Genomic DNA, 128234 nt, shown 5'->3' with positions numbered 1-128234 from the left:
TCGCTCTCTCTGGTGTCGCTCTCTCCTGTATCGCTCTCTCCAGTATCCCTCTCTCTGATGTCGCTCTCTACAGTGTCCCTCTGTCTAGTAACTCTCACTTATCTCGCTCACATTCTCTCCTTTTACTCGTCTTCAACCATAGAACACGTCGAAAACCAGAAAAACAAACAAAAAAAAAAACCATAGGTTCACAGTATTTCTAAACCCCAGAACGACACACCCTTTATGGTGTCGCTCTCTCTAGTATTGTGCTACCGATTTCACTCTCTCTTATCTCGCTCACAACCTCTTTCTACTCGTCTTCAACCACAGAACACATCGAAAACCAAAAAGCAAACAAAAAAAAAATCTATAGGTTCACAGTATTTCTAAACACAAAACGACCCACAAAGCCCCATTACCGATAAGTTTAAGACATTTTCAGGCACAGATTGAAAGATTTACCAATCAGATTCGATTTGTCAACGGCAGTGGAAACGTTTGCAAGTCGAAATGATGGATTCTAAAGAGTTTTTAGTTTTTGAGCGATATGAAGTCATTAGCCTTGGGAAATTTGAATGAAGAATTTTTAGTTTTGGTGGGTTTTCAGTAAAAAGGTAAGAAGACGAAGAGGTAAAGGCAATTTATGTAATTTGGTATGACGATGATGTCAACAAGGATCAATTGACATTAAATTTTAAAAATGGGTCATTTGACATTTTGGACCCAAAAATTAGGACATCCGTATAAATTTCCCTAAATTTGACTCTACCTAGTTTCTCATTTGTTGGAGAAAAAGTTTTTTTCTTTTTTTTCTTTTTTTCTTTTTTCTTTTTTTTAATTTTACTGCGGTTCGAAATCCTTTTTTTCTGGTTACAAAATGTAGTTAATATATGCTAAATGCCAAAAGTAGACATTGTGTAGAGAATTGATTGCATATATTAAAAGAAAAATCAACCAAATTAATATAACAATAGCAAAATCTCAAACGATATGTAAATATAGCCAGATCAAAATCCAACCCATATAAAAGCTATCATTGAAAGATAGAGTTAGAAACCTATTTTAGTGAAAGAAGTCAATTATGGATAGTCTTATATTATTGATAGAGAATTCTATATGTACTGAAAATCTTAGATTATTAATAAAGTATATATTAATAGTCTTGTAGTATTGATAGGATTATGTCTATATTGAATTATATAATAATCTATCATTGATAGACTTGTATTTTTATTAGAAATGTAGTTGGATACGTTGAATTTTATCAATGTCGTCTATCACTAATAGAATTATATAGGTATTGAAGTCTATCAATAACTATAATCCTAAATATCTATTCTTTGTAATTTTTTTTTTTTTGGTAAAATCAATGACTATCACTATAATAATGGTAATGAAAAATTTGTTCATAATAGAGTTTTTTTAGTGCTAGAAACCACCAATGGACATTTAAAAAAAAAAATTTAATAATAGAGAAACTAAAATTAAAAATTTTTATTTTGCATAGTGTTCGACTTGAATGATTGGTATATAATTGGGCTAACTATATATCGATTGCCATAGTGTTCGACTTGAAAGATTGGTATTACATGGCCCAAGTGCGTTCTCTCCTCTGAACCACTCATTTTTGCAATTCATATTTTCAACCCTAATTTTCAATTTTTATGTTGGAATGATCTCGAAGATGGCATTTCATTTGAAAAGGGGAAAAAAAAAGGTGATCTTGAATTATGTCATGGACCCGGGGTGTAATAAAATATATGAGTTTTATTTATTTTTCAAAGGAATAATTGATAAAAGCACAGTAATATTACCTTTTGAATAAAAAAACACTAATAATCAATGAGAATTTTAGACCACATATATTATGGGCTTTTATTTGAAATATATATATTTAAAAAAAAAAATCATTACTGGTTTACGAAATCGTGAAATAATGTTTATGTAAAACGTTCTCCACCATTCAATGGACGAATTTTCCAGGCCTACACTGAATTTGAGATTAAATTACTTATTTAACCTTTATATTTTAATTTTAAATTAATAAATCAGACTAAAAAACTGAAGTATTTGTTAGGAGTTAAAACAAAATTTTACTTTGATTAGAGAAAGAAATCATCATGAATATACAAGTAAAGACAATTATCTCAATTTATATAAAATATTTTGAGGCTTTTCAAAAAAAAATTTGTAAATCAATTCAATTGATCACTTCAAACTTATCATTTATATTACATTATAATTACGAATGTTGACCATAGAATTTTTTTTTTTTTTTTTTTTTTTTTTTTGTCGTTGTATCAAACCATATTGCATTATCTTTTGACACTGAATGTACCTAATAATTCCCCTCTCCCTTTAATATCCTATTAAAAAATGATATTTCCTTTATAACATATAAAGAATTTACAATAAATTTTTTAATTTCAAATGGTATGATTTAAAATAATTTCTTAAACTTTCTTCATTCCAAACATAAAATTACCTGCACAATTATTCACCATCATGAATGAATCTAGCATAGGAATCAAGAGAGACACATTCCCCTTAAATTATCTCGTTTTATATTTTTAATACAAATCATTATTGCTAATTATAATGGGCAATTGTAATGGGTGTCAATTTAGAAATATAATATTGTAAATGTATCACCCACTTTATATAACTTGCAGATGTAACAAATTTTCAAAATTCTATTGTCAGATTCTTGATTATTCCCAAATTCCTCACAATGAAGCCCCCATCTTCTCCCTTTCTTCTTCCTCCAGCCGCCGACAGTCTCACTCGTGTCTTTTTTCTTCTATTGCTTCTTCTTACGTTTAATATCAGTATTATTTTGTAATTGACATAGTATTTTGAGTAGAACAATGCTTGTTGAGTAGAACAATTAAGTGGTAATATACTTAAAGGAAGTATACATAATCTTGAAATTTAATATCAGTATTATTTTGTAACTTATATAGTATTTTGGTATTTCTATATAATTTTCATGAGAAAAAAATAGAAGGTAATCGGCAATATTAGAAACTGCTATCTAAATGACAAAAAGCATAAGACAATCAAATTATAATATCAAACAAAAGGTAATTAGATATCAATCAGAAGAAAATCAAATAACTATTAGAAACTACTAACTAATACAAAAAATAGAAAGTAATCAGATGACAATTTGTAAGCAATCAGAATGCAAAATGAGTACTAACTACATGACAAAAGAAAAAAAGTAATCGGAAGGCAATATCATAAGCTACCAATTATTATTACTTTTTTATTACATCCCAAGCCAAATGGAAGATGAATAAATAGTAATCGTCACCAAATAGTAATGATATAGTAATCAATATCATTGACAGTTAGTATCAGATAGTAATCAAACAACAATAAGATAGAAAGTAGTATCATTGACAAGTAATATCAGATAGTAATCAGAAAACAATCAGATAACAGTCGATATAATTGCAATAAGAGAATAATCAATATCAAATAATGATTAAACAACAATTAGCTAGTAAATCAATATTATTAGCAATCAATATAAGATAGTAATCATATAACAATCAATATGAAATAACAATCAGACAGTAAGAAGACAATTATCAGATAGCAATTAATATCATTGACAATCAGATGACAATCAAATACAATCACGCATTTTTAACTGTGAAGGCATTTTGATCATTTGACTATTTCAATTAGATTGGATTTGTTATTTTGTCATTTCTTACCAAATTTATATTCGTAGGTTGTGGGCGTAATTTCACTAATATATATATATATATATATATATAATATATATTTGTAGTTTAAACCAACTATGCCATTTATAATAATATTATTATCTAGATGTCAATAAAGTAGTTTGTTCCCATTTATAATAATATCATTATCTAGATATCAATAAAGTAGTTTGTTTTGTTGAGAAGGAACTTGACACATTTAAATTGTCTACGAGTAATAAAATGGATCCAACTCAAATAAAAGAGAAGAAGTCATCATTAGAGCATTTAATGAACAAAAAATTCTAAATACAATCACTAATTTAATCGTTGAAAATTAGCTTCTATTCTGCTTAAAACTATTAGTATTTGACCATCAAATCATCAGCCATTTTTCTCTCTTCGTTTTTTAGCATGATGTAATTAACTTGTAATCGGAGAAAAAATTAAATAAAACATTATAATAGAAAAAAAAAAATTTAAACAACTTTCGCCTGCTAATCAAAAAGTCTCTCTTCTCTCACGCCCAAGGCCTAACTTAGGCTAGGCTAGGAGAGCTATGATAATTGGATGACTTCCATAATCATCTATCAAACTCAAATCGTACATACGAGATGAATATATTAATTTGGTCAAGTGGATTAAAAAACTGAATTGAATAAAATAATAAATAATAATCTCAGCAGGCTTTAAGCCTCTCAAATGCAAAAATTTTAAACGAGAGTAAAATAATATGTCATTTATTTATGTTTTAGTACAGAGGAAGAGATGAAGTTTTTTTTTCTTTTTAAATGATTCCCTAATTTTTTTTTTCTTTGATATAGTATAAGACTGCACTAAAAATCTGATTTTTTTAAATTATTTAAAAATTACAGAGTAAATTTTGCATATTATATAAAAAAATAGAAAAAATTGATATCACTTACTTTCTTTTCAATAATATTAATAGTAATATTTGGAGTGCAGTCTAAGTTGCATCCATTTTTGTGCTCTTCAGTTACAAAGGAAAAAAAATTTAAAAATATCTTTCTTAAAAAATAAAAGTTTGTTCCATGACAACTTGTGATGATACACTTGAGTGATTGGAAAATATGAGTACAGCGTAGAGGGCACCTAACTGATTTTCATATATTAAAACATATTAAAAAATTATTTGCCAAGGTATTTGATAACATAGAGAAAAAAATACCAAGAATTTAGGTATATTTTAAAATGTTACATATTTAGTTTTTAAGTTTGAATTTTGTTTCAATCTAGTTTTATGATCAAAATGTTACAATTTTACTTTAGGGTGTTTGATTCATGGAATTGGGATGAGAATAAGATGAGAATGGGTAAGAGATATCCATCTCCTTGTTTTGTACAGGTTTTGAAGCTTTAGGCATGAGAATATATTTTTTCATGCATTATTTATATCCAGTAATAATAACCACAAAAAATGTGAGTTTTCTTCATTTCTACTCTCTCTCCTCTTTAATACATTTATTTATTCTTTTATTTTTATATATTATTAAAACTGATAATTTAAATTATTTATTATATGAAAATTAAATTTATATTTTATAAAATTATAGTGTATGAATTTAACTACTACTATTTAATGAATGAATTAATTTAAATATATATTTTTTTAAAAAAATTAATATATATGTAATTTTTATTTTAGTTTAATAAACTAGTTTATATATACACATATATATCTATTCTTATTTTTCAATAAACTGTCAAGAATCGAAGCAATAAAACTATCAATTAATTAATTAATTATATTTTTAGTTAGTTAATGATCATTATGATTAATATAATATGCATTTATTATCTTATAATTATAATTAGTTTATCATTGATTAATTAGAATTTATTGGTTGTTTCATTAATTGATACATCATAATTATATAAATTCATCAAATTGATCCCATAAAATTATGTAATTAAGTAGCTTTAATTGTAAATTTTCCATTTTACAAATACTTGTAATTAATAATTTAATTAATATTATTATTTGATTGTTAAATAATTAATTTTCTCAAAATTTTTAATTGAATTTATTGTTCTGGATTAAGACATCTCTGAGGGCATAGATGAAGTGGCTCCTACGATTGTTGGCATATTAGACTACGGGCTATAACTAGCTTCCGATTGGTAATACATACGAGGCTTAGGTTTTTTTTCCTCAACATACTTTCAGGATTCTTAGTCTTTATCTATAAATCTATTAAAATTTTAGAGAGTTTTCATGATTAATTTTACAAATTAAATACAAAGAAAATTATTCCAATAAAATCCTGATAACATTCCCATGTACTTAGTTCATACCTTTAGGATTTATTTCCCTGAAGTGAAGCTAGATGTCTAGCTATGGCTTTGGTAAGGCCGAACTCTTATTAGAGCTAGATAGTTTCTTTGTTGCTCTTTGGATTTGACCACCCTAAGGGCACCAGTTGCGTTAGTTGTTCTTTAGTTAAGAGTTGCTGTTCAATACTCTTTGTGTTAGGCTTCCCCCCATGCTAGTTACTAACTTAGGTACCTAGCCCCTACACCGGACCGGAATCTCCCTCCCGATTGGGAACCACAAAAGTGATTATCAATGGCTGGTTGAGCTCAAGCTCTTGCTTTGGTCACCACAGTCAAATACTAAGTTATGGATATTAATATACGTTTATTAATTTAAATAAATATGAAGGAAGAATTTTAATTTAATTGTAATAGTGATGAAAAATAGTAAAACTTAATATAATTTTCTAATATATTTAAATTAATTAATAGACATTAACACTCAAGGCATAAACTAAGTATTTAGTGAATTATAATTAATTAAATCAAGGTTAAAATATAAATCTTGTAATCTAAGGATCAAATTGAAATAAAATTCAAATCATATGGATAAAATTATAACATTTTGAAATTTATGAACTATATTGAAACCTAAACTCAAAAGTTAAGGATTAAGGTTCAGTTTGGTAACCATTTGCTTTTTTTTTTTTTTTTTTTGAAAATTAAACTTATAGACATTACTTCCACCTCCAAATTTCTTCTTTAGTTATTTATTTTTTACCAATGGTTTAAAAAACCAAGCCAAATTTTGAAAACTAAAAAAATTAGTATCTAAAACTTATTTTTATTTTTTAAATTTGGCTAATAATCCAACTATTGTACTTCAATAAATATGCAAATCGTCGTAAGAAATTGAAAAAAACAGTTTTAATTTTCAAAATTAAAAAAAAAAAACAAAATAGTAACTAAACAAGGTCTAAATTTAAATTTTGCAACCTGAACACTAAATTAAAACTACAAATATCATTCCCCAGAATTTATAATCTGTAGAAATTATTGAATCACATAATGTAGAGGTCTGACTAATTTTTCCTATATATAACCCTTGCCAACTTCATTTACTTTGTGCCTTCATCTAGATCTCTCTCAAATGCTTAGTAGTTGATCATACAATGCATAGCCTTTTCATCTGGGTCACTTCTCTTCTCTTTTTCTTATGTTCTTTACTACTGAAAACCAAGAAAAATGTTGAAATTAAACAAAAGAATAATAAGCTTAAAATTGTTCCTCCTCCAGGTCCTCCAAAGCTTCCCTTGTTGGGCCATTTACACCTCATTGGCTCCCACCCTCATCGCTCCTTATGCAAACTTTCAAGAACACATGGCCCCATCATGCTCCTCAAATTTGGCTCGGTCCCGACCGTCGTCATCTCTTCAGCGCCCGTCGCACAAGAGTTGTTCAAACTCCACGATCTTGCTTCTTGCAGCCGCCCTCACTTAGCCGCCACCGCAAGATACTCATACAACTTCTTAGACCTGATTTTTTCCTCATACGGCGATCGCTGGAGGGAGCTTCGAAAGATTTGTATCGCCACGCTCTTTAGTCCAAAACGTGTTCTATCTTTTCAGCATATTAGAGAAGGAGAAGTCAATCTACTATTGAATTCCATCTCTCAATCCTCAGCTTCTTCAACTTCAGTTGATTTCAACGCAAAATCTTATTCTCTCACGGCTAATATCTTGACCCGCATTGCGTTTGGGAAGAGCTTTAGAGGGAGTGAACTGGATAATGGGAATTTTGAAGGGGTTATTCAAAGAGCAAGCGCGGCATTGGGAAGCTTCTCGGCGAGTGATTTCTTTCCTAGTTTCGGGTGGATAATTGATCGGCTCACCGGTGTTCATGGGAGGCTGGAGAAAAGCTTTGCGGAGTTGGATGCTTTTTTAGAACATGTAGTCAAGGATCGTGATGAGTTTTGGACGGCTTCTCAAAAGGAAGAAAATATTGTCGATGTTTTGTTGAGAATGGAGAGAGATGGCTATGAATTTGATGGAGTCAAATTCACCGGAGATTGCATTAAGGCACTTCTCATGGTAAATCTAAATTATTCTCCAAATACAAATCTAGTTTCATCCCAAATCAATAGATAATAAAAAGAATACTTTATGTTATCTTATAAATATGGATAATAATTAATTGCCGTCTAAATTTGACCTAATCTCATACATTTTATTTTCTTTATATATGACAAATTTTTATTGGAATCCTCGACGAAATCTATTAGTTTAGTAGTAATATTAAAAATAAAATAAAATAATTATGTCATATTTATTGTTAAAATTTATAATCAAGTTTGGAAATGTTTTTTTTCTTTTTATAGATTAGAAATGGGAAATGAGAAATAAGAACACTTACCAAAGTCTCTTGTTTGATAATCGTTTGATTTATTTTTTGTCTTTAATCGTTATATATATAAAATTGTGCTTGTTTTCTCACAATTTCTTTAGAATATTATTTTATCAATTTTAGAAACTACTTTATCATTGGGTTTGAAACAATCGTAGGTGAAAAATAATATTTATAACTCAATTTCAAAATATAAAATTAAAAACTAATAATTAATGTCACATTTGGTATCCACTTTATTTATTATTATTTTTTTTTTTGAAAAATAAGTTTATTTACTCTCAAATTCTTACAATTGTTTGCACTTTCTTAATTAAAAGAGTTGAATTATTGGCCAAATTTCAAAAGCAAAAATATAATTTTAAGAGCTACGTGTTGTTTAGTTTTCAAAGCAAAAAATTTAGAAGTAGAATGAATGTTTACAGACTTAGTTTTAAAAAATTATCATTAATTCAAAAACCAAATAATTATCAAACGACCTAAATATTTATATCCAGAGCCAAAGTATTTTTGTTTGTTAAAAAAGCTAAAACTATGAAACAAGAACAGAGACATATTAAACTATCACTCCTTAATTTATTGTTTCCAAATATTACTTATTGTTGGAGATAATGAAACTCTACATATCTCTACGATGATATGATATTTCAAATCATCAATTTCTAACTTTGCATGTAGCTAAAGTTTTTCTTGTTCCTCTTCTTTTGAAATGTGTGATTTTAGGATATATTTCTAGCTGGAGTGGAAACAGGAGCAAACATAATTATTTGGACAATGGCAGAGCTTGTTAAGAATTCAAAAGTGATGAAGAAGCTACAAGATGAAATCAGAAGCTCCATAAAACAAGATCATGTGAAGGAAAGCGACCTCGAAAAGCTTCAATATCTAAAAATGGTGGTGAAAGAGGTTTTAAGGCTTCATGCACCTGTCCCACTTCTCCTCCCAAGAGAAACCATGTCGCATTTTAAGCTCAATGGTTATGATATTGATCCCAAAACACATGTTCATGTGAATTTATGGGCAATTGGAAGAGACCCAGAATGTTGGACAAATCCACAAGAGTTTTTTCCAGAGAGATTTATGGGAAGCAATATTGATTACAAAGGACAAAATTTTGAGTTAATACCATTTGGAGCTGGTAGAAGAGTTTGTCCAGGAATGAATATGGGGATTGTAACTGTAGAGTTGGCATTGGCTAATATGTTGTTGTGTTTTGATTGGAAATTGCCAAATGGAATGAAAGAAGAAGATGTTGATATGGAAGAAGAATTTGGTATTACAGTTACCAAGAAATCACCTCTTCAACTTCTTCCAATTCCTTACTTAAACTCCAATTAATACTTCATCATCCATATGTCATGGAAAACAAAACTTACTCTAATATTAGGCCTTGCCTATTCTGTTTATTGTAATTTAGAATCCTAAAATATTTATGTAATGTTTTTTTTTTTTTTTTTAATATGTAGTAAGTTAAATATCATATGTGATATATATATATATATAAGATTGACCAAAAATTTAAGTTGATAGATGAAGGTAAATGTAATATTATATCATTTAACACTTTCATCATTTGTGGGTTCGAAATACGTAGACAACATCCCTATGCATCATTTAACACTTCTCTCATTCAAGATTAAATGAATATGTTGTCCAGGTTGCACAAAAAGATGGATTCTTAATTAAATAAATATAGTTGAATTCGAAACATATTATTTAACATTGAATTTTGTAAAACAATTTCCTATCAGTTACCTGGCCTGATGAAAAACAAAGGGTTTCTATAAACAATAATTTCCCTTTTCCATGTCTAATCTTTTTCTTTCATTCCATTTGCTGTGAAGAAAAACGAATTCTACTATTACAAGTGAGAGAGAAAAAATTAAGAGAAATGATTAAGTGCAGTGTAATTTCTATACTCTTTTTTTTTTTTTTAAAAAAAATCATTTTTAATCAGCTTCTTTAAAAAAATTTAAATTATTAAGCAATAATTTTTTGTTAGATACAACACGGCACAGTGCTAACAACTACACCAAGTATTTTTCAAAAATTAATGTTCATTGAATACAGTAGATAAAGCACATGTTAAAATAAGTGAATTGAGTTATGTTTACCACTAATTTATTCTATAACATTTTATTTATCGGCATATTATGTCAAATCATCGTCAATATTTCATTATATAAGTATGTTTCACCATTTAATTAACTATGTTAATGAAAAATACGTGTTTAAATTAAAATTTGAAGTATAAAAATGTAAAATGTTTGTTTCCTAAATTTCATGTATAAATCAAATGAGTTTTGGTAGGTTGCATTTGAGATGATTGATCACATAGCATGTAGTAATAATAACTTATCACAACCAAATATATTGAATTTTTCAATATTGAAAATTAAGAAAATAGGAAAAAAAAAAAAAGATATGGCTAGGGTAGGATAACTTTCTTCGTCAAATTTTATGCATCCTACCACATTGTTGATCCAATCAAGACAATTTAACATGTAGCACACTCTTCTTACTTTTTTTAAAAATATATTTTTGGTTATTTTATGTGATTCGAGTCTAGAATGGGATGCATAAACATGAGTGCATCCAAGTATTACTCTTTTTCGTGGGAATCATTCTTTTATATTTTGTTGGGAATGCAACTACAATCCAACATTGACTAGATGAGGATTATTGCCTAAAGTGTCATACCATAAAGACTACATTAATTTAATCCAACAAACTAAGATCCAAGGTTATCTGATGAAACTTAAACATGTATGTGGAGATATACAGGTGGATCATGTTTAAGTGATAACTTAAATGGTCTGTAGTATATGGACAGGGCTAGGTACCTTATCCTGGTGATACTACGAATACGACCTGCTTTATAGATGTTACAATTATTGTAAAGTGCTACAAATGATTTGATCTTAATCATTCATGTGCAGATATACGATCAAAGGTATTCTATACAAAGAGTTTGTATAAGACCGGACTGTGAAATGAATAGTCTTTCTTTATAACACCGTTTCTAGGAGAGACTTACATTTCACTAGAATGACCATAGGTGACTTGACATTAATCCTAAGTGAGTTGTTCCTGTCTATAAGGATGATCTTTTGATTTGTATGGGTGAGAGTGGTCAAATTAGCCGACTCACAAGCCTACCATTTTGAGGATTTGTCCAAGTAGGGAGTTGGGAATACAACTACACAAGATGGAATCCACTCATTTCTGTCTTTAGGGGAAGTAGATAAATTGCTCCCTTAATAGCTGATTCCAGGTTTTGAAAATTGAGGCTTTAACCTCTCACTAGCCTGAGAAGTATTAGTTTATAGTTGAACTATAAACTGTTTGTTCATTAGAGGGATTAGTGGTACTTAAGAAGTTAGATATAATTACAGCAGTAAAATAGTAATTTGACCCAGCTGTAATTATGGGTGATTTGTGAAGGGTTGACTCACTGTTGATTAGTTATATCTGTGAACACAGAAATAGTTGACTCACTGTTGATTAGTTATATCCATGGACAAAGAAATATATCTACAGTGCAAATAGTGCAACTATTGTCTTTAGTGGAGTGATCGGTAGTTAATGAATAATGATTAATTGGATTAAAGAAGTTTAAAAATTAATCTCATATCTTGGAGCTTCTAATCTATAGGTCCATAAGGTCCCCTTGTTAGCTCACTAAATGATAAAGATGGGGAATGATTTAAATTGTTCAAATCAAATGAGGGAGTTTTATATTAATGAGATTAATATATAATGGTTAATTATAGATATGATCTATAATCCAATTTATGTAAGAGAGATATATTTGAATAAGATTCAAATATTAGATTTATATGAATTGGATTCATAAAGAGATGTATATATATGAATAAGTGATATTTATATGTTAATTAACTTCATATTAAATATGATTTAATATTGATGTTTAATTGATTAATTAATGGTTAAGTAATTGATTAAGAAATAATGGAGATTGGAGGTTAGTGTACATATATGATATTTATGATAATTAATTAAGTGTATATTAAATGGGATTTAATATATGGTTATTTAATTAATGTGTCAATTAATTAAATAAGGGTTATTTAATTAATTAGCACTTATGGTATAAAGGGAAATACTATGAGAAAGGGTTAACCATTCTCCATATAAATATATTCTTATAGCCCATTTAGTGAAAAATATTTTATTACACAAAAAACCTAGCATCTAAGCCTCCACCTTCTCTCTAAAAATTTTGTATCCTTTTTCTCCTCAAAGGTTCTTGGGGACCACTCTTCCAAGTTCTTTAAAATCTTAGAGAATAGCAAGGTAACTTTGTTGGTGGTGTCTTCTTCATTGGAGAAGTTCGAGATCGTTGATAACGGTAGAAGAGGAAAGCTAGAAGAATTAACACAGGTGAGTTTTGATTTCTTTTTTCCTTCTTCTTTTCTAGCATAGTTATAGTTTTGTTTGAATGTTTATCCTACAAATGCATGTTTTATTTTACTGCCTTTGTTTCCATAAAAATTGAATGTCTAAATGCAAGGCGTTCACACGCTTCTGCAGGAATTCGATGCCTTCAATTGGTATCAGACACATTCTTGCAATTTTCATTTCTAATTTTTAGGAACAAAAAGTAGAGACCATGGTGGGTGCTTTTTATATTGTTTTCATGAGATGAATACAGTAAATTTCATTTGGATTTTTTTTTTTTGGCTTAATAAATGTTTTCGATATTTGGCACATAGATTCGTCTTCCTTGATTTGATCATGTAAGGGTCGTTGTTTTTTAGCACTTTTATTGTAAATCCAGTCTGTAAGTCCGTGTCGTTCGTGGCAAAAATTTGTTGTGAAAAGAACTCGGAAAAACAAAGGCGAAACAAGAGAAAATAAAGAGAAATAGTGCAGTTCTGTTTTTCATAGACAACTTTCACTAATTTATTGATTTCCAGAGTTCTAAACATTGTATCATGCTAAAATTTGGTCAGTATGTTTAGGACACCTAGGGCATCTTTTTGAACTGTTGGATCGTCGTTTTGAGCTCTGGCGTACCTGACTTGCCGCCGAACGGAAGCATTTTTTTTTTTCTATTTTCTCTTAGAATTTTCTAAATTCTAAAGTGCCAAATATCAGTCTGTTAATGCCTTTTATATCATTTAATGTGCATGAGATGTATGTTTATATTATATGTTTTGGTAATATATATAATTTGTGTCATATAGTTTTAAAATCACACTTTAGGATGAACATGATCATGCATCATATAAATGTCATGTGATTACATGATTAATATAAGCATGCTCACACATTATAATATAATTGTTATATTACTTTAATGGATGTTTTGAATAAGGATAGTCATGCATCATAAATGTTATAATGTATGATGTAGAGAAATGAATATGTATGTTCATTTTTTATGTATGATAATTATAAGCGTTATAATTAGATGAAAAATTAACTTTGTTGAGCACGATATTACTTAGATTAATATAAATGTTATATTCAATCAAAGTCGTCATAATGCAAACGAAAAAGGATTTTAATAAATTCTTTTTATAAAAGTTATAAGTTCATTGAATTAGATTAAAATCAATAATCAAGAGTTGCATACAAACATAGGTCTAAATTAATTTTAAATGATTTAAAATTAGTTCACCTAGACTTATGTTAAACACATTCCTAATGAGATTAGAAATAGGTTAATCCTTTAATTCGTTTTAATATGATTAAAATGAACTCCTTAAAAAATTAAATTTATAAAATAATTGCTCATAAGGGACCTTTATCTTAGGAACGTTATGTCTAGGATGCAATATTTAACCTAATGGAAACGAAACACCTCCATCTGGGAACCATCCTGGAAGGTGAAATGGATAAATATTTTATAAGCATGCAATAAGTGAACAATTTTGTTAAAGAGTTTAATGAATGAGATCACATATTATTAAAATATTCAATATAAGCATGAGCAAAGTAACAATGACTTAGATAAATTGAATTAACCAGATTTACTTAAGTACGAAACCCTAAAATTTTAAAATACTTAGTGGGAGGAAAAAGATGTATATGATATGTCAAGTTTTTCACTCAGGTTCTTGATGGGTGAAAAATGGAGGTAAATGAATATGCGTTTATCGTTCGTTCTCCATGCATCGTTGGTCATGCGTTGGACTAAGGGATGTGCAATATGCGTCTAAGAATATATGCAGTGACCATGCGTTCCTGTCACCAGTTTTCTTGCTCTCTCGCTAAGTATAACGAGATTGCAAGTTTCTCGGGTGAACCGAGATCGAACTCAGGGATTTGTAGCTAAATGTTATGAAGTAATGTGTTTGCAGTAAAGAATAAAAGAATATTGAAGGTTATGGGCTATGCGCTACTCCTACTCCTAACTAAATAGATTAAGCAGTAGAAGTATGACTATGAGAGATAGGGACACGAAAACTATTAATGCATAATAAAATGCATAGAAAAATAGATAAAATGGCGGGGATAACTTCACCACATCACTAAGTTTGATCGCAAGGGTAACCCCAGCCAACGCAAGCTATGCGATTATGCTACACACACTTGACAAACACGCATGCGATGTATATATGATAGTGTCGAGAGGCCTTATGTCTAAGTCTCTATTCTTGCTCACGTGTTCCCACACATGAACAAGATGACTGCATATCACCGTATCCTACTTCTGGACGCATGCGATGTGACCGCATACTTTCATATCCTATCTATAGGGTGCATATGCTGTGTAATAGCAAACAAAGCTTATCTCTAAGTCTCTATTCTTGCCTATGCGATCCAATCTGACTCTCTCAAGCCAATATTTGATTTTTAGACTACTCTCTCAAATATGCCTAAATGATGAATGATACGCTCATAAGACAAGATAATCACATAAACATGGTTGACATAAGATTATTCCTATATCTAGGAACACTGCTTGTTTTGCTTAATGCGTTCCGTCACTTACCCTCCTGAGCAGTTAGCTATCCCTGATCAGCTCATAGACAAGTATTGCGTTCGCTCATAGACAAGCGTTGCTACAACATCATACTAAGCAAATAGGATTTTCTCACAACACTCGCACAATGCACACCTCTCAGTGGTTTTCTACTTGCTTCATAAATCTATGCTGCATGATTGAGTATGCAATACTCTAGCAATCTTACTTAGTCTTTGCAGTGAAAGTAAAGGATGATAAGAAAATGAAGACGGAATCGAAGGAAATAGAGAAATGCATTGATCAAAAAATGTATTAATCTCTTAAGCCACAATGTAATACAATACAGAGATAGAAGAGATATGGAGGGCCATATGCGTTATTTTATGATGTGGAATTGTGAATGAAATGCGATGATGGAAATGTGTTGAGTACTCAAGTTTTCTCAATGGAATCCAAGTGTAAACCCCACTGAGTTTCTTGGTAAGTCCAGGGTCGAACTCAGGGACTTGGGAAAATAGGTTGTGGTAGTAATTTTTAGGAAAACTTTGCGGTAACCAAATAAATAAATAGTTGTTGAGGTTGTTGTTTGCGGTAATGGAAAATAAACAAATGCGGCGGAGTTTGAAAAGAGTTGAATAAACGGAAGATGTGATGAGTATGCGGTGAACGGGTTGAGAAAAGTTTCGGCTAACACTTCCTAGGATGCATTCATGCTATACGATCATGTAACATGCATACAATAGTAAACCAACTCTCGGTGCGAATGCCACAACTTCTAAGGCTAGAACGCATGCGATATATGCGATAAGTATATAGGACTTACACATAAGCCTTTATTCTTATTTATGCAATGACAAAATGACACACACACAAATAAGGCGACCACATAATATCATTCCCATCTCTAGGATGCATGCGATGCAGGTTGACAAACAGAGTTTATCTCTAAGTCCTTATCTCTTGTTTATGCAGTTCTAATCTTGCTCTCTCGAGTCTAGATTCTAACCTAGCTCTCTTGAGTCTTAGGTTCTTTCTTTAGACTCTCTCTCGAGTAGCTCTAAAGGGGTATTTGGCACAGCATAACACAAGATAATCACAAGCAATGCACTTCCTAGGTCATGTTAGCTTAGTTCTTCTCAACTCATTTGACTAGTTTAGCTACTCATGTGTGCTAAGAGAGTGAACAGATGTAGAATAAGAACTTCCATTGTATAAATATAAAGATGAAGTACAAAATAACAATGCAAGGATAGAATAAAGAATCTGGTAGCAATCTCTTGCTTCCCAGGCTTTTACACTGTTTTTCTACTCGTGTTCAAAAGATAATCTCGCTCTCTACTTCTACGCCTCAAGGTTCTCTCTCGAGTTGCCTTGAGTGATCTCCAGCGTCTTTACTCTTCTCGTGCTCCGCCTTGAAATAAAAAGGAAAAACTATGGACAAAGACGTGTGATCCGAACTTATGAATTTTTTAACTGGTGAACCCCTTTTCTGAAGGATGCCTCTGGTATTTATAGAGCCTCGGGGTGAAGGCGGTTTCTCTCTCATGATTGCGCAGATGGGATGGCTTTAATTCCCTGACTGATGCGCCGAATATTTGTCATCGAAAAGCTGAATGTACTTGTTATCGTTAGCGGCTGTCAGCTTAATTCAGATTCGACTGTCATCAGCTTTCTGTCCCATCGCAACTAATTATGCCTTTCACCCAGATGCACCCACCAAGCCACACCGACCAAGTTGTGGCAATCCTTCTTGAGCAAATTTTTGCGAACATAATCACCGAAAAGTCTTGCGGTAATGCTGCGCTCGACCAATGATTTTCTATGATCGAAATTTCCGCCTTGCGTCAATGCATATTCTGCATAAAAACACAAAAATCAACTGTTTCTATGCGATGAACGCATATGATTGCAATATTATGAAATTGATGCTTTTTGGACGCAATCTAACATCATTTATCAACGCAAGCTAGCATTGTTTAAGAACTTAGCACTATGATAACGTGCATTTCTACCCGTTATCACACCCCTAAATTTAAACAATACTTGTCCTCAAGCATAAGCTAAAGACTTCCTTTAGCAAGTCTACTGTAATGTTCTTTTCCTAGATTTCTCAAGGACACTTCGTTCAAATCCTATATACCAAAATTTCCTTAAGTCTTATTCAAGTCTCCTCTTAAAATATTTCTAAGACTTAGGGATGCAAGCTTAACCTTCAAAAGGACTTTACTAAATTCCGGAACATCGCATGATTTATTTCAAAAAGAAAACTTTTCCACCGGGGTGTCAAATGATTTTATCCTTGCATATTTCTTGACATTATTTTTTTTTTCTGACCTTGCGCTGATCCAAGTGTCTTACCTTCCTTTTGGCCTGCCCCCACGTGTGTCATGCGGACATCCAACTACGAACAATGTGCTCTTCCTCAGACTAAACTCATACCTTCTTGGTAGCGGAGTTGCAGTCATTTATTTATGCATTGATCCTAGTGACTTACTTTCGTTTTGGCTTGCCACCACGTGTGTCATGCAGACATCCAACTATGGGTAAGTGCCCTTCTCAACTTAACTCTTATCAACATGGGTTTCCCTATTGTGTTGACAGTGGAGTTGTTATTCTCAAATTTTTTTTTTTCAAAATAGCAAGGTCGAAAATAAATACCTCACCCCCAAATTTAAAATACGGCAATGTCCTCATTGCCAAAATATTGAAAGAAGTCATACATCGATTGTATGAAAATTAGCTCAGAAATACAATAATTATGAATTATCGCAATTACACCCACTAACATCATCAAGATGGTAGAAGAGGACATTTTCTATTCTGTTTTGCAGGAAACCAAGTCACCGCTTGCAATCAAGGCTCAACGAGAAACTGAATAACGCATCTCTATCAACATTGCGCCCGTCGAACCACAATGAAGAGACGATCAATGCAATGACGGCGCAATGCGACAGTTGATCCAGAGCTGAATTTCAACCGCATGCGATAACAAAAACAACACCGTATGCGAGCTCTCGATCAAAAGATGCAACTGAGTAATGAAAACGCGGAGGATTGCGACATGTGTGCAACTAACTGTTTTGTAGATTTGATGGTCTGATTGCATAACAGAAGGAATAATTATCTCACCATCTTCAGAATTTCCATAATAAGAAGTGGGGCCCACAAGCCAAGAGTCAAAGATTTTCACCTATAAATACCCCCATAGAATTCAGAGAAGACATACTTGATACGAGAGCGAATTGATGCTAGATTACTAAGAGAAAGGCTGAGTTGAGTACTGATCGGAAGAAATTTGGGAAGAAAAGAGACAAGACCGAGAGGTGAGTCTCAGTGCTATTCTACCAGATCCCCACCGCGAAGCTCTATACTCAGATCCCTGCTACCGATTGAGCAAGCCTGAGAGGGAAGTTCATCCTTCCGCACGATCCATCCACACCGACAAGCAAAACTCCATCCAGATCGGTGCCAAGATATTGGCGCTTATTTGTATTTGCTTCTAACTCTATTCATCACTATATTTCATCTTCTTTATCTCTTCGTTCACAAATAATGTATCAAACGCTGAATAGAAGTATTGGATGTCTCGATCGTTTCCATTCCCACTTTTCTGTCTACTTCTGTTCCTCCGTTAATCGTTTTCTTCATGAAGTCTTCTTAATCCCTTGGTAATTAATATGGATTAAACGAGTAACTTAATATGTGCTAAAGAGATAAATGTGTTTGGCTAAGGCATGCTAGACGACATCTCACCTGTGAGAGTATAAGTGAAGATGTCATTCTGATCTATCGAGAGAAGGTTAGAAGAATGCGTTTGCTAGAATGAGTAGTACTTCTAGACATGGAAGCAACCTTGCATTCATTACATTCGTCCCTGTTTCATCACAGACATGTGGGAACACGGCCGATCACCGAGAGGTGTACGCTAAGGGAAAAGCGAAACCGAAATTATATCATTAATGCCATTAAGGAACTTACGCTATTTATATTAGTTATCTTTTCTTTTCTGCTTCACACATAAGACTTGCCACCACATCACACGATCTTTATATAATCTTCACAGTCAGCCTTAACCTCTGTATCTTGTATCATCATAACTTAGGTTTATTTTATCGCACTTTATTTTATTATCGCATTTGACCGGTTTACTTTACTTTATCGCATATTTTACTACTTGTACACAACTTTCTTATAAAATTGAAAAACCTGGTCGCATGTATCACAAACATAACGTAATAACCTCAAACAGTCCCTGTGTTCGACCTCGGATCACACCGAGAAACTTGCGGTGGAATTATACTTGGTTCCAACACATAGTATACTACAAGGTTCTCATAATTAATGCATATCTTGAAGTAGTATCGCATGAACTCATTCTATGACTCTATATATATCAATTTAGCGTTACAAGCCCCCCCCCCCTCTTTTTCCATGTTGCTTAAGATGCTCCCGAATACTTCTTTGTCATTTCTTATTTTCTTCTCACTTTCTGATGACAGTACTGGGAGTGGGGCACTCTCCGTGCTCGGCCCTTCTCGAACTGGGAGTGGTTTGGCTACAGCAGGTTTTCATCATGGTTTTTCGACAATTCTTTGGACAGACTTGGGCTGGGCGGCGAGGTGACGGCTGGCAGCGAGGAATGTTGCCTTCCGTGCGGTGACGTGGGCTAGGGAAGGCGATGAAGGTAGGGAAGATGAGTGTGAGGCGGCCATGGTTTCGATTGAGTGGAAGAGTTGGAAAATTTCTTTGGTTTGCGGAAGGAAATTTGGAAGGTCTGGTATGCAGAGGATTTCTTAAGGTTTCTTTTCGCTAAAAACTCAAATAAACTTCCTCAGACGAGGGGGGGGGGGGAATTTATAGGTTGGGCCTTGATGGGCCCAACGCAATCCTTTCGTGACAGGCTTCGAGATTCTCAAAAAGCCTGCTCAATGCACTCTTCGCATTTATGAATTAGCAGAAAAGGACGTCCTTTCGTCTGTTAAGTCATCATTTCCTTGCAAGTTTAAACGATTCGACTACTCTCTCGCCAAAATATTTTATCTTTTGTATTTTATTCGGACGGGCGCAATGTTAAAGATTAATGCAATGCATCCATTACCGCAAATGCATATTTGCGGAGGACGGGCAACAACGCATGCATTAGCACAACACACCCCTCAGCTCATCGCATTTCTGAAGGATGGGCGCACAATATTTCTACCAGCACAACACTACCTCGACATAGTGCATTTTCGCTAAGGACGGGCGCATAATACATGCACACGAAACACACCCCTCAATGTAATGCATTTGAGGAAGATGGACCCAAAGTGTATCTTATCAGCGCAAGGTACACCGGTCATCACAATGCATACCGAATATTTATTAAAGTTTATTATTATTATTTTTTATTTTTTTATTTTTGTTTTTGTTTCATCAACAATGCAAGTCGATAAGACTTTGTGGTGTTCATTTTCTTTTTAGTCAATCATTTACAGAGATTTAAGAACAATGCAATGTTAAGGCAGAAGAGTAAATAAATTGAATTATGCATAAAATTAATGCAACTTGGATTAAAGTAAGAAGTAATTTCAGAAAGTAGTAAAGACTTAATCTTAGGAAAGTAGTAAATAACGCAATAAAGAAAGCGGTAAAGGAAAGCGATAGAGAAAGCGTTAATGAAAGCAGTAAACATAGATCTTAGGGATGCTGATTGAAAGACAAATTCCTCAAGATTACCGCAATCTGCATCCCCACAGGCAGTCAGACTTGCCTGCACAATGTCATCAAGGACATTGTTCCTTTCCATGAGATCCTGGGGCTTCTGAGTTACTTGGCAGTGTTCCCGGTGTTCTATTATGAAGCTCAGCTGCCAATTGCCCTACTTGGACCTCCAAGTTCCTTATCGAAGACGCCTGCGACTACATGACTGCATCATTTTTCTCAATGTATTGCTTAAGCAGGGCTTCCAAGGATGGTGAATTTACAGTGGTGTTTGATGTGGACGGTTGGTTGTGTGGTTGTCGTTGGTGACTCTGATTCTGATTTTGGTGAAAAGCTTGAGGATTTCCTCGACTCCCTGAATTGTTGTTCTAATGATTCCTCTGGCCTCCTTGGTCACTGTTACCTCCCCAACCCAAGTTAGGGTGATTCCGCCAACCTGGATTGTAAGTGTTGCTGTAAGGGTTGTTTTGGATAGCAAACACTGATTGCGGGTTCGATGGGCACATCTCTGCAGCATGACCCCCTCCGCATTGTGCATAGCTAATTTCTACCACTTGCGCCAACGCATTGAGATGTGCTACACCCTGAGAGAGGGTACCTTGGTTTATTGCCATCGTTTGAAGAAGAGAGATCACTGCGGTCATTTGTGCAACCAAGGTTGTCATTGTATCCGCTGTACAATGGCATTTTCAGTTCTTCTTCTCTCAGGGCCTCTTCCTCCATGCCCGTCATCCACCCAATCATCTGTGTTTTATGAGATCCAGGATGACCTTGGCTTCAACGTAGGTCTTATCCATAAATCCTTCCACCGCGGAGGCATTAACAACATCTTGCGTTGATCTGTTCAAGCCGTTATAGAAGGTCTCCATCAGAACGCAATCGGGAATCCTGATATGCGGACAATTCTTCACTAATCTTCTAAAACGCACCTAGGCAGTGCTTAGAGCCTCATTTTCCATCTGCTCGAAATTCAGCACATCCCCCCGTCTCCTTGCGTTGACGGTTGGAGTGAAGAATTTCTTTATGAATCGCTCCACTAACTAGTCCCATGAAGTTATTTCGTTTGGCTCCAATAAATGAGCCTACCTCTTTGCCTCATCCCTCAGTGTGTACAGGAAGAGGTATAGTCTGATTCCCTCAAGGGTAACGCCAGGAATGGAGAAAGTGTTGCACATCTCCACAAAGCTGGTCAGATGGGCGTGCAGTTCTTCACCTTGCATACCTGATTACTTGTAGAAATACAAGTTATTTTTGCTCTTAAGTTGGAACAGCTAAGGTTTTTAATGATAAATTCTCCTCATTTTTAGAAGAAACACATAGAATTACTCAAACATTAGCAAACTCATGCAAAAGAATATTTATTACTAAAATACTGCGGCACTAATGCATTATATTGCAGGATTTCAACAAGAAGTTAACGCATGATTAAGAAGTGCCACAGGTAAAGTTCTAACGCATGAGCCATGCGTCGGAGGGGAATTCAACGCAGAGAAGATTCATTGATGCAGGCTGTTTGTGTCAAATCACCACTTGCAAATATGAACATCTGCAGCAGGCGGCATCTGAAAAGCTTCTGAGTGTCAGGTAACTAACTAAGGCATGGACTTTAATGCTGCCCATCACTAAACTAGAGATGACTAACGCCTATAAATAGATGAAATACCTCCAGAGTTCGTAGTTCAGAAAAATTTCAAGATTCTCACTCTCTGTATTAGCGTAGTCATAGTTGTAGATCTTTAGAAGCTGTGCTGTGGTGCCAAGAAGATCAGAAGGGACACCATCACTGTCGGTCAAGGAGCGGAGGAAGCCGAGCTGAGAAAGATACTTCGTCCGATTCTTATACAAGTGATTGTACACAACTAGAATTGAGCCAAAGAGGTACAAGAGATTGTACTCTATGGCTTAACTCAGTTCCTTTCATCTCATTTATTGCTTTCATTTCATCTGATTAAATATTGCTTTTGTAAAGACAATCTGCTTCTTTATAAATTCATATATTTGATCCATTACACTTTTCCATTGTTTATTCCTTGTTTATGTTGAATGCATCTATACTTTATGCAAAACTTCATTTCAAATGCTTAAACTAACTTGATCAATTGGTAAAAGCATCCTTAGCTTAGATTATTCGAAAGAGTAAATAAGCCAGCATCAAGTAGAATGCCTAGTATATCTAGACATAGATTGACTGGTGTTTATTGCATTATGTGTTCGACGCATGCATCCTAGAGATAAGTTTTGTATGTTATTCGCATTGAGAAATGTTGAATAAAGTGTAACACATAAAAAAAGATAAGAAAATCATCCCATCTCATCCACATCACATTCTGGTTTGTGTACATTCATCTTAGATCGACGCATACCACTTACATTAAAATCCATTTTCACACGATCCATTACTCACTACTCAACTCTTTTGTATCTTCTTGCACAAGCATAGCACCTTAGTGTAAATAACACATTTCTCTCATACATTTAGGAAAACCTTATAATAGCTACAACGCAAGGTCTGCGTTAGCTTAACCTGAATCCCTGAGTTCGACTATGGACTTACCAGGAACCTAAATTGGATTTATACTTGGGTCTAATTTAGGAAAACTTGAACGTCAAATAGTGGAGTGTCGTGTTTTCTGTTGCACATCTATAACGCATCAATGCGTTACAACTACATAAACGCATCAAAGTATCAACGCATCATTCTTACTTAGAACTTATTTTTCCAATTTATTTTATACAACACACACCCAGCTCGAATCACGATAGAAACGAACAATACCTCCGAACTGTCCCGCGTTTTGGATCATCTGGAGCATGATCGGCTTAATTTCAAAACGTGCATTCTCCTCAACCATTGGTCTTGAGATTCTGGGCGAGAAGTCGTAAAGATTGAGCCGCATAGTTTCTCATAGGGATGTTGCTGTGAAAGCCAGATCTCCATTTTCCTACTTAAGTAAGTGATTAAGGGGTTAATTAGAAGAAAGTTAAATCCTATGTTATGTAAATAATCTAATAATTTTACAATTGTCATAATAACTGTAATAATTGTCACCTTCTGTGGAATCCAACAATTAGTAAGAGTGAATGTAAACTATAATGGTTAGGTATTATAGTTATGATAACCATATTTGATCCTGAAGTACGAGTAGAAAGGACCCTAAAAGGATAAAAAGAAGAGAAAACCTTGAAGACTTAAATCCTGAAAAAGTGAAGAAAGGATTGAAGAATTGAGGAAAATATAGAAAATATTTGGGAAAATTCGTGTGGAAGTTGCACAGAGATAAACCATATTCATAGTGCTAACGAGATTGGAGAGAGAAATGGGAGAGGAAATGGGAGAGAGCGAGATTGGTTTGAAGCGAGAGAATGGGAGAGAGTGAGATTGGTACGAGCGAGAGAATGGGAGAGAGCGAGATTGGTTCGAGCGAGAGAATGGGAGAGAGCGCGATTGGATTGAGTGAGAGAATTGGAGAGAGCGAGATTGATTTGAGCGAGAGAATGGGAGAGAGCGAGATTGGAGAAGAGCGAGAGTTTGAGCAAGAAAGTTGGAGAGAGCAAGAGTGGAGAGCGAGAAAGTGGGAGAGAGCGAGAGCAGCCTGAACGCCTCATTCGAACATCACGCCCACGCGATCGAAGGAAACCGCCTGTGCATTAAACTGTCGGGCAAGTATTTATGCGTTGAATTTAGCCACGTTTTTATAAATTATGCATTGAAAACCCTAAATTGAATACAAACAAATATTGAAGACGCAAGGGCCAACGTCAACCAAAATTAGGTGTCTTATTAAGAGAAATTCTAAAACCCTAAGAAATTGTGGTGGATGTGTATGGAAAGAACACCTTGAGCCAAGGTGAGGTAAGTTTACGTTGATAAGGGGAGAAGTAACCACTTGGCCATGCAGCCAAGTAGGTGGTGTCAACACCATAGGAGGTTTGGATGCCTATAAATAGAGCCTTTGGGATTTCATTTTCAAATCAAAAATCATAAAATTCGTAAAAAGAGGGGGAGAGTAGGTGCATTGGACAATGAGGGTGGAGGAGAATGCATCAATTTGAGACAAGAAGATCTCCCAATCTACTCAAGCATTTGATGTAATTCCAAAGCCATCTGAAAGATAAGAGAGTATATTTTTCATGGTGAGGCTGCCGGAGAAGAAAATCTAAGGAATTAGGCTGAAGAATGAGAAAAAGACAGAGGGGTCGAGCTATCGGGTAAGCTGGGCCAGTCTTGATGTTTGGATAATTCCGGATAAACCATGAAGATTTATGAGCTAAGATTTTATGGTAAGCTTCTTGAGACAAGGAAGTATCTCAAAGTAAGGTGTGGAACTATGAGTAATCTAAGCTGTAAATTGGATCTGGATTCTAGGGGTAAAAAGGGAGCTCGAGGTAGAAAAGGGAACTATTAGAAAGGCTCCTAAGAAATTAAGGTGAGTGTTATAGCTTTAATAATTAACACATAGTGTAAGTGTTATAGCTTTGATAATTAACACATAGTGTGAGTGTTATAGCGTTATAGTTTCTATATATCGTGAGTGTTATGTTGCTTTGATAAATAAAGAATATTGTGTGTTTATACAGTATTGATAGTAAATGCATATTATGAGTATTCACTTAGCTTTATACTCTGATATTGGAATATATGCATCTGTAAATACAAAATACATGCTTTTGGTGATATGATGATTGACATGATATTGTTTGTGTAGTAACTATGGAAACTGCGATTATGCCCAGGATGTGGTTAGCATGCTTAACAAAAGGTTCTTGGCGGGAAAAATTGGTCGGCTTCGGTCGACGGGAAATAATAGTCGGTGACGACCGGCAGAAAATATGGTCAAGTACCTAAGCATGACTAGCGGGATAAATAAAATGGTCGATGTGCACATTGGCGGGAATTGGGGTCATAGGAAGGTTTCCATAGATGATTGTATTGATTGATGATATGATATGCATGCCACGTGTAGCATTTTGGAATAAAGGTTAATCATTGCATGAATAAATCCATGATCATGCATAGGTACACTGTGATTATTATTATGTGATTGATTTCCCAAAAATGATGATTTTCAAAGTGATTTCTGTCTTAAAAGAACCACTTACTAGGCTTAGTAGCTCACACTCCTCAGGATTTGGTTCTGGCGTGCCTTGATTTCCTTTGATTTCTACAAGAAAAACAGGACCTTGTGCTGGCTGATTCGCCCCTTGATTTTCTTTGGGCCTCTCATTATTAGCCATATGTGCTCTTCTTCACCTGATTCGGTTCTGGGTGCCCTTGCGCGAAAAGTACCCTCGATCTCTAGTTTAGCTTCGAATTCTGGATTAGTTCCAGTACTCATAAACCGTCAGCCTGCTCTTCATGATAAACAGACAGTACAACAGAGATCTATCCTGCAAAATACCACAAGAATATTCAACACTAAACCGTTACCAATCCCCGACAACGGTACCATAAACTTGTAATATTAATTTTGTTATCTTTATTATGCATGCACTGTGATGATAGATATTATGCTACAAGCTCATGTTGCCATAAACTCGTGAGGATAAGAATGAATCTATCTTTATCTATTGCACCGATGAATGAATGAAAGTAATGATGTACTATGCGCTCAAGTGCTTGCGATAAAGATATTTTGTGATACTACTTTCTAAGTATATGCGTTGATGATAATATGGTCGTAGTATGCGATGATGTAGTGCGTGTCACAAGTTTTCTTGCACTGAAACCAAGTATAATTCCAACGCAAGTTTCTCAGAATGACCTGAGGTCGAACACGGGGATTGTTGTCATTAGATATGATACTAATGTGGTATATGCGACTAGTTATAATAAAGAATAAAGAATTTGGGTTTTGACAAAAATGTAAATTGTGTTGAAAGTAAAATGCGTTGATAAAATAAATTCTAAACTACTAATATACAAGGGTGAGGACTGGCTGTGAAGTTGTACAAAAGAATCTAATGAATGCGATGGAAAGTCTTGTGAATGAAGCAGAAAGATAATGAGTAGAGAGAAAGAACATCGCAAGTTCATCAATCTCGTTAAGGATGCAACTAAGGTTCTGCTTTCTCTTGGCGTACACCTTTCAGTGATCGGCCCCGTTCCCATATGTCTATGGTGAAACAGAGATGAATATAATGAACGCAAGGTTGTTTCCATTTCTAGAAATACTTCTCGCTTTAGTTAACGCATTCTTCCAACCTTCTCTCGATAGGCGGAATAACATCTTCACTTATGCTCTCACAGATGAAGATATCATTGATCATGCTTGAGCTAAACTTAACCGATTACCTTAACACAGATTAACTCACTCGCTTAATTCTTCTTTTTTACCCAAGGGATTAAGAACACATGATGGAGAAAATGGATGATAAATGTATGGAAATGGACAGAGAGATGATAATAATGACGATAATAGCAATTAAATTTAAAGACAAGCATTTGATACATGATTTGTGAATGGAAGATTAAAGAAGAAGAACACAATAGAAAAAATGAATGAATAGAAACAAATACGGAAAGAGTGTCAACGTCTTGACATAGATCCCAATCGGAGACTTGTGCTTGTCGGCATATGGATGAAGTGGAGAGGAAAGCTTCCCTCTCAAGCTTGCTTTCCCGATAGAAGTGACCCTTTGGCACAGAGCTTTAGCTTCGGGAATCAGAAAAATTCCTTACTCGGAGACTCACTTTTCAGCCTTGTCTCCTTATTCTCTCGGATTTTCTCTGTAAAGTCTCTTCAGACCAGCCTCCTTTGCAATGAATTCAAGGAAGCTACTTATAGACAAGACCTTGACTCTTTGAATTGGTGGTCCCACTGTATAATTCTGATAATTCCTACCATGGCGTAATGGGAAATTCCTCTCTTCTCCACGATCAATCTGTCAAAATCGTACAATAGAAAGCTGTACACTTGTTAAAATCGTCCGCGAATGCATTACTCTTCACATCTTCGATCGATCACCGTATGCGGTGTTGTTGTTTTGATTACCACATGCATTGAAATGCGTTGATCGCTAGAGTTCATGATCAATCGTCGCATGTGCCGCCATTGCGTTGATCATTTCTTCGTTCTTGGTCGATTGGCGCATGTGATGTAGATGCGTTGTACATTTTATATTGGTTCGACACAATCGGCCTTTATCCACTTCCCAAGCTCCTCTTGTGTATGTCACTACGAACCTGACTCTTTGTATAGCTCAAGTCGAACTGCTATAACATTCTTTTTCTAAGAGCAAGAACGAACCTGATTCTTTCCATGATTGAGGATCAAATCGTTGCAACAACTCTTTTTTTGGGATCAAGGATAACTCTTACGAAATGTTTGTAAAAATAAAGGGCACAATTATAACTCTCACAATAGAGTGGATTTACAAGTTGTAGCACTCAATAAATCAATCTTCACAACATAAAATATCTTTCTCAAGAACAAGATGAAAAGAAGAGAAGCTTGGAGAGAGAGCAATAATGGTGGCTTAATGAGTTATGGAGGATTGAAAATGATAAAAATTGTTATGTTAATTTAGAGAAGAAGATGTGTTTAAATAGACAAGAAAAATTATTGAAAACCACATTTAATTGGGGCCATTGGAACTTGGAAAAGAAAAATCAATGGTGAAGATTTTGAACACAGCTAGTCATTAGACACAAACAAAAAAAAATAATATAATAGTATATATCTTTTAAAACCATTTCTTTTAAAACTCAACAAAAAGCATGGCCACCATGTGTCCAAAATTAGCCATTAGACTCAAACATAAAATAATATTAAATTCATTTTCCTTTTAAATTCATTTTCTTTTTAAAACAAACCAAATATCAAAAGTCCACTATGTGTCACTCATCCATTGCTCCAAGTGATACCTTTAAATTTTTTCACTATGATGAGAAAACTTATGCCACGTCATTAGCTCGGGATTTTTCCGTTAAGTTTGTTTCGCCTATATCTTCTTCGTTTAAACTTCGATTTAGGCGATTCAAGTTGCGTTGGAATCTTTGTTCTGAGATCTACGTAATAGACATTCAAAACACTTAAATTGTCAATAAATAAAAGCAGTTTTGTTATCATCAAAATATTAATTATTTAATTAATTAAAATTAATTAATTTGAGGTTAAGGGCCAAAAAACCAACAATCTCTCCCTTTTTGATGATGAAAAACAAGTCAAGAAAAATGAAATCCAAATAGATGTGTGGTATGAAATATGTTCTTGATGGATAATTAACACACATATAATTTCATTTCACTTGAACACAAAGAATATATTCAATAACAACATTCTTTCATTTTTCTTACTACCTCTCCCCCTTTTGGAATCAATAAAAAAAAAAAAGGACAATTAAGAAAAATAAACAAAGATATGAAAGCTTCCTCTAAAATCACAAGCACATACTTTGTATTTCTTCTCATATCTACATGTCTTCTATGAAAATATAGCAAACAATATCTTAAATTCAAAAGGCTTACAAAAAGACCAAGCTCAAGCTTAATTCTATTTAAGACCAAATTTCACAAAATTCTCCCATTTTGAAACTAGTTAAACACTCCCCCTAATAAGGGACAAAAAGACATTAAATATATAATTCAACTTTAGGGTAGAAATATCAAACAAATTTTCAAATAAAAATTTTTATTCCAAAGACAATTACTCCAAGAAATATGCATAAGAGCATCACAGTACAATAAAGGGATATGAGAAATCAATATCATCAAACATGAAATTAATATATAAAAGTGTATAGCTCCCCCAAAAACCAAACACTCTCCTTCTTTAACTCACCAAACAGGTAATGTCTCCACAATTTTAGAGCTAACACAACTGCTACTAACTCTAAATCATGTGTAGGGTAGTTATATTCATGCTTCTTTAACTGTCGAGAAGCATAAGCTACTACCTTTCCCTTCTGCATCAGCACACATCCTAACCCTTGTCGGGATGCATCACAATAGACCTCAAACTCTTTACCTGGTGTAGGTAGAGTTAATACTGGTGCTGACACTAACCTCTATTTCAATACCTGAAAACTATGCTCGCATTCTGGCGACCACTCAAACTTCGCATCTTTTCTGGTCAGGTTTGTCAATGGAAGAGCTATCTTAGAAAAGCCCTCCACGAATCTCCTATAATAACCTGCTAAACCCAGAAAATTGCGTACTTCGGTTACATTCAGGGGTCGTTCCCAATTAACTACTACTTCTATCTTTTGGGAATCAACGCTAACTCCGTCAGCTGAAACTATATGCCCAAGAAATACGACTTGATTTAACCAAAAATCACATTTACTAAATTTGGCACATAATTCTTTTTCTCTTAAAATTTGTAACACCATTCTCAGATGTTCTTTGTGTTTCTTCGCACTACTAGAATATACTAGTATGTCGTCTATGAATACTATCAAAAAATGATCCAGATAAGAATGAAATATCCTATTCATCAAGTCCATAAATACCACAGGAGCATTTTTCAATCCAAACGGCATTACTAGGAACTCAAAATATCCATATCTAGTTCTGAATGCAGTCTTTGGAACATCTGTGCCTTTCACCTTCAACCGGTGATAGCCTGATCTCAAATCTATCTTAGAGAATACTGTGGCCCCCTTTAACTAGTCGAAGAGATCATCTATACGAGGCCATGGGTACTTATTTTTAATATTCACCTTATTCAACGGTCTATAGTCTATGCATAATTTAAGGTATCGTCTTTCTTCTTAACAAACAAGACTAGCGCTCCCCAAGATGACATACTGGGTCTAATGTACCCCTTATCCACAAGTTCTTGTAATTGAACTTTTAATTCTTTCAGCTCCGTTGGTGCCATCTTATATGGTGCCTGGGATATAGGTGTTATGCCCGGAACTAATTCAATAGTGAACTCTATTTCCTTATCAGGTGGTAAGCCTGGTAACTCTTCAGGGAACACATCTAAAAATTCTTGTACCACAGGTACATCCTTAGGTTTCAGTTTCTTATCTTGTGCAACTGCTACATAGGCTAAATAGGCTTCACATCCTTTACTCAACAATTTCCTAGCCTTCACTGCTGATATTAAACTTTCTGGAAGTATTCTTTTACTTCCCACCAGGGTTATTTCTTTTTCACCTGGTTTCCTAAACACTATTTCTCTCTTAAAACAATCCATAGTGGCATAGTGTTTACTTAGGAAATCCATACCTAGGATAACATCAAACTCTAGTAATTCTAATGAAATCAAGTCAACCCAAAAACTCTGATTTCCAAGAGTTACTTCACAATTCCTGTAATACTCATGTACAACTAGAGTATCTCTTACAGGCATAGAGATAAACAAATCCTCATTCATACGCTCACGCACTCTATCTATATGTAATGTACACATGCGATAAACAAATCCTCTTTCATATGCTCAGGCACTCTATCTATATGTAATGCACACATGCTAGATATGAATGAGTGCGTAGCACCAAGATCAAATAATGCATAAACGGATTGATTACATAAAGTTATCATACCAGTTACGACATATAGAGCCTCTTCCACTTCCTAGTGTGTCATAGCGTATACTCTACCCTACTGCTGCTGCGGTTACTGTTGGGGTCGTCCAGCTACCCCTTTCTACTTAGCTACATCGGATCCCTCACCTCTAGTTCCGATCGTTCTAGGTTGGTTTACAGTCTGGGTAACTCCTTTTTTCTCATTCTGTGCTCCATGTCCTAGTTGAGGACAATCTCTCCTGAAAGTCCCAGCTTGTCCGCACTGGAAACACACATTCCTATTACCATAACATACTCCTGTATGAGGCCTACCATAGTTACACAAAGTGGCTTCCTCCCTGTACTAGCTACTGACTCGCTAGTGTGACCCTGATACCGATCTATCACTCGATCCAGCTGTAGGTCTTGACCTCTTACGATCTTGAACTTTATTGGCTCATGCCTCCAAAGCTCCTTATATCTGACTATCTAGAGATCGGGGTCTAAATCTCTTACTCTCGTTTCTTCAGGCATTCTAAACTGTCCTTCACCTGGTTGGAGTACATCTTCCCTCACTACCCTCTGCTCTACTCGGATAGCGGTCTCAACTAACTGAGTGAAATTCACCAATTGGATGTAGAGGTAACGGGTGTACGTATTTTTCTTCTTAGGCCATTCTCAAATCTTCTACACCTCTTCTTTTCTTTCGCGATGATCGGAAGGGCATACTGAGATAACTCAGTAAATCTTTATTCATATTCAGCAACCGTCATTACTCCCTGAGTTAGCCCAAGGAATTCCAACTTCTTCGCTTCTTTAAAAGAACTAGGGTAGTATTTATCTTCGAATACTTGTCTGAACTCGGACCAAGTCATAGTTTCTGAACTACCCCTTCTAGCCTCTATCACTTTCCACCATTTCTCAGCCCCTTTTAGCAACAAGAATGCTGCTAACTCGACCTTATGGTCCTCAGGGCACCTCATAACTTTAAAACAATTCTCAATCAAATCTAACCAGATCTCAGCATCTACTGGATCCGTGGCTCCATCGAATGTCGTGCCTCTTAAAGCTTTCAGCCTCTCGACGCCAAATTTCTTTTCTGGATCGTTTTGAATGGATCCTACACTCGCTGCCAATCTTTGAGTGATTCTATCAAATACTCGATCCTCCATCTGGGGTTCTAAACCTACCCTTGGTGTACTCGACTCGTTTGCAGAAGTTGCTTCCTGCTCTACTCAGTCTCTAACTCTTTTCCCCTTCGGATCTGGGTCCCGTCTAACTTCAGGACCTCCGCTGGTAGGGTCAACATTCCTCTTCTCAGTCTGCTTACTCCGCTTGCCACTTCTCCTCAGCATCTTTGCCTAATTATTAGGTACACATGTTAGGGACTTATCTATGGGACTTAATCTAATGCATGAACTCTCTCTTTCACCCAAAACCTTATGCTTTAATACTAAGCTAGTTCAAACCTTTCCCAAGTTTACGTATACCTTTGCTCTGATACTAAGCTGTCACCCCCACCCCAGACCACCTTCTTAAACTAGAGAAAGGCGTGACTGTAGCAGTTACCAACCCTTGGGCTGACACTTCCTGCCTAATAACTCTGATACCAATTATAATTCATATGCAACGGGACGTCTTTAGGCCCACAATTTATTAACTTAGAAACATAATATGTTTAGAGTCATTACAACACTAGATTTACAAGTCCCAAAACCCACAAACCCTAGTCCCTATATGAACAATAGTAACATGTGTACAATATTAATAATAATCACCTAGAAAACGGTTACAAGTCTTTTAGTCCTTTAATGGCAGAGCAGATGCAGAGCTATCTTTAGAGGATTCGATCGCTACCTGTGGGGGGAAACAAAACATTTGAAAACGGGGTGAGCTTACGCCTAGTGAATGACTGAGAAAACATAGTAAATTCTCATGCATGATTTCAGTAATGAGTTTTTAACTGAAACATAAACTTTTACAGTACTTGTACTGCAGCATAAACATTTTCCAAGCATAAAACATATAAAGTTGTTTTAATCATAAAACAGTAAAATCATTTCTTAATCCAACGTACCTTACTGTGGGTAAAACAATCCCAACACTAACTACTAGTCCAGAGAGAACCCTTTTGCTCAATCTCTGACTCTATTCACCTGTGGCCACACTAAGTACCCTCACACATTAGGTTCTTCTGCTCAGATACCTTCTCAATGTCCTTCAGTATTGAGCTACTAGGATACCTTCTCAAACGTCCTTCAGTATCCCATTGGCTTGGTACCTTCTCAAATGTCCTTCAGTACCAATAGATACCTTCTCAAATGTCCTTCAGTATCTATTTGGGTGGATACTTTCTCAAATGTCCTTCGGTATCGCATTTTAGTAAAACTAGTCATAAACGACTTTTCTCTTTAAAGCATGTAAAGTATAATACATATAAAACATGACTTTAAAGATGTTAATGCATGTTGGATCAAATCAACACATATAAATAGTTTTTCAACAATTTCTCACACATGCATGCATTCAAAACATAATTCACAACTTGCTTAGAAATCACTTTATAAAACTAGTAGGCATGAGAATATTCTTGAAAACATGCTTTCTATACACATTATAATCAAACAGTTTAAGAAAAAGGTTTTAGTTAAAACATTTTAGCCACTCCCCTTGACTTCCTAGGAGCTTTTCACTCCAGTGGCTCCTCCGGCTCCTTTTCACCCCTAGAATCCAGATTTAACTAATAGCTTAGAGTACTCATAGTTTTGAACCTTATTTTGAAATACTTTCTTCTACAAACTTATTCTAAAATGTCTCAGAAAGCTTACTCTAAAATTTCAGCTTAGAAATCCTCATGGTTTGGCCGGACTCACAGAATCTTCAAGACTAGCCTAGATTCGACAGTCTGACCCTTCTTTCTTCTTTTCAATCTCCAGCCCAGTTCCTTTGAGTTTTTCCCTCCGGTTGCCCTACTCTGAAAACTAGACTTCCAGAACTTTCAGATGGATTTGGAATCACTCTAAACGCACGAGTAGATTGGGAGATTTCCTCGTCCAAATTTGATACGTTCTTCTCAACCCTCATTGTTCTCCCTCTCCTTTACGAAATTTATGATTTTGTGATTTGAAAATGAAATCCCAAAACTCTATTTATAGGCGTTCAAATGTCTCGTGGTGTTGACAGCACCTACTTGGCTACATGGCCAAATGTTTATTTCTCTCCTTATCAATGCAAGCTTGCATCACCTTGTCCTAAGGTGTTTTCTTCATATGCGTCCACCAAATTTCCTTAGCCCTTAAGAATTATCCTTATGAAGACACTTAATTTTGGTTGACGTTTGCCCTTGTGTCTTCAACCTTTGTTTGTATTCAATTTAGGGTTTTCAATGTATAATGTACAAGAACGCGGCCAAATTCAACGCATAAATACTTGCCCAGCCGTTTGATGCATAGGCGAGGCCCTTCGACGTTTGCGTGGGCGAGGCATTCGAAAACAACACCGGACGAGGCGTTGCTGCACGCACAGGCTGCTCTAACTCTTTCCACTCTAGCTCTCTCCAATCTTGCTCTCTCCAACTTTCTCACTCAAAATCTCCCTCTCTCTACTCTCGCTCTTTCCCACTTTCTTGCTCATAATCTTGCTCTCTTCAATCTCGCTGATGTTGTTCTCTCCCACTTTCTTGCTCATAATCTTGCTCTCTCTAATCTCGCTCTCTCCCACTTTCTCGCTGGTCTTGCTCTCTCCAATCTCGCTCTCTCCCATTTTCTCTCCAATCTCGCTAATCTTGTTGTTAGCTACTGTGAACATTGTTTGTCTCCGTGCAATTTCTACACGATTGTGCCACTAGTCACTTGCCTTCCAGTGCTTTATGCACAACACGTATTTCAAATAAATTTTCCATACTTAGCCATTTTTTCCAAATTTTTGCAAACTCAATTTCCATATTTTTCTTTTCAAATCCCCATTCATTCTTCACCATTCCACACTAACTTTCTCATCAATCTACTTATTATACAAATTTCATTACAATTTTATCAAATAAAGCTCAGCTTAAATTATTCAAGGAAAATCTACTTAACACTTAGAAATTTGCTTCCCTTTAACATAGGATTTAACTTTCACTTAGTTAATTCCTTTTATCACTTGCTTAAGTAAGGAAAATAGAAATCCGGGTTTCACATATAGCTCATCATAAGATAGAGATTTGTGACTGACCTCATGTTCATCAGTCTCATCCCCGGAGTCATTTTTCGAATGGGTCATCAAGCATAAAGAAGATCCATCACAGTTTTCCCTCTCTTCATGGATTTTTCTTTGATTTTGAGAATTACAATTCTCCTTCACATCAAATAAATCATTAGTAGTACAAGGAGAACTTTCTACGTATTATCAAGAAAATTCCAAATGTCATATGCATAATCCAAATGTAAAATTGTATCACAAATTTTTCTGTCCAACGCACAATATATGATATTTATAGCTTTGGCATTACAAGTAAGCAACTCATTATTCAATTGCAATTTTGACAAATCATGCTCACAAACATATACAATGTTCAAATCCATAGCAAGCATAAAAGTTTTCACTCTATTTTTCCAAACATCATAATTTCTACTACCATCAAAGAATGGAGGTCTATCAACACAATTATCTAAAGTTGTCATAGCTCTAGCAATTATGCTTTTCAAATAATTTTCCAAAATAATACTTGAAAAATAATACTTGAAAAGTGTGTGTCAATCTTAAATGATTTATGAAATTTTTATATCAAATAAGAGAGCAACAAGCTCTGATACCAATTGTAGGATTCATATGACAATCCTAGAGGGGTGAATAGGGTTTATTTAACTTAATGAAAACTTTTTACTAACATAGACCCAATTAAATAAACTAACAGACTTTTTGCTGACAAGTAATTTCAACAATAATTTCATGCAAAATAATTCAATTAAAAATAATCAAGAAGTTAATAATACTACTTTAAAGTACCCAAATTGGTTTTCATAACAAGATTGATAATGGATGTAGAAATTCAAGAACAACCAATCAAAAGAATCCAATATGAACAATTAATTTCAAGAACAAAAATTGCAATTAATTTCAAGCAATAAAATATAATAACAAATTAATTACAAAATTAAAGAGGAGAGGGATAGAGAAATTGACACCAAGAATTTTATAGTGGTTCAACACAACCGGCCTACATCCACTTCTCAAGCTCCTCTTGTGTATGTCACTACGAACTTGACTCTTTCCACGGCTTAGAGTTGAACCGCTATAACGTTCTTTTTTCAAGAGCAAGAACGAATCCAAACCTTTCCACGGTTGAGGTTCAAATCATTGCAACAACTTTTTTTTTCGGGATCAAGAGCAACCCTTACAAATTTTTTGTAAAAATGAAGGGCACACTTCCAACTCTCTCAATAGAGTGGATTTACAAGTTGTAGCACTCAATGAATCAATCTTCGCAACGTAAAATATCTCTCTCAAGAACAAGATGAAAAGAAGAAAATTGAAGCTTGGAGAGAGAGCAACAATGGTGGCTTAATGAGTTATGGAGGATTGAAAATGATAAAAATTGTTATATTAATTTAGAGAAGATATGTTTAAATAGACAAGAAAATTATAGAAAACAACATTTAATTAGGGTTATTGGAATTTGGAAAAGAAAAATTAATGGTAAAGATTTTGAATCCAACTAGCCGTTAGACACACAAAAAAAAATATAATAATATATATCTTTTCAAACAATTTCTTTTTAAAACCCAACAAAAAACACATGGCCACCATGTGTCCAAAACTAGCCATTAGACACAAACATGAAATAATAATAAATTCATTTTCTGTTTAAAACAATCCAAAGATCAAAAGTTCACCATGTGTCACTCATCCATTGCTCCAAGCGACGCCTTTCAATTTTTCTACTATGATGAGAAAACTTATGTCACATCATTAGTTCGGAATTTTTCCTTAAGATTGTTTTGCTTATATCTTCTTTGTTTGAGCTTCGATTTGGACGATTCAAGTTGCGTTAGAATCTTTGTTCTGAACTATGCAATAGACACTTCAAAACACAAATTATCAATAAATAAAAGCAAACTTGTTATCATCAAAACATTAATTAGTTAATTAATTAATTTGAGATTAAGGGTCAAAAAGCCAACAGATCAATATAATTTAGTTTTTCTTTACTAATAATTTTTCTATAAGCACCATCACTAAAAGTGACCTTTCCAAAATTGGCAAATTTGAGATTGGACAAATAACTCTTTTCACTAGTCATGTACCTAGAGCTTCCACTATCAAAATACTAGCACCTTTAGCAAAGGATCTGAGCAAAGTTAGAACCACATTATATTTTTTTTAACATTTTTCTCTCTCCGCACTTGTTTGACTCTTGTCTGGTTTTTATAATGGTTTTGTGAGAAGTAGGGAACACTTCTGAAATAGGTGGGTCTGTAGAGAATCTTCAATAATTGATAGCAAAAAGGACGTTTGTATCCCACCTTTCCATAATAATGACTAACCCACCTTGGTCTAGTCAAGGGATTATCTTTCAATACAACAGCGTTGGTTGATGTACATGTAAAGTCGTAAGACTCAAGATCTTCAGTTCTAACAAACTCAATCTTTTGCTTCCCTTTTTGTTTTGACTGGTTGTAGTGCTGATTTCCTCTTTTAGAAAATCCAACCTAGAGTTATCACTAGTAGATTTTCCTTGTATCAAATTTTTTTCCAAAAACTTAGATCCAACATTCAACATTCTGATATTCATGCATACTGAATCATTTTTAGCTTTAACTTGAGGGAGATCATGCTTCAAATTTGCAATAGTACACATAAATATGTGATTATTAACTATCAAAGTCTCAATTCTTACCTTTTGCACATCTAGGTCTTTCTGATCATTTTGTCATTTGAGAAGAAAAGTATGATAAGAGGGATCTGTAGACTCAATTTCTGTAGTATCATGATCGTTCTTTGCATAACACATCATATTCAGAAATATCAGATGATGAGGTGTCCAAGGATATGTTATTAACAAGTGCTTTGACATCATCCTCTTAGTCACTGCTATCTTCGGATTCAGTATCAGAAAAAGTTAATTCATAATTTTTGTGACAAAGTTAATAAATATTATTTACTCTGTTTCTTCAGAAAAGTGGGACATTCAGCCTATATTTAACTGAATCCAAACCACTCTCGACATTTGAAGTTCTTTTCCTTGTACGAAAGTAGATTTCCTAACTTGTCAGATTCCCTTTTATTATTTTAAGATCAGAATTGATTGAGAGGAGTATAACCATCAAACTTTTTATAATTATAAGAGCCAGACCTCTTACCAAAACATTTTAGCACTTGATTAAACTGTTTTGAAAGCAAAGCAATCAATTCAACAAGAGGATCTTCTGATTCTCTATTGTCACTCACCAACTCTTCTTTAACAGCAGATTGAAGAGCAATTCCCTTTATTTTTCTGTTCAACCTTCCCATCCAAGTTCATTTCAAAAGTGAATAAGGAGCCAAATAATTTGTCTACTCTCAACTTTGTAATATCTTGAGCTTCCTCAATGGTAGTGACTTTCATGTCAAATCTCTTGGGTAGAGATCTAAGTACCTTCATGACAAGTTTTTCTTAAATCTTCTCTCTGAGAGCAAATGACTCATTTGCAATATCTAGCAAACGTACATTGATTTCAGCAATGGATTCTTCTTCGTGCATTCTATCAAACTTTGATGTCATCAACTGCAGCCTAAACATCTTTAGTTTAGACGTTCCTTCATGTGAAACAGACAACATGCCTATGCTTCCTTAGCTGAGACACAAGTATTAATTAATCTGCATATATTGCGATCTACAACATTGAATATGGAATTCAAGGCACTAGAATTTCCCAAAGAGGCCTCATCTTTTTCTCTAGACCATTGAGATTCTAACTTCAGAATTTTCTTTTCATCATCAGTTTTGATGGTAGGATGAGTCCATTTAGATTCAACAGCCTTCCATGTTTTGTTATCAATCAACTTCAGAAAGGTAATAATTCGAGTTTTTTAATAAGAATAATTTGTTCTATCAAAAACAGATGGATGAGTGGTAGAGCTTCCTTCCTTGATTCCTTCCATGACCGAAGCACCTAAGATAAAAGTGACCCACTCTGAAACCAATTGAAAAAGCACTAGAGTGACTCGCCACTCTACGGATGTTAAATCGAAAGCACCAACAACAACTATAACAACAAAAATACCAACAACAAGTAAACAAGTAAAGACACACAACATTTGATAACCCATTTCAGTGATAAATACCTACGTTTGTGGGGTAGAAAGCCCAGGAAAAATAATCCACTACTATTAAAAAGTTAAGCAATTTACAACGTAGTACTTATATGTAATAGACCTACTACTATAGTGGCTCACATAGAGCTTAACTCACATTGCACCTAGGCTCCCCCTAGATGTGAGACTCTCTCTCAATTAAACTTAGGCTCCCCCTAAGTATGTTAATATTAGTATCTGAAACTTCAGCACCCGACAGTGTGTGAGACTCCTCTCAACTTTATTATCTTCCTCTTGGATCAGTTAACTCCCTTCATCGACAACTCTTAGGTCTCCCTAAGATAGAAAACTTCTTCTTTGAAGCTGAGTCTTAAGTTCCTCCCTAAGACTGAGAATCCCTTCTCTGGGAGCAATAGGTTAGGCTTCCTCTAAGACCTTGAAACTCTTTAATGTGTTGCACTCAACGGATGAAGAGCATGCATAGTAGAATAGTGAGCAAACAAGCAAGAACATGATATATAATAGTTCGATCGAAATACAAAAACGTATTACTCAATTACACAAATGTGGCAACTTTAAATGGTCTACAACACTCACTTTAAATAAATGAATCTATTAAAGGAAATAAGTCCTCATTTGGAATAAAAATTCGCACTTCAAAAAGGAACATATTGGACTAAATATAATAGTCGGATATTTATAGATATGGAAAAAATATTTTGCAAGAAAATACTCTAATGTCACAACTGAATGTTAATACTTTATTTAAGACATATGCAGAACTACTGGTTGAGAAAAAATTATAAAGCCAATAAACCAAATCTCCAACAATACTTTTTAGCCATCGCTTTTGTCCGACCTTTGCCTCCATCGATTTGCCATCGACAAAGGCCGATCCAAATTTGGTTCATTTGCTTAGTTGATTCTACGTTCTTGTTTTTTTAGTTTTAGCCTCTATTATGTTTTCTGATCTTACAAGAGCTCTATTCCATTTTCAAATCAGCAGAGGGTTCTGTTTTAGATTTCTCTATGAGGATCTCTGTCCCCAGCCTATAAATTCTCCGTGTGATAGTTCTTTGTGGGTTATGTCTCCAACCCCGAAGTTCTCCATATTTTAGTACATTCTCTCCAGCCTAGAACTTCTCTGTATTTTAGTACTTCATGGGTATTCTATCCAGCCAAGAAGTTCTCTGTATTTTAGTTCTTCGTGGGTACTCTCTCTAGCTCAGAAATTCTCTATGTTTTAGTTCTTCGTGGGTTTTGTCTCTAGCCTAGTTTTTTCATTATTTGATTTGAGAGTTTTCTTCGATTTTTATCATCAGCAACAGTTACTTCACAAACTCAAGTTCGTTGTTACTCTACCACCTTGAGTTTGAGGGAGGGTGTCAAAGTAAATTAGGGGTTTATTCCTAATTAGTATTTTCCTTTTATGTACTTTTTCTTTCTTGGTTTATTTCCTTTGTTGGGTTTATTGGTATCTATTTATTCACCTTTATATTGTATTTTGAATAAGTTAATTATTCAATATAATATACAAAATTAACAAAAGTAAGTTAAAACTAACTTATCTCACAACGGTTTACATTCCAACTTTTCACTTTTTTATTGGTGGGTAAACCATATCCAACACTTCATGAATTCTAATCAAGGTTCAAAATATCGATGTTGCTGGAAATATCAAGGTCCCGATTTTATGAAAATATCGATAGAAATTTTGGAAAACTTTATGGAAATTGATGAAAATTGTTATAATTAGTTAATGAAACTTTGATCGTGACCTAATTAGACTATATTTGATAATTTTTAATCACCATTTCTATAAAGTAAGATAATATTTAGAAGTATAGTGCAAATAATATCAAATATTGGCAATTAATTGCAAAATTAAAGGATGTAAAATGTTTGCATACAAAATAATTGTAAATTATTTGTTATAAAACCTACATGTCTAATACAAAAAAGATGACCTTGGACATCTAATCCAAAATATTGATAATTCAGGTAGAAACTACAATATTGCTTCCAGGTCATCCTATATTTAAAATGTTGAGGATAATTATTTAAATAAAAATTATGGACTCGTATGGCCAACATATAGATCTTTGGGTGGATACATCTCATTAGTCAATGATCTTCATCCTTCAAATGGATAATAACTATTTGGTGGAAAGTTGGGCAAGAAATTGTTACGGTCAAGTCTTGAAGGACCATTATAATCTGAGTAAGAATAATTATCTTTACCATAGTTTGTTGTGTATTACTACTCCTTATGACTACAGTTTTCTAATTCTTTTTCTTGGAAATGAAAACTTTGGATGGTAAATGTAGCAAAACGGACATCAATTCAATTTTGAGATGAAATAATGTTAAAATTCAATGGAAAATGTTTGAAAAAAATTAAAAATTAATATATATTTATCAATTTTGATTTCTTAGAAATGAAAGCTTTGAATAGTAGAAAAAAAAAACTTAAATCAATCTAATTTAGAGATAAAATGATGTGAAAATTCAATAAAAAAAAGTTTTGAATGAAGTTAAAATAAATATATGTTATTATTTTATCAATTTTTGTTTCTTGGAAATGAAAGCTTTGAATTGTAAAAAACAAAACTTACATCAATTCAACTTTACATTGATGTGTGAAACTATACCATTTATATAATTAAGACAAGTTTATAAATCTTTAAAAAATTTCATTGGACACAATTGTTTAAAAAAAAATTGAAATTTTGAGGAGGGAGGAAAATCAAAATTTCCCCTACGAAAATTTCAAACGGTTCGAAATTTCTCGATCAAAATTTTGAGATTTTTATCGAAATTTTAAACTATGATTCTAATTCATAGTGATAGGACAAGCCAACGTCAAAGGGTAAATAAATAAATAAGGAACGTGGCTATAAATTCTCGACTCCCTATAAAATCCGTCATTATCTGTTTGGACAGTGGCATATTTGTTAGGTTCTATTATGATTATTGGAGTGCCCTCAGTAATTCACACACACACATTTTTCTTCCAGTCTCTTTCACAGCTTTTAGTTCCTTCTGGAAGTGGAGCCACTGTTTGCATTAGAATGGACAAAAAGACCTATCAACTAGCTAGTGAATGGTCCATATTTGCGAGTATTGTTGTCAACTCCTACTTTTGATAACTTTATATGGTCAGTTTACAATCTCTTCTTTCCTTCACAAGTTTTTAGATTAAATTTGAAAATATATTAAAAAAAAAAAAATTTCAAAAATAAAAAAATAAGGGAAACTATTTATACAAAATAACAAATTTTCAATATTGTTTAATAGAGGTTGATAGAAATCTATGAATTATGAGATTTTGTCAGTTTTGATAACAGAGAAAGTAACTAACCTTTTAGGGGATGTTTGGCCATGGATTTCGAATTGGGGGGTTTGACATTTGAAGCCAAATCCATGTTTGGGCACTTGGAATGAAATTCCTAGATGAAGAAACAAAACCCATAGGTTTGGAATATGTTTTTTTTAATGAATTCTATAGGTTTTAGAAAATTTTTCTTTCATCTTCTACCTCTTATCCATGGTCATTGATGATTGTCGACAACGAATGTAGGGCGACATCATGATCGAGCATCGACAACCAACTTCTTGTTTGTCAGCGATCGATCATCTTGACCGTCAACGACCGATCGTCTTGACCATCGTGACCAATTGCCTTGACCATCAACGATCAATAACATTGACCGTTACCGTTGATGGACAAACGTCTTGATTGTTGGTGACCAATCGTTGTGATCGTTAACAATTGATCGTCATGCTTGTTAACGACCAACTGTAGTGATGGTCAAAGACCAAATATCATGACCCTTGGTGACCGATTTTTGTGACAATTGACAACCAATCAATCGTCTTAATCGTCGGTGATCGTTGACCATCTTCACCATTCGCAAGCGATCATTGACCGTCTTCACCATAGGTTGATGATCAACTTTATCGTCGACAACTGACAATTGTGATCGTTGACAACCGAATGTCTTAACCATTGGTGATCATTGACCTTCTTTACCATCGACAAATGATTGTTGGTGCTCGACTATTGTGACTGCCAACAACCGATTGTCGTGACTGTTAGTGACTGATCGTTGTGTTGATCTACAACCAAATATCATGACCCCCGACAATCAACTAACCGAGATGATCGTCAAGAATCGACCAATCATCATTCCAATGTCAGTTGATCATTATGATCGTCTTTGATCGATGCATGGTTGATGATGATAGTCATGTTGGATTTAGTGTCCTAAATCTTGTTCCTCTTGTAGTTTCTAATTTGTTAATACAAATTATTATTTGATAAAAGAAGTATTTTATTTGACATTTAGATAACATTACCTCAATCCAATAAACTACTATCCAAAGTTGTTTAATAAAATTTGAATAGTATGTGGTAGACATACAAGTGGATTGTGTTCAAGTAATGACCTAAAAGGTCTACAATATATGGTTAAGGTTGAGTGCCTTATTCTGGTGACACTGCGGATACAACCTACTTTGTCATTGTTACATGAGTTGTAGTTGTTACAGACAATATGATCCATATTGTTCATGTGGAGACATCTGAGTGGAAGCATCCAATATAAAGAGTTTATATAAGACCGGACCACGAAATGATTAGTTTTTCAGTATAACACTATTGCTTGAAGAAACTAACTTTTCACTAGGATGACCAGAGGTAGCTTAATCTTAATCCTGAGTTGTTATGAACTTCTGCCTATGGAGCAAACCTTTGATCTATACGGGTGAGAGTAACCTATTTTATCGATTCAATATGCTTACCATTTTGGGGTTCAGTCCAAATAGGGAGCTGAGAACACAACTACACAAAATGAAATTCACTCTTTCCCATAGAAAGAAAAAATAGATAAAGTGCTCCCTTAATAGTTAATTCCAGTTCTTGAAAATTAAGACATCCCTTTCTCATTGGCTCGAAAGGGGTTAATTTATAGTTTTACTACAAATTATTTTTTTATTAGAGGAATCGGTGACATTTAAAGAGTTAGATGTAACTATTGGGATAAAACGATAATTTAGACTCAGTTGTAGTTATGAGCAATTTATGAAAGATCAACTTACTATTGATCGGTTATATCCAATGGATACAGGAATATATCTACAATGTGAAGAGTGCAGTTATTGGTTTTTAGTAGACTGACTAATACTTAATGAATATTGATTAATCCATTTAAAGAGTTTAGTTGGTTAATCCCCGTATTATTGAAGTTTCTAATCTGTGAGTCCAGGTCCCCTTATTAGCTCACTAAGGATAAAAACAAGGAATAATTTACATTTTTCAAATTATTTATGGGAATTAAAATAATTAATTGTATTGATATGATTAATGTAATGTATAATTTACATTGATACATTATAATATATATAGTTAATTATAAATATGGTTTATAATTAAAACTATATAATATATGAAAGAAAAATATTTGAATGAACTTCAAATATTATATAAAGGTTTTATACTATAGATTAAAATTTAATATGAATTTATTAAAACTATAGATTATAAGACAAAACTATATTATAATATGATTATAAATGCATAGAATATGGTTATTGATGGTTAGTTAACCATATCATAACTATCATATTAATATAATTTATATTTTATTTATATTAATATAATATTTTAAAAAATAAAATAAAATCCCATTAAGGGAGTTATTTTAGTAGTAGGTGTAGAGGGGGAGTTAATGTAACTCCCTTGTCTTTCCCTCATCTTCTCTCATTTGCATTATAACTACAGAAAAAATACAGTAGGAAAGATATCACTCTGTATTTTCAACCTATCTCTCACTCATACAAATCTTCCTGAGAAATTCCCTTTACCAAAATTTTTTCTTGAAGCTCACACTTCATTTCCTTGTATTGTGAGAATAATGAGGACTCCTTTTGGTGGTGTTCACTTGGCGGAAGAGTTCCTGTGCTTCTACAAAAGTTTTGTTCATGATCTCGAAAGAGAATGGCATGAAGATTGTCAATTCTTCATAGGTAATTTTTCCTCATCTTTTTATTCTCAATGAATAGTATGCTTAGCCTTTTAAATTTGTAAAATCATTATTGATTTTTCCACTTTCAATCAAAGACAAAACGTTTAAACGCTTTCGCATTGGGATTCAATCCCTTCAAAATGACAATTTGTGTTGGCAAATCACCTGTTACCATTTGATAAGCAAATAATTGGCATGAATAAGAGCTAAAGGTAAAAGTCTTCTTGAAACATTAAATAATTACTTTCAACCTAAGTCTTCAAGCTATGGTGAAGAGTTGCAACTATTCGAGCTTTAAGACCACCCAAAAGACACCATGAATTTGAAATTCTAAATTCATCCCATTACTAAAAACTATTTTTTTATATATATAAAACAACTAAGTCATTGTCATTCATACATTATAGTCATAGAAATTAATAAATCAAAATTAATTAATTTAAGATTATAAAAGATAAAATTAATATACATTTAATTTTAAAATGAATAAATTAAAATTTTCTTTTAAAATATCATAAAAGTTGATGCAAAATACATTCAAGGTTATACAGTTCACCAAACAACCATTAAAAAATAAGAAAAAATCAGATTACCCAAATCCATGTCTGCACCCCAAACACAGGCTTGAAAATCCCAGGCTACCAAATCTTGCATCCCAAACATAGGCATTTGTATCCTAGGCTTGAGAACCCCCTCAAATAAGCCTTCAGGAATTTGATTCTCAGGCTTTTGATTTCCAACCTGCGCCTCAAACGTCCCCTTAATTACTTTCTAGTTAATATGCCGATTAATTTAAATTTCTATAATTTATTATTATTGTTATTGTTGCTGTTATTATTATTATTATTATTATTATTATTGCACACTTTGGGCAACTTATAGCCTATATTCAATATGTGTCAATGGACGGGGCATAAATGTTGATGGAATATCCTATTCTATCTTGTAAGAGAATGACATAGATATTGATGCAATTTCTTGAGATGGTGGCATATATGAATTGTTTGGAATTGCATATAGACTATTCTTAGTTACTAGAATGCTTTGGAAGAGTGAACACATGAAGGGGTATCACAAAGACTCCTTTCCATGTCAAAACGTTGTGGATGTGTCTTCATCATTTCTAATGACAAATGTTGGGGTTTTGGACCTCAATTAGAAAGTACACATCTTATTATAAGATTGTATTAATTATCCAAATTTATATTACTTATTCTATAAATCGATTTAAAAATTCATCGTACGTTGTTTCAATCTCTATGTCAAGCCATCTCAATTTAGCTCTATGGTTGTCTTTTTCACTCTCATTTGAAACACTATCAAAATAAATCTATACACTAAGCATTAATCATTTATAATTTTATAAACTTATAGTATTATAATTAGTGCAAAACAATCATAGAGAATATTTTTTTTTTTTAAAGAAAAAAACATATACTTTGTCCTTACCCAATCAAATGTACATCGGTCTATAAAACAGATTACAAGTATTGGAAATGATTTTTGGACTTAGGCCCATAGGAAAAGTTAAGAGAGTGGGAAGTTTTATCCCACATGGATAGATTTAGAATTGCCTAGAGGGTTTAAATACCAAGGCATTCTAAATGAGAATCCAAATTGAGTTAGTGGTGGAAGTATAATCCTTTCACTACACACGTGTGTCATTGTTGCCATTTGCCTAGTCAAACAGTTGGGTTCGGGTAACTATGCTTGCTTGAAAAAGAATTAAATTTTTATTATTTATCCTTTATAAATATTCATTGAGCTTCTGACTATTGGTTTCTGTCCATTAACGAACCTTTCCGTTCGTTGGTATCCTCCTCTCACACACTATATAACACTGTTCAGATCTATCAGAGAGGACATACAACTGAATTTCATTCCTTCCTTTCCACTTGATTCTTATCGGTTCTAATCCTTTTTTCGGTGAGTTGTGTTAACCTTGGGGAGCAACCGACATAAGCGATTAGTATCGAGGTCGCGCCGTATTTGCTTTCAAAGCAGTGATTTTTCTACGACCCAGCAACTTTCGTGACATCCATTTCAATAATCTGAAAGAAAATAACACAGATGTCGATCAAGAATGGTAAAGTTCTCTCTAACGAGTCCAAGCTTGAACCACTAGATGAAGTAAATTATCACCGCTAGTATTAGAAATTATTGATTTTCTTCGAGCAGCTAGAGATTGATTATATCCTCAACACAGTAGTGCCTACCAAAAAAGTGAGCATTGTCTCTTATCCAGAATTCTCCGTCCAACCTATTGATGTTTCTAATCAATCAAAGCAATTTACAATTGATCCTGATAAGTACAAGAAAGACAACAAAATAGTCTGCAGGCATCTGCTGAATCATATGACAGATTCAATGTTCGAGTTCTTTGTGGTCCAAAAATTAGTAAAGGTAATTTGGAGTACATTGGAGTCCTGATATGGAGGAGATGATACTGGTCGCAAAAAGTACATTGTAGGTAAATGGTTATAATTCTAAATGACAGACGAGAAATTGATAGTGGAGCAGATACATGAGTATGAAAATTTGGTGGCAAACATTCTGGCTGAGGGCATGAAAATGTGTGAGATTCTACAAGCTAATGTGCTGCTTGAGAAAATTTCCCATCCTGGAGCAACTACATAAATCATCTAAAATACAAAAAGAATGATCTAACACTTTAGGAGCCAATCAGTCACATGCGCACCAAAGAAGCCAACAAACTAAAAGATAAACTAATTTCTGGAAATATAAATTTAGTTAATGCTATCTTGGTTGAATCTTTTGTTGTTAACAAAGACAAGTCCAAAAATCATAAAAAAAAATAGTCTGTAAAGAATAAGACTGAGAAGAAAAAACTGATTTGTTATGTCTGTGGGAAATCAAAACACAAATCTTATCAATGCAGTCAAAGGAAAGGAAGGCCAAGTCAGCAACCCATACCACAAACTAATCTTGTTGAACAAGATGACATAATTGTTGCTGTTGTGGAAGCAAACCTGATAGAAAACAAAACTGACTTCGAGACATTTATGTTCAAACTGAGAGCTCTTCCATGACTATAAGGACACTGTTGATAGAGAATGTGTGTTTATGGGTAACTCAGCCACAACAAAAGTGCTTGGAAAAGGGAAGGTTCTTTTAAAATTAACCTTTGGAAAAACTTTATCCTTAAATAATATATTGTATGTACCTTCCTTACGTAGGAACTTGGTATCGAAGAGCCTATTGAATCGGACTGGGCTTAAAATTGTCCTAGAAGCTAACAAGGTTGTCCTCGCCAAAAATGGAGACTGTGTTCGGAAGAGATATCTTGTTGATGGTCTTTTTGTACTGAATACTGTCTCTGTTTCAAATATGATGAATGTAAGTACTTCTAATTCTACTTACATAGTTGAGTCTCTTGATATGTGGCATGGTAGACTAGGTCATGTGAATATTGCATCAGTTAAGAAGCTTAAGGATTTAAAATTGATTAATGCATCTGAAACACATGAAACTAGTAAATGTCCTATTTGTGTAGAAACAAAGTTTGTAAAAAAACTTTTAAACCTGTCACATCTAGAAGTACAAAATTACTAGAATTGATTCACTCTGGTTTAGCTAATTTAAAAAACATCACGAGTAGAGGTGGAAAAAATTACTACATTTCTTTTGTTGATGATTTTTCTAGATATACTAGAATTTATCTTTTAAAAACAAAAGATGAAGCTGGTAGTATGTTTCTAAAATATAAAACAGAAGTAGAGAATCAATTAGATAAGAAGATTAAGAGGTTAAGATCAGATAGAGGTGGTGAATATAGTGATAATACACTAAAAGAATTTTGTGAATCAAATGGCATTATTCATAAATTTACTGTTCCTTATTCACCACAACAAAATGGTATAGCAGAACGTAAAAGCAAAACTCTTAAGGAAATGATGAATGCTATGTTGTTAAGTTTTGGATTGTCTAATAACATGTTGGGGGAAATTGTGCTTTCTGCCTATTTTATTCTTAACAGAGTACCTCACAAGAAACTAGATTCCTCCAAGGCAATCTATATCGTACCCAATCTTTAAGGTTGAAATCATATAGATTTAGGGATTTTAGTGATTGAGAATAATTAAGGATTTTCATATTCAAAGCCTATTTGTTTTTTGAAGTGTGGGTCACAAACTAAACCTCATGTATATCGTATCCACACTATGAAAACACATTCACATTAGGTGTATCTCGAATCACCATGAGTACAAAATTTAGTAGTTTGAAAACAATTTCAACATGCTAAACATAAGTTATAAGGCCACAACAAGGTTATAACGTTTACAACTCGATGTTCCATAACTCAGGGTTATTATTTCATAACAAATTATCTAACTAAAATCACCTTAATCCATGTTTGGCTTATATGAATCCTAAAATCGAATATTCATAGATTCTTGTTTCGAAAATTATTTCTAAAAGCCACAATTACTTGATTTCATATCACAATTATCTTTGAGCTTTTGTAAAAAAATTACTAAAATCAAAAGATTTTTAGAAATTTATCTCTCATGGGCTCCCATAATATAAATAAGTCATTATAGCTTAAATTACAGCTAAATATAAATATCTTCAAATTCAATTCAATTATATTGAACTAAGAAAAGATAAATGCATAAGTCTCTTTCAATAATAAATAAATTACGAAAAGAACATAAATTTCTTGAAATCTTTAAATATCCAAATCAATGGTATGCACATCAAACGTAATTGATTTCAAAACTTAAAAACCAAAATTTGCGAAAATAGTATAAGTGTAAGGACTTTAGTTTGAATCACCAATTACAAAATAGTTTCATTTATTTAGTGTCAAACCTTAATTTAAATCTTTTATGAATACTTAATCATGGTTTCTATAGATTCGAGTTTAAGTCCACGATACCCTTTTCTCTCCAATGAGTTTATTTTGTACTTTTAATAGCATATCTTTTTCTTTCACTAATATTCATCATCTTATTCCTCCAATAATAGACTCTATTATTGATAGGCTCCTGCTAGCTAGTTATATAATATATCACTAATAGATTCCGAAAATTGAATCTAAAGTTCTTTTACATTGTATTATATTTGCTAATACTTTGGTTATAGTTTCTATATTTATAGTGCCCCTTCCTTTAAAACTCTTTTCTTCTCTCATTTCATGGCTTCCACTTCCGTAATTTTTCTAAAAAATTATAAAAAAACTCAAAACATCAACATAACACTTATACCCGATGTTAGAGGATTAAACTTATGAGTTAGTAAGTGCCTTAGTCTTCACCCTGTCCATAACTTATGAAACCTGTCTGGGTTTAAAAAAAATAAAATTTTTTAAGCAAAAAAAAAAAAAAAGTAATTAACAAGTAAAATACTATTTTAATAAAAAACCGATCGACTACAATAATTTATAATTTTCTCATATTAGAGAATTAGACACAGAAAGTGAAGTGCCCCATTGTCCTCTAAATTATATGTTAATTAGTCCACCCACTATATCATAGAACCACGATAAATTTTGTTCTCTTTATCACGTAAAATTAACTAATGCACACCAAATAAATAATTGTAAACAGACGAGACAAAGTGGTTCTATGCTTCAAACAGCCAAAACATATAGAATTGCTAATTAAAATTTATGTTGATATTTTTGCCTGCGTTAATTTAAAGAAATATCAGCCACAAATTCTTTTCGTTCTCCAATATTAAATTTAGATGTGATAAAGACGAGTATCTACCAAATCAATGAATGAATAAAAATAAAATCGTCAACAAGCAGATGATAGAAACCTCTAGTTGTCTTTCCTTTCCATAATAATTCCGATACTCCATGTATAAATGGTAATTATTTGACTTTTTTTCTTTTACTTTTAAAAATTATTTATAAGTATTGCTTACACCAATAACTAAGTTTCATATGTCTTGTAATGTTCCAAAAAAATCAAGCCGTGTGTTTTAAAACTAAAAAGAAAAAAAAAAACAAAAGAAAGAAAGTAGTTTTCAAAAATGTATTTTGCTTTTAGAATCACTACAACAATTTTGCATATCAATTAGAAAGTAATTGGAGATATATTGTTTCATTCTCTTATCTCTTCACACCCATCCAAGAATGAAGAAGAAATTTAATGTAAAAATAAACAAATAAACAAATAATAGATAGAATCTTGGAAAGATATCAAAGAACTGGACAAAAATTTCTTTGTGGAGTCTTAGTGGATCAGGGTTGTTAGGATCCGAATGTCGTTTGTCTCCACTGTGAAGAAGATTATAAAGTTTGTCTTCTTTTTTATCGGATCACAAGTTTCAAACAACTCAATTGAACGGACTAAAGAAGTAGGAATGGATCTTCATTTGCTATCGTCAAACCTCGATCGTCGTTTGCCGGCCACCATCAATTGTCGTCGTCAATCATCGCCAGTCATAGTCGAATGAAGAGAGCAAGGTCGTCGCAGTCATAGTTAGCAATATCAGTCAAGGCATTCAACTTGAAATCATAAGGGTTTGTGATATTAATCATCATCAAATTATTATTTCTATTTTATTTAATAACTTTGATGTAATTCAAGTATTTTCCAATTTTATATTTTGTATGACATCTTAAGTAGGGATATTTTTATCATTTTTTTTATTAACAATGATGTGGCATTAGGTTTTTTTTGGGAGGCTATTAAAGTCTTATTATTAGGTCGTTTGATCAGTTTATTTATTTTTTTATTTTTTATTATTATTTTTTTTTAATGTTTGAATTCTTTAGGGTTTATTCTAAATGGAAATATTTTGTGGATGATAGAGTCTCATCATCGATTTTTAATTTTTGGGTCAGGGTTATATACCAAGAACATTTAGGTAAGTTTGATCATCTTACTTGAGGAGTGTTCCAACTTGGAGTAAGGAACTAGTTCTCTTTATCTTTTGGTATTCGATCAAAAGTAATCTAAAATCTAAAATCTAAATTTTCTTTTATAAAAGGGCTCCTAAATCTCAAATTCCTAGAGTTTTCATATCTGTTTCAATCACAATCTAGTGGTATAAAACTTCAGCCAAAATTACATCATTTACGGTAGATATACGATGGCAGTTCAAGCTTTCAAAAACGACGTCATTTGATGCAATAAATTTAAACCAAAAAAAAAAATCTAAAATGTTTAGATGACGGTTCATTATAGCTGCCTTTTTTTTTTGTGGGAATTTAAAGTTTACTCCCCTCCTTTTACTTTAGATGGTGGTTTGAACCCACCATTGTAACCCACTTTTCAATGTTGGGTTTTGCCCGCCATCGTATATGAAATTTACATTAACATCAAAACTTTCTGCCAAAAGATGCACATTTTTCCATAACTGCGATCATAGAGTCTTGAAGAAACTTTGACTCAAATACCTCAGTTTTTTGTTTGTTTATAACTAATTTTGTAAATGGTCAGCTCATATACTCTATAACCCTACTTTTAGAATTTAAATAAAAGACTTATCATCATTTTCTTAGTTTTCTGAAAACAACAAAAACCTGTACGCAATCTTCATCAGTAAAAGAATTTAGATCTTTTCGTGGACGTAGGCAATCTTGCCAAACCACGTAAATACTGTGTCTCCATCTTCTTGCCTTATCTTTCTTGTTCATTCGAGTGTTTCTTTACTGCAAAATCGCGCGCCATTGTATTATCTTTCAAATCACATCGAGTAATCTGATTGTCGAATCAATCGTACATCGATTCACCACAAGAATTATAGACTTTAATGTTGGTTTTAAACCGATATTAAAGATAGTGTTATTAAAGCCCTTTAATGTCGATTTTCTTTAATGTCAGTTTTAAACCGACATTAAAGGCAACCAATATTAAAGGGCTTTAATAACACTGTCTTTAATGTCGATTGCAACCGACATTAAAGTCCTTTAATGTTGTTTGTCAACTGAAGCCCATAATCCATTGAAGCCCATAATTTATGTCCGTTCTTTTCAGTTATTGTTCGTTTTTTTTTTTTAAATTCCGTTGTCGAATCTATTTTTAATATCGGTCAAAATTAAAGTTACAACATTATATGTCTCGTGTTGGGTCAGGAAATGTCCGATTGTTTTTTATTAAAAAATATAAAAAAATTTGCATGGCAAGCAATCAATATTTGTCTTCCACCTATGAATTCACTGAACTCAAACCTGAAATATAACAATAGACAGAACAATACACTCTACCACAAAACTCAATACAAAGTTACCTGCAATAAAGCACACTTCTATAATAATTTATCCACAAACAAGGATTAATATTTCCAATCCATTCTATATACTCATCAAATATGAAATAAACACACAAATCACCAACATTTGTATATCGATAATGCACTTTCATAGAACAATAATTATAATTATCAACCACCTATATTATAATCATTTCTCTCATTCACAAATATCAATTAATACTTCCATGAATACTTACACCAAATATCCCATAAACAAAAAATTATACATAAATCTTCCAATAAACAAAACATGGTTAGATAAATTTGCATTCATTCTAAGCTAGCATTTACATTCTATTAAGACAAAAAACAAGAAGTACATCCGTACACAAATCGGCCAACAAAACTTGCCCATTGGGTTCGAATTATGTCAATCTCTCCTTGGGTATATGCATTTTTTGTATTGAACTACAAAGTAGAAAAAAAAATAAACTCAACATAAATTTACATCATTTATTAAATTAAAGCTAGTATATAAAAAATAAATAATTTACGTACGAGGCTAGTAATGGGAGTAGTAGGATTATGCACTATTTCGTGTATACACTTTTGCACGTAGTACCCGCATCCTACAGAATCTAATTGACGAGGGCCCTGCATATAAAGAAGTTGAAAACAATTATTCTTATATTCGAATGAACATAAATTGTTAAAAAAATTAATGCAAACTTACCTTTACAGGTTTCCATTTTGGAGAAGGCAGATGGTATTGGAGATTGTGCTTGGCTTGCCATATTTTCAATCCACTAAATAGTTTGAAAACATTAGTTAAACATAAATACTTCAATAAAGAACTAAAAAACTTCAATTACACTTACATATTTATAACTCCATGGAAATCCTCTTGAACCTTATTTCGAATAGAGTCCAAAACATAAACACAATTTTCTTGTAGATTGATTATAATCAATATCCAACGATAACTATAATAAGCAACAATTTCGAAATATTAGTACGCGTATAATGCAAATTAAAAATAACTAAAGACTTGTATTTACTTACCCTGTGTTATATGGAGTAAGGACTAATTGGTCCAAATTAGCCAATTCTAGTTGGTTGGCTAAATTTTTGGATCGAATATCTTGACACTCCACATGTGGGGATATTCCTGCTTGATCAATTATAAAAAAAACTTCTTCATAATATCATGACCACATTCATCCGAAAGATACTTAAACAAAGTAAAAGTTATTATATAAACATGAAACAAAATATACATGAGTGAATCTAGATGAGTAATACTTACGCAATGTATGTCAAAATGCTCATGTAACCTATTTCAACTATGTTCATACAGATCATGTCCGTTCAAGAGTTCGATGGTACCATTGGTGTTAGTATATTTGGAGGTCTAGCCGAAGCTCTTAATTGTTGAATGGTCCTACCATAACCAAATTTACAAAAATTCAAAATACGAAAAATAATAAATAACCAAACTCATATACTAAAAAAGATGCATATTTTTTCTCGTTAACCATAACTACAAGTTCACGAGGCCATATTACGAAGTTGCCCATTGCTTGATTTAAGGACTCTATTTTTCCCTTCACAGGAATTGGTATTGGCAAATCTTCTCCCATGACAATGTCAATCAGAACTTTAACAGTTAAGCATGACACATCATCATCAAATGCTGTGGCTACTGCAACAATATTATCACAGTTCTTATAGCCAAGTGGCATGGTGTCCCCTTAACAAATTTAAAAGAACTAATGTCATGCATGGTTAAGCACAATATGAATAAAATTTAAAAGTCACAACAAATAAATTACCTCAAAATATTCTTTAGGCATCTTCTCATTATCTTCTTCTTTAGATGCACTTAGTGCGACACTTCTAACAGATGATTTGGATTGATGAGATTGTCTACTATGAGTTTTTTCTCTTGACACTTTACCATGTCGAACATTTTTTTCATTAGAGCCTCCTTCAATTTCTTGGCTCATTGAGGACTTTGGTTTTACTGATTTGAATTATTGGGAATGGGAAACAAAATTACCCACTCCTCTAACACGCCCCTAATGTTCATCTGTACCCAATGCTTTGGTCAAAACATCTTCACCTTCATAGACTTCGGCCAATTTATCCTGTAAAACATATTACAATTTTCACAGAATATCTATATCATCACAAGTTTTAGACATTATATATATGTCATCTTAAACTTTGCACAATATAAACTTACAATTCGATTGGCACATTCTCGAATGGCTTCATCAAAGTATTCATTTTTTTTTTCTTTTCGTGCTTCTTTCCATAAAGTCACCCAATAAGAAGGATCATTCGATATATTCTACATGAACATACATATTTAATTAGCATAAACATATTAGAATATGAAGTAAATAAGCTCAAACATTCAACATATTCAACAATTGTTCACATTTCTTTAACTTTTACAGCTTGTTATTGTAACTACTTGTATCAGAAAAATAGTATAAATACTCATCATTTACAAATTTGTAGCATACAATATACAAAGCTTCAAGAAGACTTGAAATATGTAAAAGAAAAAGCTGTGACTTAGCTCTTGAATAAGATCTCCTCTCCTTCCCGTGGATGTAGGCATCATTTGTCGAACCACGTATATCATCGTGTAGAACTCTTCTTCCTCTTTTCTTCTACAAGATTGCATGTTCTTTATCGCCAATCATTTACTCAAGCAGTCGTACAAAAGAAACAGAAAAGATTAGGGTTAGAGAAGCTTTGCCAATTTGATAGAGAGAACAAGAGAGAGAGAAAGAAATTAATTCTGCAAAATCCCATAAGAATAAAAGTTTTCATTCACTTCCATCAGGAAAAATTTAGTGGAGCGAACCACGTGGAGCACATCAGCTGGAAGTTCGTGGACAAAGGATATCCAAGAACTCTACCAAACCAAATTTATTTTGAGGCAAAATTCTTGGGTTCACGAAATTGGATCAGCAAAGCAGGGTCACTAAATTCATCATTTGGGCTTTTAGAATACAATCAACAAGAAGTAGGCCCAACAAAGTAGTATGAGAGCAAAAGACTTCCAATATTGCAATTTTTTAAGATTTAAGATTCAAGTTTTTCATTCAAAGATGTCAGCAGCAAGATTCGAAGTTGTTGGGCCTGCTTCTTGTTGAATGAATGAAATGAGCCTAAATGATGAATAATATGGCCCTTCTTGCTAATCCAATTTCGTGAGTCCAAATATTTTGCCCCAAAAGAATTTTGGTTTGGTAGAATATTTAGCTACCATTTGTCCACGAACTTCCAGCTGATGTGCTTCACGTGGTTTGATCCACTAACCCTTTCCTGATGGAAGTGAAAGAAAAATTATTCTGATGGGTGATAATTTCAGAATTAATTTCCTTTCTCTCTCTTTCTTTCTCATTCTCTCTTTCGATTTCTATAGAGCTTCTTCTAACCCTAATTTTTTGTTTGTTTTGTGTGAATTGCTTGAGTAAACGATTGATGAACAATAGCATGTAGTCTTGTAGAAGAAAGGAAGAAGAGAAGCGCTACATAACGATATATACGTGGTTTGGCAAATGATGCCTACATCCACGGGAAGGAGGAGAGATCTTTATTTGAGAGCTAAGTCACAGATTTTTCTTTTACAGATTTCAAGTTTTCTTGAAGCTATTGTAATTGTATGCTACGAAATTTGTAAATGTGAGTACTTATACTATTTTCTGATACAAGTAGTTACAATAACAAACTGTAAAAGTTAAAGAAATGTGAATATATCTTGAATATGTTGAATGTTTAAGCTCATCCTCTTCAAATCTCCACCTTAAGCTCAACATGCAAGCTCTTCTCCTTCCAAATTTAACATGTCTTCACCCTTTTTCAGGAAGCTGGAACCCGATCTGACCAAGACAGTTTGCTAGCCTGAGTTTGCTCAGAGGTTTAATAAGCATGTCAGCTGCATTGGGTGATATGAACTTTAAGCACCTCAACTTCTCCTTTCTCTATTCTGTTTCTTACAAAATGATACTTAATGTCTATGTTTTTGGTCCTTGAATGATACTTACGGTTTTTGGATAGGTGAAAGGCACTTTGGTTATCACAATAGATCTTTACTACTGTTTGATTAATATCAAAGTCCTTCATCAACCCCTTTAACCACAGTGCTTCTTTTATTGCTTCTGATGAAGCCATGTACTCTACTTCTATGGTTGATAATGTTGTGATTGACTATAAATTTGCTTTCTAATACTACAAATTTGAACCAAATAAGAATAGATAACCTGTTAATGATCTTCTTTTGTCTTGGTCACCTGCAAAATCTGAATCAACATATCCATATAGCTCTAAATTTGATTCATTAGTACTTTGATATGTTAATTTTGACTGTTTAGACCAAATTAGATATCTTAAAATCCATTTTGTTGCTTTCCAGTGTCTTTTCCCAGGGTTAGACATGTATCTACTGACAAGACTAGTGTCGTACGATAGGTCTGGTCTAGTAGATATCATTAAGTACATTAAACTCCCTACTTCTTGATTGTATGGAATTGATTGCATTTGAGTTAAATGTTTTATGTCTGTTTCTTTTGGTGAGTTTTATGAGGAATGTTTAAAATGACTAGAAATAGGTATAGTGACTGGTTTTGCATTAGACGTATTAAATCTGTTAATTACTTTTTCACAGTAGTTTAGTTGGCTAATGGTTAGAGTTGAGGAAGTTCTGTCCCTTTGAATTTCAATCCCAAGGATCTTTCTAGACTGACCTAAATCCTTCACGTCAAATTCTCTCTTTAGAAGATTTTTGACATGAATTAAATCCTCCTTAGATTTTCCTGTTGTAGCATATCATCAACATAGAATAGTAGATAGACTTTGTCCTTATAGGTAGATGAATTAATATAAGAACAAATATCATAGGAACTTCTTTAAAATATAATATTCTCTATGTAATCATTAAACCTTCTGTACCAGCATCTAGGGGATTATTTAAGACCATATATAGACTTATTTAGGAGATAGTATAGGTCTTACTTCCCTCTTTCTTCAAACCCTTTAGGTTGAACCATATAGATAACCTCATCTAGATTTCCATGAAGGAAAGTAGTTTTAACATCTAGTCGATCTAGTTCAAGATTGTATTGAGCAACTAGAGATAAAAGTAGTCTAATAGAGGTTTGTTTTACTACTGGTGAAAAGATTTCAGAATAGTTTATGCCTTCCCTCTGAGTAAACCCTTTAGCCACTAGCCTTACCTTGTACCTAGGCTTTTCTTCTTTGGTAGAACCCTCCTTTAGTTTATATATTCATTTAGAGGCTATAGGTTTGCATCCTTTAGGAAAAGGGGCTAGGGTCCAAGTATTATTGACAATGAGTGATTCGATTTCTTCATACATAGCTTGAATCCAAGACATAGCATTAGGGCATTTTACTGCCTCTTCAAAAGTGGCTAGTTCTTAGTCATTAGGAGCTATTGTGGCATTTAGGACTAGGTTCATGTAGTTAGTTTTAGTATACCTAGCTAGAGGAACTATCACTCTTCTTTGTCTATCCCTAGCCAAAGAATACTGACTTTGATCAGATACAACTTCAATATTCTCAGTATTCTCATTTGAGACATCCTCTTCTTCTTCTTTAGTTTTAATAGGAGGGTTATGGTTAGTGGAAGAATCTTTAGGTGTCTCCACCTCAATCCTAGTAGTATTAGGGCTATTAGAAACTTCATAAGTTTTTTTTTTTTTTTTTTTGCATAAACATCTCTTTTTCTCTGAAAGTGACATCCCTACTTATGACAAACCTTTTCTCAGTAGGATTTCACATCTTAAATCCTTTGACACCTTCTGAGAACCTAACAAACATACACTTTATTGCCCTAGACTTTAGTTTCCTCTGATTTTGGTGAATATGGCCAACACATCCAAATACCCTTAGATTTTCTAGGTTAGATGGATGTGTGGTCCATTTTTCTTCAGGAGTTCAAAAGTTTAGAGAGGAATGATACACCTATTTAAGGTGTACATAGTGTAGCTTGCTGCCTCAGCCCAATATTTTTCACTAAGGATTGCATTTGAGAGAAGACATCTAACCCTTTCAATGACTGTTCTATTTAGTCTTTCAGCTACTCCATTCTGTTGAGGAGTGAATCTAGCAGTCCTATGCCTAGTTATTCATGTTTCTTTACAAAATTTGTTAAACTTTTCACTACAAAATTCCAGACCATTATCAGTTCTTAGGTATTTAATTTCTTAACAAGTTTGCTTCTCTTTCATGAGTTTCCATTCCTTAAACCTATCAAACACTTAGTCTTTAGTTTTAAGGAAGTAGACCCAACTTTTTCTAGAGAAGTCATCAGTGAAAGAAAGTAAATACTTTGAGCCACTTAGGCTAGGTGTAGGAGTTGGACCCCATAGGTCAGAGTGTATATAGTCTAGGATAGTTTTTGTGGTGTGTTGTGCTTTAGTGAAACTTTGCCTTGTGGCTTTTCCTAAAACACAGTGTTCACAAAAGGTTAGATTTTCCGAGAGACCTTTAGGTAGAATCCCTTGTTTAGATAGGACTTCTAGGCCTTTAGCACTAATGTGAGATAATCTTTTATGCCATACATCAGCCTATGTGATCTCATTTGTGGTGGCAACATATGCCCCTGTCAACATTTCAACTCCTTTGACCACAAATAAGTCATTTATCTTTTCCCCAACTAATATCAACTTAGAATCCTTTAGCACCTCAAAGGTTCCTCCTTTACCCCTGTATTCACACCCAATTGCATCTAGCATACCTAAGGAGATTAGATTTCTCTTAAGTAGTGGAACATATCTCACATTCCTAAGAAGTTTAATAGTTCCATCCTTAAGTTTCATGGAAATAGAGCCAACGCCTTCTATCTTACAGCCTTGGTTGTTTCCCATATACACCATTTCTCCTTCAATTTCTTTAAAGGTGTTGAACCAAGGTCTCATTAAGGTCATGTGGTAGGTGCATCCAAAATTTAGGACCCAATCATGTTTTCCTAGAGGATTTACATGGTTGGATATGTCTAAAGTTGAGGCTAAAGCATCTGAGTAGATAAAGAAGCCTTCTACAACAGATGCTTTAGGCTATTTGCCTTTTGAGTCCTTTTCTTTCTCTTGATTCTTTCTTTTTAGGATAAAACAATCATTAATTAAATGTCTTTTCTTTTTGCAATACTTACATTTTATTTTCTGTTTTGACTTATTATCTTTTGAGTTGTGAGGTTTTCTGTCCTTTGAATGATTTTGTTTGAAGTTTCCTTTAGAAAATAATCCTTCATCACTAGGATGATCCTTTCTATCAATATGTAACTCTAGCTCTCTAGTTCTTAGGGCTGAGATTATAGTCTCTATGCTTATACTGTCCCTTCCATACTTTAGAGCATTTTTTATTTCTTTATAGGGTTCAAGCAAAGACTTTAGAAGCACATAGGCCTCATTTTCATCACCAAGTTTTTCTCCTAGAGTTTTAAATTTAGCAACAATTTTCTTGAACTCATCTAAGTTATCAGTTAAAGTTTTAGATGAATCCCATTTTAAATGTAATGAATTTCTCCCTAAGATATATTTTACTAGGAAGATCTTTAGTAGCATATAACTCTTCTAGTTTAGTCCATATCCTATAGGCAGTTTCTTAATCTAAGACTTGTCTAAGAATACTGGCACTAAGGTTTAGAACTAACGTACCGTAGGCTACCAACTCCCAGTCTTCTTTTTCTTGGGCTGTCATAGTGGCAGAGAGTGTTGATGTGTCATGGAGGGATTTCTGAGCTTTCTGCTAGCTGAGAATCGCCTTGATTTTGGCCTTCCACAGGCCGAAGTCTCCTTTGCCATCGAATTTCTTCACTTCGAATCTTGCTACTAACATTTTTGGATGAAAAACTTGAATCTTGATTCTTCAAGAACTGTAATCTTGTAAGTCCTTTTGCTCCGATACCACTTTGTTAGGCCTGTTTCTTGTTGAATGAATGAAATGAGCCTAAATGATGAATAATATGGCCCTTCTTGCTGATCCAATTTCGTGAGTCCAAATATTTTTCCCCAAAAGAATTTTGGTTTGGGTCCACGAACTTCCAGCTGATGTGCTCCACGTGGTTTGATCCACTAACCCTTGCCTGATGGAAGTGAAAGAAAAATTATTCTGATGGGTGATAATTTCAGAATTAATTTCCTTTCTTTCTCTTTCTTTCTCGTTCTCTCTTTCAATTTTTGTAGAGCTTCTTCTAACCCTAATTTTCTATATATTTTGTGCGACTTACTTGAGTAAGCGATCAATGAACAATAACATGCAATCTTGTATAAGAAAGGAAGAAGAGAAGCGCTACACAACGATATATGTGGTTTGGAAAATGATGTCTACATCCACGAGAAGGAGAAGAGATCTTTATTTGAGAACTAAGTCACAGATTTTTCTTTTACAGATTTCAAGTTTTCTTGAAGCTATTGTAATTGTATGCTACGAAATTTGTAAATGATGAGTACTTATACTATTTTCTGATACAAGTAGTTACAATAACAAACTGTAAAAGTTAAAGAAATGTGAATAGATCTTGAATATGTCGAATGTTTGAGCTTATTCTCTTCAGAAGTAGAAAAACTCGATGGCAAAGGAGATTTTGGCCTGTGGAAGGCTAAAATCAAGGAAATTCTCGGCCAGTAGAAAGCTCACAGAGCCCTCCTTGACCCATCAACACTCCTTGCCACAGTGACAGCTGAAGAAAAAAAAGACTGGGAACTGGCAGCTTATGGTACGTTGGGTCTAAACCTTAGTGTTCTTAGACAAGTTTTAGATCAAGAAACTGCCTATAGGATATGGACTAAACTAGAAGAATTATATGCTACCAAAGATCATCCTAGTAAAATGTACCTTAGGGAGAAATTCTTTACATTTAAAATGGATTCATAAAAGACTTTAAATGATAATTTAGATGAGTTCAAGAAAATTGTTGTTGAATTCAAAACTCTAGGAGAAAAACTTGGTGATGAAAAAAAGGCCTATGTGCTTCTAAACTCTTTGCAAGAACCCTATAAGGAAATTAAAAATGCTCTAAAATATGGAAGGGACAGTATAAGTACAAACACTATAATTTCAGCCCTAAGAACTAGAGAGCTAGAGTTACAGATTGATAAAAAAGGATCATCCTAGTGGTGAAGGGTTATTTGCTAAAGGAAACTTCAAACAAAATCATTCAAATGACAGAAAACCACATAACTCAAATGATAATAAGTCTAAACAGAAAATAAAATGTAAGTATTGCAAAATGAAAGGAAATATAATCAAAGACTGTTTTATCCTAAAAAGGAAGAACCAAGAGAAAGAAAAGGACTTAAAAGGCAAACAACTCGAAGCATCTGTTGTAGAAGGTTCATTTATTTACTTAGATGCATTAGCCTCAACTTTAGACAAATCCGACCATGTAAATCCTCTAGGAAAACATGATTGGGTCCTAGATTCTAGATGCACCTACCACATGACCTCAGTGAGACCATGGTTTGAGAAATGGTTTATATGGGAAACAACCAAGGCTGTAGGATAGAAGGCATTGGTTATGTTTCTATAAAACTTAAGGATGGAACTATTAAACTCCTTGGGAATGTGAGATATGTTCCACTTCTTAAGAGAAATCTAATCTCCTTTGGTATGCTTGATGCAATTGGGTGTGAGTACAGGGGTAAAGGAGGAACTCTTGAGGTGCTAAAATACTCTAAGGTGATACTAGTTGGGGAAAAGATAAATGACTTATTTGTGGTCAAAGAAGTTGAAATGATGACAGGGACATATGTTGCCACCACAAATGAGATCACAGAGGCTGATGTTTGGCGCAAGAGATTACCTCACATTAGTGCTAAAGGCCTAGAAGTCCTATCTAATTTGGTCTAAACAGTCAAAATTAACATATCAAAGTACTAATGAAACAGAGTTAGAGCTATATGAATATGTTGATTCAGATTTTGCAGGTGACCAAGACAAAAGAAGATCATTAACAGGTTATCTATTCTTATTTGGTTCAAATTTATTGTATTGGAAAGCAAATTTACAGTCAATCACAACATTATCAACCACAGAAGAAGAGTACATGGCTTTATCAGAAGCAATAAAAGAAGCATTGTGGTTAAAGGGGTTGATGAAGGACTTTGGTATTAATTAAATAGTAGTAAAGATCTACTATGATAACCAAAGTTCCATTCACCTATCCAAAAACCCTCAATATCATTCAAGGACCAAACACATAGATATTAAATATTACTTTGTAAGAGACATAATAGAAAAAGGAGAAGTCGAAGTGTTGAAAGATCATACCACCAAAAATGCAATCGACATGCTTACCAAACCTATGTCCAATTTCAAGCTAGCAAATTTTCTTAGTCAAATTGGCTTCCAGCTTCCTGAAAAAGGGTGAAGACATGTCAAATCTAGAAGGAGAAGAGCTTGCATGTTGAGCTTAAGGTGGAGATTTGAAGTAAATAAGCTAAAACTTTCAACATATTCAACAGCTGTTCACATTTCTTTAACTTTTACAGTTTGTTATTGTAACTACTTGTATCAGAAAAATAGTATAAATACTCATCATTTAGAAATTTGTAGCATACAACATACAAAGCTTCAAGAAAGCTTAAAATGTGTAAAAGAAAAAGTTGTGACTTAGCCCGTGGATGTAGGCATCATTTGCCGAACTACGTATATCATCGTGTAGAACTCTTCTTCCACTTTTCTTCTACAAGATTGCATGTTCTTTATCACCAATCGTTTACTCAAGCAGTCACATGAAACAAACAGAAAAGATTAGGGTTAGAGAAGCTCTCCAAATTTGGTAGAGAGAACGAGAGAGAGAGAAGGAAATTAATTCTGCAAAATCCCATAAGAATAAAAGTTTTCATTCATTTCCATCAGGCAAAAGTTAGTGGAGCGAACCACGTGGAGCACGTTAGCTGGAAGTTCGTGGACAAAGGATATCCAAGAACTCTACCAAACCAAATTTATTTTGGGGCAAAATTCTTGGGTTCACGAAATTGGATCCACAAAGCAGGGCCACTAAATTCATCATTTGGGCTTTTAGAATACAATAAAAAAGAAGCAGGCCCAACATAATAAAAGATTTAATTTAAGTAAAAAAAATTACTAATTCTTGGGCAAGATTTGCATAACCCTTTCGAGAAATGTGATGATTATATATACATTTTGACCTTCTTTCTTTTTGAAGACAACTTATTTCCTATACAACAAATCTAGTTGAAGTTACCTATCAAAACAATGATAATATTGACATTTATTTAGAATGACTTATATCCCATTTTTCACTCAATTGTTCACTAACAAACGATGTCCACTGATCTTGCTCTATATGAGAATATTTTTGGGGAAGGAAATTGCAAGACCAAGGGTTCATCCTTAAATGGAAGTATGAACTTTTGAGTCAATGTGGTCTTGAAAGTCCAAAACTTCCTAGATGTGCAGACATGAGTATATCATGTTTGGACTTAGAGTCCACATCGAATGACATCTGCACAATAAAAAAAGTTGTAAACAATAAACTAATAAACTACTATGCACATGAATTAAAGTTTTAGAAAACATACTGCTACACAATCAAAAAGTTTATCTTTTAGATGGTTTGGAACTTTTTTCCAAGAATTATACATTATAGATATTTTCTGTCGAACACAAACTCCTATATAACTTTGCATCTTCTTTGCACCAAATTCAATCGATTGTCCATGTTCATTATAATCAATGGACAACCGTTGCCCAGATGTTCTTATTTTTGCCAACTCAGACATATTGTTGGGCCACGTGGAATACTTATTCTGCTATTTTTTTGTGGGATCATATTTTTATCATCCTCGTTGCTACTTGCTATTTTTCCATGTCAATCTGCAAAACAAAACAAAAAAAAACATTACTCATACAAAAAACATATAATCTTAATATTCAAGTACATATAACCATAGTAAATGACATACCATGTTTAATACATTATTTATCAACCCATATACCCTTACAATCATTTCTAATGTATGTGGATGTTGTATCATCAATCTTAATTTATCAACATTGGGCATTCTTTGCATACCTCCATAACCACACTCTTTTAGTATATCTCCTATTTCATCTTCATAAAAATCATCTTCAATTATTAGTCGTGGAGATGTTAAAACAATTGACCAACCCAAATTTGCAAGGTCTTTTACATAGAAGACTTGTTTTGCTTGAGAGACTAAAACAAATGGGTCTGATTTATGTCCAATACGATTGAGGTCCATAATAGTAAACCCAAACTCGTCTGTTTTGAATCTATTTCTATTCTCAACTCAATTACATTTGAATAAAATAAATGATAATCCATGATAGTCAAGCTCCCATATTTCTTTTATTACACCATAAAAGGTCATATCTGACATGACGGGGCTTTTGTCCTTAGCACTAGAGACTTGCATTGTAGTAGCTATTATACTAACTCCACTATTTTGAACCCTCTTAATATCATCGCGATTATTTGTGTGATAGTAGTAACCATTGACCACGTAACTCGAATATTTTGCCACAGTTGGACAAGATCCATTAGCTATCCATCTTAAAGCAGGCGATATGAAATTTTTGGGAACTTCGAGAGCTAGTGCAACCTACGATATATTTTATAATAGTTTAGTAGTTAACATTTTATTATACATCAAATAATAGGTCTCTAGAGATTACCCGTGTGGACAACTGATGACGAAAATTTAGATTACCAAATCGTTGAGGACTTGATAACTAAAATTAGATGAACGCACTATGCGATGCATGTTCTAAATGTATGCATTGATTATCATGCATCGGTGGTCATGCAGTTGGAATGAACTATGATTAGTGAATGTATGCGATGACTGTGCGTTCCTGTCACAAGTTTTCTTGCGCTCTACGCCAGTATAACGCGAACTCAAGTTTCTCGGGTGATCCGAGGTCGAACTCAAGGACTTGTAATTAAATGCTATGCGGTAATGTATATGCGACGGTAAATAAAAGAAATGGATGAGAGGTTTTATAGCTAACACTACTCCTACTTCTAAGTAACGAGATAATGCAATGAGAAGTATGAATGAGAGATAGAGACACGAACGCTGATGACGTGAAATAAATGGATGGGAAAAATAGATAAAATATGAGGATGTCTTTGTTGAAAATAGGGCTTTTAACCTAGGGGCATTTATGTAATTATGTAAGACCTCTAGGGTTTCCTAATGTCTATTTATCAGTGTGTCCCTGTGTATCTAGGGTATCAATTTTAAAACGAATAAGAAAAGTCTTTATATCAGTGTTTTTTCCTCTAATACTGAGTTTCCACGTAATCTTGGTTGTTCTTTCTCTTCTCTATTCTTTATTTTTAACTTGTATCAGAGCGCAGTGCTGAAACCCTAAGCGGTTATGGAAGAGAATCAACCTCAATCCTCTTCTACTGATGGGTCTTCGAGTTTTGACATGAAAACGAGAATCCGAGCAGCTGTAAAAGAATGTTTTCAGGATGCCATACAGGAACTCTCCATGTAGAAACGAGTCGAACTCGAGAATCATAGGTATATCCAGTCACGATCGGAGATGGAGTCGCCGCGAAGAACAGACGACTCACGATCGGAGCGACCAGCCATCACGATCTATTTTTCTCTCTTTTTTGGCCCAATATCTGAATAGAGGCAGCATAAATAACTTGTAATTTTACAAAGTTATTAACCCGCAAATTTTGATATATGTTTGTCCTCAATATATTTCCACTAAGGCAATAAAGCTCAATTCCTATCCTATATTTTTGCATCGATTGGTTGCTCCGAATGTTACACTTAGGCATATTTCTTGACAACATAATTTCCTTCTATCCTTGCTAATTCTTAACAATTCCTACTTTATTCTTCTATGTAACAAATTTCTGCTAAAAAATGCTTTTCTAGTTTAAAAATAGAATGTTTACCTCTTCTTTGTCAAAATAACTTGTATGTCTATATGCGGAGGTCAAATCTTGCATCATTTATTTAGAAACTGTTGGTCATGGTTACACCCTTCGTTTTGGTTTGTTCCCACGAGTGTCATGTGAACATCCAACTATGGTTGTGTGCCAATTTCAACTTTAACTCATGATATTCAGAGAAATTGTCTCTTGCATTTATTTTTCTTTTCTTTCTTTTTCTTTTTCATTTTCATTTTCATACTGCGTTGTTCTTGGAAACCCACCTTCGTTTTGTCTTGCTCCCACGGGTGTCAAACGAACCTCCAACTACGAGCAGGTTCCTTTCACAACTTACTCATATCAGGTTGGGAATGTCTTTTAGGTTTTCCTTTGCGCTGACATTGGAGTTCTGTAAAAAAATTGTTAACAGAAAATGAACGCATTTTCTTAATGACCGCATATTCCTGATCTTATTTGGTCAGACCTTCCCCACCCCCAAATTTAGAGATGCACAAAGTCCTCATTGCGTTGTTTGGATAGACTACACAAACACTTAGAGAAAAATTTCAAAAAGAAGGTTTGAGCAGAACTTTGTAAGATAAAAGATAAAATACTGCTAAAGCTAAGAATTAACTAAGTGTTAGTCAGAATTTACAAAGTGTGGGAAATTTTTCTAAGTATAAACATATTATACATCATGGCAGCGCAATGAATAACATAAAAGTAAAAGATTAAGAACATCGCAAATATTGACAAAGGGTGATAAAGAAAAAGGCACAGGAAAATGGAGAGAATATTTACTCAATTGTATTGAATATTAACAAAGAGTACAAAGAATTATTAACGCAATACAAAAATTATGGCCTATACAAAGAATGAAAGAATTTCATCAACTTAGAAAAATAATGAATTGAATAAAAATATTGCAGAATGGCCACATAAAAAAATATGTGAGGATTATTGCTGAGGAGCAGGAGGATTTGGAGGAGGGTTTTGAGGTGGTACTAAGGGAGCTTCTTCAAAATTCAAGTGTTGCCAAAGATGCGGAGGCACCATGGGACCATGAAGATATGCGGTGAGAAAATTGAAGTACTCCTGGTTGCGCTCCGCAATCTGTCATTGGTGCTGTTGGACTTTATAAATATTGCACTGAATGTTGATCAACGTCTCCCTTGATGTGGCAGCACTACGCTGTATATCATCGATTTGCTCCATTACCACCTCAAATCATTGATTGTAGAAGGCTTGTTGTTGAGCAAAAAGTTGTTGTTGTTGAGAGAGAAGGGACCACATTTTGGCTAACTCAGCAGCTAAGGTGGGGATGGAAGGTTGTGCCTGCGATGTCTCGCCAGCAACGTTTTGGGGTTGGGCAGAGGTGCCTTCACCCAAATCGTGTGAGTCATCAAACATGCGGCGGTGGGATGGGGGGTTGCGATGATGATGCTGAAGGTGAGGGTGAGGCTGCTGGGCATGCGGTTGGAGAATTTAGGGCGAGAAGAAGGTTGGTAAAGTGCTCATGGAGTGGAGAAGAAGGTTGTTCAGGTGGGCTTGGAGGGCTTGAAGGGCAAATTACCAAGGGCAAAGGGTCCAAAGGTTCTGAATCATGCGTTGGTGACTCTTGGACCTTTTCATTTCCCCTTGTCTTCTCTATATTGTATTTTAGGCTTTAGTTCTTGCTGCGCATTGAGATTGATTGCGGGCCTCTTTAAGGGTAACTCAGGGCTATGTGGGGAGACTTTGAGGAGCAACCTCAAGATCTTTATATTGACGATCCAGACAGGCACATACTTGAAACAGTCCATGGAAAGAAGTATTGCCCTTGGATGTGCCCCACTAGTGCTCTAAGCTGTCTTCGTGCCCAGTTGCGTTAAAACTCTTAGTCACTTCGTGCCCGGAGGGCGCAATGATTTGGACGCAAAGGTACGAATGCCTTTTAGTGAAACCGACCACTTCGTGCCCAGTTGTGTTAAAGCTCTCAGTGTATCTTCCATTTGTTGTTCCATGGGATCATCAATGATTTTTTTGGCCGGTGCATCCGGGTTATTCTTCATCTGGTACAACTCATTGATGTCCCTTGTGCTTAAGGACACCGTTTAACCTTTTATGTTCACCGCATCTCTGGTACCATGCAGACGTCCTCGGTAGAAGTCTCACACTACCTATGGCACAATAATGGCTGGGCACTGGATAAATGAATCCCAACCATGCTCCACTATCACACTTGTGACAAGTTCCGGTAGTGGCATTGGCCTAGGATAGAAGCCCATCTCTATCAGCATGTCATCATTTTCTTTCCTCTTCAATGGACGCTTCCTTGCCAACGCGGGCTCGCTACTTTCTGTGATTGCTTTGCCCTTTTCTTTGGACAACGCAAGGCGGGCTGCTTGCCTTTGTCTCTTCTCCCGCTCTTTGCGTTGTTTCTTCTTCTCGCATTTCGTGAGTTTTTTACCCTTCTTCTTTGCCAAGCGTTTCGTGTTTTCTTCGTGCTTCCTCTTATTCTCTTCTCTAATTTTCCTCTCTTCTTCAACCTTCTTCTTTTTCTCTTCTTCCTCCTCTTCTCCTAATTCTCTTTCGAACTCTTCTACAAACTGCTTGGAGGCCAACAAAAAGCATTGTTCCTCTTCTAGCCTCCTTTCTTCTTTAATCCTTGCGAGCTCATTATTACTGTGCATCTTTTCATCTTGCAGTCTTTTTCTTCTATTCCCTTCTGCCATGACGAGTTTTGCGCGCTCCATTTTCTCCATTTTCTCCTCCTCTTCTTTTCTCCTTCTTTATTTTTCTTCTAATGCGGTAATCAATCTTTGAGGGTCAATAGTAGACCCTTGTGGCGCATTCTCCTTGCGACGCCGCATCAGGGGGGTACCTTCTCCTTCTTCATCCTCATCGGTCACAACCACTTGCGTTGTTTCAGGTTGCGTCGGGTCCATTAATTGCGTTATTTCCCCCTTGTTCTCCCTTATGGAGGTTGATTCTGGGCTCGCAGCCCTCTTCTTCTTTTCTTCTTCTTTTCTCAGGCGCCTTTCCTCACGTCGGTACTCTCTTCTTTCTTCCTTCTCTTTCCTCTTCCTTTCCTTCTTGGCTTCCTCATCTTCATCATCATCATTTTCTTTCTTCTTTTTCTCCTTGTGATGATGAGAAGACTCACCCTCTCCAGCCTTTCTCCCCTTTCTTTTCTTCTTCTTTTTCTCCTCAACTACCTCTGGTTACGTCTCCACTCAAACCTCATCCATCGTAACTTCAGCCACCGTAATCTCCTCTTCTGCAACTCTGGAGGGTCCGTCATAGGTTTTTCATTGGTAGTCACCTCAGGAGTCTCTAAGGTCAGAGTGCCTCTTCCTGCCTCCTCTTCATTCACTACTTCCTCCGCCACTAACACTACTTCAGTCACTGCCACCGTCACCTCCTCCATAGATAGTGGTTGGTTCACAACCCTTGCCTCGGGTAATCCTCTTCCTTGCTCTAGATTGCTCATAATGTTACCAAACACCTCTATGTCATCACGTCTCTTCTTCTCACTTTCTGTTGAGACGGCTGGAGTTGGGAGTGGGGTGCTTTTAGTGCTTTGCCCCCTCTTGAACTGAGGAGGCCGGATGGCTAAGGGGTTTCTCCGGGGTCTACTGGCGATTCTGGGGACAGTATGTGGTCGGGTGGTAAATTGGCGACAGGCAGCGAGGAATGCTGCCTCTCGCATGGCGATTTGGTCAGAGGAAGGGGTTGAAGGTGAAGCAGAGTGTTGGAAAGCTTGGTCGGCCATAGGTGATAAGGTGAAAAGAACTGGAAAAGTCGCTAGGGTTGCTGGGAAGAAGAAAGCTCTGTATGTAGTGGGCGCTAGGGTTTTCAGTTTTCAAATGAGGTAAAGAGTTCACAAACGGTGAAGGTCCTATTTATAGGTTGGGCCTTAGTGGGCCCAACGCGATTTTCGCAGTGACAGGTCTCGAGACACTCAAAAGACCCATCGCTCGAACTTCCTTCATTTATGAAATTTCAGAAAAACATCCTTTCGTCTGCAGATTCATCATTTCTTTGGGATACGAAATGATTGGACTTCTCAGTTTTGCAAAAAGAATTTTCTTTAATGTTTTATTCGAATGGACGCAAGGTAAAGATTAACGCAATGGGTCTACCAATGCCAATGCATCTTCGTAGAAGAAGGGCAACAACGCATGCATCCCCACATCACACCCCTTAACTAAACACATTTCTGGAGGATCGGGTGCATGGTATTGCTACCAGCGCAACACTACCTCGACACGCATTTTGCTAAGGATGGGCAAAGGACACACACGCGTGCAACACACCCTTCAGCTCAACGCAATTGAGTTGGATGAACGCAAAGCGTATCTTGTTGGTTCAAGATGCGTCCATTATCACCTTGCATACTAGATGTTGATTGTTTTATTTATTAAATATTTTATTTATTTTTTTTTTCACCAACGCAAGTGCTATTACTTACGGTAATCAATTTCTTCTCATTTCTCAATCATTCACCAATTAAGGAATAACGCATTAAATATAGAAAAGTAAAAGGAATTAAAAATAGTACAGAAATCAATGCAAGAAAATTTAATGAGTCTTAAATTCATAAAATCATGGAACAAATTAATCGAAGCAATAAATGACAGAAATCAGAAATTCATAAAGACAGGAATTAAAGAAAGCATTTAAATATAGATGTGAGATATGGACCAGAAGATGCGTTTCCTTAAATGAGTGCAATCCACACCTCTGCAGGCGGTCCAGCTTGCTTACCCGATGTCCTAAGGACATTGCTCCATTCCATTAGATCCTGGGGCTTCAGAGTTGCCGGGCAACGTTCCTAGGGTTCTATTTCTCAGCTCAGATGCCAGCTGGCCCACTTGGATCTCCAAGTTTTGAATTGAAGACCCCTGCATCTGCATCACTGCGTCATTTTTATCCATATATTGTTTGAGCTGGGCCTCCAATGAGCTTCCAGAGGTGTTTGAAGATGATGGTTGCTGATTATGCGATTGACTTGGTTGCCCCTGATTTGAGTTACTGTCATTCTGATGGTTGCTTGGCCCCCCTTGGTTAGGATTCCCTCCCCAATCGAAGTTGGGATGGCTTCTCCAACCCGGATTGTAGGTGTTGCTAAAGGGGTTGTTTTGGATGGCGCCTACTTGTTGGATGTTCGATGGGCACATTTCTGCTACATGAGCCCCTCCACAATTAACGTAACTTATTGCGATCACTTGAGCCGGTGTAGCGGGTTGCGCTGATTGTTGGGGGATGGCTCCTTGATTGATTGCCATCGATTGGAGGATTGAGGTCACTGCGGCCATCTGTGCAGCCAAAGTCATCATTATCTCCGCAGGGACTGTCTCTTATACACATCTAGATGTGTATAAGAGACAGATCATCTCCAGTCATCCATGTTTCGCGGTATGTGGTCAAGGATAACTTTGGCATCTGTATAGCTCTTGTCCATAAAACCTCATGCTGCGAAGGCATCAACAACAGCCTGTGTCGATCTGTTTAGGCCGTTATAAAAGGTCTCCATCAAAACGCAATCGGGTATCCCGATATGCGGGCAGTTTTTCACCAATCTTCTAAATCACACCCAAGCGGTGCTCAGGGTCACATTATTCATTTGCTCGAAGTTCAGCACGTCCTTTCGTCGCCTTGCGTGGACGGCCGATGGGAAGAACTTCTTCATGAATCGCTCAACCAGCTGATCCCATGATCTAATCTCGTTTGGCTCCATTGAGTGAGCCCAACTCTTGGCTTCGTCCCTCAAGGTGTAAGGGAACAAATAAAGTCTAATACCCTCAGAGGTGACGCCAGGTAGCGAGAAATTACCGCACATTTTGACAAAACTGGTCAAGTGGGCATGCAGGTCTTCACCTTGCAGACCCCCAAATTGCCCTGCATTTTAGATCATTTGTAGCATGACCGGCTTTATTTCGAACCTTGCGTTCTCCTCAACTGTTGGCCTCGAAATCCCAGGCAAAAAATTATACAGGTTGGGTGCCGCGTAGTTCCTCAGGGAAATATTACGATCAGCGGCAAGGAAGAATGGGTCTTGCGCTGGCCGCACCGTTTGATTTCCTGCGGCAGCCACATTATCATTGTTATCTGCCATATTCGTTGCTTAATTTCGCTTTGCTCTATTATGACGTGCTCATGCGCGAAAGGTACGCTTGATCTCAGGGTCAGCTTCAAATTCTAGTTCGGTACCAGTACTCATAAACTATCAAGCTGCTATCCGTGTTAACAACCAGTACAATGAGATTTGTCCTGCAAAATACCACAAACATACTCAAACAATAAACCGTTAACCAGTCCCCAGCAACGACGCCATAAACTTGTTGGCATAAAATATACAATGATTCAAGCAAGGTTCAAGTCCATGCCCCCATTACCAGTTCCCCGGCAACGGCGCCATAAACTTGTTGGGGCATAAGGTATACAATACAATGATGCTATACAACACATAGATGAATGATGGTTTATGTGATACTACTTCTAGATATGCGTTAATAATAAATGTTCTTGTAGTATGTTGTGCGTTGTCACAAGTTTCCTTGCGTTAGAACCAAGTATAATTCCATCTCGGTGTGATCCGAGGTCGAACAGACAGACTGTTTGAAGTTATTGCGTTATATTTGTGATATATGCGACCAGGGGTTTTTCAATTTATATAAGTTGTGTGTACATGTATTTGAAAGTGCGAGAAAATAAAGGTAAGCGGTAAAAATGCGATAATAAATTAAATTGCGGTAAAAGTAAAGTGCGATAAAATAAACCTAAGCTATGATGATACAAGATACAGGTTTCATGATACAAGATACTGAGGTTGAGATTGATTGTGAAGATTATACAAAGATCGTGTTATGCGGTGGCAAGTCTTATGTGTGAAGCAGAAAGAGAAAAGGTAATTAGTACAAACATCGCAAGTTCCTTAATTGCGTTAAAGGCATAAATACGGTTTCGCTTTTCCTTTAGCTTACACCGCTCGTTGATCAACTGTGTTCCCACATCTCTGTGGTGAAACAGAGACAAACGTAATGAACGCAAGGTTGCTTCCATCTCTGGAAGTACTACTCGCTTTAGTTAATGCATTCTTCTAACCTTCTCTCGACAGATCAGAATGACATCTTCACTTCTGCTCTCACAGGTGAAGATGTCGTCTAGCATGTCTAGCATGCCCTTTAGCATCTGATACATGATTGTGAATGAAGAGATTAAGACAATGAAATACAATTGATGAAATAGAGTTAGAAACAAATACAAATAAGTGCCAACGTCTTGGCACAGATCTGAATGGAAAATTGCTTGCCAACATCGATGGAGTGAATGGATGGATGAGCTTCCCTCTCAGGCTTGCTCAATCGGTAGATGGGATCTAATCACCGAGCTTCTCGACGGGGATTTGGCAGAATTGCACTAAGACTCACCTCTCGGCTTTGTCTCTTCTCTTCCCGTATCTTCTTCGATTACCTCTCTCTCAATAGCCTCGTATCAATTACCCCGTATCAAGTATATCTGCTCAGTGAATTCTGTGAGGGTATTTATAGGCGAAAAGCTTTGACTCTCTGACTTGTGGTCCCCACTGTATTGTTATGGAAATTCCGAGAATGATGGAATAATTATTCCTTCTATTATACAATTAGACCGTCAAATATGCACAACGGTTAGTTGTAAACGTGTCGCAATCCTCTGCCTTTGTGTTGCTCATTTGCATCTTTCGATCATGTACCCGCATGCGGTGTTGTTTTTATTACTGCATGCGGTTGAAGTTCAGCTCTGGATCGACCGTCACATTGTGCCGTCATTGCGTTGATCATCTATTCAGTATTGATTTGACGGATGCAATGCGACAAAGATGCGTTGTTCAGTTTTTCTCTAAGCCTTGATCGCAAACGGTGACTTGGTTTCTTGCAAAACAGACTTAAAATATCTTTTTCTACCATCTTAATGAACTTAGTGGGTGTAATTGCGATAATTTATAATTATTGTATTTCTTAGCTAATTTTCATACAATCAAAGCATATTTTCTCTCTTTTGGCTGCAATATCCGAATAAGGCAGCAGAAATAACTTGTATTTCTACAAGTTATCAAACACACATCACTGCAAACTCATACCATAATACATAATAATTTTATGCATCACCGACCCTAAACACATAAGGGCTAGAGATCCCAACCTCATCCTAACGTGTCTAGGATGTTATGTGAGCCCTAATTGTCCAAGGTTGAGTTTGAGGACACGACCTAGACCGACCCTTGCCAAATGTCTAAGGGGCAAGTTCTATGTATACCCTGACCCAAGAGATCATTTTAGACTCAAAATATAGCAAAAGGATGACATTCTTCCTCGGTTAAGGCCGAGGCCATACCAAATGTGTTAGGTTATCCAATTATCTTGAAGCAGCTTGATGACCATTCTATTTAAGCAATGATTTTTTACTAGCAACCTATTTCATTTTGCGATAACTCCAAATTAGCATTTGGAAAACATACACAAACTCGCTCAAGGTATTTGATGAAAAACTCACACATTGATGATATTGTTTATGGCAAAAAATGAATCGGTCAACAAGTCACATACACACGTATCCAAGACACCACCATTAATTAATAAGGTTCGATGCCTGAGTACTTTACTAACTGTTTTGCATGAACAGAAGTTTTACAACAAAGTTATATATAGTAATGAATGGATGTTTCATGAATCATGCCACATAGATTAAATTTATATGAGTTATAAATACTTAGTTGTGCATAGCAATGTGAATGGGTTTTGGTTGTTTCTTTTATAAGTGTTATAAGGGAAATTAGAACTAAAATCAATAAGAAAGACATGCATGCAAACTTAGGCTTGAATCATGGTTTTAAAAATGTTTTAAAACTTGGTGGAGATAAACCTAAGATCACGGTTCTAATGAGATTAACAACCTAATATTTAATCTTTTAATCAGTTTAATAGAAGTTTAATGGGACTAATTGAACTTGTTTAATTTCAAAGACAATAGTTGTTTTTTAGCAAACTTAAACTGACTTAGATAAAATTAGTAGCCAGATGGTCTAAGTTAATGAACCCCTAGGTAGAATGTTCAGTGGGAAGTACTTGGGGTATATGATACTTCATTTAAACCTCTTCACGTTTCTCCCTTTATGTTCACACCGTGAGATCTATCCTCGGCCTCGTGGCACCTTAGGAGTGTCCCCCTAAAGGATGGTATTTGGGTAGGTCAATACCAAAGTGAATGGAGAGAATGTTCATAGTAATTGGGAGCGGGACGTGCGACAGCATATTCCACAGTTTCTCTCATTAGGTTGGATAACGTTTCTGTGCATCACCTCGAGGCACCTTGGGAGTGTCCCCCTATAGAATGGCAGTTTTGCATGACTCTTTATCTGATCTCCTGTATAGAATGGGCGGGACTCTGGGGCCGAAAATGAAGGGTTACACTTATGCGGAATTGTTAAAGGTTAACAGTTCTGGAATGAAAAATGGTGACTGTTAAGGTTAGCTACAAGAGTTGCTTCTGCCTAGTGGTTGAGAGTGTCTCATCCTAGTGAAGAGGCATTTGATCACCCCAACGGTGACATTTTTCCTACCTCGTTGGGGCATCATTGCGAAATAGATGTCGTTTCATTTAGGGTACATGGAAATTATTTTGCTAAAACTAAAATTGGTGTTAAAAGTAGTATTGTATAGACTCATTAAGTTTGTTTATTTTTCAGCAACATAAATATGGCTACAACCACATTAGCTCTTTTAAGTGCTGACAAATTGACTGGTGAGAACTACGCTAGTTGGGAACACACGATCATAACAATTTTAATCATCGATGACCTGAGGTTCATCCTTACGGAGAAGTGTTCTCCTATTCAACTTCAGAACGCCACTTGAAATGTTCGAGAGGCCTATAAGATTAGACACGGGCGAACGAGAAGGCTCGAGCTTCCATCTTGGCCAGTCTTAATGATGTTTTGGCCAAGAAGCATGAGCCTATGGTCTCAGCGCATGAGATCATGGAGTCCCTCTGGGGAATGTTTGAACAACCGTTTGGACAGCTCAAGCACGAAGCTCTCAAATGCCTCTTCAACTCAAAAATGGAGGAAAGCACCTCTGTTCGTGAACAGTTGCTGAATATAATGGTCCACTTCAATGTGGCAGAGATGAATGGGTCACGCATTGATGCTGTCTCTTATACACATCTAGATGTGTATAAGAGACAGATTCTGACCTTTGTGGTTCGATGAATGTGCGAGCCAAGGGAGGCTTCACTTCACTAGGATGACCATAGGTCTGTCTCTTATACACATCTAGATGTGTATAAGAGACAGATCCTTACTGGATCAAGGAGAAGAAGAAGGCTAAGGCCAAGGCAAAACAAGGTAAATATGATTTACTAGTTTTGGAAACCTGTTTAGTGGAGAATGATGATTCTTCCTGGATTATTGACTTTAGGGTCACTAATCATGTTTGTTCTTCTTTTCAGGGGATTAGATTTTAGCAGCAGCTTGAGGCTGGAGAGATGACAATGCGAGTAGGCACCGGGCATGTTGTCTCTGTTGTGGCAGTGGGCAGGCTCCAGTTGACTTTATAGAAGAAGTTTATTATTTTGAATGATGTTTATGTAGTTCCCGAGTTAAAGTGGAACTTGATTTCTGTAAGGTGTCTGATTCAGTGTAAATATACTCTAAATTTTGATTTGAATAAAGTGTTTATCATAAAGATGGAGTTGAAACTTATTCATCAAAACTGGAAAACAACTTGTATGTGCTAAGGTCATTAGCAACGAGTTCCCTCCATAACATAGAGATGTTTAAAACTGTCGTAACTCAAAATAAACGATAAAAGGTTTCTCCTAAGGAAAATGCCCAACTTTGGCACCTTCGATTAGGGCACATCAATCTCAATAGGATTGAGAGGTTGATGAAGAATGGACTTCTAAATGAGTTAGAGGAAAATTCTTTACCAATGTGCGAATCTTGCCGTAAAGGCAGTATGACTAAAAGACCTTTTACTTGAAAAGGTTATCGAGCCAAAGAGCCTCTAGAGTTAGTGCATTCTGACCTTTGTGGTTCGATGAATGTGCGAGTGAAGGGAGGCTATGAGTATTTCATCACTTTTACTAATGATTACTCTCGATATGGGTATGATTATTTGATGCAATAGAAGTCTAAATCCTTTGAAAATTTCAGACAGTTCAAGGCTGAAGTTGAAAATGCATTGGATAGATGGATTAAAACACTTTGATCGGATTGATGTGGAGAGTTTTTAGATTCGGAGTTCCAGAACTATATGATAGAACATGGAATCATTTCCCAACTCTCAGCATCAGGTACACATCAGCAGAATGGTGTAGCGGAGAGGAGAAACAAAACCTTATTGAACATGGTTTGGTCAATGATGAGTTATGCTTCCTTACCAAACTTGTTTTGAGATTTGCAATGGAGACTGCAGTGTATATCCTCAACTGTGTTTCTTTCAAGAGTGTTGCAAGAACACCTTTAGAATTGTGGAACGGGAGTAAAGTTAGTTTGCGTCACTTTCGCATATAGGGTTGCCCAGCACATGTGCTTGAGGCTAATCCAAAGAAATTGGAATCACGTTCGAGGTTATGCCTCTTTGTAGGCTAGCCCAAAGGTACACAAGGGGGTTACTTTTATGATCTTATGGAAAATAGAGTGTTTGTGTCAACAAACGCTACCTTCTTGGAGGAGGATCATATGAGGGAGCACAGTCCACGTAGTAAGATCGTGTTACATGAACTTTCCAACGAAACTACTGAAACTTCAACAAGATTTGTTGAAGAGCCTGCTCTATCAGTAAGAGTTGTTGATGGTAGTTCATCTGGTAGATCAGTTCCACCTCAAGAGTTGAGGGAACTCGACGTAGTGGGAGGGTTGCGAACCCACCTATTCGCTATATGGGTTTCACAGAAATCCTAGTTATGGTAGCCGATGGCGAGGTTGAGGATTCTTGTCTTATTAGAAGTCAATGGAGGATGTTGACTAGGATGAATGGGTTAAAGCCATGGATCTCAAGATGGAGTCAATGTACTTCAACTCAGTATGGGATCTTGTCAATCAACCTGATGGGGTAAAACCTATAGGTTGCAAATGGATTCAATGTGCTAATGGGAAAGTGCAAATCTTCAAGGATAGACTTGTGGCAAAGGGTTATACCCAGGTGGAGGGAGTTGATTATGAGGAGACTTTCTCACCTATTGCCATGTTAAAGTCTACCTGCATCCTCCTGTTCACTACTGCATATTATGACTATGAGATATGGCAAATGAACATCAAGACTGCCTTTCTGAATGGTAATCTTGAGGATACCATTTATATGGTGCAGCCCGAGGGATTCATTGCCCAAGGTCAAGAGGAAAAGGTTTGCAAATTGAATCAGTCCATTTATGGGCTGAAACAGGCATCTCGATCTAACCTGTATCCTTTTACTCCAGGTGTAAAACCTAGAAACATACACTTGACTAGAAACATACACTTGACAGCCCTAGGTTTCAGCTTGCCTTGGCTTTGATGCACATGCCCTACACTCCCAAATATCTTTAAGTGTTCCAACTTGGGAGGCTTTCATGTCCACCTTTCTTCTAGTGTTTTTAGCTCAATAGACTGATGTGGATATCTATTTAGGGTATAGACTGTATAGGACACTTCCTCTTCCCAGTATTTCTTAGGCAAGAGTGCATTTGAAGTTGGCACCTCACTCTTTCAAGCACTGTTCTATTGAGTCTCTTAGCAACTCCATTTTTTTTAGGTGTATACCTCATATTTTATGCCTCACAATTCCATTTTCCCTACAAAACAAGTTAAACTATTCTTCACAAAACTCTAACCATTATCAGTTCTTAAGTGTTTAATCTTTTTTGAGGTTTGTTTTTCAATCAAGATTTTCCACTCTTTGAATTTCCTAAACACTTCATCTTTAGTTTTTAGAAAATAAACCCAACTTCTCCTTGAAAATTCATCAGCAAAAGAGAGGAAATACCTTACTCCACTAAATGAAGGAGAGTCTGCTGGACCCTATTGACATAGAAATTGATGCTTCTATTTTAAGCACACGCACTACGATATATAATGCATGATACAAGTCCATGTCCCCATTACCAGTTCCCCGGCAACGATGCCATAAACTTGTTGACATAATTTTTTTTAGTCTTTAAGCATGTGGACAAATATGAATATGAATGAATAAAATTTATCTTCTTATGTCATACAATGCTTAAGATACGGTGATTCTAAATAGGCATATGGATGGTGATAAATGATGTGTCATACAAGCTCATGTTACCATAAACTCAATGACTTGGAATGGAAATGGAATGTGCATTTGGGATATGCTTATTCAGACACACTTTATTTATGCGATACTACTTCTAGATATGCGTTATTTATGAGAATCTTGTAGTATACTATGCGTTGTCACAAGTTTCCTTGCGTTGGAACCAAGTATAATTCCACCGCAAGTTTCTCAATGTGATCCGAGGTCAAACACAAGGATTGTTTTACGTTAATTACGTTATATTCGTGATATATGCGACCGGGGGTTTTTCAATTTAATAAAAGTTGTGGTTTGTACATGCGATAAAGTAAATTGTGCAATAAAGTAAAGATAAGAGATAAAAATGCGATAATAAAGTAAATTGTGATAAAGGTAAAGTGCGATAAAATAAACCTAAGCTATGATGATACAAGATACAGGTTACATGATACAAGATACTGAGGTTGAGACTGACTGTGAAGAATATACAAAGAATCATGTTATGCAGTGGCAAGGCTTATGTGCGAAGCAAAAATAGAAAGGATAATGAATATAAACATCTCAAGTTCCTTAATTGCGTTAAAGATATAAGTATGGTTTCGATTTCCCTTGGCATATACCTCTCGGTGATCGGCCGCGTTTCCCACATCTCTGTGGTGAAATAGGGACGAACATAGTGAACGCAAGGTTGCTTCCATCTCTGGAAGTACTTCTTGCTTTAGTTAACGTATTCTTCTAACTTTCTCTTGACAGATCAGAATGGCATTTTCACTTCTGCTCTCACAGGTGAAGATGCCTTCTAGCATGCTTTAGCTAAACATCTTTATTTCTTTAGCACAGATTAAGTTACTTGTTTAATTCATATTAATCACCAAGAGATTAAGAAAACATCATGGAGAATGGGATTAATGGAGTAACGGGAATAGACAGAAATGTAGAAATGAGAATGATCATGACAATTAATTATAAAATCAAGCGTCTGATACATGGTTGTGAATGATTTAGACTAAGAAGATGAAGTGCAATTGATGAATAAGAGTTAGAAACAGCCAATGTCTTGACACCGATCTGGATGAAGAGATTGCTTGCCAGCGTAGATGGAGTAAACGGAAGGATGAGCTTCCCTCTCAGGCTTGCTCAACTGGTAGAGTTGATCTAAGTACAGAGCTTCACGGTGGGGATTTGGAATGATTCTGCCCTGATACTCACCTTTCGGCCTTGTCTCTTTTCTTCCCGGATCTTCTCTGATCAGCACTCAGATCAGCCTCGTATCAATTATCCCCCGTGTTAAGTATATTTTCCATGAATTCTTTGAGGGTATTTATAGATGAAAGCTTTGACTCTCTGTTGTGTGGTCCCCACTTTATTGTTATGAAAATTCCGAAAATGGTGGAATAAATATTCCTTCTATTATGCAATAAGTCCGTTGAAAATGCACAATGGTTAGTTGTACATGTGTCAAAATCCTCCGCGATTGCATTACTCATTTTCATCTTTTGACCATGTGCCCACATGCGGTGTTGTTTTTATTACTGCATGCGGTTAAAGTTCAGCTTTGAATCGATTGTCGTATGCTCTGTCATTGCGTTGATCGTTATTCATTCTTGAATGATGGGCGCAATGCGACGTAGATGCGTTAATCTTTTTCTCTTGAGCCATGTACGCATATGGTGACTAGATTTCCTGCAAAACAGACTTGAAATATTCTTTTCTATCATCACAATGGTGTTAGTGGGTGTATTGACGATAATTTATAATCATTGTATTTCTTAGCAGATTTCCATACAATTGACGCAACTTTCCTCTCTTTTAACCGCAATATCTAAATAAAGCAGTATAAATAACTTGTATTTCTACAAGTTATCAGACCCTAAAGGTCAGAGTGCACGTATTCAAGTATCTTCTTAGTAGTGTGCTGCCCCTTTTGAAAACTTTGTCTGGTTGCCTTTCCAAGGATACAGTGTTCACAATATTCTAGATTATTTCCAACCTATTTAGGAAGTATTCCTTGCTTTGAGAGAATTTTCAACCCCTTTACACTGATGTAGGATAATCTCTTATGCCAGAGTTCATCTTCTATACGTTCTCCATCTGAAGCCAATCGGGCTGATTGTGTCATCTGAACATCTTTGATGACATACAAGCCATTTACCTTATTAGCAGCCACTAGGACTACCTTTGAGTCTTCAATTATCTCAATCGTGCCTCCAACTCCTCTATATTCACATCCAATAGAGTCAAACATCCCCAAGAATAGGAGATTTCTCTTCAAGGTAGGAACATGCCTCACATTCATGATTAACTTCACTGTACCATCTTGCAACTTTAAGGAGACAGAGCCAATGCCAACAGCCTTACAGGTATTATTATTCCCCATGTAAATCCGTCCTCCATCCCACTCCTTATAGGTACAAAATCACCCTTTAGATGGTGTCATATGGACTGAACACCCATAATCTATAACCCAATCTTGGGTTTCCATAGAGTTCTGCTTACCATACTCATTAGTTGCTGCCAAAGCATTTGAATACACAAAGGAATTCTCCCCTACTGTTGCCTCTGTCTGTTTCCCTTCTTTGTTCTGTTGATTTAGTTTTCTCTTCAAAGAATAGCAGGCCTTCTTCATGTGTTCCAATTTATGGCAAAAATGACACCTGATTTTGGATTTATCACCCCCATTATGCTTGCCCTTCCCATCATTCTTTGTTTTCCCTTTTGAAAACAATCCTTCTCATCCTTGTTGATCTTTCTTACTCATTTGTAGTTCAAGCTCTCTAACTCTAACTGTTGAAATAATAGCTTCTGTAGTAATTCTTTCTCTACCATACTTCATTGTTGTTTTAACATCCTTAAATGAATCTGGTAGTGAATTTAATAGGATAAAAGCCTCATTCTCTTTTCCAATATTGTCTCCCATATACATGAATTCAGATGACGGCCTCTTGAATTCATTCAAATTTTCTGTGAGGGATTTTGCAGCATACATTCTGTATGTAAAGAATCTTTCCCTCAAGAAAGAATTATTAGGAAGATCTTTATTGAGATAGATTTCATTTAATTTATTCCAAATATCAAAAGCAGTTTGCTGATCAACAATTTACCTCAAAACACTATCAGTAATGTTTAAAACAATAGTTCCATAGACATTTGCCTCCATTGTTTCTTTTCCTACATTTGTAAGTGTTTCTGGAACCTTTGTTGGGTCTGTGATGGCCAAAAGTGGCTTTTACTGTCCCAATAGTGCGTTGATCTTAGCTTTCCACAATTCAAAATATGTTTTTCGATCAAATTTTCCAATTTAGCTGCAGCCATTCTTGAATTTCAAGATTGGCTTTGTCTAAATCTTTCTTTACAAGAATTCAAATATTGGACTAGAATTTGGTTGTTTCTTGGCTCTGATACCACTTGTTGGACCAAGATGAATTAATTCAATCTAATTTTGCAAGCCCAATATGATCTATTATGACAGCCCAACACCAAACTTGAAGAACCAACCCAAGACGGATGAGATGGTGGGTTTAGGAAAGATCTGATATTGCTTGATGAAGTTAGCTATCAATGCCACATATGAGCTAAAACTGATATCTCTTCTCAGTTTTGTCAATCAGTCTGAGTGAAAGCAGAGTGATCAGATGAGGGTTTCGAGGGGGGTCTTTCTTCCTCTCTAGAGCTTCTGTTTCTTCAGGATTTCGATCAAGAGATGTGGAGTCTGAGCCTGCATGAGGCCAAGAACTAATAGAGGATGCAAAGAAGAACACACAGAGAGGTAAAGAAGAAGAAAGAACACAGAGGATTAAAGTGGTTCGGTCAGAAGCCTACATCCACTGTCAAAGGGAGGGTATCACTTTCTTATTAATTTCTTTGAAGTTTTTACAGACCTGAACTCTCTCCCGCTTACACTGATTGTTTCTCTCTTTTTCTATGCAGAGATTCTTTTACAAGGAGATGAGCTCATGATGAGCTAGTGGTTACAACATCTAACCACAAAACTAACAGATAAGTACTCAGTGTTACTTTTATTTTCTTATTTTTCTATTCATATATATACACTAAAATAAAACAAACTTTTGGATCAAAATTGGTATTTTAACTAAAAGTTAATAACCAATGTGTCGTTTTTGTGCAGTTCTCTTGCCTTTAGGTGAAAATCTCATGAATGAAAACCTGAATGAACAAACACAAGCCAGTGGCTTTTTTTTTTTTTTTTTCAAAACACAGTCAGTAACTTTCTAGAAGCTCACAGTAATTCAACATTGGAAATTTTACTTCTCTTCAAAAGAAAAAAAATAATTGAAAATTTTACAAACTTAGCAGAACAACTTTTAAACGTTAACTTTTTATATATATTTTTTCTTCAAATGTTTTTCTCGAGAAGTATTAGAAAAAAAAAAAAAAAAAAAAAAAAAANTTTCTTTCAGAGTAAACTTTTTTTTCTCAAATTATTTTATATCAATGGTTTAAAAAATCCAGCCAAATTCTGAAAACTAAAAAAAATAGCTTTCAAAAAATTGATTTTGCTTTTAAAATTTGGCTAAAAATTCAACAATTATACATGATAAAGATGCAGATCACTATAAGAAAGGTAAACGTTATATACTTAATTTTAAAAAATGAAAATAAAAAAACCAAATGGTTACGAAATTGAGCCTTAATTTTTAGCCAAATTTTAAAAAGAGAAACATGTCTTTAAAATAAAGATAAAATTAGATAGAAAGTAATTGTAAAAATAGTTAAATTTCATTTTTATAAAAAAATATATAAAACTAAAATAAAGTCATCAAACTTATTTTGATATTTTTAAAAAAATCATGATTATCAAACATAATTTTTCTTTCCAATTTTAGAAAAAGAAAATAAAAAAACAATTAACCACATGTATTTTATTTTTTAAAGAGAGACAAAAACTAATAACGGTAACCAAACATTTATGATTTTTCTTTTGTAAAAACTGAAAACAAAAAATCGATTTTTAAAAATTAAAAACCAAATTATGAAAATTCAAATTTTGTAAAGATGAATAAGCGGGCTTATAAAAAAAAGACGCTATAAATATTATCTGACTGAGCCAAAATAGTTAATAAACAGGACCTTAGTTTTATAATTTTTATTTTCGAAAATTAAATTTATAAACATCACTTCTATTTATTTATTTCTATGTTTTTTTTTTCTTTATGTATACATTATATTTTAGAAGTGTTTGCTTAATGTTTATTTCTTTATTTGCCTAATGTTTATTTCTTTATTTAGTACAATAGATAAAGTTGGGGATTTGAACGTCTTTCTTAGAAGAAGATGGTATATGTTGCATAATGTTTTTTTCTTTATTTGCCTAATGTTTATTTCTTTATCTAGTACAAAAGATAAAGTTCGAGATTTGATTGTCCTTTCTAGAAGAAAATGGTATGTGTTAATTATTGTGGAACTATACTCTCTTTGACATGTAGTTAATATACACTTGAATTATTTTTTTAAAAAAAATTATAATTTCTCATTAAATTTTCAATTTTTATCAAAATAATACTTGGTTGTATCCCATGATATGTTAATCTTTATGCATCTAACTATCATCACACACCGAAAAAAGCAAACTAAAATACTTAAAAAGAAGATAGAAGAATCAAATTAGGATTAAACAATTTGATGAAATATATAAAGATAAATTCTATCACATATGCACAAAATTGTTTTCCTTTCATCTATTAACTTAGGTTTTTCAAAAGTGAAAATAAGCAAACACCGTTTATTTTTCACAGGCAATATCTTAAGATTATCTTCAGTTTAGCTTAGACACCTTCAATTTTTCTTCTGCTTTATACGGAAGAATATTTTTAACCACACTATGGTTGGTGTGGAGGCGTTTTCAGAATGCTTCCAATAGAATATGCCAAAGAAAAGGGAGAAAATCGAGACCGAATAGAGAACAAGATAAATGAGAGGTGTGAAAAAGTTGAGAGAGGGCAAAAACAAAAATATAAATTTTCTTCAAAGTCATATTGTCACATTATCTCCTTAGTCAATTTTATATTTAGATTTTATAGATTTATTAATTGAGTTAATAGGTTAAATAACATATAATACATACTCCCTTAAAGCACCAGCTAACATAAGAAGTCTATATATAGACTTTGCCAACTTCATTCAACATTGTGTCTTGTCAACTTGCTTCAACACTGTGCCCTCTGATCTCTCCCTATTATTCAGATGATGAATATCATTTTTATTTGGGTTCCTCTCCTTTTTCTCTTAACTTCACTACTTCTCAAAACAAAAAATCTTCTTCACAACAACAATAACAAGGTTAATGGTCCTTCTCCAAGCCCTCCAAAGCTTCCTTTGTTGGGTCATTTACACCTCATTGGCTCTCACCCTCATCACTCTTTATGGAACCTTTCAAGAACTCACGGCCCCATCATGCTCCTCAAACTCGGCTCTGTCCCAACCGTCGTCATCTCTTCCGCAGCAGCCGCAAGAGAGCTGTTCAAACACCACGATCTTGCTTCTTGCAGCCGCCCTCGCTTAACAGGCAGTGGAAGATTTTCGTACAACTTCCAAGATCTGAATTTATCCCCATATGGTGAGCGTTGGAGGGAGCTTCGAAAGATTTTCATGCTCGAGCTCTTCAGCACAAAACGAGTGCAATCATTTCAACATATTAGAGAAGAGGAGGTGGGTTTCTTCATAAACTCAATCTCTCAACAATCCTCAAATTCTTCAAATTATCCAATTGATTTGAGTGAGAGAAGTTATTCTCTTACTGCAAATATAACCTTCAGAATTTCTTTCGGTAAAAGCTTTAGTGGGGGAGAATTGGATAATGAGAATTTTCAACATATCATCCGCAGAGCAATGGTAGCAATAGGAACCTTCGCGGCTACTGATTTTTTTCCTGGTGTGGGATGGATTATTGATCGGTTTAATGGTGTTCATGGGACGTTGGAGAAGAGCTTTGCTGAAATGGATGCCATTTTTCAACAGGTAGTCGATGATCGCATCAACTTCAAGGCGACTTCTGGAAATGATGAAAATATTGTTGATGTTTTGTTGAGAATGGAGAGAGACAGCTCCGAACTTGATGGAGTCAAATTTACCCTAGATTGTGTAAAGGCACTTATCATGGTATAATCTAAACTCCTTTACTATTATTATTTGCAAAGAAAAAAGTTTAGGTGCTACCTCTCTATACTTATCTTTGTTGAGCTTAGGCAGTGGTCCAATAAAACATTGTCGTATGGGAAATATTTTTTAGGGTAAAGGAGAAGAAAGTATGGGATTAAGTACAACATCCAAACCCATGGAAAGTGGAATTTTTTCTTAAAAATTAGAGGGAAAAAAAAAAAAAAAAAGACTAAGACCCTTTTTTAAAATTTTTTATTTCTTAAGATTATGTTTGAAACACTCTTTCCACATTTAAATTCATTGCTTTGTTTTCTATTTTCTATAGTTATTTTAAAAATCAAGCCAATTTATAAAAGTAAAAAAATAGTTTTTGTTTTTAAAATTTATTTTTGTTTTTAGAATTTAATTAAGCATTCAACTATTTCACTTTCACTTAAGACAAATGAAAATCATTGTAAAAAAAATATAGACTCAATTTTTAAAAATTAAAAATAAAAAGAATTAAATGACTACCAAACCGAGTAAACTTTTCTGTTTTGTGTCTAGAAAATTAGAAATAATAACTTAGTAAGCAACCCATTGATTCCAATTTAATGAGATCTTAAGTTGATTGGAATGGTTACCTAGGCACATGTAGTTTCTAAAAAATTAGAAAATAAGAAAAATAAAAGCATCAAACAAGGACATTTACTAAATTGATTTCTGGGAGCAATACTTGGCTATACATATCTCTATGCATTCTACAGTCATTATAAACCCAAAAAAAAATTAAAATATTTAAAGAAATAAATAAAAATTTCTACCTGACAAACTATATGATAGATGGGACAATTTTGTAGGATACATAAAAATGGGCTAGTCTGATTTCCATCTTTTATTTTGCATGAGCTTAAGTTTTCTTTTTCCTCTATTTGGGGTGTGTACTTGCTTTTAAGGATATATTTCTAGCTGGAGTGGAAACAGGAGAAACCACCATAGTTTGGGCGATGACAGAGCTTATTAGAAATCCAAAAGTGATGAAGAAGCTACAAGATGAGATCAGAAGCAACATCAAAGAAGATCAAGTGAAGGAGAGCGACCTTGAAAAGCTAAAATATCTAAGAATAGTGATGAAAGAAGTTCTAAGGCTTCATCCGCCTGTCCCACTTCTCCTACCAAGAGAAAGCATGTCTCATTTTCAGCTCAATGGTTATGATATTCATCCCAAAACCCATATTCATGTGAATGTATGGGCAATTGGACGAGACCCAGAATCTTGGACAAACCCACTAGAGTTTTTTCCAGAGAGATTTATGGAAAGCAATATTGATTATAAAGGACAAAATTTTGAGTTAATACCGTTTGGAGCTGGTCGAAGGATTTGTCCAGGAATGAATATGGCGATTATTACTATGGAGCTCGTGTTAGCAAATATGATATTGTGCTTTAATTGGAAATTGCCAAACGGAATGAAGGAAGAAGATGTGGACATGGATGAAGGTATTGGTCTTTCAGCTTCCAAGAAATTGCCTCTTCGACTTGTTCCAATCCCTTACTTCAGCTAGGATTATTGGTTTAGAAGGTAAAATACTACTTTGATACTTTTATTTTTGGTTTATTTTAGTCTGTGTACTTTTAAATCATTTAGTTTGATCATTGTACTTTTAATTTTTGTTCATTTTGGTTGTTATATACTTTTTTAAAAAAAAAATTCAAATATAGGAACATGACCAACTTATTTATAAATATAGCAAAATATGACTGTCAATCAGTGATAAAACATTTATCAATATCAATCACTGATACTGATAGATCGATCAGTGTCTATCATTGGTAGAAAATGATATTTTGCTATATTTAAAAATATTTTCACCAGTTTTGTCATCTAAAACAATTATTGATTCAATACGCACTGATCAAGTTATAGTAATTCAAACGATACTGATCAAATTAACTTCTTTGCCTAGCTATCTTAGGATTGTGTCAAATTTAGCTAGGGATTGGAAATCAAGTTTTACTTTATAAATGTTAATAAACAAAGCAATAAAAGAGTTTTGAAAAATGGTTCTAGGGTGTTAAATCCATTAATTACTTCATTAAGTCTAGTTTAGCTAATTCATGGAATTATGTATAAACAATATGTTTAAGTCTATAAACTTAAATCAAGATTATTTTCAATCAAAAATAACCAATTCTCATTCAACTTAAATGATAACTAATTTCTTGATATCAAATTAAGAAATAGGGCATTAAGCAAATGTCATAATCAACTTTCATTATTAATCTAACTATTTTCACGAGAGATTAATAATGATTCAATGATACAGTTCCAGTTAAACATTCAATCCATCAAATTAAACATTCAACTTAATATTTATGGAAGACCGATCAATAAAAATAAAGCACAATACTAGTGAAAATCATAAAATTCAACCATATCCATAAAATCACTAAATACTTAACCTAAATTCATGAGTAATTTCATAAGTACCCTAAAACTAAACAATTTAGCTAGTCATAACTCTCATCAACATATTTTCATACAAGATTGCAAGCATAACCAGTAAAGAAAGAAGGGGAACAAAAAAAAAACTACTATTAAAGCCTCCTGTCGTCTCTTAATTATTTCTCCAAGCTCGCCTCGATCTTCCTCTTGAAAACTCGAACAACCTCCAAAATCAATCCCTCATGCACTCTATTCTTTTGGCCGAAAAAATTCACTTTAGGACTTTGAAATTTTGTGATGAAGACCACTAAATAATCATAGAATATATAGATAATTTTTTTCCCAAATTTTTCTACTCAAATAAGGAAATCTGGCGCTGCGGCACTCTCTCTTTTTGTCGTATAACCATTTTAGAATAATCCTGAATTTATGTTTTACCAAAATTTCTCATGGTGTGTTTGGTATTTGATAAAAGTAGAGAGTTGAGTTGAGTTGGTAATTATTATTTAAATTATCTGGGGAGTTAAATTGTCTGTGTTTGTTTGCAGAGTTAAGTTGAGTTGGTAATTATTGTCTGTGTTTGTTGTGCAGAATTGAGTTGAGTTGAGTTGGAGGATCTGATGCAGTTTTTTTGTAAATGAGATTAGTTCTATTTTTTTCTGTTTATTTTTGTATTTCATTATTTTATTTTTTATTTTTATGTTTTGCTATTGTTGATTAATTTTCAAATATACACGCATTTTCTCAAATCATTTATGACATAAACTGGACAATCTCATTTTTTTTTCTCAATTTGTAGAACATAATATATTATTTTTCGAATATTCTTTTCAAAAACTGTAATAATTCTAATTCTCTTCAATCGATAAAACATACCAACAAAATATATTTCATATTGCTACTCAATTAATTGGTATATTGTATATTGTATGTATATATATTGAAGGTAATTATCCCAATTACTAATTGGTATATTATATGTATATATATTGAATCTTGCTAACTTAACTTTATTATTTCACATATCATACAGTTTATTTTTATATAATATGGATAGTATATTTGGCGGATCCAAACGGCAAAGATGAGGGAAGAGAGAAAGAAATGAAAATATAATCCAAGGGTTTTGACGATAAAAAAAAAAAAAAAAAAAAAAAAAAAAAAAAAATCAAATCTGGATCCAAATGGCAAAGATGAGGTAAGAGAGAAAGAAATGAAAATATATTGACTTTTAAGGTTAGTTATGAGGGATAAAAAATGAGAGTTTTGAGTGGGTAAAAAATGGGTTTTAATAACCCATAGGTTTGACGATAAAAAAAAAAAAGAAAATATGGATCCAAACGACAAAGATGAGGGAAGAGAGAAAGAAAGGAAAATATATTAATTTTTAGGATTAGTTTTGAGGGGATAAAAAAGGGGAGTTTTGAGGGACCTTTAATATTAATATTGTTGTTTTCAAAACTTATTAGATAAATATTGTTGTTTTGAAACTTATTAGAGAAATATTGTTGTTTTGGGAGTTCAAGGCTAGAAGTCGAGGGTTGAGGATTCGACTAATGTAGAGGTCGAACGTTGAGAACTCGACAGACAAAGAAAAACTTGGAAACAAGGGTTGTCGAGGGTTGAAGTTTCGACATACATAAGTCAAAACTTCAACCCTTGATTAGGAAAAGGAAATCTTGCTAGTTTTACATAAGTCGAAACTTCAACCCTCGACAAGGAAGATAAGTGGGTGAAGCAGATTGTAAGAGAGAGCAAGATTGTAAGAAAGAGCGAGATTGTGAGATTGAAAGCGAGAATGTATGAGAGAGCGAGATTACAAGCCATATTGTAGGAGAGAGCGAGATTGAGAGAGTGAGATTGTAGGATGGGACAATCTCCAACGTCTATGGAATGTATGAGCTCTCTGCTCTCTCCTACAATCTCGCTTCTCTCTCACAATCTCGCTCTCTCTGAACATCTCGCTCTCAATCTCGCTCTCTCTTACAATCTCGTTCTCAATCTATCTCACTCAATCTCGCTCTCCCTTACAATTCAAAATTTGTTATTGTTGTTATTTTTTCATTATGATTACTAGTTTTTTTTCTCATGATCATGTATATATATATACATATATATATTTCTATGGAAAGTAAATAAATTTATTGCTATAATTCAATTTTTTTTATTAATAAAGTTGTACATTATTCTTTTAATTAAGTTGTACATTGTTTCTTCTAATTAAGTTGTACATTGTTCTTTTAATTAAGTTGTACATTATTCTTCTAATTAAGTTGTACATTATTCTTCTAATTAAGTTGTTACATTATTCTTCTAATTGAGAAACAAATATTTTTTAGTTGAGAAATAAATATTTTTTTTTTTCAGATCATGGCTTTTAAACCCAAGACTTGTTGATCCCGATATTTTGTACGACCAGTCTATTCATCGATCATCTATTATATGGCGAGATCGTACTGCTAGAGAAATATCTTGCATGCGTCGAGAGGCAGTTCTCCAGCGCACTATCCCACTCCACCCTCGAATACTACCGCTATGTGCACATCTGGATTCTATGGGGTTGCCAGATTAGGATTTTATTCAGTTGGACTGGCATCTGATCACAACCTTGGTCGATAGATGGAGGCCCGAGACACATACATTCCATATGTCTGTTGGAGAGTGCACTATCATTCTATAAGACATAGAAGTGTTGTTGGGTTTACCTGTTGACGGTAAGTCGGTCACCGGAGTGATGTACGATGACTGGTTATAAGTTTGTCAACTGTACCTCGGTGTGACCCCACTTGCCGACAAGATTAAAGATCGAGGTTAAGTTTAATATGGTTAGAAACACAATTTCGTAAGCTCACAGATTGTGGAAGTCTGTTTTCAGATAAATCAAGTCATTTTGTTCATTGATGTTCCTGCCACTGTTTAAGCTAACCTTCCATAATGCGGGGCGTATTCGTGGGGTGGAGCATGCTTGGCATGGTTGTATAGACAACTATACAAAGCAACAAGACCTGATGTTCGAGAGATAGCTGGGCATCTCATACTTTTTGCAACTATGGGCTCTGGGAGCGATTTTCCAACAATGGCTCCACAGCTACAACATGTTAATGCGCGCTCAGTTAGTTGAACGAGCCTACGGTTCTCGGTATGTTGTTTTAATTCAATATTAATTTTTATATCACTGATCTAGTTAATTTAAATTCTAAATTATCAATTTTAAAAAATTTAGGTGGAGAGAAAAAATTTTTGTGACTAGGACAGGCACACATGTAGTCAGCTTAGTATAGATACATGTTTGATCTGCTTCAACCTAAACAGGTACATTACACTAAACCTAATTGATTATTTTATACAACATTTTTATTGTATTTGTCTTTAATATTCTCTAATATAATATTTTTTGTTTCAGGTTATTTGGGAGCCGTACAAAATTATTGTGCATACTTTGCCTAATTTTTGTACGAATGGTCGAAACATATGCCGAACGATGAGTCCTTTCATATGTTTTCACATTGGTGAGTGGCATCTTCCTGACAGGGTGATGAGACAATTCGGTTTTCAGCATAATGTCTCATCGCCTTGTAATATTGAACCCATACTGCATGATATTGACCTAAGGACTGGAGATTGGTCCGAAAAAGTTGCACATTTGGTAGTGGGATGGCACTATCGTGCAAGGTTTATTGCAGTAGCAGTTTCTCTTGAATAGTTTGACACAGATGTCACTCCAAAATATATTCATTGGTATAATAATATCACAAGGCACTACGTCACTCGTCCGGGAGCAGTTGTGGGTCATCTGGTAAATGAATATTATCTAATTATTTTTAATTTAAATATTGTCTAATTTTTTTATATTTACAGAGATCGAACAACCATAGACTACGTGAGGTTGCGAATGATCCAAACCAGGTTCTTGCTATATGTAGTGACAACCAAAGCTATATGGAGGAAATTCATTATACGGTATACCTATTATTCCTCCACCAGCTCCTAGACGTAGAGGACCTGTTCGGGAAGAGGATGAGTTTGATGAGGTTGCAAATAATGTGGAAGAGTTTTCCCCTATGATGCAGACACAGAGTCAAACTGATTAGTTCGATGATGATGATGCCAGCATTTGGTTCAGGACATTATGACTCAGAGGCTGGTCATTCGTCTTCATACGTGCATGGACATGGTCGGGGTCGTGGAGAGCATAATAAATATTTATATTATGAAGCGCCTGCAGAGGTACCAAAGCAACATCAAGAAGAACCCGAGCAACCTCAAGTTCGAAGTCGACGACGACAACCAGCTCGAAATCGACGACGTCTGCCTTGTGGGACATATTGATTTTTGTAATTATTTTTATATATATGAGATATTTAATTTACATTTTATTTTTATGAGATATTATTTTTTTAATTTATTCTTTTTATATATTATGAATAGCAATTATTTTGATATATAAGCTTTTAAATGTCACTGACATAAATAATAATATCAGATAGTCTAAATCTAAAAAGTTCGATAAAAAAAACTTCAATATTCAAATTTAAATATTTTAGATAATAATTTTGGGACATAATAAATCAAAACAACACTCAAAGCCTTAATAATTTATATCAATAATACAGTCTATAAATAAGACTGTATTATTGATATAAAGAACAGAAATTTTAATCACAGTAGCGAGGTCAATAGTTTAAAAGATTTTATAATAATGATCTTGGATTCCTTTTGTACATTTGGTACCAAGATTTTGATGGAGTTTTTTTCTTTTTTTTTTTAAATTATAAATAATAATAAAATATTTTTAGAATTTTTTTTTATAAAACGGAAAATTTAAAAAAAAAAAAGGAAGAAAGAAAGAAGGTGGAATGTGTAATAATTAAAAAAAGAAAAAAAGGGAAATTTGTACGGATATCTCGCTCTCGCTCTCAAAATCTCGCTCTCTCTCAAACTCTCGCTCTCTCAAATCTCGTTCTCTCTCAAAATCTTGCTCTCTCAAATCTCGCTCTCTCTCTTACTCTTTATGTAGGAACTTCTTTGAAATCCAATACTCTTTATGTAGTCATTAAACCTTCTATACCAGCATCTAGGGGATTGTTTTAGACCATATATTGACTTATTTAGGAGACAGTATAGGTCTTCCTTTCCTTTTTCCTCAAACCCTTTGGGTTAAACCATATAGATAACCTCATCTATGTTTTCATGTAGGAAGGCAGTTTTAACATCTAGTTGATCTAGTTCTAGATTGTACTGAGCAACTAGAGATAAAAGTAGTCTAACAGAGGTTTGTTTCACTACTGGTGAAAAAAATTCAGTATAGTCTATTCCTTTCTTCTAAGTAAACCCTTTAGCCACTAACCTTGCCTTGTACCTAGGCTTTTCTTCTTTGGTAAAACCCTCTTTTAGTTTATATATCCATTTAGAGGCTATAGGTTTATACCCTTTAGGAAGAGGAGCTAGGGTCCAGGTATTATTGACAATGAGTGACTCCATCTCTTCACACATAGCTTGAATCCAAGACCTAGCATTAGGACAGTTCACTGCCTCTTCAAAAGTGGCTGGTTCTTGGTCATTAGGAGCTATTGTGGCATTTAAAACTAGGTTCATATAGTTAGTTTCAATATATCTAGCTGGAGAAACTATCACTCTTCTTTATCTATCCCTAGCCAAGGAATACTGACTTAAATCAGATACAACTTCAGTATTCCATATATTCTCATTTGAGACATCCTCTTCTTCTTCTTCTAATTCTATAGGAGGGTTTTGGTTAGTGGAAGAAACTTTAGGTGACTCCACCTCAATCCTAGTAGTATTAGGACTATTAAGAACTTCATAAGATGTCTTTTCTTTTTGCATAAACATTTCTTTTTCTCTGAAAGTGACATCTCTGCTTATAACAAACTTTTTCTCAATAGGATTCCACATCTTAAATCCTTTTACTCCCTCCGAAAACTCTACAAACATACACTTTACTGCCCTAGATTTTAATTTCCCCTGATTTTGATGAATATAACCAACACATCTAAATACCCTTAGGTTTTCTAGGTTAGGTGGATTTGGGGTCCATTTTTCTTCAAGAGTCAAAAAGTTTGAGGAATGTGGACACCTATTTAAGGTGTACACTGTGTAGCTTGCAGCCTCAGTGCAATATTTTTCACTCAGAATTGCATCTGATAGGAGACATCTAACTCTTTCCATGATTGTTCTATTTAGTCTTTCAGCTATTCCATTTTGTTGAGGAGTGAATCTAACAGTCCTATGCCTAGTAATTCCTGTTTTTTTACAGAATTTGTTAAACTCTTCACTATGAAATTCTAGTCCATTGTCAGTTCTTAGGTATTTAATTTGTTTAGAAGTTTGTTTCTTTATCATGAGTTTCCATTCCTTAAGCCTATCAAACACTTGGTCTTTAGTTTTAAGGAAGTAAACCCAAATTTTTCTAGAGAAGTCATCAATAAAAGAAAGTAAATACTCTGAGCCACTTAGGCTAGGTGTAGAAGCTGGACCCCATAGGTCAGAGTGTATATAGTCTAGAATAGCTTTTGTGGTATGTTATGCTTTAGTGAAACTTTGCCTTGTGGCTTTCCCTAAAACACAGTGTTCACAAAAGGTTAGATTTTCTAAGAGACCTTTAGGGAGAATCCCTTGATTGGATAGGACTTCTAAGCCCTTAGCACTAATGTGAGATAGCCTTTTGTGCCATACATCAGCCTCTATGATCTTATTTGTGGTGGCAACATATGCCCTTGTCATCATTTCAACTCCTTTGACCACAAATAAGTCATTTATCTTTTCCTCAACTAATATCACTTTAGAATCCTTTAGCACCTCAAGAGTTCCTCCTTTACCCCTGTACTTACACCCAATAGCATCTAGCATACCTAAGGATATTAGATTTCTCTTAAGTAATGGAACATATCTCACATTCCTAAGAAGTTTGATGGTTTCATCCTTAAGTTTCATGGAAATAGAGCCAATGCCTTCTATTTTACAGCCTTGGTTGTTTCCCATATACACCATTTCTCTTTCTATTTTTTTAAAGGTGTTAAACCAAGGCTTCATTGAGGTCATGTGAAAGGTGCACCCGGAATCTATAACCCAATCATATTTTCCTAGAGGGTTTACATGATTGGATTTGTCTAAAGTTGAGGCTAAAGCATCTGAGTAGATGAAGGATCCTTCTACAACAGATGCTTCGGGCTATTTGCCTTTAGAATCCTTTTCTTTCTCTTGATTCTTTCTCTTTAAGATAAAATAGTCCTTAATTAGATGTCCCTTTTTCTTACAGTACTTGCATTTTATTTTCTGTTTTAATTTATTTTCTTCTGAGTTGTAAGGTTTTCTGTCTTTTAAATGGTTTTGTTTGAAGTTTCCTTTTATAAATAGACCTTCACCACTAGGTTTATTCTTTCTATCAATTTGTAACTCAAGCTCTCTAGTTCTTAGGGCTAAGATTATAGTGTCTGTGCTTATACTATCCCTTCCATACTTTAGAGCATTTTTTATTTCTTTATACGGTTCAGGCAAGGAGTTTAGAAGCACACAGGCCTCATTTTCATCACCGAGTTTTTTTCCTAGAGTTTTAAATTCAGCAACTATTTTCTTGAACTCATCTAAGTTATCAGTTAATGTTTTAGATGAATCCATTTTAAATGTGAAGAATTTCTCCCTAAGATACATTTTGCTAGGAAGATCTTTAGTAGCATATAACTCTTCTAGCTTAGTCCATATCCTATATGCAGTTTCTTGATCTAAAACTTGCTAAGAACACTGTCACTAAGATTTAGAACGAACGTACCATAGGCTACTAGCTCCCAGTCTTCCTTTTCTTGAGCTATCACAGTGGTAGGGAGTGTTGATGGGTCAATGAGGGCTCTGTGGGCTTTCTGCTGGCCGAGAATCACCTTGATATTGGCCTTCCACAATCCGAAGTCTCCTTTTCCATCGAATTTCTCCACCTCAAACCTTGTTACTAACATTTTGGATGGAAAAATATGTGTTTTGATTCTTCAAGAATTGAGATCTTGTAAGTCTTTTGCTCTGATACCACTTTCTTGGGCCTGCTTCTGTATATTTGATGAATTCAGCCCAGATGATGAAATACTTGTGAGGCATTTCTTTGTTGATCCAAACATGAGCCCAGTTCTTTTGCCCCAAAATTACTTTGGTTTGGTAGAAAACTTGGCTATTAAACGCCCACAATTTTCCAGCTAATGCTTTACACGTGGTTTGAACCACTACTCTTTGTCTGGTGGAAAAATGAAAGAAAAACTTTTTTCTGATGGGTGATTAATGTAGAATTAATTTTCTTTCTCTCTCTTTTGCTCTCTTGTTCTCTCGTTCTCTGCCTTTTGAATACTTTACACTTTCTTCTAACCCTAATGTCTTCTTGTTTGATCTGTGTGAATACTTTGAGTAAACGATGGAAGAATCATGCAATCGTGTAGACGATGGAAGAAGAAAATGGAGAACAACCATGCAATAGTGTAGACGATGGAAGAAGAAAATGGTGAACGACCATTCAATTGTGTAGACGATGAGAAGAAAGGGAAGAAGATGCACAACAATATACGTGGTTCAGCTTATTGAAGCCTACGTCCACTGGAAGGGGAGAGTTTTATTAAGAGCTAAGTTACAGATTCTTTCTTTTACAAATTTTCAAGTTCTTCTTGAAGCTATGTATGTTGTATCTACAAAATTTGTAAATGATGAGTATTTATACTAATTTCTGATATAAGTAGCTACAATAACTAACTGTAAAAGTTAAAGAAATGTGAAATAGTTCTTGAATGTTGAATGTTGAGCTTATATTCTTCACCTATGTACCTAAAGCACAATTCCCTAGTAGATTAGCAAGGCCTAAAGGAGAAGATACTGACGTAGAGCTTGTTGAGATGTTAAAAAAGGTACAAAATAGCATTCCTTTGCTTAATGTTATTAAGCAAATACCTAGGTATGCTGAATTTTTTAAAGACTTATGTACTAAGAAAAGAAAAGAGAAGGAAGAGGAGAGAGTAACCGTTAGCAAGAATGTCTTTGCTTCGTTAAAGAAAGATATGCCTAAAAAATGTAGAGATCCGGGAATGTTTACCTTGCCATGTAAAATAGGAGAAAGAATCATTGTTATGCCTTACTATGTTTATGAACACCTAAAATTGAATGACCTACAAAAAACTCATGTTTACATACAATTAGCCGATAGGTCATACATACAACCTTTAGGCATAGTTGAGGATGTCTTGTTAAGAGTAGGTGAGTTGATTTTTCCCGTTGTTTTTTATATCTTGAAAATGGATGAACCTTACACACGTCTTCTTCAACTATCTTACTAGGAAGACCCTTCATGAAAATCACAAAAACTATAATTGATGTAGATAAAGAGTCTTTGTCGGTAGAATTTGATGGAGAAGTAAAATCATTCAACATTCATGATGCCATGAAATTTTCAATGGAGTACTTGTCACTTTGCTCTATTAATTTGCATGATGAGATAGATGATGTTGTTGATTCCATGTTGTATGAAAATTTTAATTGTTTGACAATTCCTTCTATAGATTATGACTTTGATTGGACTTCTCAAAATTCTTCTCATGTTTCTCTGAACTTCAATGAAAAAGTTAATTCTTCTCTTGAAATTTTAAAAAATAATCAATATTCTTTAAAAGATATTGATTTCAAGGATTCAAATAAGTTTCGCATGAATAAAGATTCTTCTAAAGAGACAATTGATGATTCTTTGAATATTGTTTGTTTGAAAGAAAAACCTTCAACTCATAATTCTAATTCTAAATTTGTTTGTAATAACAAAAACAAAAATAAGGCTTCTAACTTTCACTCTGCTTTTAAAGTGCGGTAAAAAGGAATTGAGTCCAAATTCTTGAGTAGTTGTTTCAAGAATCCCAAGAAGAAAGGCCCTAAAAAGACCGAGAATTTTGATGTTCCTTAAAATAGGAAAAATTTTCAAGGTGAACGGGCATAGGCTTAAAATCTACAACGAAGGGCATGTAAACCAAGATCAATTGGACTTGTGTTTGACTAATCCCTCATATATATGATCCCCCTCTTCACCAACGTCGAGCAAGCGACACTAAAAATGTGCAAAACAGGATGAATTTTCTCTTCTTTTTTTTTCATTTTCAATTTTTTTTCTTTTCTTTTTCTTTTCCTTTATTATTGTTGCATTTCTTAACATACTTATGATAGTATAATTGATTTTTCTTTTTCTTTGTAGGTAAACTCAAGAAGAAGGAAAACTCAAAGAAAAATAAAAACAAAGAATTTTCTCAAGAAAAATAATAAGCAACCATAAAAACCAAGGAAGTTTCTCTCTACATCCCTTACTTTTTGTTCTTAAACTTATATGCATAATTGAAACATTGAGAATAATGTTCAATTTTTAAGTTGGGGTGGGAAACATTGCATATTTTTTACATTTTTTATTAATTTTTTAATAGAAAAATGACCCTTTCTAATGATGATATAAATGCATGTCTGGAACCCTTGAGCATCTAAGCTCGGGTTAGAGTTAGATTTTGTCATTTTGATATTTTGATATCTTGATATCTTGACTATATGTTTGTGGCTCTATGATGATGGCTTTGTTGAGATTGTGAATAATGATTTCTTGTTAATGCTCCAAAATAATATTTTGTTATAAATGAATAAATACATGATTAAATGAATGCATGAAAATACAAAATAAAAGAATCACATTCAATTTATTTATATTCTCATTTAATTTTTACACAATCATTTCTGTCTTATCAATGAAATTTTGATGACACATCCTTTTTAGTAAAAATACAAGAAAAATTTTGGACATTTTAAAACTTTCTAACAAAATTTTGAAACCATTTTTCAAAAGAAAAATTCTTTTCCTTTTAATTTCATAAAAAAATGGAATGTTTTGTTCTTATATTTGTTTAGAACCTTGGGTTTTTAAAAATGTCATTTCTACTTGATTTTCTTTGTCACCTCGATAGGACAACTTTTAGTCTTAAGAACAACCAACTTGTTTTAGAAGCAAGTCTAGACAAAGAGGAATAAAAATGGCCTAAAGTTAACAAAAATAAAAAAGTTACTAGTATAATAAAAAAATTAAGCAAGCTTGCAAAATAATATAACTTTCACTTACACGTGTGTGTACATGGATAGAGGTGAAAAGAGCTACCTTCATTATGGCTAGTTAGGGCCCAGGAGAAAAGAGTGATAGGTTCCCGACAGTGTGAGTATGAAAGCTATCCTTCTAGGTAAAAGACATGCCAATTAAAATTTGTGTGCATGAATTTATAAAGGCACCTTTGTCTTAGAATTGCTTCTCTTTTTTGCAAGTTAGGTATATCTTAGACCGATAACCAAGCTAGTGTATGGCGAAGAAGAATTGAGAGTTAGATATCACTTTTCCACTAGCCTTCACTACAACAAACATACATTTAATAACTTTTTATAAAGTGCCATTTGATAAAATAGCTATGAAAAGTGGAAGAAAAGTAGGAATAGAAAATGAAAAAAAAAGGCGCATTCGAAATCTGTACGGAAAATGTGTTGGAAATCCCTTTTGCCCTTTTGATCGACTTTGTCTTTTTGCCCTCGTTCGAAATCTTATATTCGACTTCGACTTCTCCTCGCATAGACTCTCTCCTCGATCGACTTCGACTTCTCCTTGCTCAGACTCTTCTCGATCAATTTCAAGTTCTCCTCGCTTAGACTCTCCTTGATCAACTTCAATCAAGTTCTCCTCGCTCAGTCTCTCCTCGATCGAGTTCTCCTCGCTTAGACATCGAGTTTCCTTTCTCAGACTCTCCTCGATTGAGTTCTCCTCGCTCAGACTCTTCTCGATCGACTTCGATCAAGTTCTCCTCACTTAGACTCTCCTCGATCAACTTCCATCGAGTTCTTCTCGCTCAAACTCTCTTTGATCGACATCCAGTTCTCCTCGCTCAGACTCTCCTCGATCGACTTCTTGACTTTTTGCACTCGACTTCGACTACTCCTCGCAAACTCTCCTTAACATCGAAATCTCCATCTTATTCAACTTCTCCTCTTCAATTTCTCCTTCTTTGGAGCTCTCCAAACAAAAGAATGTGAGCTCTCATTTCTTATCGGCATTATCAAAGGTGAACTTTAATTACTTCTTCTTTTTTGGGGTATTTTGTGTTCTTTCTTTTCTTTTGAATGTTGTGAGATAGTTCTTGAGGATTCTATATATGTGAGATAACTCTTTAGAATTTCCTACTATTAACACCTTTTTGAGTGAGAGTTTTGATTTTAGTTTTGTTCTTGATCATATGACTTTAACTCTTTCATGATTTAAACATTAATTAATGGTATGTTGGAATCTTCATTAATTTATCGATTACATGTATTTTTGTTAATTTGAGTTTTGTGTCACCTAAGATGATGTTAAGTGTGTTTGTAACTCGGATTTGTAAATGTAAAATAAAGTCATTTCTTGCTTGTTAGTGACTTCCCAGACTTACTTGTATGTTGTATTGCGTGGGTTTTATTAATGTCATTTATGAATCTCGTTGTCCATAATTATGTTCATATACATATTTTCTTTTTTGACTTTTCCCATCTCATATACTATGTTTAGCATATTGTATTTCTTTTTAATGAAAGTTAAATGTTTTTGTAGTCTCAAATTTCTAAAATATTCCACATTTGTAACTCTTATTTATGAACTTTGATTTAATTGTAATATCAGGATTTCTGTTCTCTCTTTTATAGCATTGGTTGTACATTTGACATCATGATAAATAAATTTTTCATTCCTAGTTTTGGATTTTAGGTGGGGAGCAGATATATATCACTTGAGTTATTGTGGTTATTGTTATTGTTATATTTTGCTTCCATTGTTCCCCTTCTGAATGTTTTTTGAATGTCTTGTGATTGTAAAACTAGTATATATGTGAAAGTTTGATTTGGAAGGTTGTGGCTATATTAAGTTTTGTTTTTTTTTTCCTCATTTTGATTTCTATCTGTCTTTTTCACTAATTTCCTTTCTCTATACTCATTTCTTTGTATGTCTCTTTTCATATTTATTTTCTAGAAGTATGCCATCAAAAAGTTCATTGAAAAATTAGACATCAGAGCAAAGTAGCTGTTGATTTCACATTCTCACTTTTTTCAGAGACACAACATATTTGAGAGTTGTAAGGTAAACACCTTTCACATACTCTTCTCTTTTATTAATTTGGAAATTTTTATCCTCCTTTGTTTCCTTTATGTCTAATTTCATTCTATTTTAGTTAAATGAGTTGATCTCATAGAGAGGGGGGATTACAAACCCAAAGGGCAGAGGCATTATTGCTGCATATAGAGTGAATTTTATGTAACACTGATAGCTCTAAAAAAAAGCTATTATTCTAGCTTAATTCGAGCTCGTTATTGAGTTTTATATGTGTATTTTTTCTATTTTGTAGGTATCAAGCAACCAAGAGGTAGAATGGCTGATTTGGAGCCGATTGGATTAATTTGAAGCAATTTGGAGTTGATTTGAGCATCCAGGCTTCAAAAGAGTTGAAAATACAAAATTGCCATCGAGTACCATCGAGTATTCTATATTTTTATTAATAGCATCAACTATAATCGATCATTGAGTAATCAAGTATCGAGTAATTACCAAAAAGGCCATCGAGTAAAATGTTATCTCGAGTAATCGAGCATCGAGCATTGAGTAAAGGATCATCGTGCATCGAGTATCAAGTTTTAGACAGAATGCTCAGTGTTGCAACATTTTCCCTGACGCTCGTGGCCTTTTTTGTTGAGTGTTGCAACGCTATTTCTTGCATTGCAACACTGTGAAGATTTCTATAAATATCTCCCTTCGTCTTTAGGTCAAGTAATACTGAATTTTGGAGGTCGAACTGATGGAGGCCGAAGTTAAACGTCAATCTTCTTCTGTTCCCTTCAGATTTTAGTCTCTTTAGGTTAGTTTTTCTTTTTTGTTTGGATTGTAATCAACAGATTGGATGTGTATCCTGAATTTGTCTATGAATTAAGAGGTAACTCCTATCTAATTTCTTTTGAGCAAGAGCCCTATGTTTAATTTCTTGAAGGTTTTGTAATTAATTTAACTGAATTGTTTTGAACTCTTTGGGATGATTTGATTGAATCTTAATAGAACTTTTATAAATTGATTGACAAATTAGTTTATTGAAATTCTTGTTTGCAAAATTGCCATAGCCTATGCATATATTGATTGGTTTAATTTCGCATATTAGGATCACGTGTAAGGTCTAGACTTTTTCTGACCAAATGCATGTATGCCCTAATATAATCTTTTCCAAATAAATCATGCTATAAGATATGGCTTTTCTGGCTTGTAGTATGTCTCAACAATTGAACTCTTTTGTAATGCAATTCAATTTTAACTTGTATGTCGCTAAAAATGAAGAGTTGTAAATTAAATTAGGGCTAATTTGGTTTGACATCGAATTTGGCTAATTTGGCTATTAAATTTTCTAATAGATTGAGGGGTTTACAGATTCAAAGTAATTAATTGATGCCTAATGAAAGAAATTGCATAGGAAACTCTCTCTTGCTCTAGAAATTAGATAGATTCCTATTCTAGATTACATTTATTCTTTTATTTTAATTTCACATGTTTTATCTCTTCCACACCAAAACCCCCATTCATAAATCATGCTTCCCTGTGGATCGACTTGGACTTACCACTATTACTACATTAAAATAGTAATAGGAGTAGTTTGGTATTTACAAATTTTCTTTTGTTTCGGTTTGGAGTTGAATTAACGACATCGATTCGATCCGAACAAAAATGGCACCATTGTTGGGGAAGCCATTGACATTTCATAAGTTAAATTTCTAGTTAGAATATTCTTTTTCTTTTAATTTATTTTCCTTTTTTGTGTGAGTATTTTAAGCATGGACATATATCATCAACAAGGATGAGGGCAATCGAGTGGAGCATTTCGACTTATTGACGAGGTTTGTGACCTACGAGGTCAACTTGTTGAGTTAACTTCTTTGGTTAGTCAGTTGGTTGCAGATAACCCGCAGTAGGTGCAAGCATGTAGGACTGATCACCCTGAGCAAGCATGTATTAGTTTGCAGTGGAGCCCTATACCACGAGACTACTCTATGGGAGGGTATCCTAGTTATATGGATGACGATTTTCATTGGCCAAGATGGTAGGAGTCCTATGGCTATGAAAACCTAGGATGGGACCAGTTCCACTATGATTTACACCCTGCCATATCTGACATGACGATGCATACTCACACCGTCGACTCAGGTATGTCATTAAAAGATGTGATTAGACAACTAGTTATTAACAATGTTATTTTTTAGCAGGAGATCCACGACCTCCAGGAGAGTTTTAGTTTTCAAACTGAGATTGGAGTTGATTTTGGAGTTTGAGAGACTTAGTCACTCAATCTTCTGATTCAGTTGAGAGAGGATGCGAACCCCTGCTACACATATTTTATGACACTACCGAGGCGCGCAGCAATGAGATAATTTGTGTCGACTAGAGGATGAGTTTGAGGATAGTATGCCATGTTTAGAACCAGTTTGTGAGGACTATGGAGAATCTGAGTCTAAACCCATCGATTTTCAGGTAATGGAGTTAGAGGTTGAAAAACCCCGCCCTATTCTACCATCTGGTATATAGTATATTTTTTAGTTTTTGTTCTTCTTGTTCTCAAGAGTCAGTTGAGTCAGGGTCTTTATTTTCTATAGAGTCAGTCCTTGAGTCTTTTGATTTTTCTTTTTCCTTTTTTTCAAACAAAATTAAAAATCCAAAATTCAACATATCTGGTTCTCTTCAAAAGATTAAGAGCCTTATAGCCTTACCAGGCCATATCAACTAATCCATGAAGGGACCAGATAAATATGAGAATGTCTTTGTGCCTTGACAGGAGACAGGTCATGTCAAGCAATCGATGCTAAAAATTTGTCCTTCCTAAAGGGAGCCAGGTGAAAATTTTATTGCTTTCTTTATTTTTTTTCTAGATTAGCTTTCTTTTTGTTTTTGTTTTGTAGGGAGACCAAGAGGAGAGGAACATCTTAGGCGAGCCTACTACCACCACCATCTCGTGTGCAACAATATTTTCAGGGGAGGTTTTCTGTTCCCTTGTTTCCATTCTTCTTGAGCTTTACTTAGAATACATTGGGGACAAAGTATATTTTTGTATTAGGGATGGGGTACTCGTTGGGTAGTTTTTACTAGCTTGAGGTCCTTGAGCATTGTGCTCGGACAATGCTTGTGTGCCTTAATTTCCTTGCTTGCTATTTGCTCTGTTGTTATCATGATGGTCTATGACGCACTCTTCTTGTAATGAAATTTGCATGAAAGAATGTTAGGAAAACATGATCATGATTTTAGCCCAATTTAAAAAACATTTTTTATCTCTCGTGCATCTTTAAGTCATTGTTTTGTGAAATTAAAGCCTTGCATGCTTAGAACTGGGTTATCTGGTTTGTATTTCTGTTGTCACCTCGAAAGGTCCACCTTTGACTTAGGAGTAACCATACTTGTTGTAGAGAAAAACTAGATAAAGTGGATAAAATATGCCCTATTATGAAAAAAAAAAAAAAAAAAAAAAAAAAAAAAGAGAGAAAAAATTAAAGAAAGGAAAATTAGTTGCAATTCTAAAAAAAAAATTAAAAAAGGAGGCATTTATCGACATGCCTGCAAGAGAAAAAAAAAAGAAAAAAGAAAAATAGTATGTTGTGTGTGTGCATAGATAGAGGTGAAAAGAGCTACCTCCGTCGTGTCTAGTTAGGGCCTGTGAGAAAAGAATGATAGGTTCCCGACGGTGGAGTGTGAAAGCTGGCCTCTAGTAAAATAAATGCCCTTTATGTTTTGTGTATATGAGTTTAGGCACCATTGTCTATGTAAGTGTGATATGCCCGAGGTCGATAACCAAACCAGTTTAGTGGGAAAACTGGGCCGAGGACCTTATAAAAATTTTCTAGATTGTGCAAGCTTAACTAGCAAAACTCTAGGCTCACTCATGCATGAATAGATTGAGAATCATTCTTAAACTTGTGCTTCATTGATTGATCATAATTGATTTTCGTTCTTGATTTCAAATTTTGTTCAGTTTGACTATTGAGACTGAAGTAACAACCTTGCAAATTCAACTAGCATGTCTTTAATTATTTTATATTCTATTTGATTGTTTATTCCTATCTTGCTCGGGACGAGCAAGAATTAAGTTTGGGGTGTTTGATAGATCTCCAAAAGAGCTATTATTCCTAGCATAATTTGGGTTCGTTATTGGGTTTTATGTGTTTATTTTTCCTATTTTGTACGTATCGAGCAACCAAGAGGTAGAATGGGTGATTTGGAGCGGATTGGAGTTAATTTGAAGCAATTTGGAGTTGATTTGAGCATTTGGGCTTCAAAATATTTGAAACTGCCAAATTACCATCAAGTACCATCGAGTATTTTATATTTTTATTAATGGCATCGAGTAATTACCAAAAATGCAATTGAGTAAAATACTATCAAGTAATCAAGCATCGAGCATCGAGTAAAGGATCATCGTGCATCAAGTATCGAGTTTTAGACAGAATGCTCAACATTGTAACATTTTCCCTAACGCTCGTGGCCTTTTCTGTCGAGCGTTGCAACGTTGTTTCTAGCGTTGCAACACTGTGAAGATTTCTATAAATACCTCCCTTCGTCTTTAGGTCAAATAATGCTGAATTTTGGAGGTCAAACTGATGGAGGCCAAGTTAAACTTCAATCTTCTTCCTTTCCCTTAAGATTTTAGTCTCTTTAGGTTAGTTTTTCTTTTCATTTTAAGTTGTAATCGATGGATTGGATGTGTATCTCGGATTTTTTATGAATTAAAAGGTAACTCCTATCTAATTTCTTTTGAGCAAGAGCCCTTATGTTTTCTTGAAGGTTTTCTAATTAATTTAACTGAATTGTTGTGAACTCTTTAGGATGATATGATTGAATCTTAATGGAATTTTTATAAATTGATTTGACAAATTAAATTATTGAAATTCTTGTTTGTAAAATCGTCATAGCCTATACATATATTGATTGATTTAGTTGCGTATATTAAGATCGCATGTGTAAAGTCTAGACTTTTTCTGACCAAATGTATATATGCACTAATATAATCTTTTCCAAATAAATCATACTATAAGATATGACTTTTCTGGCTTGTAGTATGTCTCAACAATTGAATCCTTTCGTAATGAAATTCAATTTTAACGTGTACGTCACTAAAAAGGAAGAGTTGTAAATTGAATTAGGGCTAATTTTGTTTAACATCGAATTTGGCTAATTTGGTTATTAGATTTTCTAATAGGTTAAGGGGTTGACAAATTCAGTGTAATTAATTGATGCCTAATGAAAGAAATTGCATAGGAAATTCTCTCTTTCTCTAGAAATTAGATAGATTCCTATTCTAGATTACATTTATCCTTTTATTTTAATTTCGCATGTTTTATTTCTTCCACACCAAAATCTCCCATTCATCGCTCTAGTTAAGAAATTAACTTAACAAAACAAATCGTGTTTACCTTCGAATCGACTCGGACTTACCACTGTTAATATGTTAAAGTAGTAATAGGAGTAGTTCGATATTTACAAATTTTCTTTTGTTTCAGTTTGGTTAACGACAGTGATTCGATCCAAACAAACACAGACATATCCATTTTTCCATTAATGGCCACAAAAGTACTACTCAAAGTTATAATTGTTATGATAATTTAGAAGGAAAGAAAAGAAGAAAAAGGTTAGAACTTTTTAGTTGGCCATTAATCTTTATGGAATTAGGGGTTGTATCTCAAAAGTTTGCACATGGAGTTTAAATCTGTTGCCTTGTTTTGCCACAGTTATGTATGAGTTTGGTTCGAATGTTCATTGGGAAATTTTGTGTTATGGGTGTGAGGGAATAAATGCCCATTGCCTTACCTTTTTCTTTTAAATTTATGGGGTTTTCTAATTTTAGCCTTCAAAGCCTTTATTGTATAGTGGTTTTGTTTTGGGATTTGTGAATAAAGAATCTTACTGTTGCTCCCAAAACACTCCTATTATTGATTTGGGATTTCGGATTGATTCAAGTTTGAATGAGTTGAATTCATATGGATTAACAAAAAAAAAAAAAAAAAAAAAAAAAAAAAAAAAAAATCAAATATTATATAACACTATTTGTCCAATATTATTTTATAATAATAGTTTACCAAGTGTTGGATGACAATTTTGTAATGATGTTATGATTGAATATATTGACCTTAATTATGTTTAGTTTTTGTTAATAATATTGTTGCTTGATGAAAAGAATTTTTAGATCATCACAAGGAATAAAATTGTATATATAAGTTATCTTGATTTTAAAAAAATCTAGATAATTAAAAGAATAAAAAATCGTCAGGACATGTTTTCATTGTGATCATTTGACTTTCACACAATTGTTCAGACAATAAAGTTCTTGAAAATATTTTCTCTTTATACTGTTTATGGAATATCTAACTTGAGAGAAATAGAAGGGGTCTAAAAGGTGAAATGGGCTCTTAAGAAGATGTTTGAACCTTGGCTAAAGATCATTGCATCCTTTTGGATTTTTGTGGCTCAAGAGTATAGTAATTTCAAAATAATTTGTTAATTATCCTTTCTCTGATTCTTTTGAATGACATACTTCTTAAATATGTAGTTTGGTAGCGTTTTGAAGATCCAAGTCAAGTTTTGAAAAGCCTATATATACTATTTCCACCTATTGGTTTCTTGATTTTTTTTACGTAAATTTTAGGAGTGTTCTATAGGCAAGCACGTCTATAGACAATGAGAAGTGTTCACCATCCCGTGCAACACTTGTCAGACAAGGAATTTGATTACATTATCTAGGTCCACCTTTGTCTTTTATAATCAATATATTTGGATTCTGTCACAATCTATAAACGTTTAATTCTTTGTTATTTCACCATCCTATTTTAGGATGCAATGCCTATTGATTTCATCAGGTTAGCTCATTGAAAATTGATATTATCTTTTCTCAAGTAGTGCTTGGTGACCAAGTCATTGGTGATTGAACTGATCATCCAAAGAGATCACCAACACCTTGAAATGTTCAGCAAAGATTGAGTGCATCTAAATCGTTATAAAAGTAACTAACTATTAGTTCTGAGTTAATCTTTTGATGCATACTTAACAAAATTAACTTTGTCCAATAGTTCTAGTAATGAATATATGGAAGGAGCATGGAATTTTATACAAGAAGTGAAGAAAAGAAAGTCAAATGCCAACAAAGTTTTGTGCCCATGTAAAGAATGTAGAAATATGAGATATTGTGATTTTCTATTTATATATGAGCACTTGGTCATTAAGGGAATTGACCCTACATCTAATATTTTGTATCATCATGGAGAAGTATATGAATGTGATGAAGTCCATAATGAAGTTGATTATAGTTTTTTGTTTGAAGCAACAAACTTCTATGAGAGCACATATATGGCAGAAGAGGACAACATTAATGACCATTCTACATCAAGGAAGGAAAAAAAATTCTCAAAAGGTTCAAAAGGAAAATACTCCATTGTATGCAAGTTGTACAAAGTATACGAAAATGTCAACAATTGTAGCATTGTATAAATTGATGTTGGTCAGATACAAGATTCACCAGCCTTTTAGGGCTTTTGCATGACATGCTCCCAATGGACTATGTTATTCAAGATCTGTTTATGAAGTTAGAAAATTACTCAAGGAAATTAATCAATGGACAATGTTATTCTAAGATCTATTTATAAAGTTAGAAAATTATTCAAGGAATTTGATTTAGGCTACCAAGAAATTCATATATGTGTTAAGGATTGCTGCCTACTTAGAAATGAGAATGAAAAGTTAGAAAGTTGTCCTCATTGTGCGACTTCAAGATGGAAGATTGATGAACGAACAAACCAAATCAAACAAGGTGTTCCTACGAAGGTATTGAGATACTTTCCTATGATTCCACGACTTAAACAAATGTTTAAAATAAATGAAGTTAGTGAAAATTTACATTGGCATTGAAACCATAAAAGTATTGATGGAAAAATTCGACATCCAGTTGACTCTGTTGCATAGGAAACAATTGATAAAAAAAATGGCCTGAGTTTTCTATGGATCCACGCAATCTAAGATTAGGCCTTGCTACATATGGATTTAACCCATTATCCAATTTGATTAGTCGGTACAATTGTTGGCCAGTCATGCTTGTTACTTACAACTTTCCTCCTTGGTTATGCATGAAAAAGAAAATATAATGTTGACATTGTTGATTCCTAGCCCTAAACAACCAGGAAATGATGTTGATGTTTATTGACAACCTTTTGGGGAATATTTACAACGACTATGGAAAGGAGTACAAGTTTATGATATTATAAGTAACACACATTTCAATTTGAGATCAATTCTCATGTGGACTATAAATGATTTTCCAGCATATGGAAATCTTGCTAGATGCACCAGAAAAGGTAAATATGCATCCCAGCTTGTGGAGATAATACTCGTTCTTATTGGTTGAAACGTAGTATAAAAATTGTATATATGGGTCATAGATGATTCTTATCAATGGCTCATCCATATCGGAGAAAAAAGGCATGGAAGGGAAAATAGAAGAAGAGTTACCTCCCAAAATTGCAACAAGTAGTGCAATATATGCCCAACTTGAAGGTTTTGATAATTGTTAGGGGAAAGGTGAAAAGAGAAAGAGCAAGAGTTATAAAGAATCGTCAAATCAAAGGTGAAAGAAGCGATCAATTTTCTTCGATCAACCTATTGGAAGGTTAATGAACTCTAAATTTCTGGTGTATTTTATTGAGTTTCAAATTATTGAGGTTCAAACTAGACCATTAATGATTTAAAACTTTGATTGTATAGGAATTACCAATACGCCACAACTTGGATGTCATGCATGTGGAGAAGAATGTGTGTTAGAGTATTATAGGTACATTATTAGATATAAATGGAAAGACAAAAGATGGAATTAATGCAAGAAAATATTTACAACTTTTGAAAATTCGCCCTAACCTACATCCTCAAGAACGAGGAGGGAGAACTTACCTATCTCCTGCTCCACACACATTGTCGAAGTCTGAGAAGAAATTATTTATTCAAGGTTGTACAATCTGAAATTGCCTGAGGGATACAGTTTAATCATTTCAAAGTGTGTATCATTAGATGAATGCAAAGTGATGGGGTTGAAGTCTCATGATTACCCTTTATCGAATGAGTTATTTTGTGTAACAATATTACTTAGTTTGATTTAAGACTATTATTTAATGACATCTTATTTGGGTAGGATGCATATGAATGAACTCATGATCTTATATAAAGGACTAGCAAAAGATTCTAATCTACTTTGGAAAGTTCATACAAAACAATTTTCATCGTGGTTGAAATCCAAAGTAATACTAATTATTTAATAACAAATGAATATTTAAAACCATAATATACTTTCACTAATAAGTAGGTATATTTATTCGATTCATCTGTTTAAGGTTACTCTGACTTGTTAAAATGGCTTGCAAATGGGCCTAGAAAATTTTTTTTGTCTTACACTGGATACATCATAAATGGGCAACGATTTCACATAAAGAGTGTTGAAAAATCAACTCAAAATAGTGGTGTTGTTGTACATGCTAGAACATTATGTAGATCCAATGCAAAAGATCAATCTTAAGTTGTGAACCTAGTTCCTTATCATGGGGTGTTATAAGAAATCATCTTATTAGATTATTATGTCTACCAACTTTCAATCTTTCGATGCGATTGGGCAAATATTCGTAATGGAGTAAGAGTCGAGGAAGTATTCACTCTTGTTAATTTACATCAAAGCCAAAGCATACTTGTACGGGAGCCTTTCATCTTTGCCTCGCAAGCCAAACAGGTGTTTTATGTTAGAGAACATGACACCTCAAGTTGTATGTCTTATTAAAAGCACCACCAAGAGGATTTCATGATTTGGAGATATACAATAAGAATTATGATGGTATTGGTTAGTAATGAACAAATTCGTAGTGCAGAGATTGACGTTGACGAAAGTGATGAGCTTACTTATGCAAGACAAGATTGCGAGGGTGTTAGATTTGAGGAGTAGTTTGATGCATTGTCTAAATGCTTGTTTCTAATTGTTATACTTTATACTACTTATTTTGTAAAGGTGCTTTGATTACATGATCTAACCTTTGTTCTGTAAAGACTTTTTAACCACTTTGGCAAATATGATATATTGATATAAGTTATTTACTATCAATTAACTTTCTTCACAAATACTTCTTCATAACTTTGTATCAATATCGATGTATATGTCATTGGATAAGCCACCTCCACTATAGTGAGATCACGAATGATGGTAAATATTTATATTGTAAAAAGAGTTCATTATTTTTATTAGAATATGACCCTTATTGATTATTTATTAATAATGCTTTTAGGTTAAGATAAAGGGAAACATGTTACCACCTCAGACTATACAACACATACAAGATACCTTGGAACTAAAAGTCAAAGGAAAGAAAAAGGTCTCTACAAAGGAAGATTAATAATGATGAAATGTCACATGACCACCAACTAAATGAGGTCGGGGTCTAAAGGAAAATATCAAATGCGTCCAATCATGAATAATAATAGTTTGCCTCTTCCGAATGACCACCCTAAATATTTCTCACTCAATCCTAATGAGAAGACAACTAAATGTAATCTTATTTCAATTCCTACATTAGACTCACCGGTTGCTCAAACAAGATTAGCAATTTGTAGGCAAACAACAACTTCTAATGTAAACAAACTTGAAAATGAAGATCATATAGTCAATGAGCGCCTATCTGAAACAACGGCTCTGCCAAAAAGAACAATGGGCTCTACAAAGATGAAGACAATAGTCGTTGATAAACAATGTAGAGTGAACCTTGTTTTCGATGAATATGGACAAACCATTGGGGATGAATCGATAGGATTAGCTTCATTTCTTGGTCCACTAGTGAGAGAGATTGTACTGAGAATTGGAAGAAACTACCTACGAGGTTGAAAATAGTTTTATGAAAATCTATCCAAGTATAAAGTTACTTTGTTTCATTTATATAATTCAAATTGAACACACATATCATTATGATTTACTTCTAAATATTCATAACTTTAGTCAAGGTACAATGTAGATGAAAATTGGCAAAAAGAGTTTTTTCCCCAAAAGATTGGAAGATTATGGAGGGCTGAAAAATATCTAGTGAAACAAATTCGAGATGCCCCAACAAAGGATGCACTTTTGAAGCTATTACCCGATAATTTGTAATCTATAGATGACTGGATAGACTTTGTGAGTGAAAAGACTAGTGCAAACTTCATGGTATGAAAATTTTTACTTCGGAACGTGTACATTTATATTTTCCTATTATTACTTTGATAAAATTATTGAAAGTCTTCTATTTGAGTAGTTGAAAGGTGAAAAATACAAAGTCATGAAGCAAAACAGCTTCCACATACATATAGTAGGAAAGGGTATGCTCATTTGGCTAAAGAGATGGTAAACATCATTGTTACTATATTTCAATTATTCTTTCATATTGTATGTGAGTTCATTTTATTTTATCTTATTTTGTAGAAAAAAAGTAGTTTAGATATAACTTCAGTCACAAGGATTGCATTATAGACTAAAGCACACAAAAAGAAGGACGGACAACTGGTGAATGTATTGACTTTGTTTGAAAATGATATCTTTAAAATTTACTATGTTTATTTTCTTAAAAGGTTGTTAAGAATATACTTTGTTGGGATGATTAGCTTATGAAGTTTGTGAACTTGCATTGGAGAATGATTTGATTGAAGTGTATTATGTTTTGTGGTGGTGGAGGAGGAGGGGAAAAAGGGAGGGGGGAATAGGAGGGGGTTTGAAAAAGTATATGAGCATTGACTTTGTTGGGATATTATACTTATAGAGTATGTGAATTTTTTTTTGAAAGTGATATCTTTAAACAATATTATATTCTTTTTCTTAAAAGGTTGTTAAGAATATACTTTGTTGGTATGATTAGCTTGTAAAGTTTGTGAACTTCCATTGGAGAATGATTTGATTGAAGTGTATTATGTTTGGGGGGTGTTGAAAAAGATTATGAGCATTGACTTTTTTGGGATATTATGCTTATGGGATATATGAAATTTGTTTGAAAGTGATATCTTTAAACATCACTATGTTCTTTTTCTTAAAAGGTTGTTAAGAATATACTTTATTGGTATAATTAGCTTATGAAATTTGTGAACTTCAATGATTTTCATTAAAGTGTATTATGTTTTTTTGGGAGGGGGGAGAGTTGAAAAAGTTTATGAGCATTGACTTTACTGGGATATTATGCTTATAGAGTATGTGAAATTTGTTTGAAAGTGATATGTTTAAACATTACTTTGTTGGTAAATGATAGACAAAAATGTGGGATTTGTGTTATATAATTTTGCATATACTTGTTGCTAGGAGCTCATTGAACAAATTAAGGCTGATACAACAACTTCAACAACTAACGTGGTTGATGGTGATGGTGCTTTGAGTAAGGTTCTTTGTCCTGACAGCGGTCATGTAAGAGGATTTGGTTTTGGTGTGACTCATATGAAACTATCTCTCTTGTCTCAACAAGATAACAAGTACAAGGTTCTTGAAAAAGAAAATTTGAAGATGAATGAGGAAATGATAAAAATGAAAGCAATGAAAGATGAAATTATAAAAATGAAAATAATTATGTCATGTTTTATAAAGAAATAGGTAATCTTTTTTTTTTTTAAGTCACTTGCATTCTTTTCTTTTTTCTTTTAACTTTTTTGTTTCATATGAAATTATCATAGGTTGTACCAAGTGAGAAACTTTCAAATACTACTGCAAGTGTACCTAAGGCAACAAATATTCCTTCAAATTTTCTAATATCATCTCCATTGGTATATTTATTTGTAATGTGAAGAGAATTATTCTTGATTTCATTATTATCTTATTCTAATATCTCATATTCCCTTTTGATAGACTATCAATAAAAATAGTCAAATTAAGTGCAGGTTATTAGATTGGTATGGCTCAGGAGAGATTGTTGAAGAAGGACGATGGCCTTCTAAATAATCCAGTTGCTCTTGTTCATCACATTCCTATTGATCTACATGCAATTAGAGTATGGGTTGATGTATCAAAGAAATCTGACGCATATTTGTGGAGGCCTACATCTGAGATGACATGTATTGAAGAAGTTTTGGGCAGTCCAGTTGCATGATCATCTAATAAAGTGATCATTAGTATGTTATTTTTTAAGCTTATTTATCTACATTTATTAAAATATTTTCTTTATTTATTTAATATTCACTATTGTTGGTGTATATAAAATCATACATTGATATAGATTTTATAAATTTATGTAGGTGAATGAAATGATGCCTTACCAGAGGAAAAGAGAACCAACAATGACAACTCAACTATGTATTTTTTAACACTTTATATTTTGAACACTTGGTGAATTTTGAACACTTTGTATTTTGAGGGCTAACTTATATTGTTGGTGTGGTCACTAAATACTTTATCTAGCTTGTATCATTTAGACACAACTTTATTCTAGAAAATTATTGAATATTTTTATTTTGTAATGTTAGTAGATTATGAATAGAAGTTATTAGTATTTATTATGTAATGAAGTATATTATGTGCGTATATTTTAACTAAAATTGAGTACTTGAGCTAAAATTTATCAAAATCTAACTAATTAAAAAATTATTTTTGAAACACAGGTTACCTCTTTTATAGCCATGACTTAAAGCTATAGAAAGATTTATATAGCATAAACGAAATGCTAATAAAAGGTTATTATAATAATTATAATAACTGGAAAGGATTAAATAACATTACTATAGCATACAATCACAACTATAAATACTATATTATAGCGTTGGAAAAAGCTTATTATATGTTAAAAATAGCACATTATTTTAGCTATACAAACATATTATAGTTTTAATAAAAAACGATATCAAATGTTTTTATAGCATCATATATAAATTGTATCTTCATACTTTATAATAGCATCCATTGTAGCTTTAGAAAAATGCTATAAAGAGTCCCAAACTTTTAATAACATGGTTTGTCAGGACTTTCGAAAAAGGCTATAAAAAGTCTATTGTAGCTTTCTTCGTTAGCTATCATATATGTTATTTCTTGTGGTGCTTCGACTCTTAAATAAACTAAAGTTTTCCACTCCTTTCTTTTATGATTTTGCTAGGAAAAGAGTTTTCTTTTCAAAAATAAGTTTCAATTCTTTGTTAGTAAATTTTAACTTTCTAAATGCTTGTTTGTATCAATACTTCCTTGATTGTTGAGAAAAGAGTTAAGAATCAAATATTTGTGTAAGTCAAACAAGCATGTACGAACAATTTGAATGAACAAACAAATAAGTGACTCATATTTTGTTTGACTGAATGTATGTTACTAGTTTAACTTGCTCAGGACGATCAAAAGCTAAGTTGGGGATATTTTGATATGTCTTGAAAAGAACAATATTTTGTATATAAATCCCTCAATTTTATAAGTAAAATCCAATCCCGATACTTTTGGAGTCCTTAGAAGAAATTTGGAGCTAAAAGGAGTTAAAATGAGCAAATAATCAATTAAGAAGAAGAAATCATAGCAAATTACACTCTTTCCCCTCAGTTGAAACAAATATATGCACCTCAATCAAAATCGTAACGTCGCAATGCTCACGCTAAACCTACGCCCAAAACTTGCTTGACATTGAAAGATAGAATGCTAAGAAATAAGGCAGCATTGTAACAAATCCACGCAAAGGCGCGCCTTTGCGCAAATGAACGTCGAGCCAGCGTCACTCCAAAGTTGCAACATTGTGACCTGTAGCCACTAAAAACCAATATTTCCATAAATTCATGTAGAGAGAAACCATTTTTTGGTACTCTCCCGATACTATGTCATAGGTCCTCTCTCGACGGTGGCTTACCGTCAGAAGAACTGTATTTGAAAATTTAATCACATTTTCCGTGAAGATCTCCCGATCTGTTGCCGAATGATATACTATCCACCAATGGTTTGGTTGCGTAGGCAATTTTATTGGAAAGTTCTCTCTTTTTAAAAAAAAAATATATATATTTTTCAATTATGATCTTCATAACCTAATATTTTAACACAAAAAAAAGCAATGGCAACGGAGCTGGGGTGAGGCGGGGATGCATTCCCCATCCCCGTCTCCGTGGGGATTTTTAATCTCCGTCCCCGCCCCATTCCCCATTTTGGGGGTCAGGGATTCGAGTCCCCACGAAGAAAAATTCCCGCTTTTTAGATTATTATTTTATTATTTTTATTATTTAAAATTAACTAAAATTAGTATTTATATTGAAATTGTGAATTTTACATAATAATTAATATTATTGTTAGATATATTTATTTCAATTAACAATTAAAAAGTATTTTAATTTTTTATTATATTAAAAAATTAAAAAAAAACTAATTCAAACAGTAGATTCAATCTATTGTTTTAGTAGTTTATATATATATATATATATATAATAATAATAATAGGGTTGTTTTTAAATATAGAAAAATGAACCAAAAATATTTATAAATATATAGTACAATTTTAGAACTATCAATAATAGATACTGATAGGCACATTTAAATATAGAAAAATGTGTCTATCAGTATCTATTATTGATAGTTCTAAAATTTTGCTATATTTTATAAATAATTTTGGTTCATTTTTCTATATTTAAAAACAACTCTATTATTATGAAAAATTAATAATAATAATTAAAATTAGAAAAAAATCATAATTAAAAGTAGTTTTTATTACTATTTCGGTTTTTAATTTTAATGTTAATTATTATTATTTATTATTTATTATTATTATTATTATATGTTAGTAATTAAAAAAATCGGGACGGAGGTCGGGATCGGGTTCGGGGTCGAGGACGGACGGGGATCCCTTCCCCTTCCCGACCGATTTAAATCCCAAGTTTGATCCTCATACCCAGTTAAACTGGAGATTTCCCGTCTCGATCAGATTGGGGATCCAATCCTACAGGAAATTTTATCATTCCCGATTGCACCTATTCTTGTACAGCCTATTCGTTACTCAATGAATATTTGTTAGATAGCAATTTATTTTTAGAAAAAAAACAATTAAGTTAATCATTACTATTTTTCTTATGTTACAAAAAGAGAGATGTATGATATAACTATACAGGCATGGGGTTGTTTTACTGTCAAAAATCTTGAGTTTTCAAGATGCAAGGCATCATGCGGAGAGATTTTGCACTAGAATAATGGACCAATTCTCTTAAAAGGAAAAGGACACACCTCCTACCTAATGAATGGTTGCTATTTTTGCTACAAGACGTGATGCAATTTTATAGCCATTCCTCGTAATAAAAGTATGGGATATTTTACAAGAATACAAATCGCAATTTCTGTGGCTAGAATATTAGATAACAATCTTTCAAATATCTATCTTCAAAAAATTGTATGATATTATCCACTTTAAACACAAGTCTTCGTAATTTTACTTGTCCATAAATATGAACTATCTATAATTTAAATGATTGAAATAACTAATAGTATGTATTTGAATATGTGGGGACAAATTAATTTCTAGATGTTAGATGATGTTTGTATTTTCTTACCCATCTTGTAAATATGAAACAAAATTAAATAATACATATATGAAATCGTATTAATAATTGTTTAATGTTTTTAATAAATTTGAAAATTCTATGTTTAGATATGGGGTTTTTTAACCGTCTTTTGTTGGTAAAAATTATAACTAATTAACTGAATGGTAAGAAAACAAAGGGACGGAATTTATATTATTTAATATATAATTGAATTAATTAATCAATTCAAATAAAATAAATAAGTATTTTTACATTAAATATTAATTGCTTTTGGTAAGAGCTTTAGAGGGGGTGAACTAGATAATCAAAGCTTTCAACAGGTTATACGTAGAGCAGTTGCTGCCATTGGAAGTTTCTCAACCACCGATTTCTTTCCGAGTTTCGGCTGGATCGTTGATCGACTCAGTGGTGTTCATGGGAGATTGGAGAAGAGTTTTGCTGAGATGGATGCCTTTTTTGAACAGGTAGTTGATGATCGCATCAACTTCAAGCCGACTTCTCGGAATGAAGAAAACATTATTGATGTTTTGTTGAGAATGGAGAGAGATAATAACTCTCAATTTGATGCACTGATCCTTACCCAAGATTGCATTAAAGCACTAATCATGGTAATTAGCTGAACATTTTTTTTTTAATTTTTTGGCAAATAGCACTGCTAAAACCATTAACCAGTAAGATTTTTTTGTTTGATACTCATTTGATTGAAACTTCATTAGATTTTTTTATATATAGCTTCATCTTTCAATACATTTGAATTCGTAGTTAAAATAAAAAAGAAAGAGGAATAGGTGTAGTTTAGGTTTCAACCTACCCTCTTAGAGCTCTCATTTATTAGCCAACAGAAAAATAGCAATTCAATTAATAAAAGAGAAAAAAAATTACTTACCACGTGACAAATTTTAATAAGTCAAATTGGTGGTTGTACAAAGATGGGTGTAACCCAGCCAGTATCTAAGTATTTTTTTTAGTGTGCATCATCTATTTTTGTGCAGCTTGTCCAAGTGTTCAATCACAAATTACAATGTGACAAACTTTTTTTTTTTCAAAATAGGTATTTAAAATATTTTTTTACATTGTGAATGAAGAGTGTGTGGTGATAACTGATAGGTGTCGTTTGGGTTGCACCTAAGTATTTCTTCATCTAGAAAAAGAAAATCAATTATTTGTGAAAAAAAAATACTAGATAACATTTAAAAAAAAAAAAAAAGGAAAAAAAGATCTAAGGTAAAAGTAATGTTTTTAAGTTTAATTTTCAAAAGAAAAATACCTATTTGCATCCCAAGTAACACATATTTTTGTGCATCCCACAAAATTGTATAATCATAATTTGTCATGAGATAAATTCTTCTTAATTTTTTTTCGAAATATTTTAATTCATTTTTTATTATTTGATGAGAGTCTAAATGCATAAAGATCAGTGCATCAATAGTACTCTTTTCGAAAATAAAAAACCAAAAATCAAATTCTTATCAAACGGAATTCGGTTACACTTTTCCAACTTTGATTTTTTTTTTATTTTCCTTCATCTTAAGAATGTGTGTGCACTTTAGGATATCTTTTTGGCCGGAGTGGAAACAGGCGCAAACGCCATTGTTTGGGCAATGACAGAGTTGATTACAAACCCAAAGGTGATGAAGAAGCTACAAGACCATATTAGAAGTTGCATAAAGAAAGATCGAGTGCAAGAAATCGACCTTGAAAAGCTAACATATCTAAAAATGGTAGTGAAAGAGGTTCTAAGGTTGCATCCACCAGCCCCACTTCTACTTCCAAGAGAAACTATGTCTCATTTTAAGCTCAATGATTATGATATCGATCCCAAGGCTCATCTTCACGTCAATGTATGGGCCATCGGGCGAGACCCAGAGTGTTGGATTAACCCTGAAAAGTTCTTTCCAGAGAGGTTTATGGAAAGCAATATTGATTATAAGGGACTAAACTTTGAGTTATTACCTTTTGGAGCTGGTCGAAGAGTTTGTCCTGGGATGAATATGGGAATCTTTACGATAGAGTTGACATTGGCTAATTTATTACTGTGTTTTGATTGGAAATTGCCGGATGGAATGAAAGAAGAAGATGTAGATATGGAAGAAGATGTTGGTCTTACTGTTGCCAAGAAATCACTTCTTAAACTTGTTCCTGTCCCTTACTTGAACTAGCTAATTATAGTTTCTTGTTATCCAGTGGAATAAAAGTTGCTCAAATGGACCACCTCTTTTAGTTATATTGTAATTTAGAGTTCTAAAATGTTTATATAATAACCTAAATATCTTATATATAAATTAAAATTTATTTTAGGCAAAGTTTTTGGTTGTCCGTGGGATTTGGATTTACTTTATTGGGTTATATTGCACTTTTAACCCCTTGAGATTTGAGTTGGATTTCGATTTTACCCTTAGGTTTTAAAGTGATGCATTTCATCATTGAGTTTTATGTTTTGTTTCTATTAGCAGAAATTGATCAATCGAGAAAAAAAATTGCAACATCTATTTAAGTTTAACGTCAAATTTGATGCAATTGGAAATGTTGATGGCAAAATTTGGACAAAAAGACTCGTCTGGCCTTCATGTGTTACTGATGGTGAATCTATATTTTAAGAAATATGTCACCTACAAAATAATCAAAATAACACACTACTACGATGCTTGATACTTAAGTTGGTTTTCAACACAATGATCAGAAAAGACATTTTAGAGTAGAAGATGACTTTACCTGATATGGAATTGTCATTATCATCTAACCTTTTATCATTGTCTCTAGGCAAGCAATGGCTCAATTGCTCCAACCTCTTGTCTTTATCATCCATAAAAAGAAGAGGGGCCAGTTAACCTTAACCTCAGTGGCCAATTGGGAGGTTATTGTTGCCAAGATGATGTAGATATGGCAGACAATGTTAGGCTTAGAAACAATTATACGACTTTAATGAATCTTACAAACAATTCTAGTAACCAAACTTGGGCAAAGCTATATAATTTCATGGCACCAGACCCTCCGCAATCAGACAAAAACCACAAATTTACACAGGGACAATTTATACTACTTTAATGAATCCTACAAACAATAGATCAATTTGTCATGAATTACTAGAGGCATGTACTCAACACACAAATAACCAAAATCTAATTAAATCAAACCCTACTACAGAAAATTGAGTTATGTGACATTTTTGTAATGCAAGTAAAGAGTATACTTGACGTTATTTTTTTTTCCAAATTAAATATACGAATTTTCTATTTCTCATTTCCTGTATTACATGTGTTCCAATAAGACAATTTCATCAACTAAAATAAACAGTTGCATATTTGAGATTCACATATTAGCCCAATATATCCAACTAACAGTTACATTCTTCTATTACCTTTCATATTTACGAATGATTCTAAAATTTACAATAATACATACTCTATCAGCCCCACCCCAATATATGATAATTCTAAAATTACTAGACCAATTCACATTTGCAACATATTCCAAAAATCACAAGACTAAAATTATATCCCCCACCACACATTGCTTTCAAATATATAACCTATAATGATTATGAACAAAACATTTAAACAAAAAAGGTTTTAGGCATTCCCATGTAGCCACATACACAAAATTTATAGGAATAACTCTACATGCGTTCATCAGATATAACGACCTAAAAATTCAGCCCACTCCACTCATACTTCATCCAATTCAAGTTGTAAGTACAAGCTCCTCATATCAATCTATAACACATAAAAAGTTAAATATACATTTTTCACTATTTATGCGTTTTATGAAAAATAAAAATTGGTCATATTACACAATTTATAATGTTACAATACAAGTAGTTTAAAAACATAGTGTTGAGTTGTATGTCCTAAAATCCACAGTTTATAAATTTAAACATATTCTATTTGAAATAAAAAATGTTATTGAGGTTTCCACAGGGTTAATGCTAATAGGAAGGGCTTATCAACCCTAGGAGGAATGCCCAAGGCTGTGAGTGACAAAGTTAATGTTTTTCAAATGTTTTAGTAATAGATGCTTTATTTAAACGTTTAGACTCATGCTTGTCTATATGAATGTTTAAAATGATTTCCAAGCAAATTATGTTTCATGAAGCCGTTAACGCATGCTAGTTTAAAAGAAGTTTATGAGCTCTTAAGTATTTCAATATTTATATTTCAGGAAGCATGTGTTAGAAGTGATGCTTATTAGCAAAAATGTTAAAGTATATGATTTATGATGCTATGCATTCAAAGTATGATTTACTTCAAAGAATGAGTTTTATGATGAATGTTAGAACTCGATGCTGAAGGACAATGTGAAGGTATTTGGACAGTAGTACCTAAGGTATGGCGCTACTTAGTGACAACTACGTGCACGTAGGTAGATTCAACGTTAGTTGTGTTGAGAATACTCCACACTAACTAAGGTTTAATGCTGAGGAATTGAGCAAAAGGGTTCTCTCTCAACTTAAAATTATGTTAAACTATGTTTTATGCTATGCTATGATGAAAAGTTTAAGTTATGAGTTTGCTTGGCAATTTTCAAGTTTTAAATCATGTTGTTTATGATTTATTAGTCACTCAATGGGCTAGTAACTCACTCGTTTTAAATTTTTTCTTCCTCAAATAGTGGTCATCTCCCTAGAGGATAACTATACTGTTGCTCTACCACTTAAAGATTCAGTTGAAAGAGAAAGTCTAGGTGTCTATTGTGTAAATATATGTACACATGTGTCATCATATTAAGGACTAGTAATGAGTGTGGGACCCATTGAACCTTATTTCTGTATACATATAACGAATTTGCTATGTATGGAACCCTGAGGTTGTTTTCAATGTTTTAAGTTCCGCTAGCTCTTAAATGTTAATTATGTTATTTCAAGGCTTCTTAGGAAGGTTAAACAGGTTAGTTAGGCAGTCTGTGCTACAAAATGTTTGGTAATTGATGTCGTCACATTTTCTTCTAGATTAAGAGGGTAATCTGGATAAGGTATGACATAAGGAGTTAGACGTAACTACAAGGGTAAAACAGTAATTTTGGCCTAGTTGTACTTACGAGCAGTTTGTGAAAGGTCATTGTACTATTGATTGGTTATATCCAATAGACACATAAATATATCTATAGTGCGAAAAATGCAGTCGTCAATCTTTAATGGAGTGCCCGACAGTTAATGGATAGTGAAGAATTTAATTAAAGAGTTTAATTAATTATTCAAGTACTGTTGGAGCTTCAGGCTACAAGTCCATGAGGTCCCCTAAGTAGCTCAACAGGATTTTATGAGAAACAGCTTTTAGATTAATTTGAACTGTTCAAATTCATTGAGGAAATTAATTATATATGATATAATTAATTAAATTTTAATTATATATGATATAATTACTATAATGTATTTGATACATTATAATGTTGAGTATTTATTTGAGAGAAATTAAATATTTGAATATGATTCAAATATTAATTATGTGAATTGTATTCATATAATTAAATATAAATATGTATTAAATATCGTTGTTGAGAGAATTAAACTATAGGTTATATTATATTGGATACAATATTGAACTATAGATTATATGTTATAATTAAAGTAGTTATCATATATATATTAAGGTTTATTATTAAAATTAATTTTATTGATTTTAATTATTTTAAAAAAAATAGTTTTAGGGAGGGAGGGTAACTCCCTCCCCCTTTTCCTCTCCACAAAGTGAGGGGTGGGGAATGGCCTTCAATCTTCTTCTTCTTGAAAGAAATACAAATAAGAGTTATGTGTTTCTTTTCCTTCTTGATTCTTGATCTCCTCTCTCAATCTTTCTCCTTCTCAAAATCCAAAATAGCCAAAGCCACTCCTCCTGGGTTCTCATCCTAAGAATATCGTGGTAGCCATTATGGTGTTGTCCAATTATTCGAGGGAATTTCTATTGAAGAATCGTTCTTCAAAGGTAAGGGTTTCGAACCCTATTTATTTTTTCTGTTAATTGTTAAATGCATGTTGTATTATTTTTTGTTAAATGCATAAATTTTGTTATTTTATTGTAACATTTTTATTCCGTGAAATTTGAGAAAAATTGGGACGATCCGCTTTCGCTTATGGTCCTTTTACAATGTTTCTTCAATTGGTATCAGAGTGGCGTTTATGGCATAATTTTTCCAAAATTTTGAAATTGTTTTTACGGTTAATGGAGGGATTTAAACAATCTATCAAATTATTCATGTGATGATTGTTTTCTATAGTTGTTTTGAATTGTTGGATAATTTCAGGATTGGCACTGTTTTTATTGCTTTGTTTTTATTTTTGGCATGTAAAGGCCCATGTTTTAGGGCATAATTATGCAATAGAGTCTGTAATTATTAAGTCCTTGAGTTTTTCGTGAGTTTACCGATGCCGATCTGGAGAAAATGGGACCAAATTCGACAGAGAAACGATGGAGAACGCGGCTGTACAGTAAGGACTATACAGCAGCGCTACAACTCTACGATGAAGAACAGTGTTGTGTTCTTTTTACAGCGTTGCAACGCTCCGAGGTGGAAAGAACCAACCGATTTTGGTCCAGTTCGGTTCGTGACTCACTTGGTTCGCTTGTGGTTCGGTCTGTTTGAGCAGTTTGGGTTCGATATAAAGGTTGGATGGTTCGATTCAAGCGGTTTAAGGCCCGGTTTGCTTGTTTTTTAACCGGGTGATATTTATTCTTGTAATATTTAGATTTTTTGGTTAATTAAATTAATATAAGAGTTATATTAATTTAATTAACTTGTGTAATATCTAATCGTGGTCCAATAATTTTTTTTTTAATTATGCATTTGATGTATGATTTTTATTTATATTTATATGTCATATAGTATGCCATATAGTATAGAATCCCACTATAAATTATGCATTTAATTTCATGCATCATATTATAAATGTTATAATTTTAGATGTATGATTTGATTTTATAGCATGCTTGTTCTATTGAAGATAGGTTGATATGCATTAATGGTCATGCGATGATCATGTGTTGGTCTGATGAGTATGGTTATTCGTTAAGTGTGTAAGCGATGATCATGCACTCCTGTTACAATTTTTCTTGCTCTCTTGTCAAGTATAACGAGATCGCAAGTTTCTCAGGACGATCTGAGATCGAACACGGGGACTTGTAACTAAAAGAGGAATGTAAAGTTATGTGTTTGAAGCGGAGAATAAAAATAAAAAGAAAGAAGTTGACTAACTATGCGCTACTCCTACTCCTAGCTAAACAGACAATGAGCAATTAAAGTCTACTATAAGAATCGTTAGAGACGTAGCAGTTGTTAACGCATAATAAGGTGTATGGAGAAGTAGGATTAAGGAGGAAACATCGCCAAGTCCCTAAGTTTGGTTGCAAGGGTAATCCCAGCTCGCCACACTCATGCATCGCACACCTCTTGGTGGTCAGCTACATACATCATATCTCTATGACGCATGATTGATGTTGCATTAAGCATAAGGTTATTTCTATCTCTAGGAACTCTTTTTACTTTGCTTAGTGTGTTTCACAACTACTTACCCTTTCGAACAGTTGGTTATAGCTACTTGTTTCTATTAGCGACCATAGACGAGCATTGTGATAGTCTCGCACTAAGCAAACAGGATTGACTCGCTACACTCACGCATCGCACACCTCTCGGCGGTCAGCTACATATGTCATATCTTTATGATGCATGATTAAATGTACGATGTTTCTTATGATTCGCACTTAGCTCATGGCGGTGAAGAAAAGGCGATAAAATAGAATAAGATAATGGAAATGATATTGAAGGAATTAGAGAGATGCATTGATTATAAAATGTATTAATATCTTAACCCAAAATGTAATACAATACAGAGATGAGAAAAAGAAGTGGAAAAATAAGTGTAAATATGAATGATGCGTTGATGCGTTTATGATGCGTTAGTAATGCGTTGATGCGTTAGTGATGTGCAACAAGACGCATGACTCTCCTCTATTGACGTTCAAGTTTTCCTGAATCAGATCCAAGTATAAATCCA

The 128234-nt window shown here is 34.0% G+C and overlaps 4 protein-coding genes and 2 long non-coding RNA genes across 10 annotated transcripts; 5 read left to right on the top strand and 1 right to left on the bottom strand.

The window, feature by feature from the left end:
* Positions 1–7035: 7035 nt before the first annotated feature.
* On the top strand, positions 7036–9897 carry LOC120081706 (cytochrome P450 71B37-like). The gene is made up of 2 exons (XM_039036798.1): positions 7036–8062; positions 9099–9897. Exons 1-2 carry the CDS (start codon positions 7145–7147, stop codon positions 9711–9713), a joined length of 1533 nt encoding a protein of 510 aa, XP_038892726.1. The 5' UTR covers positions 7036–7144; the 3' UTR covers positions 9714–9897.
* A 35549-nt stretch (positions 9898–45446) lies between these two features.
* LOC120081547 lies at positions 45447–52548 on the top strand. The gene is made up of 2 exons (XR_005482879.1): positions 45447–49127; positions 52066–52548. It is a non-coding gene; the product is annotated as an uncharacterized LOC120081547 (long non-coding RNA).
* A 17474-nt stretch (positions 52549–70022) lies between these two features.
* LOC120081126 (vicilin-like seed storage protein At2g18540) lies at positions 70023–70577 on the bottom strand. The gene has a single exon (XM_039035802.1). The coding sequence runs from the start codon at positions 70575–70577 to the stop codon at positions 70023–70025; it is 555 nt and encodes a 184-aa protein (XP_038891730.1).
* A 15368-nt stretch (positions 70578–85945) lies between these two features.
* LOC120082254 (cytochrome P450 71B9-like) lies at positions 85946–93366 on the top strand. 5 transcript variants are annotated; one of them, XM_039037539.1, is made up of 3 exons: positions 85946–87788; positions 88098–88238; positions 89174–89885. In XM_039037539.1, the coding sequence occupies exons 1-3, from the start codon at positions 87324–87326 to the stop codon at positions 89780–89782; spliced, it is 1215 nt and encodes a 404-aa protein (XP_038893467.1). In that variant the 5' UTR covers positions 85946–87323; the 3' UTR covers positions 89783–89885. The 5 variants fall into 5 exon arrangements, with proteins under 5 accessions (XP_038893467.1, XP_038893465.1, XP_038893466.1 ...); XM_039037537.1 differs by adding an exon at positions 93031–93366 and having other exon boundaries at positions 85948–88238; positions 89174–89799; XM_039037538.1 differs by adding an exon at positions 91255–91306 and having other exon boundaries at positions 85948–88238; positions 89174–89799.
* Positions 93367–93749: 383 nt separating this feature from the next.
* LOC120082256 lies at positions 93750–94265 on the top strand. The gene is made up of 3 exons (XR_005483097.1): positions 93750–93802; positions 93887–93975; positions 94067–94265. It is a non-coding gene; the product is annotated as an uncharacterized LOC120082256 (long non-coding RNA).
* A 26207-nt stretch (positions 94266–120472) lies between these two features.
* On the top strand, positions 120473–122508 carry LOC120082255 (cytochrome P450 71B23-like). Its single transcript, XM_039037542.1, has 2 exons — positions 120473–120858; positions 121801–122508. The coding sequence occupies exons 1-2, from the start codon at positions 120694–120696 to the stop codon at positions 122407–122409; spliced, it is 774 nt and encodes a 257-aa protein (XP_038893470.1). The 5' UTR covers positions 120473–120693; the 3' UTR covers positions 122410–122508.
* Positions 122509–128234: the final 5726 nt, after the last annotated feature.

Source organism: Benincasa hispida, chromosome 7, assembly GCF_009727055.1.
Source record: "Benincasa hispida cultivar B227 chromosome 7, ASM972705v1, whole genome shotgun sequence".
NCBI lineage: Eukaryota > Viridiplantae > Streptophyta > Magnoliopsida > Cucurbitales > Cucurbitaceae > Benincasa > Benincasa hispida.
This window is presented reverse-complemented; position numbering and strand designations above follow the sequence as displayed.

Excerpts from the sequence above, each read along its gene's own strand:
- LOC120082255 (XM_039037542.1), top strand. The coding sequence starts at position 120,694 with ATGGATGCCTTTTTTGAACAGGTAGTTGATGATCGCATCAACTTCAAG. Across the intron at positions 120,859-121,800 it reads GCATTAAAGCACTAATCATG|GATATCTTTTTGGCCGGAGT; the intron begins GTAATTAGCTGA and ends TGTGCACTTTAG.
- LOC120081706 (XM_039036798.1), top strand. The coding sequence starts at position 7,145 with ATGCATAGCCTTTTCATCTGGGTCACTTCTCTTCTCTTTTTCTTATGT. Across the intron at positions 8,063-9,098 it reads GCATTAAGGCACTTCTCATG|GATATATTTCTAGCTGGAGT; the intron begins GTAAATCTAAAT and ends GTGTGATTTTAG.
- LOC120081126 (XM_039035802.1), bottom strand. The coding sequence starts at position 70,577 with ATGGCAGAAGGGAATAGAAGAAAAAGACTGCAAGATGAAAAGATGCAC.
- LOC120082254 (XM_039037537.1), top strand. The coding sequence starts at position 87,324 with ATGATGAATATCATTTTTATTTGGGTTCCTCTCCTTTTTCTCTTAACT. Across the intron at positions 88,239-89,173 it reads GTGTAAAGGCACTTATCATG|GATATATTTCTAGCTGGAGT; the intron begins GTATAATCTAAA and ends CTTGCTTTTAAG.